This window comes from Salvia splendens, chromosome 10, assembly GCF_004379255.2.
Source record: "Salvia splendens isolate huo1 chromosome 10, SspV2, whole genome shotgun sequence".
Classification (NCBI taxonomy): domain Eukaryota; kingdom Viridiplantae; phylum Streptophyta; class Magnoliopsida; order Lamiales; family Lamiaceae; genus Salvia; species Salvia splendens.
The window spans coordinates 6,157,142-6,292,040 of record NC_056041.1 but is presented as its reverse complement, the minus strand read 5'-3'; the positions used below and the strand labels follow the sequence as shown (position 1 = coordinate 6,292,040).

General features: G+C 37.3%; 19 protein-coding genes, 1 long non-coding RNA gene and 4 other non-coding genes across 35 annotated transcripts; 13 read left to right on the top strand and 11 right to left on the bottom strand.

Annotated features, from left to right (window-relative positions):
- The first annotated feature begins 13,299 nt into the window (after positions 1–13,299).
- LOC121750323 (WD repeat-containing protein 44-like) lies at positions 13,300–18,027 on the top strand. 2 transcript variants are annotated; one of them, XM_042144840.1, is made up of 8 exons: positions 13,300–13,623; positions 14,105–15,280; positions 15,365–15,455; positions 15,557–15,714; positions 15,797–15,848; positions 16,203–16,282; positions 16,371–16,467; positions 16,626–18,027. In XM_042144840.1, the coding sequence occupies exons 2-8, from the start codon at positions 14,195–14,197 to the stop codon at positions 17,126–17,128; spliced, it is 2,067 nt and encodes a 688-aa protein (XP_042000774.1). In that variant the 5' UTR covers positions 13,300–13,623; positions 14,105–14,194; the 3' UTR covers positions 17,129–18,027. The 2 variants fall into 2 exon arrangements, with proteins under 2 accessions (XP_042000774.1, XP_042000775.1); XM_042144841.1 differs by having other exon boundaries at positions 13,300–13,644.
- Positions 18,028–18,284: 257 nt separating this feature from the next.
- On the bottom strand, positions 18,285–22,200 carry LOC121752465 (pentatricopeptide repeat-containing protein At4g04370-like). The gene is made up of 2 exons (XM_042147553.1): positions 19,616–22,200; positions 18,285–18,934 (listed from the first exon to the last, which is right to left on the bottom strand). The coding sequence occupies exon 1, from the start codon at positions 22,004–22,006 to the stop codon at positions 19,727–19,729; it is 2,280 nt and encodes a 759-aa protein (XP_042003487.1). The 5' UTR covers positions 22,007–22,200; the 3' UTR covers positions 18,285–18,934; positions 19,616–19,726.
- Positions 22,201–26,014: 3,814 nt separating this feature from the next.
- TRNAG-CCC lies at positions 26,015–26,085 on the top strand. Its single transcript has one exon. It is a non-coding gene; the product is annotated as a tRNA-Gly (tRNA).
- Positions 26,086–26,195: 110 nt separating this feature from the next.
- On the top strand, positions 26,196–27,742 carry LOC121751255 (acyl-CoA-binding domain-containing protein 1-like). Of its 3 annotated transcripts, XM_042145969.1 has the most exons (5): positions 26,196–26,266; positions 26,355–26,822; positions 26,939–27,014; positions 27,134–27,239; positions 27,337–27,742. In XM_042145969.1, the coding sequence occupies exons 2-5, from the start codon at positions 26,372–26,374 to the stop codon at positions 27,460–27,462; spliced, it is 759 nt and encodes a 252-aa protein (XP_042001903.1). In that variant the 5' UTR covers positions 26,196–26,266; positions 26,355–26,371; the 3' UTR covers positions 27,463–27,742. The 3 variants fall into 3 exon arrangements, with proteins under 3 accessions (XP_042001903.1, XP_042001902.1, XP_042001904.1); XM_042145968.1 differs by lacking the exon at positions 26,196–26,266 and having other exon boundaries at positions 26,285–26,822; XM_042145970.1 differs by lacking the exons at positions 26,196–26,266; positions 26,939–27,014 and having other exon boundaries at positions 26,285–26,822.
- Positions 27,743–28,976: 1,234 nt separating this feature from the next.
- Positions 28,977–33,954, top strand: LOC121751709 (importin subunit beta-1-like). Its single transcript, XM_042146508.1, has 3 exons — positions 28,977–29,134; positions 30,245–32,668; positions 32,766–33,954. Exons 2-3 carry the CDS (start codon positions 30,252–30,254, stop codon positions 32,962–32,964), a joined length of 2,616 nt encoding a protein of 871 aa, XP_042002442.1. The 5' UTR covers positions 28,977–29,134; positions 30,245–30,251; the 3' UTR covers positions 32,965–33,954.
- A 4,722-nt stretch (positions 33,955–38,676) lies between these two features.
- LOC121753197 (protein PLASTID TRANSCRIPTIONALLY ACTIVE 7-like) lies at positions 38,677–50,498 on the bottom strand. The gene is made up of 4 exons (XM_042148402.1): positions 50,419–50,498; positions 50,286–50,342; positions 50,138–50,203; positions 38,677–39,265 (listed from the first exon to the last, which is right to left on the bottom strand). The coding sequence occupies exons 1-4, from the start codon at positions 50,473–50,475 to the stop codon at positions 38,936–38,938; spliced, it is 510 nt and encodes a 169-aa protein (XP_042004336.1). The 5' UTR covers positions 50,476–50,498; the 3' UTR covers positions 38,677–38,935.
- Positions 41,750–41,856, bottom strand: LOC121753463. The gene has a single exon (XR_006040437.1). It is a non-coding gene; the product is annotated as a small nucleolar RNA R71 (small nucleolar RNA).
- Positions 50,499–52,033: 1,535 nt separating the features above from the next.
- Positions 52,034–56,115, top strand: LOC121750441 (RNA-binding KH domain-containing protein RCF3-like). The gene is made up of 8 exons (XM_042144979.1): positions 52,034–53,142; positions 53,821–54,288; positions 54,462–54,689; positions 54,957–55,217; positions 55,295–55,383; positions 55,474–55,579; positions 55,652–55,778; positions 55,883–56,115. Exons 1-8 carry the CDS (start codon positions 52,384–52,386, stop codon positions 55,897–55,899), a joined length of 2,055 nt encoding a protein of 684 aa, XP_042000913.1. The 5' UTR covers positions 52,034–52,383; the 3' UTR covers positions 55,900–56,115.
- Positions 56,116–56,941: 826 nt separating this feature from the next.
- Positions 56,942–61,660, top strand: LOC121750443 (nephrocystin-3-like). Of its 2 annotated transcripts, none has more exons than XM_042144981.1 (10): positions 56,942–57,008; positions 57,309–57,557; positions 57,878–58,151; positions 58,492–58,642; positions 58,853–59,072; positions 59,168–59,259; positions 59,773–59,908; positions 60,090–60,421; positions 60,906–61,270; positions 61,362–61,660. In XM_042144981.1, exons 1-9 carry the CDS (start codon positions 56,968–56,970, stop codon positions 61,154–61,156), a joined length of 1,746 nt encoding a protein of 581 aa, XP_042000915.1. In that variant the 5' UTR covers positions 56,942–56,967; the 3' UTR covers positions 61,157–61,270; positions 61,362–61,660. The 2 variants fall into 2 exon arrangements, with proteins under 2 accessions (XP_042000915.1, XP_042000914.1); XM_042144980.1 differs by lacking the exon at positions 56,942–57,008 and adding an exon at positions 57,023–57,097.
- A 153-nt stretch (positions 61,661–61,813) lies between these two features.
- On the top strand, positions 61,814–67,015 carry LOC121750444 (putative aminoacrylate hydrolase RutD). Of its 2 annotated transcripts, XM_042144982.1 has the most exons (11): positions 61,814–63,003; positions 63,148–63,337; positions 63,635–63,717; positions 63,990–64,090; positions 64,316–64,411; positions 64,510–64,563; positions 64,843–64,991; positions 65,096–65,213; positions 65,892–65,979; positions 66,470–66,679; positions 66,759–67,015. In XM_042144982.1, exons 1-10 carry the CDS (start codon positions 62,895–62,897, stop codon positions 66,655–66,657), a joined length of 1,176 nt encoding a protein of 391 aa, XP_042000916.1. In that variant the 5' UTR covers positions 61,814–62,894; the 3' UTR covers positions 66,658–66,679; positions 66,759–67,015. The 2 variants fall into 2 exon arrangements, 1 of the variants encoding a protein (XP_042000916.1); XR_006039863.1 differs by lacking the exon at positions 65,892–65,979 and having other exon boundaries at positions 66,470–66,672.
- A 1,045-nt stretch (positions 67,016–68,060) lies between these two features.
- Positions 68,061–69,707, top strand: LOC121750817. The gene is made up of 4 exons (XM_042145433.1): positions 68,061–68,229; positions 69,065–69,137; positions 69,215–69,270; positions 69,477–69,707. The coding sequence occupies exons 1-4, from the start codon at positions 68,171–68,173 to the stop codon at positions 69,586–69,588; spliced, it is 300 nt and encodes a 99-aa protein (XP_042001367.1). The 5' UTR covers positions 68,061–68,170; the 3' UTR covers positions 69,589–69,707.
- Positions 69,708–69,926: 219 nt separating this feature from the next.
- On the bottom strand, positions 69,927–73,329 carry LOC121751143 (protein ABIL3-like). Of its 2 annotated transcripts, none has more exons than XM_042145863.1 (10): positions 72,873–73,329; positions 72,118–72,273; positions 71,556–71,638; positions 71,305–71,455; positions 71,038–71,137; positions 70,856–70,948; positions 70,732–70,774; positions 70,559–70,647; positions 70,323–70,468; positions 69,927–70,235 (listed from the first exon to the last, which is right to left on the bottom strand). In XM_042145863.1, the coding sequence occupies exons 2-10, from the start codon at positions 72,220–72,222 to the stop codon at positions 70,065–70,067; spliced, it is 981 nt and encodes a 326-aa protein (XP_042001797.1). In that variant the 5' UTR covers positions 72,223–72,273; positions 72,873–73,329; the 3' UTR covers positions 69,927–70,064. The 2 variants fall into 2 exon arrangements, with proteins under 2 accessions (XP_042001797.1, XP_042001796.1); XM_042145862.1 differs by having other exon boundaries at positions 72,935–73,328.
- A 5,816-nt stretch (positions 73,330–79,145) lies between these two features.
- LOC121751177 (centromere-associated protein E-like) lies at positions 79,146–83,180 on the bottom strand. Its single transcript, XM_042145894.1, has 5 exons — positions 82,716–83,180; positions 82,407–82,581; positions 80,871–82,090; positions 79,826–80,736; positions 79,146–79,663 (listed from the first exon to the last, which is right to left on the bottom strand). The coding sequence occupies exons 3-5, from the start codon at positions 82,051–82,053 to the stop codon at positions 79,319–79,321; spliced, it is 2,439 nt and encodes an 812-aa protein (XP_042001828.1). The 5' UTR covers positions 82,054–82,090; positions 82,407–82,581; positions 82,716–83,180; the 3' UTR covers positions 79,146–79,318.
- Positions 83,181–84,358: 1,178 nt separating this feature from the next.
- LOC121751175 (PP2A regulatory subunit TAP46-like) lies at positions 84,359–87,003 on the top strand. The gene is made up of 9 exons (XM_042145892.1): positions 84,359–84,502; positions 84,576–84,698; positions 84,870–84,956; positions 85,039–85,143; positions 85,278–85,439; positions 85,639–85,674; positions 85,781–85,852; positions 86,136–86,416; positions 86,515–87,003. The coding sequence occupies exons 1-9, from the start codon at positions 84,407–84,409 to the stop codon at positions 86,765–86,767; spliced, it is 1,215 nt and encodes a 404-aa protein (XP_042001826.1). The 5' UTR covers positions 84,359–84,406; the 3' UTR covers positions 86,768–87,003.
- Positions 87,004–87,352: 349 nt separating this feature from the next.
- Positions 87,353–89,274, bottom strand: LOC121751176 (phytolongin Phyl2.2-like). Its single transcript, XM_042145893.1, has 2 exons — positions 87,895–89,274; positions 87,353–87,770 (listed from the first exon to the last, which is right to left on the bottom strand). The coding sequence occupies exon 1, from the start codon at positions 88,731–88,733 to the stop codon at positions 87,948–87,950; it is 786 nt and encodes a 261-aa protein (XP_042001827.1). The 5' UTR covers positions 88,734–89,274; the 3' UTR covers positions 87,353–87,770; positions 87,895–87,947.
- A 152-nt stretch (positions 89,275–89,426) lies between these two features.
- On the bottom strand, positions 89,427–94,811 carry LOC121751174 (soluble starch synthase 1, chloroplastic/amyloplastic-like). Its single transcript, XM_042145891.1, has 15 exons — positions 94,226–94,811; positions 93,145–93,503; positions 92,952–93,029; positions 92,617–92,741; positions 92,283–92,364; positions 91,863–92,036; positions 91,332–91,413; positions 91,081–91,172; positions 90,928–90,990; positions 90,750–90,839; positions 90,513–90,637; positions 90,331–90,439; positions 90,198–90,253; positions 90,059–90,098; positions 89,427–89,979 (listed from the first exon to the last, which is right to left on the bottom strand). Exons 1-15 carry the CDS (start codon positions 94,515–94,517, stop codon positions 89,821–89,823), a joined length of 1,926 nt encoding a protein of 641 aa, XP_042001825.1. The 5' UTR covers positions 94,518–94,811; the 3' UTR covers positions 89,427–89,820.
- Positions 94,812–95,521: 710 nt separating this feature from the next.
- LOC121753423 lies at positions 95,522–95,626 on the top strand. Its single transcript, XR_006040403.1, has one exon. It is a non-coding gene; the product is annotated as a small nucleolar RNA snoR69Y (small nucleolar RNA).
- Positions 95,627–95,675: 49 nt separating this feature from the next.
- LOC121753429 lies at positions 95,676–95,759 on the top strand. Its single transcript, XR_006040408.1, has one exon. It is a non-coding gene; the product is annotated as a small nucleolar RNA snoR53Y (small nucleolar RNA).
- A 2,984-nt stretch (positions 95,760–98,743) lies between these two features.
- Positions 98,744–101,142, bottom strand: LOC121750410 (protein IQ-DOMAIN 5-like). 2 transcript variants are annotated; one of them, XM_042144943.1, is made up of 5 exons: positions 100,946–101,142; positions 100,772–100,877; positions 99,897–100,172; positions 99,507–99,827; positions 98,744–99,427 (listed from the first exon to the last, which is right to left on the bottom strand). In XM_042144943.1, the coding sequence occupies exons 2-5, from the start codon at positions 100,865–100,867 to the stop codon at positions 98,903–98,905; spliced, it is 1,218 nt and encodes a 405-aa protein (XP_042000877.1). In that variant the 5' UTR covers positions 100,868–100,877; positions 100,946–101,142; the 3' UTR covers positions 98,744–98,902. The 2 variants fall into 2 exon arrangements, with proteins under 2 accessions (XP_042000877.1, XP_042000876.1); XM_042144942.1 differs by having other exon boundaries at positions 100,772–101,142.
- Positions 101,143–103,823: 2,681 nt separating this feature from the next.
- Positions 103,824–106,429, top strand: LOC121750288. Its single transcript, XR_006039847.1, has 2 exons — positions 103,824–104,111; positions 106,027–106,429. It is a non-coding gene; the product is annotated as an uncharacterized LOC121750288 (long non-coding RNA).
- LOC121750287 (LEAF RUST 10 DISEASE-RESISTANCE LOCUS RECEPTOR-LIKE PROTEIN KINASE-like 2.5) lies at positions 104,533–107,634 on the bottom strand. Its single transcript, XM_042144804.1, has 6 exons — positions 106,796–107,634; positions 106,646–106,678; positions 106,423–106,539; positions 106,253–106,336; positions 106,109–106,168; positions 104,533–105,793 (listed from the first exon to the last, which is right to left on the bottom strand). Exons 1-6 carry the CDS (start codon positions 107,505–107,507, stop codon positions 104,640–104,642), a joined length of 2,160 nt encoding a protein of 719 aa, XP_042000738.1. The 5' UTR covers positions 107,508–107,634; the 3' UTR covers positions 104,533–104,639.
- Positions 107,635–108,533: 899 nt separating this feature from the next.
- LOC121753305 (rust resistance kinase Lr10-like) lies at positions 108,534–111,806 on the bottom strand. Of its 2 annotated transcripts, XM_042148560.1 has the most exons (6): positions 110,955–111,805; positions 110,821–110,853; positions 110,618–110,740; positions 110,449–110,532; positions 110,284–110,343; positions 108,534–109,817 (listed from the first exon to the last, which is right to left on the bottom strand). In XM_042148560.1, exons 1-6 carry the CDS (start codon positions 111,652–111,654, stop codon positions 108,664–108,666), a joined length of 2,154 nt encoding a protein of 717 aa, XP_042004494.1. In that variant the 5' UTR covers positions 111,655–111,805; the 3' UTR covers positions 108,534–108,663. The 2 variants fall into 2 exon arrangements, with proteins under 2 accessions (XP_042004494.1, XP_042004495.1); XM_042148561.1 differs by lacking the exon at positions 110,821–110,853 and having other exon boundaries at positions 110,618–110,734; positions 110,955–111,806.
- A 4,669-nt stretch (positions 111,807–116,475) lies between these two features.
- LOC121751913 (E3 ubiquitin-protein ligase SINAT3-like) lies at positions 116,476–118,813 on the top strand. Of its 4 annotated transcripts, XM_042146731.1 has the most exons (5): positions 116,476–116,684; positions 116,783–116,907; positions 116,985–117,287; positions 117,671–118,057; positions 118,331–118,813. In XM_042146731.1, exons 3-5 carry the CDS (start codon positions 117,081–117,083, stop codon positions 118,694–118,696), a joined length of 960 nt encoding a protein of 319 aa, XP_042002665.1. In that variant the 5' UTR covers positions 116,476–116,684; positions 116,783–116,907; positions 116,985–117,080; the 3' UTR covers positions 118,697–118,813. The 4 variants fall into 4 exon arrangements, with proteins under 4 accessions (XP_042002665.1, XP_042002664.1, XP_042002666.1 ...); XM_042146730.1 differs by having other exon boundaries at positions 116,783–117,287; XM_042146732.1 differs by having other exon boundaries at positions 116,758–117,287.
- A 68-nt stretch (positions 118,814–118,881) lies between these two features.
- On the bottom strand, positions 118,882–121,070 carry LOC121751912 (pentatricopeptide repeat-containing protein At3g49240, mitochondrial-like). Its single transcript, XM_042146728.1, has one exon. The coding sequence runs from the start codon at positions 121,022–121,024 to the stop codon at positions 119,096–119,098; it is 1,929 nt and encodes a 642-aa protein (XP_042002662.1). The 5' UTR covers positions 121,025–121,070; the 3' UTR covers positions 118,882–119,095.
- Positions 121,071–134,899: the final 13,829 nt, after the last annotated feature.

Sequence of the window (134,899 nt, the reverse complement as noted above, 5' to 3'; positions counted from 1 at the left end):
GTGAGGAATCACGGACTTCGGCCCTCTCCAGGGGAAGCCCGGAGCCGCTGTCCTATTATAAAAAAAGAAGCGGTTTTGCCATTTCGGCCACTTGGTTTTGCAGAATGCCCTAAAAGGCTGTAAGGGGATCAAGTAAAACCAAGATCCCTTCCTTTTAAATTGGAAAAAATTAAGGATTGCCCGCAGAGACAGATCCTTATCTAACCTACGGAGTTCGGCAGCAAAAGCCGACAAGTGCCTCCAAGAATTCGGAGTCACCTGACCTAAAGGGAGTTGAAAAAAATCAAGAAGCTCTACAAAAGGTGGGGGAAGAGGGAAACGAAGCCCGCATTCTAAGCAGGCTTCGTAAACGGTGGCATAACCCTCCGGCGGGTCGTTAGCCCTATGATCATCGTCGGGAACCACCGCCTTCCCCCCAGGAAAAGAGTATTTTTCGTAAAGGGATATCACAGTATCCTTACTCAAGATACTGTGAAAATACTCTACGGTCTTCTCCCCGGATTCTTTCCGGCTAGAAGACCCCTTACCCCCTATTCTACCGCTACCAGACTCAGACGAAGAAGAAGCAGACATGGTTCTTACTCTTTGAAAGTTTGAAGAAATCCTGAGGAAATTTTTGAAAGCGGAAGGAAATTTTTCACGCAAAAGATAGAGAGTGCAGAAGAAGCCAATAGCAAAGGTGTTCAAATGATGAAGAAAGGCGGTATTTATCAGATTTGGAAAAGATTTCAAATCATCGCACCGTTTCATATCCCACCTTTTCAGGATTCGACGGCCGGATTTTACTGTCGCATTTAATGCCGCATTTAATGCAGTCACGCGCAGGGCACGTCCCCTGACTTCAGCCTCCCCCGTACCCTTTTCCAGAATGCCGAAGTGACTCGCTTCGCCGAAGTGATTCACTTCGCTTTTCGGGGGGGGTAGTGATGGGGTGCGTACTAAACAAGCCCAACAGCAATGACGGCCCATCAGCCCAAAGCCCAAGCAGGAGTATGAGTTCGGCATTACCAAAGAGTTCGGCCTCAGCCTACAGCTCGGTAAAAGCCAACCTATCAAGCTCTGCTCTCAGGTCGGCATCAAGCTCTACTCTCAGATCGGCAACCAAAGCAGGAGTATGAGTTCGGCATTACCAAAGAGTTCGGCCTCAGCCTACAGCTCGGTAAAAGCCAACCAATTAAGCTCTGCTCTCAGGTCGGCATCAAGCTCTACTCTCAGATCGGCAACCAAAGCAGTTCGGTCTCAGTTTTCGACCGAACAAGGAGTTAGTGGACCCATACAGGATGTCCAACACACCCACTACCACGTGGTGTCAACTCAGGCCACGATCGTAGGCCATGACCTACGCTACATCCACGATCTTAGGCCATGACCTACACGACATCCACGACTTAGGGTGGTGATGCAAGCCACGATCTTAGTTCAAGATATAAATAGAACTTAGATCAGATAGAAGAAGCTTAAGCTCTCTAGAGATAAAATAGCAAATAGCAAGTTTGTATTTGTAAGCTGTAGAAAACAGATCAAGCAATACAATCTTGCCCTCCCTTCTTCCCGTGGACGTAGATTTACTTCAGTAAATCGAACCACGTAAATTCTTTGTGTCGTAGTTTTCATTCTCTACCAGCAATTACTAACATCAGAAATTCGCGGATCCATCAGAGCAGATGGCATCTTTAGCTACTGCACCAAATTTGAATCCACCATCTTGATGCACAAATTTTACAATCATCCCCCTCCAAATTCAAGTCCCACAAGCAGGACATACAAACCTAATACATATAACTACTAGTAAAACAAAAAACCACGCAAACAAATTAAAAAAAAAAGGTAAGAAAATTTATTTGAAACTTAAGGGTACATATTTCTAATCAAATCAACAATGTACCACAAACGAGGAGGCAAAATCAAAGGTAAAAGAAATCAATCCCCGTCAAAACCCCCCAAACTTATTCAATACGAATGAAAGAATAAGTTTAAAAACATACCTGTGTTCCTTAATTTAGGCAAAACCCGAAAATTTGCTCTTCTTTGAACTTAAAGCCACAAATTCAAAAAAGTAACCCGTGAATTTGTTCTAAATTGCAAGTATAGGATGAATTTGTGATTAGATGGAAGAGTTATGGTGAAATTTGAGTGGAAATCGAGAGAGTAGGAGTAGGGTTTTCGCAGGTTTGAGAAAGGAGGCGGAAAGTGAGCTTATTATAAGGTTATGTCAAATTAAAAGCTCTGTAACAAACAATTTGTTCCACGTGAAGGGTGTGTGTTCTTCCATTATTGTATTAGCGTGGTAATGGAGCAATGCCAAATTTTGTAATGGTTTTTGCTCTTACATCTTGGAACCAGCATTCTTGACATTAGATATGGCTATTGAAAGAAGATGAATATAGTTCCTTCATTTTTGTCTCTAGGTTTACAGGCAATATTATTGTTGCAGAAACCACACTACCTATTTTTGTTTTATCTTCAAAATTCATTTTTTTCAAGTTAAAGAAAATTGGGGTAGATATCTATTGGGGACAATTTATTCTGTGTATGTTGTTCCTATCCTGATTCCGGCCAGCCTTTCCTATCACAAGTTACGTATCTTACTATACCCTACATGAGCTATCAAATGTGCCCTTAATGTTCCATTGAGAGACAAAGATCAATATACAAATTATGATTCTCACATTTTCCCGAATTTAATGGAATTTTCTGACTCCCTACGACCCACCTGAACCGGCATTGTTGGTCTCAACATATATAAAAACACAGAAGGCTTTCAAAAGGTAGCAGGGCTGTAAAGTAAGGCCCAAAGGGTAGTGATGTAAGGCCTAGTTCAAAATTGATCTCCAAAATGAGCCCAAACAACAATGACTCAAAACAAATGGATGACACAATGATCATAGTTTTTTCAATTTGTGGAGATGAATTGAATTAGCAGTATGATTTTTGGCAAAGTAGGTACAGAAGGAGCAGGGGCAGTTCAGGGGAGTGACTGTCTGCCAGCCAAATTCTTGAGAGATAGAGAGGGTAATTATGAGGCAATAATAGGACCACACTATTGTTGTACATCAATGCCACCTTGTGCAACTCTTTAATTCTATAGGGTGGTCCAATTTGCCTCTTTTTGCCACAATCCCTAGCTGGATCACACACCCACATTATCTGTTTTTCGATCACTACTCCCCACACCCACACTTGTCCCATTTTATTAATCAAACCACAACCATTTTTTCCATCTCCCAAATCCCATTTTTTTTATTCACTTTCAAACATTATATAGTATAATTTTTGTTTATCGACACATCTAGGAAATGGAACTCGTAGGATCAAGTACTGAGAAGAAGATCATCTTGAAGAGTGTGGCGACTGTCATTGACGATGGATTGCAAACGAAGAATGAAAGTAAACCCAAAATATTAGAGTATTAATTGCATTAATTAGTTAATCGACTAAACTGGAGTAATAAATTCTAATTAAAAATCACATCTTGCTCTCAACCTTCAAAAATAAAAATAGACAAATGAATATAGGCCCACCTCGATATATGTTGGATTCAATTCATTGCATTGTGGACACGTATGTAGGGAGATGTTCTTCCAAACACGTATTTATACTCGTTTTTTTGTTTGTTTTCTTTAAATTTTACGATTTAAATTATATTCACTTCGATTCTTATAATTAAGTAAATTTTCTTGATTTCTTTAATTGGACTCTTGACCAATGGCTGTATAAATATGCACCATGACGAATTAGGACTTGGGCCCAATTGCAAAGACGCGACGATTTGATTCGTTCGTTATTGCAATCTACTCTTTATTTGAATTTCACCTTTATTGTCAAGGGATAATGATGAAATATTTAATTAAAACAAAGGCTTATATATGTTGATTTGAATGTAAATTGACGTGGAAATTCAATAATGCGATACATTATTATAGGCCATAAAATCCCTGCCTTCACACAATCCAGAAAAATCATTGGCATCCATCCAGTGACATTAAATCCAATAATGTATGGATCCACCCAAATTGCCTAATAATAAAATCCCACAATCGAAAGTTGGTTGACCTTTAACCCTCTCTCACACGCATGAAATGGTCATTTTCCTCGAGATAACTAAATTAAAATAACTACATCTTGCATTGAAGAAGAAAAACGAAACGTGTGTGCAAGATTGAAACCAAGGTTGTACTCTTTTGCTGATCATCTTTTTTGACTTGAAGGTTGAAAAAAATGACACACTATATGAGTATATGTACAAATAGAAAAGAAGAAGAAGAAGATGATGAAAAGGGCCAATCCAAGCTTGAAAACAAAATGGATAGTGGGTACCCATCCTAATTAATCACATTTCAGAGAAATGCAACTATCAAAGGCCCACCTCCTCAAACTTGTTTGCTCCTTTATCTTACATCACTTATTATTTCTACTTTTTTTTACAATTTTTCAGAATTCAATTCTTTGTAATAAAAACCCTCCACTCGTGCTCCATTCATTATACTATTCCATACATCCATCCCCTACCAAATCAAGTATAAATATCAATCTCCTCGTCATTTCGTTTTCTACTTTTTTTATTATTAAAAAAACTATAATTTTTACTGCATACTTTTATGCCTCTTTGTGCAATTTTTCCTTCAATTTGGTAACTCCCATTCATTTTTGTCGCACAGATTATATGAAAATTTCAATTTTATATGTTTGTTTGTTTATCTATTTTTCTTAATTTAGGTTCTTCCATTGGCACATCTTGTATCGTTTCATCATTTCCTGACATGTTGCTCTTGTAATGGCAAATAATTAATTCTATTTATTTTATCATTTCTCTCAAAATATACATATTGGTAGGTTGTTGGATTCCCCAACTCATTTCTATCACAATGTAGACTGTCAAGTTATATGTTTTATGCAAAATCTTTTATTATATTCGAGATAATAAATAGAGATATTAAAATATGTTAGGTTTGTTTGCCACCATTTTGTGACCACATATTCCAAGTATCCACCCCCTATGTTATTTAACCAAGAATGTATTGTTGGAAATGGATTTTCAATTATTAGAGGCAGAAAATGGCATTTGTTCCCTTTATTTGAGGGGAAAAATCGTTGCACGCATCAAGTAGTTGGTGAATATGAATGATTAAAACATACATTCCCTACTAACTATTTCTGCTACAATTATTTCTCCAATAATTATTCTTGATTTGAAAATTTGTAACTGGGGTTTTGTAGAGGCCATAAATATGGTTTCTGTTTGTATTTATTTAACTTGAAATTGTAATTCGTTATTTTATAACCAATCATGAGAGTCATGATGTGATTGAGAAATAATGCACTTAACGTGGAATAATAGTACTAGTAATTGTGATTTTATAGTGTAATGGTATATGGCAAGTTTTTTTTTTCCGTGTGTGGTCGTTACACTCAATGCAAATTAGTACTAATAGATTGCAAATTACATTAGAGATATAAATTAAATTTAGAAAAAATTAGATGCGGCGAAGTCATTTTCTTGTAGAGGCGTTTGTGGTAATTCTACATATATACATATGGCTGACATTAGCGCAAACATATAATAGTATAGAATACATTGGTAGGGAAATTCTACATAGAACCAAATACAGTAATTAATAAATGATTAATTTTAAATTACTCATGATAATTTACACTGTGAGAGGTAATAGTAGAATTAATAAATAATTAACACGTGCTAGCTGGTGGATTTTTCTTATGCACACACAAGTATGTCTGTGTGTGTTGCTATCGTTTTCTTGTGGTTTAATTTGATTTTTTTTTGTTGACTCTCACTTGCTAAGGGAGAGATATTAATTTCCCTAAGCTTCATATGATCATAATTAATACGAAATCAAATAGACAAAAAAATGATACTGGTACAACCAAAATTAAGATGCATATGAACGAAAAAACTATTTCCAGATATTTAATTGTTAAAATCTATAATAATTCATCTCGTTAATTGATGGATGCAAATTATGCAACACACATGCGTTAATATTCTCACATTCTTGTAATTTTTAAATTTCATCGAATTCCTCTGTATCCATTGAAAAAAAAACAAGAAGATATTGGTGTATATGAATATTGACTAGCCTTTCTTCCTAATAATAATGTCGTGGCTGAAATTCAATATTGGCTGTCTATTCTTTTTAGAGTAAACTACAAAAATGGTCTCTAGACTATGGGTTTATCTCGCCAAACAACTATGGACTTTAAAAATATCGCCAAACAACCCTGGACTAAGGGTTTATCTTAAAATTGGTCATTTTGCTTTTTTTCCACCTGAAAATGCCCTTTTGGGGTGCTGGACAATTTGGTCTTTTTAAACTTTTAACTTTTTAAATCTGATATTATTTCAGTGATGTACTAAATAGATATTATTTCAAAATTACCATTTTTCTTCTCTTTTTTCATCCTCCACTTTGTTTCTTTATTTTAATAATAGATTTAATTTTATAAAATTAAATTTTATAGTTAGATTTTAAATATCGATAAAATTTTGTTAATTCTTAAATTATTTTATCACAAGCAATTATAACAACCGAATGAAGTCTAAATAGAATAGCTCTTATATTTCTATCATGATTAATATTATTTTTATGTACTTCTTCAATTTAGCTGAATATTATATTAAATAACAAAAATTAATAGTGTTAATCAATATTTATAATGTCCATGAATTAATAGTTTTAATTAAAAAAATTATTGATATTTAAAAATTTTAAATTTAATTTATAAAATTAAATCTAATATTGAAATAAATAAACCAAATGAAGGATGACAAAAGGAAAGAAGAATGATAATTTTGAAATAATATCATATTTAGTACATCACTAAAATAATATCAAATTTAAATAGTTAAAAGTGTAAAAAGACCAAATTGCCTAGCACCCAAAAGGGTATTTTCAGATGAAAAAGGTCAAAAAGACCAATTTTGAGATAAACTCTTAGTTCAGGGTTGTCTGATGATATATTTAAAGTCTATGGACTATGACCAAGATAAACCCATAGTCCAAGGACCATTTTTGTAATTGACTCTTCTTTTTAATATTGTCAAATTTCTTTTATTTTATATTTTTTGATATTATAAAAATGTGTCAAATCTCGCCCTCATTAAAACAAAAGGGTTTGTGTCACATCAAAGGCCGTACATGATTATTAAATATGTTCCCAAACTTTTTTATTTGTAATCTGAAAAAGAAACATGTCAGGTGATTTTCACATTCTCAACTTTCTATAGTTTATAAACAATATCTTTTAATGGTGACCTGAAAATATATACTCCCTCCGTCCCGCACTACTCACACATTTCCTTTTGGGCACGGAGATTAAGGAATGAGTGATAGACAAAGTCAACAATTACGGTTGTATGTATAAATTGTTACTAAAAATGGAAAGAGTGCAAATAACTTGGGACGCCCAGAAAGGAAATAAGTGCAAGTAGTGCGGGACGGAGGGAGTACTTTATCGGTCTAATATAATAAAGAGTAAAGGCCAAAATTGGTCCTGAACATATAGTCATTTTACGATTTTGGTCCTAAACATTATCTTTTGGATTTTTTGGTCCTGCACATATGGACATTTGATCATTTTGGTCCTGCACATATGGAAATTTGATCATTTTGGTCCCCCGTCAACATTTTCGTTAAAAACTAACGGTCAACATTATCTTTTGGATTTTTTGGTCCTGCACATATGGATATTTGATCATTTTGGTCCTGCACATATGGAATTTTGATCATTTTGGTCCTCCGTCAATATTTTCGTTAAAAACTAACGGTCAACGGCCGATTTTTGACTAAAACAATGGGTTGGGTCGGGTCGTGTTTGGGTCGGGTTTGGGTTACACGTTAAGAAAAAAAATAATTATTTTTTTTTAATTAAAAAATTATAAAACTTTAATTTTTAGTTATTTTTGTTGATTAAAAATATTATAACGACTAAAACATGATGTTATTATACGATTTAAACATGATATTACACAATAAAATAAAAAATTATCAAATTAAAATAATCATTTTTTAATCAAAATAATAAAATTAAAGTATATTAATATTCAATCTATATAATAAAATTAAATAATTAAAAAATTATTTTTAATAAAATCTAAGCATAATATTTTCTTCAAATTCATGAAAAAATTAATTAAAAAATACTATACTTTAATTTTATTAATTAAAAATATTAATTAATTTTTTAAGAATATTATGCTTAGATTTTAACGAAAATATTATGCTTAGATTTTAAGAAAATTTTATTTTTTTCTTAACGTATAACCCAAACCCGACCCAAACACGACCCGACCCAACCCATTGTTTTAGTCAAAAATCGGCCGTTGACCGTTAGTTTTTAACGAAAATGTTGACGGAGGACCAAAATGATCAAAATTCCACATGTGCAGGACCAAAATGATCAAATGTCCATATGTGCAGGACCAAAAAATCCAAAAGATAATGTTGACCGTTAGTTTTTAACGGAAATATTGACGGAGGACCAAAATGATCAAATGTCCATATGTGCAGGACCAAAAAATCCAAAAGATAATGTTTAGGACCAAAATCGTAAAATGGCTATATGTTCAGAACCAATTTTGGCCTTTACTCTATAATAAATGTCTCACTTTATTTTTAGTTCTTCCCATAAAAATGTCATATTTCTTTTTTTAGGTAAAAACTCTCACATTAATATTATAAATATACTCCTATTATTTTCTCTTTCCGTCTAGCACACAAAACAACATTTTCTAAAATTATATGCCATTATCCAAGCATGCCATCTATTATGAGACGGAGGGAGTACTATATAATTTCGTAAATATGTGTATGCTTATAGGTCTGTAGGTTCACGAGCATCGAAAAATCCAAGTAAATTCGGTAGTATTTTAGAATTATTACCAGTGTCAATCGCTATAGTACTAACTCAATATGCTTTCCATTGCTAGCGATAGCTATTGTCCCGCATCAATCTGTCTTCTGACGTTGACAACAACCTTTTTTCCATTATATTTGATGTGCGAGTTTTGTTTTGTAAGTGAACCATTGACTATATTTAAAATTAAAAGACAAATAATTCATCATGTAACTAATTATCATCAAAATGTGAGCATCGCTTTCTACGGCATCAAATAAATAAGAGAATAAATTAGATTGGAACTTATGTACTATTTATACATGTCAATTAAAAAAAGTGATAATGTGGACTAAACGAAAATAATCACGCAAAAGGTATACTATTTATGAAATTGGAATTGATTAAAATGCCAAAAATATGTAAATGTGATCTATTTAATTACACCCAAATATCTATTTTCCTTAAGAAACCTAAAGCTAATTGATGTTGGCAAACCGTGATAAAGTAGAATTTTCGTAAAATGAATGATCATTTTTCAATTATTGGTAGATCAATGATCAAATATAATGATGGTTGGTGCCCTGTTGTTATTTATTTTGTAATTATTTCCTCTGGCATAATTCCAGCTAAGGAATCCAAAATAAGTTAACATGGTTTGTCTCTTAATTTTGTAGCTCAAAATAAAAGGCACTATATATAAGGGTATTATATAGTACTATAATATAAATAATTATTACATTTATTCTTGAGTAAAAAATCAATAATACTATTATTTTTTAGAAATTTAACTATACAATTAACACGACGTACGGTAACTGTGGATATCAAGAAAAAAGTAAGAAAATCAGTACTACTACTGAATATTTTGTTCACATGACCTTAATTAATTGCGTTTGAGCTTGTTGGGAGTTTGTCTATTACATCACTCGTATTAGATAATTCGGTCGGAAATAATAGGAAATAACCGATAAAAAAGTGTTGGTTTAATATGATTATGGTGAAAGCATCAAAGTATAATAGTTTAAATTAAATTAGAGACAAAGTACAATAATCGCTTTTGACTTTAGTTAACCTTCTTCCCACATAAACTTAATTAGACAAACATGCGTGAATGCGTCACACCATAATCAGGCTTTGAGTTCTTAATTGATAATTATGTCCACACACTTAACCATCAAATCATGGTTTAGGTATACACTTCGAGCGACTTGAATTTGTTTTAAGATACTCATTTAAGTTTCATTTCAACTTAATCCCACTTCATGCAAATATCGAGAAAATGAAATAGTACAAATTAAAATGAATACATCTCTAGATAAATTATGCATATTTTGTATTAGGACGTTCAAAAGTATGTGACATATTTTCTCCTTCGGCAAAAACTAACCTTCATTCTCTCGCCAATTATATCATTTCTTCATTTAACAAAACTATATATATATATATCACTTTTTAAAATAGTGTGAAATGAAATGTAACTTGTATCAGAAGATATATAGTATAAAGTAAGAATATAGGGAATTCAGCCTATATATCTTCTTAACTATAATGAGACATGCATGTCATGATGATTCGAAATAAAAAGGTTACTATTAGTTGCATAAAATATCCATATTTGTTTTGTTATTTATCTGTGGACTAACTATAAAAGTCATTTCATCATTTCGAAATCATACTCGCCCCCATTGACTTTATATGAAAAATAATAGATGTGGAGCTGTGTATAGAAAACGACATTAAATGGAATGTAACATAAAAAAAATAAACATTAAGTTAAATGTTAGTACAATTTTTACAGACTCACTCAAGAAATAGTGGTAACTGACTATACATAATTGGACGGTTCGAAACTTTTGTCCCACATTTTTTGTGCCTCATTATTAATTGATGATTTGTACTGTGAATAATTCAAACTATTACTATTATAGAATGCTGTGTAATTAGAGTATTTATTGCTAAATATTGCAAGTCAACAAACTATACAGTATGATATTATCCTAATAATCAGATACTAATATAAAAGTAAATAGACTGTGATATTAAAAAAATTCTTAATGTATAGTAGTTCCAATGCAACTCAGACAAATTCTTTGTTAGATTCTAAAAATAGAAGTTTGGGAGTAAAAAAAATTAAAATTTTGTGTATTTTCATACAAATAAGGCGACTAAGAATTAAGAGAATAGGGGAAAATGGGGAAAAATCTTACTTATTTTATTTTATTGCGTTTGAGTTATTATCATCCTAAAAAGTACAGTGTGTTTGATTGTTTTGGTCCAGAAAATTCATCAAAGAGCAGCCAAAATTTATTCAAAAATTCCTTCAAAAGTTTTGACGAATATTAATTTCTTCTTGGGATTAATACTTTAATTGTCAAATTAATCAATTAAAACAAGTCTTATTTTTGTTTGGTAGCCTTCAAATTAGACCGAGAAAGATGAACTTTTTGAGTATTTGAAAAGATATTTCCTCTTTTAGCTTATCGAGCCTCTTGTGATAATTATGGTCAAACATGGCACTCTCATTCCCCTTATTGTTATTATTAATTACGTTAAGATTAGTGTGTTTTTTCTTAAAAATACTTTACACAATTGTTAAATCTTTATGCTTATACACATGAGAAATGATAGCAATTCTTTATTCTAAATTTAGTTTATTTATAATACCTTATTTATTTTTATTAACGTCATTATTTTATAAATTACATAAAAACCAATGTTCGTTTTATTTATTTTTTATAATAAAATGAATGAATAAATAAATAAATTGAGCTTAAATTTTTATTAAATTTACAAAGTTAATTATGCTAATGTAAATTGATAGTTCGACGGATTTTTAAATAAACAATTAAAAAGTTAATAGTAAAAACAATAGATAGAATTTTGACTAATTGAGGATTGGCATTCTTAGCTTCAAGATATTACGATTTCTTTATACTATTCGTGAATTTATTATTCCTCAGTCCTCACATAACGTTTTCTTTTGGTAAATAGCCATAAAATTATTTTGAATTAATTAAAAAGGAGAGACTTGCAACAATGTTGAATTATTTTGGGAAATGTCGCAATTTGAAAGCTTTGAATTGATATGAAAAAATTAAGCATAGAAAGTTTCCATTTTGCATGCATAACTATTTTGACTTTCATATGGGGGAATATTTACAATTAAGCCGTGACAATTAGGAAAATCTTGTGAACGTGACTCGTCAATGGTGTTTTGTGCTTAAATTTTAATCATGAGTGTCATTATACATATATTAATCCTTCAAACCTTTTACACATAACCCCCCTGAGTAAACACAATTTTGAGTGTTTAATATTAAAACTTCAAAATTTATAGTAAGATTAAGCTTTCTGGTTGGCGGTATATATCTTTCACGTAGTATGTAAATTATTGTATTTAAATTCGGATTAAGAGCACACCATATTAATTGCGGATTAAAAGATTTCCAAAGTTTTATCTTAATTATTGATAGATTTAGTGAGATCTTGCCCTCTATATTAGATGGATTTTTTTAGATATTATACCAATAATTACTATTCATATCACGTCAATCCCAAATGAAATATTACTACCGTTTTCTGTATTAAAACCAAATTTAAATTTTATACACTTTAATTAAGGCGAATATGTAGAGAAAGGAAAGGATAGACTAATTAATTGAGAATATCTTTCATCAAACGACCCAAATAATTTCAAATTTTCTACTACTTTTTCCACCATATATAATCGACATATATCTCAATATATGCTATTTTGAGCGAGATGCAAATATTAATAAAAAGACATAGCAAACTACAGAATATTTTATTGAGGTACATAGCCAATCCAATCTGAATTCAAGTATGGTTACAAACAAATCACCCCTAATATTTATTTTTTCAGATTTGCAATTTCTTATCATTAAATTTGCAAAGGAAGGAAAACCGCTTCCACATTTTCATCAATCTTTTTTGTCTTTTCCCCCGACGAAAATTAATAGTAGTACTATTTTAAACAAATTCTCACATTAGATTATCTGTTTTTTTTTTCTGAAAACAATCGAATGTGGAAAATACTAATCTACCTATCTGTATTACTCCATTAGTCCTATTATTATTCATTACACACATTCTTAATTAGATCACCTGACACGTTTCTCTTTTTTTTTTAACATAATCAATCAATTTTAAATAGTGGATTCCTTAAATTCATTTATATCACTTCAACTTTACTAAATGTATGTTTAGTTGTTAATTGTTATTTGAAGGTTTTAACCATGGATCCTATGCAACATGTCTGGTTTCCTTTTTAACATATTTTTACCCTTTTAATAATACTACTATTAAATAATGGAACATATATTTGTATATCACTTTTTAACTTTTCTAATAAATTGCTAAGAAAGGAAATATTGCATAAATAATGAAATGGGAAGAATATTGTGAGCAAATTAATTTGGGCATAATTGCAGAAGATACTGTTTATCACACGCACTGTTACACACAAACGAAGCATAAAATCTCGTTTCTCGGTCCATCCATCCACAGACCACAGATATCAAGGAATTTCTGCCTTTTCCAATTTCTATTTTCCATTGTTAGTTTTTTTTTCACCCCCTTTTTTTGGCCCCCTTTGATTGTAAATGAGCTATGATTTTCTCGAATACCTATTTTCTTTAATGGGCAGTTTGCTCTGTTGCTCTCTTTCTACTTTGTAGAGAGAGGAAACAAACCCCTCGATCCATCTATTACCACTTCCAATTCGATCTCATAAATCTGAATCAAACCCATGTGAGCAAACCTTTCATTTCTGTGAGTTTTCATTGCAAATGATGTGGTTTACTTGGTGATATTTGTTTAATTCGCCTTTGTTGTGATAATTCGTTGTTTGGGGTTTGAAATGTCTTGTTTTTGGTGATGGGTTTTCGGTTTTTGGGTTGAATGTGTCTGGGTCTCTGTGTTTTTTCTTGATGTAAAGTTTGATTTTTTTTTCATTATTTTATTTGGTACTGCTGTGTGCGCTATTGATGTGGAAAGGCTAGTTACAATGTGTGTTGTTTGGGACCCATGTTGGATCTATTGTTTATGTTTTCACATGTTTAGTTATCACTTTGTATAGTAATTGTTTTATGTTCTTGCTGTTGTGGTGTTTCTATTTTAATATTGTTTTCTAGTTTTGCTGAAAGCCTTGGTTGTGGTGCTGGTGTATTTGTTTACTCGGTTAAATTTTTTATCACTTAATCTGTGTTTCTTCTCTCTGTTTGTTTAAAAGGTTATATATTGGAAAGCAATAAGCACATTGCCCAGGTTTTCAAAACGAGGGGGGTTTCCCTCTCTTTCTATGGCTTGAACTTGAAAAACCATGGATAGCTGCAGCGACGAGGGCGAAGAGTCGCTGTTTTTTGACGCCCTCGAGCACATTGTGCAAGAGCCTGATGTGCTTTCTAATATCTCATCATCTGAACACCAGGAATATGAGTTGTGGACTAGCATTCCTCTGAGTGTTAGGGATCGCCGTAGCAAATTCATTAGATGGATGTTGGACCCCGATGCATCCGAAGGGGAAAATTCCACGGATGCCTGTGAAATCGGCAATGGTGGCGATATTTGCAGAATTGGGGAGGACGTCGAGGCTGTGTTGGGAACTTCAGGTGTAGAAGATAATTCCTGTTCCAGTGTCTCTTCGTTGTCTAGTTGGAATGCTGATGATTTGGATATGCCTTGTCGAGTCGGTTCTAATGATGTCAATAGGACTTGTAATGGGGGAACTGAATTTAGGGCGATGCAAAATGTCAGGCTAGGAGAGGTTTGGACTGGTGGGTTGAACCAGTTTAAATCAGCTGGAAAATTTGAGTCTCAATCCCCTCCCTTGGTCCAGCAAATTGCTAAGGAGGGTAATCGTGGTGCACCTACATTCATTGATAGATTGAGGAATAGGTGTTTGAGTAGATTGCGCTCCATGAGTTGTATGATGAGTGTGAGTGTTAAAGATAGCCATGCTCGGGGGAAAAAGAACTGTAGGGTCAAGGTTCAACATAGTCGGAAAAAGCTAAAAGAACTCTCAGGACTCTTCACAGGACAAGATATTCAAGCCCATCAGGGTTTAATATTGGCGATGAAATTCAGCCTTGATGGGCAGTACCTAGCAAGTGCCGGTGAAGACAAGATTGTGAGAATATGGCAAGTGGTGGAAGATAATAGACCAGCAACAGTTGAAATACTGGATGCAGATCCTTCGTGTGTGTACTTCTCAGTGAACCATCTTTCTGAATTAGCACCTCGCATAGCAGAAAAAGATAGATTTGGTAAATCTATTGGGCTGAGACAGACATCAGACTCGGCCTGCATTGTCTTCCCTCAAAAGGTTTTTTGTATTTCAGAGGAGCCGTTGCATGTTTTCAAAGGACACAGTGGGGAGATCTTGGATATTTCATGGTCAAAGAATAATGTAGGTGTAATATTTGCAAAATTGTTAATGATACAAATTTTTTTGGTTAAATGGGAATAAGTAGTCTTACATGTTTGCTTGCAGTGCCTGCTTTCATCATCGGTTGATAAAACTGTTCGGTTGTGGAAGGTCGGGGTTGATCATTGTCTCAAGGTCTTCAACCATACAGATTACGGTAAAAACGCATGTATTCCTTTATGAAATGAAAATTTTAGACTAAATCTGATTTCTTGTTACTGATTTCCTTGGCTAAAGACCCCATGTAATGCTGTGCAGTGACATGCATTCAGTTTAACCCTGTCAATGACAATCTCTTCATCAGTGGTTCAATAGATGGGAAGGTCCGAATGTGGAGTATCAGCAGCTCTAAAGTTATTGACTGGGCAGAAACGAAGGACATAGTCACTGCTGTTTCATATCGCCCTGATGCACAGGTCACTTTACTACCCTGCTTATAAACAACTTTAGATCTCATATGGCATATTTGTAATGAATTTGGATTTTCTTGTTATACAGGGAGGGATTATTGGTTGTATTACGGGGACCTGTCACCTCTTCAGTATATCTGGTAAGTTTTTATGGAATACTCAAACTTTCCTCTGATCTAGGATTGTCATTAATTTCTATTTATCTGTTTTCTAATCTTGTAAATGTCATTATTCAGTGATTATCTGTCTAGTTTCAACTCCAATAATTCTTAATAGGTTTATGACCTTTTCCTTTCAGTGATAAGTTTTCGACTTAGGGACTAATAAATATAGTTTCTAGTTTGCTAGCTTTTTAACATTTGAAGGTTGATTTATCTGGTTTTTGTGAACCTTTTGTGATATTGAAGTAAAATGATTTTGAAGTTCAATGTCTCTGTAAATATTACATTACATGTATTCCGCAGGACATTAATTTCTTTTGTTGCTTTGATCAGATAGTCTCTTCCAGTTGGAGGGACAGATGTGTTTAGCCGGTAAGAAAAAGTCGTCGTGCAAAAGGATAATTGGCTTTCAGGTTAGTTCCGACTTCCGAATAACTGACTTTACCTACTAGATTATTAGTGTGTTTTATTTTTTTTAAATAGTCATTTACAACGATGCAGTTCTTACCACAAAACCCAACGAAATTCTTGGTTACTTCTGCTGACTCACACGTCAGAATTGTTGATGGAGCGTTAAATGTGATAGAAAAATACAAAGGTATATACTCGATTCATTTTTCGTATTTTGTGGTTACAAGTTATGTATAGATTCAGGTGTTACCTGTTTTTTTACTTAACTCCTGATTTTGGCAGAAAATTATCTTTGACCAGTTTCCCAAATCTCCTTAATTTACTAGCCGATTTCCTTGTGGCCAGGCCTCCGCAATGCAGGGAACCAGCTTTCTGCCTTGTTTACTCCAAGTGGAAAGCATATTGTATCAGCCTGCGAGGATTCAAATGTTTATATTTGGAGCTACAATGGGGATGGAGATTCGGCTTTCTCACAACCAAAACTTGTTAGGTCATTTGAATACTTCTCAGCTGATGCCTCCGTTGCTATCACGTGGCCTGGCATGAAATCTAATTCGCACCTTGACAGCTCAGTTAATCCGTTGCCATTCTTTTCATCCCCTGGCTTCTCACTAAGCCAAGAGTTTCCAATCGACTCCAAGGGCTCAGCAACATGGCCCGAGGAAAAGCTTCCCAAGCCAAGTCCCCTAGCCATAAGATATTCCATGAGCAAGTCTGAGTACAAGCTTTTCAGGACTTCTTTCCAGAGTTCGTCGACTTCTCATGCTTGGGGCATGGTTATTGTCACCGCCACTTGGGACGGACGGATTAGGTCATTCCACAATTATGGTCTGCCAGTACAACTTTAACATAAGGCAACACCAGTGCTCCAAACTGGATATGATATCCTTTGAAAGGTGCCTTCTGTTAACGATATTCCCCTTTTTTCGTATGTGCATGCAAATTCATTGCACGAGGGGCTGGCAAGCATGCCCTATCCATTAAATTGCTACGGATTTTGGGGGTATTCCACAATTGTGAATCATTGGGCTTGTTCAGATGCATGCATTCATTCGAGACCAGACGAGCAATGACAGCTGGCTAAGTCAAATGTTCAAATTCTTGAGAGAGCTGAGGTTTGCTATACGGACCCCATCATTTTGTTTCTGGGCTTAATTGTATCAATGATTCTTTCATTTTTTAAAATCTCGGTGGATCTTTATCTGCTGGTCCATCTGAGAAACCACGAGAAAGAAGCGATCACTGCTTGAGATTGACATGCATTATGGAGGTGCCCATGGGACCGTGTATAGTCTGTTCCATACGTTTTATTCGTGGTGGGACTGCGCTTGAGGAGGGACTGGGGCTGGTGGCTGGACTTTGTCGTAGGAGAAGTAGTGGGGAATGGTTTCTTTGTGGCTGCATTATTGAGTTTTCATTTGTCTGCCATTTTGATTCTTGATGGAAAATAGTTAAGGAATTATAAAGCATCCATTTCTTAGGCTAACTGCATTCACTTTGCCCGCTATGTGAGCTTAGGGCTAGTCCTCGGAGACTGTAAGATGTGTCTCCCGGAGGCTGGCTCGACAGCCGGAGGTCAATGCTGCAACATTTGGGATATTGAGATTTGAGATGATTTTATTACGAGTGTAAAATTGAGGGAGTTTATAGTTTAAAAAAAAGGAAAGGAGAAAAAGTTTTGATGTTTATGGTGACATTTGATGTAAATACAATATTTCCGCGTGTATATTTATTCCAGCTACTACAATTGTTAGCTTCAACGGATGTAGTTTAGTTTATTACAGTATTTGCAGCGTTTTGTATGTTCTTTCTTCTTTCTCATGCCTAGAAATATAGTACTACTATGGAAGTTTCTTGTTATTCTTACTATGATAGTGTTAGCACTTAGCAGTGTTATATCTCAATCTGTATCAATTAATAATTGGAATCACTACAAGAAAATGCTAGTAATATTTTTTCAAACAGATATAGAACAGTGAAATAGTAGCCGAGATAGATTGTAAGTTAGTGGAACAATATCTAAAGTCTGCACAATCAATAAGAAGAATAAGCAGAGTATATTTAAATTAATGGGCTTCATAAAATTTATGCTTGAGGTAATGCCTACCCTTATTTGCAACCTCAATGCTTATGAAGTCCCAGACTAATTTAAATAACATTAAGAACAACCCAAACTCAGCAGATCAAGATTGGTGTCATATGGAGTATTTCTGATGAGGTTGTCCATGTATCCTCAGTAAAGCTTTGTGGGAAAGCATTTGTTAGATATGCATCATTCTCCCTCTAGTTATTAAGGATTACGTGCATAAGTGCATCCAAATCGAATAAGTACCAGACGAGCACACCCAGCAGGTAATCATAAAATGATGGCTGAATCCGGCCTGCATTATATCCTGATCCTGATCTTGATCTTGATCTCTTGTTCATAGTGCATCTGTTCAAAATCTTAGCAAGCAAACAAGCACCAATCTAATCAACATAACTGCTGCAATTTAGCATGAATACACAGGACTGCATTGCGGTATCATGTAGGGAGACGGATCTCGCATTTTTTATAGAAGTAGCAGATGCAACAAGAAGAGCCACAGCAATAAGAGTATGTCTTCCTGCTCTAGCATGGCCATCTTGAGCCTCTGGCAGATCAACTGAACTTCCTGCCATAATTGAGAAATCGTTAAAGACACGAGATGGAGCAAAATCTAATTTATCCACATTCATGTGGACCTCAAGTAATGTAAGGAATCATGAAATTCAATGTCCTTGAATTCCAATCATATCTGATACATTAATGCAATACAAGGTTGGAGATTGTAAACTATATTTCATCAAGGTTAGACTGTAGCAAGGATACACAATTGTCAGGAAATATAAAATACTACTCCTAGTACAAATTTCGTACCATTTCTTCTGCATAACAAAAACCAATACTTTTGTAGAGCACGAAACAATGATGTCATTCGTATTATCCAGTCATATTTTGGTTGAACTACAGTTCTAAAATATTAGTATCAGCTATACAATAATTCAATAAGCAGAAATCAATCCCCACTGCAACTTCTACAGTGAACAATAACACAACCAAAGTCTATATAATCAACATTGAACGTTTAGAAAATAATACTATAAACTTGATAAAAGCAGTTATTTTCAAAAGTTTTACCCAAACCAACCATTATTTTATAACTGGTCTTTCAAGCCTTCCTCTAAATTGATGTTTTATCTAAAGCACGCCCAGATGCACCAAATCTCAGCTCGTAATGCAAAAATAATTTAGGAGAAGAAATGGATATAATTTCTTGAACACCAGGCTGAAGGAAGTTAAATACTAGTATCACCTGTTTCATCCATATGGGAAAGTAAGTTGCCGAGCGTTTCATGCGAGCCAGGTCTGGATCTCCATAAGAGATAAGTCATAAGAGCAGATACAGAAACAGCAGCTCAATTTCTCAAATGACCTCAATATAGGAAGAGAGATCTTCATATTCTGAAGTTAATGCCAGTCTCTTCATATTATCAGTCAGATTTCTCAATATAAAGACAATTGTGTTATTTTCTGGATGAGAGCTATGTTGCATGAAAAATCGGGTGATTGTACCATGCAATTCAATGATACTCCATGCCGGAGCTTTCCTTAGACCACGAGATTTCATTTGAACCCAAGCTTCTCCCACTCCATCCCACATGTCCATTGAAGCAAAACTCTGAGCCAACTGCACATACTTACCAGCATCTGCATGCTCAAACTCAGAAATTTCCTCAGCAATGGCATGCCCAAGCACTTCATCATCATTATTCCGGCAAGCGTCAAGTAGTATGCCTAGGACATCAATCACGGGTTTGGAAAACATCTTCCTATAGAAGTTATATGCATCATGTACCCTACCAGCTCGGCAAAGAAGATCAACAATGCATGCAAGGTGTTCAATCTTTGGTTCGATCTTATGGTCATGCGTCATTGACTCAAAAAATCTCATGCCACTATCAACCAGCCCATTATGATTACAGGCATAGAGGACAGATAAAAAGATGACATCATTAAGTGCACGCCCACTTTGCAAAAACTCCGAGAATATTTTCAAGGCAGCCTCCCCTTCACCATGACTACCATATCCTGCAATAATAGCAGTCCAGGAAACACTATCGTGCTCTGGCATTATGTCAAAACATTTTCTTGCACAATCTAGGTTGCCACATTTGGCATACATATCAACTAAGGCTGTACTTATCCGGATACATGGTCCAAGACAACTCCTGAGGACATAGTTGTGAATCAACTTCCCCTGATGATATGCCCCAATGGAAGCACAAGCTTGGAGAAGAGAAACTACAGTTATAGAATCAGGTTGTTGGTTAGCTGCCCTCATTTCATAAAACATAAACAATGCTTTATTTAAATATCCGTTTTGTGCATAACCAGTAACAACTGCATTCCAGGAGACAACATTCCTTTCATCCATCATGCTAAAAACAGTAAAACTTTGCTCTAAAAGGCCACATTTTGCATACAAACTAACAAGAGAATTCTGTAGAGCAATATCCACAGCCATTTGCTGCCGTAAAATGTAGCAATGTATTGATTTTCCATGATTAATAGAATCCAGTAATGCACAAGCTGCAGTAACACTAGCCATGGTTGCAGAGGATGGCCTCATTCCTACAAGCAACATTTTTCGGAACACTCTTAACGCATAGTCTGCAGAATCATTCTGTACAAGCCCGGAAATCATGGCCGTCCAAAATATTACATCTTTATTCCCTGCTCGCTCAAAAACTTGAAATGCATCATCCACATTCCTGCATCTGAAATAAAAATGCACAAGCGATGTTCCGACATGCTTGTCTAATTCAAATCCAGACGTAATTATCTGACCATGCACAACTCTTCCCACATCATGACTGCCCTCTTTTGCTAAAGCAGATACCAATGATCCAAAAGTCTTCTGATCCGGCTCTAAGCAATTTAACCTCATTTGGGAATATAAATATAGGACTTTCGTAAAATCTCCTACCACCGTAAAAGCATTAATCAAACTATTCCAAGAAACAATATCTTTTCCATCCAACGACTCAAACAACTCGCTAGCATCTTCAACTCTCTCGCACTTGGAATAAGCACTCAGTAAACAATTCATCAAAGCCAAGTCACAAATATAACCATGTTTGACAATGCAGGCATGCAGAATACGGGCATGTTCGATCCCTGAAGCCCCAGAGAGCAGATTCAAAATGGCGACCGGGCTAGGCGCGATACCTTCATATTGCATAGCGTTATACAAAGTAAATGCATCTTTAATGTCACCAGCGTGAGAATAACACCAAATAATGCTGGTCCATGGGACAATGTTTCTGTGAGGCATCCTATCAAACACCTTTTGTGCATAGTTAATGTTCTTGAATTTGGCGTAGAAATTGATAAGTGAAGAGGAGATATAAGCGTCGGACGAGAAGCCATTGACGGTGATGTGTTGGTGGAGATGGAGGCCGAGAGAGAAGAGGCCGAGCGAGGAGCATGCCTTGAGCACGGAAGGGTAAGTGAAGGCGTCTGGATTAGTGTTGGGGGATTCGAGCATGGAGGAGAAGGTGGAGATGACTTCGCGGTGGAAGCCCTCGGCGGATAGGCGGGTAATGGCGGCATTGAAGGGCTTTGCGGTGGTGGCTCCGGCAGCGGTTAGGGGTGGCGCTGATGGCGTCGGAGGCTGGAGGCACCTCAGTTTCAGCTTCTTCATCACTCCAATATTTAATCCGCCAATTTTAACAATTTATATTGGGAAATTTATAAATCAAATGTGAGAGCATAGAGTGACATCTCAATTCATTTGATTTGATTATAGTATCGGTATTATTTTATTTTGTAAATATAGATTCATACGTTTTGCACATCATAAAATTACAAAGAAAAACAAGATTATGTAATCGAACAATAATGCCTTTTGCTAGAATAGGTTAATTAACTAGTATAATTAATTGTGAAACTTCAAGTTTTTAATTAGATAATTGATCTTCTGTCAAATTTAATTAATATACTGCTAATTAACATATTCATTGGTCGAATACGATACACAACCATTAAATAATAGTACGATTTCAACGCAAAAAATATTTCCTAATAACAGTTTTTCATTCAATCCTTGGCATCTTTGTTAATTTAATGAGTAAATATCTCTAACAAATTTTCGTTTACACGATCTCTTGATTTTCCGAAAACATTGCTAAAGAGCCTGAGAGACACTCATATGCTTACTATGTTTAGCTTTTGTTACAAAAAATAAAAAAGATACTACAAAATTAAAAACTAGCAAAAATCACACGGCAAACTGAAGTGAAATGTCATAGAGTACTACTTATTAGGCATTTTAACATCTTTATATATTCTCACACAAGACAACAAGACGCTGAGATTAATGTATCTCAAAATATAAGATGATTGAGAAAGATGGAACCATGGAGCTGTAAAAGAGCTATTTTGCCCATGTGACATTATGTGAAACCAAGTTGTAAAATACTACTACTATTATTCAAGTGCAAGAGTAAAAACATCCACCGCAAACACCGGCTTTTGTCGGGCTTCACAAGATGTCCAGCCTCCAGACTTTCGAGCTCCACAAAAATATACTGCCTAACCAAGATAACCTGGATTCAAATGTAAAAATGACTTCAGACATCTATCTTATTACCAGAAACCAGATCCAAGACAAAAAAACAAAAACAAAGAAGTAAAAAAAGGTAAAGAACCCACCCCACTGATCCACATCGATCATATCTCCTATTTTGTTCATATGTTAGTCGTAAAGATTAAATAGATTGATCAGCAAGCACCCAGGAATGATCTATACAAGCTAACGAAGATCAAAGTTGTTCTCATACAGAAACATCAGAATGCATGGTTGGTCTAACAACCTCACAGAATAAGCTTTAGAAAAGAACTAGATAACACTTATACACTAAGCGACAAATTTACTGATGTGGCATCCGTATCATTAATAAAAATTAGTATATTCCTGAAGCAAACCAACAATCTTTTATTTGGTTTAGCAGATTTTCATGTTTCACGCATGGTCACTGGAGAGATCCACACGTTGGAACTTCATTAATAAACTAAAACAAAAATTGATTCCCGGTAGTGCAGGTAGGTTCAACGATCATGGGCATTTGACATATCAACCATGTATAGTATAAGTAGACAGTAGACACTAATACTTTAGATAGGAGTAGTGTACTTCCCCGCAAACAAATGCAAGGCATTCCAAGAAACTCAAGTAGCTATTAAGAGAAGTCAAATTTTGAACTTATATTCCTTCCGAAAAAACAATCTCTACTTTCTTGGAAATTAAAGGTCACCTTCATCACCTTCGTTGATATACTATGCCAAGTGTTTAATGCACCTCATTCAGCACAGTCTGCACTAAATAAAGTGTTTGCTCCTTCGCTCCATCAATCTTGTATGGAGTACAATTTAAGAGAACATGAGAATCTAAATATGGTCGCTGCCGGGTTAAGAACTCTAGCAACCATGTAAATGTGAATGGGCTAAAAACATATTACTACTTCAAAATCTATCCTTATACCCAGATCCTATTTAGTGTATGGTAAAATGTTAATGGGCTCAATTAATGAATATCAATTACAAGTTGCATATTGTATCTATCATGATCTGAATTGCAACCAAGCATTTTATTAGCCAAACATAAAACACTGTTAAACTTTATGATTTCTTAGATTAACGATATTTTAAGCACCTACTTATGTTTTCTCCCCTTTTATATCTTTTAATCTCATTTCCTCAAAACAGGATGAAGTAGACACCTTGAAAAAGACATCTAGAAATACCATCGATAACTATATGATCTAATCTGAATGAACAAGCAAAAACTCCATTAGCTTAATTGCTCAAATTTTTATAGCAACCGGAAATCATAAACTATTAGACATTTAATCTTTCAGCTGAAAAGTAACTCTAGGAATTGATCACATACAAATATGTGTACGATCATAATTTGATAACAGATATGGTCAGTAACAAATCCACTTCCTCAATCAACAAATATTTGTCTAATTTCCGCAATAAATTCCAAATTAAAATGAATAAGAACAAAATACCCAAATACAGTACATCGCAGAACAAAATGCAATCTCTTACCGATCATGTTCATCGGCGAGGCGATCAGACCGGCAGATTCTCAACGGGCGTGGGAGGATTTTTCAAATCAACAACGGGATTATTGGGGGCGGCGAAAGAAGAAGTGGTGGATCTGAAGGAAGGGTAGGAGGCGAGCACGAGGGGGCGATCTTTAGCCTCCTCCTCCGCTTCGTCGTCGTCGTCGTCGGTGTCGAAGGTGGTTAGGTTGACGCAGGAGCAGCGCTCGAGGGAGGCGAAGAACGCAGCCGCGACGCCCATGCCGACCCACCGCGCGAGGCAATCGACTCTTTCGTAGTACGACCCGTTCTCGTCCTCATTCTCCATTGATTCTTTGAATTTTGGATTGGTGATCGATCGGTTGAATTGTGGATGATTTAGAGAAATGGGAATTGCCAAAAATAGTTTTTTAATTGGAATTTATTTCTGATATCGTTAATTATATCTCCTTCTTTCTTTCTACTTATTTCCTATTTAAAGTATTGATAAATGATAACCCATGACATGACACGATCACATGATTATTTATTTTCAAATTTTATATCATGGCACAACTTTAATGATCCATATTTCAAATTAAATTATGTATATCACACCACAACTTAACTTAATTATTTATTTTATAGTATTTCGTACTTATTATAAATATATTTTTTAATTTGAAGTGTTTTACAAATTATAAGTAAATGATTCAAACTATTATATATTTTTAAATTACATTGTATATATATAGTTAAAAAAAATCATTAGTAAATTGAAAACCATTCACTAACTTAATTGCTTTGCTCTGAAGTAAATCAAACAACTATAACAATCGTATTTCATGTTAGTATCGTGGAGTATTGCTTGATCAGTAGTGCATTTACGATATTGTCGACTTTATAGGAGTACTTTGCGAAGTGAGATCTTCTTCGACTTCAATGTTTGAATCTTTACTCATCGTTGAACATAATTATCGACGATAAGTTATATATAAGGGCCGAGACTTAAATCGTAATTATTAGAATTCATGATTAAGTATCAAAGGTGATCGTTGTATTGTCTCTACCATGTAGTCTATGTCTAATCTCATAAGTTCCATTGATCTCATAATTAATTATGCTAAAAAAATGGAAACATGTTTTAGAAGCACGAGCACCTATCTAATCTTCTTTCTTTTTAAACATGTTTGGAGACAATTAAAAACATATTTCCACATAACACATCACAAATTGATCTTACTTGAAATGTTGATTTTAGAACCATATAATTATTGTTATTTTTCACTTGTTATAAGCATCTACTTCCTCCGTCCTTCAAGAATATGCACTATTTCCTTTTTAATCCGTCCCACAAGAATATGCACTTTCTAATTTTAGAAAGTCTTTTATCTCTAATGAGGTGAGACCCATTATACACTAATAATACTTTATTTACTTTTTGCTCTCTACCTCTTTCTTATTTTACCAATTTTACATTAAAACCCGTGCCGATCCAAAAGTGCATATTCTTTGGAGACATGGTGAGTATTACATTATAAACCGTGCTATTTCACTATCATAATCTCTGTACACAATATCGAAAGAGATTTGTAAAGTTACATGAAGGTATAATAAATATAGCGCATCTGGTGTAGTGGTATCATAGTACCCTCCCACGGTACTGACCAGGGTTCGATTCCCTGGATGCGCATCTTTTTCTTTTGTACATTTTACTTTTATTTTTTTAATGTGCCTTTGTACATTTTTCTTTGATTTTTTTAATGTGCCTTGTTTTTTCAAGATGGAAGGTTTTGCCGCTTAATTTTTCACTGCATTTTTTGCACTCGGGAAAAAAGCATAAATCCCAGAAATTCCAGTTCCGCTGTTTATAGGTTTTATTTTCTCGCAAATCCTTCATTTACCAAAGCGCACAGCCGATTTGTAACTGTTTTGATTTGGATCAGTGTCTGTTTATTTCAGCCGTTGATCGGGAATTGATGGCGGACTGGCACCAATTCTTTCAATCGGTGTTGTTGGGGCTACTAACCTTCTCCTACCTCCTCGCGAAGCTATTCTCCGTTATACTCTCCTTCCGCGACGAGAATCTGAGGATCACGCGCGATGATTCATCGGAACCCGAAGCTCAAGAGAAAGCCGCAGATTTTTGGGATGAGAATGAACCCTTGATCCCCGGAGATGGGGTAACGGGGAATGAAAGCGTGGTGACTAGTGATCATAGTGATAGTGATGACGATTGGGAGGGCGTTGAGAGTACCGAGTTGGATAAGATCTTCAGTGTCGCCACTGCGTTTATTGCGGCCACGGCTGCAGATAGGGCGGCCGTGAAGGCGTCCAACGATGTCCAGCTTCAGCTCTATAGCTTGTATAAGATTGCGATCGAGGGACCGTGTTCCGCTCCCCAGCCTTCGGCCTTAAAAATGACTGCTCGTGCGTAATATTCATTTGGCTACAATTTTTATTCCTGATCGAGTCATTTTTCATTTATTATTGATATCTTGGAGATTGTAATATGTGTGTTTTAATTTGTAATTGTTGTTTGGCAGTTGCGGGATTAGGATATATTCGTTTCAGAAACATGTTATTCTTTAATATGAAGCCTGAAGTTAGAAAATTACAGTGGTATATGGCTTTTTACTTCAATTTTTTTTGCTGGTTTTCTCTAATTCTCTGACTTTTGGGATTGGAGATATTGTGGCTGACGTCATTGAAATATACTCCTATGTCTTTTTGTGTGCAAGGCAAGCATGGAAGAAATTGGGTGCTATGCCTCGTGAAGAAGCAATGGAGAAGTACATTGACATTGTTTCGGAGTTATATCCCACTTGGGCTTCTGGCCTTGCCAATGTGAGACTAGATTCACTTAACTCAATTTTATGAACTCCGAGTTCAATAATTCTCATCTTGACCATTGTTGTTGGCATTCATATGCTTCATATTGCAGCATAAGAAGAGAGATGAAAGTACCAGCGATACATCTATGGGAGGTGCCGGGTGCCTGTTTTTAGTACATTTGCTTATGAAGAGGAATCAGGAAGTGACTTGTGGGTATTCTAACTATTTCATTTAATGTTCTATACTTCCATGTCCTCCATCATATCCTCTGTATTGTCTACATGTTTCTTGATTTCTGTGACATAATCTTTTATATCTAACTATAGTTTATCCCAGTATAAACAAGGATAATACTAGATATGGTTGTTGAAGAACATTAAATGCTAGCTTTTTGAGATCTTATTGCAAGACTTGTCTCTCACTCTATCCTATCCACCCACAAGGGCATGGGCATCTTTTCTGTGGCTGACTGGCTATATCTTTTTTTGGAATCAAACACCTTAATGGTTCATTCAATTCCTTGACTCTAAAGATGTTATTGAAATTTGTTTCACGTTTATGTTGCCATTTTTTCTTGCCTGTGTTACATTTTACTTCAAATATATTTATGCTCTGTTGAATTCAACTAATACTGCATACTTCTGTGGCGATTTTGAATCATGGATCTAACTTCTTATCGTCCCGTCAAGTCTGAGTTACAACCATACTTTCACCCTGCATATTTTTCCATCACTCCTCTTCGAACCAGATTAGATAGAGTTTGAGGTAGTTGGCATGGAGTCTGGACATTAATCTGTTTGTTAGTTCTTTTATTCATCACTCCATCGAATCTAGTCTAGAGTTGTCGCCCGGCTTCACGGTGTACCAATTTCTTATGAGTTGGTCACAAGTCATAACAGACCCATCATAGTAAAAAAAGAAAGAAAAAGAATAGAATGTGACTAAAATAAGGATGTGCTCCTATATAAACATGACTAGTTTCTTATGAGTTACAACAAATTTCATTAAAATTTAATTATATAGGACAATTGAGAAATGTACAAAAGTTGTGATTTAATTAGCTAGTCTTATACGTTATGGATTGATCAGAAATCAACCAAAAATTGTGACTTAAATGACAATTTACCCATCAACACTCATCTAATTAAAAACTACTACAATGAATTAGAATAACTCTTCTAGTCATAACCTTTTTTTAAACAAGGGAAATGTATAAAATGTTAGAACTTAGAAGGACAGCCTCTCCAAAATAAAGAAAAAAAAGATGTGCTCCCATGTTATTCACGCCTTTTATTTTAGGTCGTAAATTTGAGATTTATTTTTTAGTATTCCAATTTAATTAGTATTTTAAATATAATGAGAGATCATTTAATAAGAAAACACTTAATTAATTGTAATATATTAATTAAATATTGTAATTCTGATTGAAAATAGTAGAATAGAAAATGCAAATAAAATGAGATAAAAGAGAACATTAGACAGAAAATTGTTAAACAACTAATCAACACATTTTTTTCACTCTTAACATTTATTAATTGATATAATTACATCATTACATGTACTTGCATAAAATATGTCATAGTTGAAGTACTACTCTTAAAATATTAAACACGTTTTTTTTAAAAGGAAGGAATAAAAATTGGAATGAAAATCTTCGTCGAGTGGGACCGACACGACTATACAGCGTATAATGCTGTAGAAATTACCTGGTCGTTTCCGCATACAATAATTGCACAACAAAAAGGAAATTGTTATTGTAACTCATTACATTTCATAATTCAAGTGTTCATCTTTAAGGATTTTCTCTATCTCTCTCTAAAACTCCTGTTTAGGGTTTTCAGGGGCGCCGCTTTTGAATTAATACGATCAGAGAGTGAACTCTTCACTCGCTCCTCATTTCTCCCCAGGTGATTTCATGTTATTGCATTGATTTTCGAGTTTAATTTCCATTTGTCCTTTGGTATCAGACTATAACATAACATGTGTGTGTTGAGTAATCAAAGATTTAATTTTTATTGTGAAACGGAAATGGAAGTTTGGATAGCGCTTTGCGCCATTGGATGATTACCGGATCTTCCTGTTGGGACGATCTGATTGCGTAGTTGAAAACCTTAGGTTGGGAATAGCCACGATCTCTTCTTATATTGCTAGCTAATATGTAAATAACAAGAATTATTGAGTAGTAGTATATTTTAATGGATCGCGCTCTGAAGCTTTTCTTTCCCGCGTGTTATTGCAGTTTAGCTGTTGTTACTCTTGTTGTTTGGATGAGTTTGTCTTTTTCAAGTGGGATTTTTTAGGTTATATCTGTGCTTTAATCTGATTTATGGAACCTCCGTTACTTGGTTGATTGTGGTGGTAATACTGTAATGAAAGCCCTTGTGCACTGTGGGATTGACTGTTCATGTTTTTTCTTGGGTTCGATTAAGGGCGATTTCATTGGATCTGTTTCAATCTGTTGTCATCTTCCCCAGCTCAAACGGCTACCGAAAAACTGCAGTGAACTACTATGAGAGAGCTATTTCATCTGTGTGACTGTGCCATTCTATTTTGCTTTTTTATATGCAAGGATGTTTCTCACTCGGCCATTTTCTTTGTCTTTAAGTTAGTGCTTTATAGTGCTCATATAATCCCTATTACTGGGTGGATTGTGGCGGCAATCCTGTAATGCTGTTTCTTGTGCACTTTGAGGAAAACTGTAGTGAACAGTTTGTTAATTTGACATATAAGTTCAATTTGTTGGATTGAGTGATTTTTTTTATATGTTTCAGTCTGGTGTGATGTTACTCAGCCAAAACATTTACATTAAAATTGACTTAGTGAACTACTATGAGAGAATTATTTTAAGTGAAATATGTTAATTGCTTGACTATTTATTTTCATGGATGTCTTCTACTATGCTCACTAGTATTTTCTATAGGAACATACAATTTTAGTCTCTGAATGTTTTGAACTGTCAATATATACTGCAACCTGTCATTTCATCATATAATTTGAATATGCTGTGGTATCCACAGAGAGGATATGGCTATGGAAGTCACTCACATCCTTCTAAGTGCACAGTCAGTTGATTCAACAGTAAGGAAACATGCTGAAGAGAGTCTGAAACAATTTCAAGAGCAAAACCTTCCGGCTTTTCTGTTGTCCCTTTCTGTAGAGCTTGCTAGTGAGGAGAAGCCTGTCGACAGCCGTAAACTTGCTGGGTTGGTTTTAAAAAATGCCTTGGATGCGAAGGAGCAGCATAGGAAGTATGAGCTTGTGCAAAGGTGGTTGTCATTAGATGTTTCTGTGAAGAGCCAGATAAAGGCATGCTTATTGCAGACCCTGTCATCTACCGCTATTGATGCTAGGTCAACTGCTTCACAAGTGATTGCGAAGGTTGCAGGCATTGAGCTGCCACAGAAGCAGTGGCCTGAGCTTGTTGGATCTCTCCTTTCAAATGTTCATCAAGTTCCACCTCATGTCAAGCAAGCTACCATTGAAACACTTGGATACTTGTGTGAAGAAGTAGCTCCGGAGGTAATTGATCAAGATCAAGTGAATAAGATACTCACAGCTGTTGTTCAAGGTATGAATGCCAATGAAGCTAATATTGAGGTCCGGCTTGCATCCACAAGAGCTTTGTACAACGCTCTTGGATTTGCCCAGGCTAACTTTTCGAACGATATGGAGCGGGATTACATAATGAGAGTCGTTTGCGAGGCCACACTTTCTCCAGAAGTCAAAATTCGGCAGGCAGCATATGAGTGTTTGGTCTCAATTGGATCCACGTATTATGAGAAACTAGCTCCATACATACAAGACATCTTTAACATCACATCCAAGGCTGTCCGGGATGATGAGGAACCAGTTGCTCTCCAGGCAATTGAATTTTGGAGCTCGATTTGTGATGAGGAAATTGATATTCTGGACGAATTTGGAGGTGATTTTACGGCAGATTCAGATGTTCCCTGCTACTATTTCATCAAGCAGGCACTCCCTGCTCTTGTGCCCTTGCTGTTGGAGACACTTCTTAAGCAAGAAGAGGATCAGGATCAAGATGAAGGTGCCTGGAATCTTGCAATGGCTGGTGGTACTTGTCTTGGCTTAGTTGCTCGGACCGTGGGGGATGACATAGTACCACTTGTCATGCCATTTATCGAAGAAAATATTGCAAAAGGTGATTGGAGGCAAAGAGAAGCGGCTACTTATGCATTTGGCTCGATATTGGAGGGCCCTTCACCAGACAAATTAATCTCTATCGTCAATGTTGCCCTCGGTTTCATGCTCACTGCCTTGACCAAAGACCCTAATAGTCATGTGAAGGACACAACTGCCTGGACTCTTGGGAGGATATTTGAGTTTCTTCATGGCTCCTCCGTGGAGACTCCCATTATTACCTCAGCCAACTGTCAACAGATAATCACAGTTCTCCTGCAGAGCATGAAAGATGCTCCAAATGTTGCTGAGAAAGCTTGTGGTGCTCTTTATTTTCTGGCCCAAGGTTACGAGGATGTTGGTCCAACATCACCATTAACACCTTTTTTCCAAGAAATTGTACAATCTCTTCTTTATGTAACTCATAGAGAAGATGTAGGCGAGTCTCGACTTAGGACAGCTGCCTATGAAACGCTAAATGAAGTAGTGAGGAGCTCCACTGAGGAAACAGCTCGTTTAGTGGTGGAACTTGTTCAAGTCATTATGACGGAGCTTCACAAAACACTTGAGGCTCAAAAACTTTCATCAGATGAGAGGGAGAAACAGACTGAATTGCAAGGCCTTCTTTGTGGGTGTCTGCAAGTCATCATACAAAAACTAGGGGCATCAGATCCTACTAAGTATGCCTTACTTCAATATGCAGATCAGATAATGAATCTTCTTTTGCGAGTCTTTGCTTGTAGAAATGCCACTGTCCATGAGGAAGCAATGCTTTCCATTGGTGCACTTGCCTATGCAACAGGGCCAAACTTTGCAAAGTATATGCCAGATTTTTACAAGTATTTGGAGATGGGTCTTCAGAATTTTGAGGAATACCAGGTCTGTGCTGTCACTGTTGGTGTTGTGGGGGATCTCTGCAGGGCATTGGACGATAGGGTGCTGACTTACTGTGATGGTATAATGACGCAGCTACTGAAGGACTTGTCGACCAATCAGTTGCATCGGTCTGTCAAGCCTCCAATATTTTCTTGCTTTGGAGATATAGCCCTAGCAATAGGTGAGAGCTTTGAGAAGTATTTGATGTATGCCATGCCCATGCTACAGAGTGCTGCAGAGTTGTCTGCCCATACATCTGGTGCGGATGATGAAATGATTGAATACACTAACTCTCTTAGAAATGGAATTTTGGAGGCATATTCGGGGATATTTCAGGGCTTCAAGAACTCACCAAAAACCCAACTTCTGATACCATATGCACCTCACATCTTGCATTTCCTGGATAGCATTTACATAGAGAAGGATATGTAAGTTTACATTTATCTACTTTTGCTCCTTTTTTTTCTTTGTAATTTTTTTTGTCTGTTAATAATAATTAATGATTGTGTTATCGTTTTGACTCAGGGATGATATTGTGATGAAAACCGCTATCGGTGTCCTGGGAGATCTTGCTGACACTCTGGGAAGTAATGCTGGCTCTATGATTCAAGAATCTCTGTCGAGCAAAGACTTCTTAAATGAATGTTTGTCCTCAGACGACCATTTGATTAAGGAATCTGCTGAGTGGGCCAGGTTGGCTATTAGCCGTGCCATATCTGTTTGAGGCGGTTTCACTTGGTGCATATTACTTTACCTGCATGCATATGGTCGTGTCGAGTCAGGGTTGAGGTTGGGATAGTCATGTCATTTTGGGTCATACCATTTTCTGACTACAGAAGCATTTCCATTGTCACTAACTCATGCATAAGCATCATGCAGTTGGGTCGGGTCAGGTCAGGTCAGGTTCCTTTCTTTTGCCTTGGATTGGTGTTGGGGGTGGGGTGGGGTAGTTGGTGATGGTGGCTTCTGTGATTTCTTCAGGAGAAGTTGTTAGTTGAAATACCAATTTTGTGCTGGCTATGGATGCTTGTTAGTGGGCTGAACAGGTTAACTATGCTGCATGCTCGACATGAACTACTTTTCTGGGGCTGTTCAGAAACAGCTCCCGTACTGCTCTGGTCGCCACGTGCTCGTCGAATGGTTTCAACTGAAGCATCAGCTTGCAGCTTTTGTTTCTATATTTGCATGAAGTCAAGCAAGCTGTCTGTCATACCCACTTTTTCTTTTCATTTTTTCTTTTTTTTCCCCCAAGTCCATACATTTTTCATGCATAAACATTCCAAACTCATTTTTAGTCTGTTGCATACAAAACCATTCATTTCATTCATCTAGAAAATTGCATGGGGGTTTTGTCAAACTACTCCAGATTTAGGTCACATTTCATTTGCATACATTTTTCATTAGTCGTAGGCATTTCACTGGTGGTTTATTTAGTGTCGAATTTCCTTCCATTTACGAGGAGAAGAACCTGCAATTTTCTGCCATCTGGTACAATGTTTTTTCTTCAATGTTTCCTTTGAATATGTAAAATCTATATGTTTTGTTGAGATTATGACGTTGCAAGAGTGGGAAATGTCATGAAATTTGTTGATGACATTGAACAGATTTGAGAATAGGGTTGAAGAATTGCTTTGCAGTTATTTTGTTTTTTCTTCAAGAGGCAAGGCAATGTATTTGTGGCCCTGTGGTATTATTCATCTCCTAATTTGTTTTATGTCTTCGTTCCTGCTTTTAGTCTTGCTTATAAATTTCATGTGGATATGAATCATATGATCTTAATTTGTTAGTTAATGATTTCTTTGAGCATTCATTATGTATCTAGAGTTTTTTCCAAGCTTGTCTAGATATCTTTTTTAAATTGTTACAATTATAATACATGGAGGTAGTTTTAATATTTTCTTACCATGTGACGCAATTATTTTTATGGATGAATGAGTGGTGCTGACACTAGTTTTTCCAAAACATATCAAGTCTATGGGCTCACAAAAGGGTAGCTATCGAAAAAAAAAAACCTTAAGAAAAGCACTGGAATCGATTTTGTTGGTTAGGTGACTCTCCATTTACATCTCTAGCAAAAGTTATGCTCCTGGTTTCATGATGATTAAAGATCAAATAGTTAGAATATCACTTATAATTGTGGATTTAGGAAACAAAAATCTTGCAACAAGAACAGTGAATAAGGTTGTTATCGATGTCGGAAGGTAGAGATAATGTGGCATGTTTGTAGCAAAGAACGACAAACGAAAAATGAAATTTAACTCTAATATTAAGTGTTATTTGGTTGAAAAGCAGCAAATCTCAGCAATTTAAAACGGAAGTGAACTCTAACAAGAAAGACAGCTCTGGCTAAAAAGAGTATATAGTAACCAATCTCAACAATTTTCGGTAAGAAAACTTATTTTTCCTTAATTTCCGGAGGATAAATGAGTAATGTATATTTTTTCAATTAGTTTCTAATCTTTGTAATTGTTCCAAACAGATGTTTACTTTGAAGCGATAAAAGGTCACTAGATTGAAATTTCCAAGTGATTAATTTGAGCCATGACATGCACGATCAAACATACACACAAAATTGCATATAAATGTATGCAATGAATTCATGATGTAAACATGCATATTGTGAAGTTGACTTAACATTTTGGTAATGCATTTCATCATGATTGTATTAGCCATTGGGGGGTGGTGGGCATTACCAAATATCACACATTTCATGGCCACTTTTGCTTATAAAAAAGGCTCCCTTCCCTCATAAATCTTGCAAAACCCATACAACACTCATCACATTGAGTAGTGATGAATGCTAGGACAAAGAGTTTAGCAATGTTGTTGCTCCTCATGTTTCTCTCTGCAGGTATCCAAACCTAAATTACAAATAGGTGAAAAAATTGTTTTTATGTATTTTACATTATGAGATCCTTATCCTTCAACCAATAAATTGTGTTTGGAAAGTTAGTGTGGAATTGTGTTGTATTCTCTGGTAATATATTTTCTAAAATATCATTATTTATTCATTCTTCTCTATGCAGGTGCAGTTAAGGGCTCAGACCATGGCACGATAAACCATCTTCTTCACAAGGTAATTATATACTCCATCTGTCTCGACAAAAATGACAAACTTTTCTTTTTGGCATGTCACAATGAAGATAACACAATTTTATAAATTAAAACATCGTTCTTTTTTATATTATTATGTCTCCTACTTTATTCTCTTCGCTTATCATACAAAACAACATTGATTTAAATGAGTTATGTAAAAGGAGAATAAAATAGAAAGTAAAAAGATAAAGAGATGAAGAGAGATTAAATTACTTTTTACCAAAAGAGGAAATGACTCAGCTACAATGGAATAACAAAAAAGGAATACGACTCGGTTACAATGGGACAACCCAAAAGTATAACTCGGCTACATAGGGAGGATGATTTTTAGTTCTCAAATTTCTCATTTTAAAAGGTTCTCAATGGAACCACATTCTAAAGTTTAATGGTGTTTTTATTTTGTAAGGGAGAAATGGGAGCAAATTCAAGAAAGCTTCTTGGAATGGACATAGTATTAGACTATGATGATGCTGGCCCTAATGTGAAGCATGATCCAAGAGGGAGGAGAGGTGGCAAAGGTCCCTAAATTCTACTGCATATTATTACAAATAATGCTAAGACCTTATAGTTGTGATCCGACCAATAACCACTAGACACTAGTGTAGTAGTACAAAACAAAAGCCATGGTGCTTCAATAACTTCTTCTCATAATCTATATGTTTCGTATCAATGTTTGTGACATTGTAATATTATAACTATATTATTTATTGTATCGCGCGCCTCTTGTTGTCATTATTTGTTAATAGGATATAAAGATAAAGACAAACGAAACATAATTTATACTCCACTTATATAATGACCCTAAATGTCAAATCGAATCCGGTCGATATTATTTATGTTGATTTAATTATTAATATGGAAATGAAAATGAAACGACACAAAGATTTATTTTGATAAATTCATAGTACTCCTATATGATTACAATTTAATTTAAGGATAGTTATGCAAATATTCAATGAAAAAGTTAATCTTTTTAAATATGTACGTATTCAACTTAAAAGGTTTAATTTCGTCTAAATTATCATAAGAGGATAAATATGTAATTTTCATATTAATTCATTTTAAATTAATCGACATTCATGAACCAATTTCAATTGTAAAATACCTAAAAGGAGACATGTGTATTTAATTATTTATTACTGCTCTTTTCAGTTTTTACTAATGTTAGCATACAATCTTTGACCTTTTCAATTTCATTGACTTATAGATATAGTAACACTCTTATCAGACAAAACTAACTCACTTGAGTTGGATAAACCAATCAATGGTGTTAATCAATAATTAATACTTATATCAAGAAAATTAATGTCGTTTTGGTCTGTGTTTGCCATTTCTGATTTGTTTTGATCCACTTGTATTTGTCGAGAAATTAATAATTAATTAATATATATGGATAGACTTTGTCTTCGTAAATCAATTAGTTTGGTCAAAAGCACTACCACCATTACTTATTAGAGCATTAATCTTCACAATTATCAAAGTCTTTGCATCGTGCAGCTATATGCCTTAATTAGGCATAGTTCTACCGGAACTCAATTTTCTATACATAAACATTACTGTATAAGTTATTATGAGGGTAAGTGCAGATATGAGTAGTCGCTGAAAGTCATTGAATTCAATTTTGAGCACTAGAATATGTGACTGTGACCTACTATAATCCAAACATGACCTAAGTTCCATTCATATGAACTTTTTTGTGATTAAATTTTGAAATCCTAGAAAATATTAGCGTTTCATCAAAAGTATAGTAAGACATATTTGAAATTAATACTCGTGAATGATATAGTCCCTGTTAAGGATGAAGTTCCTTAACTCGTTGATTTTGCGTCGAACGTCGCGGGAGCTTTTGCCCGTCGATCAATCCAGCGTCAAAATTAGGGTTGTGTGCGTTTTGCATGTTTGAAAGGAAAGAGAGTAAAAGAAAGTAAAATAGAAGGATAATTGATATTTCTTGAATGATCAAAATGACTAACAATGTCCACTATTTATAATAGTGGATACTAACTTAATGAGCAAGACAAAAGATATGGAAAAGATATGCAAATTCATAATTAACTAACTAACTAAATAATAATAATAATAATAATAATAATAATAATAATAATAATAATAATAATAATAATAATCATAGTATCAGTCCCCAACATCATTAACTTATAACCGGAAGAGTTCATATTAAGGAATCAACTTAAGTGGATTTCAATTTCTTCACAAATGCATTCCAGTCCACTGGAAAAAATAATTGCAGAGGGCAATCATATATTCAAGGATTGAGATGGAGGATTTTGGAATGCATATATGTATGACCCATCTTTTTCAAAAACTTTCTGCTTGTCCCTTTCCTTTGTGTACGACTTTGTCACTAAAGTTTTCAAGTTTTTTAGTGTTCTATTATTTCAGTGATCTCATACCAATATCACAACTTTAGGGGAGGATACACTATGCACGTAATTTGTAGTATTTAATTTTATGTGGTATACATGCCGCGGTCGAAGACTATTTAAATTCTCAATCATACGTTATATCAATCTAAATTATCCGGTGTTGTTAAGGGCACGCCTCTCTGGGCACAGCTGGAATCGCCCCAAGGTGGCTGGGCCGAGGAGGTCATTCCACTCTCTGTTTAATTGTCTTTTGATATTCTCAAAAGAAATTAACTCTTATCTAACCCTAAATGTTAGAATCTGAATATGGACTAGTGCACCCTGGTTTTTGCCTAATCGCCTTGATGCAACCCGCACTTCTGACAACTCTGAATCTATCACATGGAGTAAATGCTCCTAAATCTTACATACATCCATCAAATTGGTGGGAGATAGTAGAATGAATAAAACTGTAGTTTAAATGTTGTAGGGATTCTTGAAGGGTCAAATGACCCTTGTAGCTCCCAACAGGAAATTTTCAGACCACTGAATACTAGAAAAAGACAATGTCCCTGAGGTAGGCATGTGTATGTATTATATCTATTAGGTCAGTATAGTGACAGATAAGAGTATGATGCCCCATACAGTAAGTCAAACAATAGTTGTTTGTTGCTTAGATAAGGATATGTGCATATACAGGCAAATGTCATTTCTTGAAACGTGGAATAAAGTTAGGCTCAAACCTCAATAACATCTTTTAGGTTTCAAGCCCATAGTAGCAGCTGTTGGTATCCTAAATGTGTGATACTCCACAACAAACATCAAAGGAAGCAACAAAGAACACTTACTAAAAGAGCTGTCAAAAAAGGCTTGCCCCACCTAGCCCGAAGCCTGAATGTTTATGCATAAAGCTTGAAACATTCAGGCTTCAGGCTAGGTAGCTTAAAAACATTCAACAACTTTATAACATAATCGCATACAACAAAATGAAGGAGTGTTAATCATGTAACAATACACCTAGACAAGACTCCCCGGCTTCGCCACCGGTTCCTCCTAAAAAACAATAACCTAACCAAAGATGATGAGATCTTGATGGGGATAAGATAGTGATCTTTTTCAATTGCATCCAAAATACCTCTCAGACATAGTTTGGTATAGCAGGTCACAGCAATATCAATACTAGCTCGAATAAGAACATGCACGGATACTTGGTATAAAGAAAATAACAAGGACTAATTATTTATCATAGAGTTCCTGCCTTAGGAAGCCAGGACCTGGCTTGAAAGGATCATCTTCTCTGTATGCCTCAGGACGGTGAACTCCAGAGTCATTCATACGGTTGCTGATGACGTGGAGGATTGCTTTCTTTGCACCATACTCATCACGGTTGTTGTCTACATACTGCTTCGCCTCTGCTGCCACTTCATTCACAAAATCAAACCTATTATCCTCCGAGAGCAATAGCCTCTCGATGTCCATTGTCAGGAGCTCTCCTGTCTCCCTTATCCTCCTCACCTGTTCCTCAAGAAACGGAACTCTTTCTATCCTCGTCTTATCTTTTTTCACCTGAAAGCACACGATACAGAGAGATAGCTGAATAGCAACCACCACTTGAAATGAAAGTTTCAATCATCATCATCATCAAAGCCCCCACACTATATGGGAGACGATGCATAGACAGATATTTGTTCTCCAAATGTTCGGGTTTTCCTGCATTCTATCAATAAATTCGAGGATCATGACATTCTCCTTAGTCCTGTTGACATCAACCGAACTTCCTAAGATGAGTAAATAATTGCATTCGAACACCCTGATCAGTAAGCAAAACATAGTACAAAGAATGATCATGAAATTGATGCGAAGCATATTTCTTATATTTTTCCCCCTAAACTACACACTTTCCATGTACTTGTCACTCATCAAAGTGTATTTGTAGGGAAGTTTAGGAGAGTGAAAGCTGGAAGTTCGCAGGTGAAATGGGCAAAGCATGAGAACGCCCGGTCGGGCGATTCTGAGCTTCAAAACGCCCGGTCGGGCGTTACGCATAAGGATTCCAGAAAGTTCGCCCGGTCGGGCGGTTAGTGACGACACAAAACGCCCGGTCGGGCGTTTCACCGCGATACCCCTAGAAGCCTTTCGCCCGGTCGGGCGTTTCGTTCGTTAAATTCGCCCGGTCGGGCGTATTTGCCGAGTAACTTCTAAATGGCAGTTATTTCAGAAAAGGAGGGGATAAGTTAGAGGAAAGAAGAGGAGAAAGGTGACGAATTTGACAGAGAAAAAAAAGACAGAACGGAGAAGAAGGAAGAAGAGAAGAGAAGGAGGAAAATCTACCCGACACTCCGACGATTCGACTCCACCATCCAATTCTACTCCGAAAGAGCATGCCTTCTACGGTTTTAATCAGTGAATTTATCATGTATCAAGGCTAGGCTCATTTGTTGCTCCAAGTTGTGAATTAGACTCGTTAGAATGCTTCTACACTTTTGAACTCATGTTTGATAGCATTGATTGTGTTTAATGCGTAATTCTATTACTTTAGAGGCATCTTTTGTGATAGATATCTAATCCTTGTTTATTGTCTCTTTAACATGGACATGGATGGATTAATCAATTGTTATGCTATCAAATTAAAATTGTTCAGAGGATAATTTGATAGTGGATTAGGTAAGCTCGTATAGTAGAGGATGTTAGATTCCCGCGCTTCCGCAGGAGTTGAATGCCTTCGAAAATTAATTCATGGAACAAGTGTTCAGCTGACTGTGAATTATACGTCGCAAACATGTTCAGTGCAAGCGATTAGGTTGATAAGTTAATCCCAATTTTGTGTGTGATAAATGTGTAGAATGATTCGAGTCTAAGGAGCAACTTGGAGTGACCTGTTTTTCTCGTGTTTAAAATCCTTGCGTAGTTAGTTTGTTAACTTAGTGTCATTAATCATCAAAACCAAAAATCGAACCTTTTTATGCTTTGTTTAGTGTTAAGTTTTAATAATCATTCCCTTCCCTGTGGATCGACACCTAAAATACTACACACGAAGCTGTATTCTTGCAGTTAGTGATAATATTTGGGTAATTAATTTGAACTTGCGTGCGAAATTGATCTGTTTTACAAACCAGTATTATCCACATCAAGTTTTGGCGCCGTTGCCGGGGAAGGCAATCGATTATTTAGCTTATAGTTTTTGTTTGTTTTTATTTTGTTTGATTTTTCTTTTTGAGTTTTATAGGTACATTGTTCGTGTTCTACGGTGTGATAGCCATCTACCACGTCCGGACTTGAAGACGAAGGAGTGTATTATTTTAGGTAATTTTTAGCTAACTCTTAGTTTAGTTTTAGGTAGTTTTGTTTGCACTCTAGCACACACTTTTTATAGTACTTACCCCGAAGTTGTCGAGAGGTCTCGCTTTCGGTAATAGGAAATATTTTGTGCTTGTGCTTGGTGTATTTTCTGTTGTGTAGGTATTAAAAAAAAAAAAAAAAAAGAAAGAAAAGTGAATGCACACACGATCACATGGTACACCACCGTTTGGATTACTCTGTTATCAAAGAAGAAGGGTTAGAGGTACTTCAGTTGAGATCTTTCCGGACTATCCGAGTCCAATCAGAAATAACCGGCTTTTTGGTGAAGAAAGGGAGGATAGACAAGAGTCAGACGGTGAATCAATGGCTGAGAACAATGAGATTCCACCACCTGTGGTGAGGTTTGGCGACACTCTGAGATCGGGAATTGAGTACCCAGGGGAGTGTGCCTACGCAAATGACAACGTCAACATTCCACCTCACTACATCAGTTTGGTGAATGGAGGAAATCTTTTTCATGGACGGGATGATGAAGATCCGGTGAGCCATTTGAATGCCTTCTACGAGCTGACAAACTCTCATAGACCTCCAAATGTGGAGCATCATCGAATTAAGAGGGCCCTATTTCCGTTCTCATTGAGGGAGAAAGCAAGAGGGTGGTATGACTCATTACCGGGTTACAACATAGCAACATTCCAAGAGCTGAAGACATTGTTTCTTTTGGAATATAACTCCCCAATGAAGATCGAGAAGTTGAGAGAGGAGATCACATCTTTCCGACAGAAATATGACGAGTCTTTTGCAGAAGCTTGGAAGAGATTCACGGAAATGATAAGGAAATGCCCAAGTCATGGACTAGCTCCGGGGCATGACCTTTTGAAATTCTACAAGGGACTCAACAGTGAAGGCACGGGACTAGTCACTGCAGGTTCAAATGGGAACCTAGATGATTTAACTCACGATGAGGTTAGAGCCTTGTTTCAAAGGTTGGCCAATAATCAAAGGAATTGGCATAATCCAAGAAGAGCAGCTGAGAAGGTAGGAGATACATTTGGTGCTACCAAAGATGCAGAAAGAGTGACAGCCATTGAGGCTCAATTGGCGGACATAAGCACTCAAATGTCATCAATGACAAAGGCAGTTAAGTCTCTTCAATTGACTCCTCAACCCCAAGCTGTGACTGTGATGAGATGTGGATTGTGTCAAGGAGGGCATCATACTGATCAGTGCCCAAGTCTTCAAGGACCTCCCGTGGAGGATGTGAACTATATTGGCAACAATCGCCAAGGGTTCAATCAAGGCAACCAATACAACAATCAGCAAAATTGGAGGCCTCAACAAGCAAGTTGGAATCAAGCCGGTCCTAGCAACAACTCGGGTAACCAATGGAGGAACAATACTCAACCCCCGGGTTATGAGAAGAAGCCATCAGTCGAAGATCAGTTGGGGCAGATTCTCTCTTTCATGACTAAGAGTCAAAAGGAGAACGAAAATTTCAAGGAAAGGACGGTGGAAAAGTTTGGGCAGATGGATGCGACAATGAGGAATCTTGAGACGCAGATAGGGCAGCTTGCCACGGCATCACACGAGGATTCCTAACACCATCCCGAGCAATACCGTACCTAATCCTAGAGGCAATGAACAGTGTAAGGCAGTGGTCTTGAGAAGTGGTCGTGAGTTGGATTCGACACCATTAATGGACGGCCAAGGTACTTCCGGCATCTCACACGCAGGGGCGGATGAGATGTTAGGCTTGCATTCCTCGCACGCAGGGGCGGATGAGGCATGTAAGGGAAGTCCCGCGTTGGTGCATGGTGCCCAACATGGTCAAGAACAGGCTGCATCCGGCAGCAAGGAACATGGTGTAGAATCCGAGGTAAGTGAGAGGTTTTTAGCAGAAAAGAAAGGAAAGGAAAGAATAGAGATGGAATCAAAGAGACAGATGACGACAAGTCCAGCACTAGATCCGAAAAGCAAGTTCAACTTCCCCGATCACATTCCTCCTCCACCATATCCACCAAAGAGGAAGAAGAGGGCTCCAAAAGAGAAAAGCTTTGAGTGGATGATGAACGTGATCCGGAAAGTGAATGTGGATGTATCATTGGTGGACCTCTTCACTAATTTCCCCAAGTTCTCCAAGTTTTTCAAGGACATGATGGCAAATAAGGAGAAACTTCAAGATGAGGGGATAGTGGCCTTGAGCATGAATTGCTCACAACTGATTTCGGGAATGATGCCAATGAAGAAGAGGGATCCGGGAAGTTGTGTGATTCCTTGTGAGATCGGTAACACAATCTTCACGAAATGCTTATTAGATCAAGGATCGGGGATCTCACTGATGGCATTGAAAACTGCACGTGCCATTGGACTGGAGAACAGAATGGAGCCCATCGACATTGCTCTACAGTTGGCTGATCATTCCATCGTGAAGCCCACTGGAATAGTAGAGGATGTCTTGGTCAAAGTCGACAAATTTATCATCCCCGTTGACTTCATAGTCTTGGACATGCCCGAGGACAAAGAGGTACCAATTCTGTTTGGTAGACCATTTCTCGCCACGGGAGATGTGTTGCTTGGAGCAAAGGACAACTCAGTCACGTTCAGAATTAATGGTGAGCAAGTGACCATTAATGTTGAGAAAGCGATGAAGCATCCTAGTGATGCAAAAGCGTGTTTTAGAGTTGATGTCCTCGACAAGTGCATTTTTGACAAGATGTGTTGCTCGGCAAGAATAGAAGGAAGCGTGTATGATAAAGGAAGTTTGGAGAGAGACTATGGTGCGACACTTAATGTCGATTTTGATGAAATAGAAGATTCTCAAGTTGATGAACCAAGTCTCGAGAATGAATGTGTGGTGGATACTTTCACGGCAGATGTGAAACCTTCAATCGAAGTACCACCAAAGCTAGAATTGAAGCCACTCCCGACAAATCTGAAATACGCATTCCTTGGTGAGGGTGAATCTTTACCGGTTGTGATATCGGCGATGTTGAATGATGAAGAAGAATTGAAGTTGATAGAGCTACTGAAGTCACACAAGAAGGCTCTAGGATGGTCCATTGCTGACATCAAAGGGATTAGCCCTGCAATTTGTATGCATAAAATTTTGATGGAAGATGGAGCTAAACCGGTAAGAGAAAGACAAAGAAGGTTGAACCCACTTATGCAAGAAGTGGTGGAAAAAGAGGTGAAAAAATTGTTGAAATTTGGGATGATCTATCCCATTTCCGATAGTGAGTGGGTCAGCCCGGTGCAATGTGTACCGAAGAAAGGAGGAATAACCGTGACCGTCAATGAAAAGAATGAAGTCTTAGCAACTCGATTGGTAAACTCATGGAGAGTTTGCATGGACTATAGAAGATTGAACAAGGCGACAAGAAAAGATCACTTTCCGTTGCCATTTCTCGATCAGTTGCTAGATAGAATTGCGGGTTATTCTCATTATTGCTTCTTGGATGGATACTCGGGGTATAATCAGATTGCAATTGCCCCGGAAGATCAAGAAAAGACGACATTCACATGTCCTATTGGTACGTATGCCTTCCGCCGGATGCCTTTTGGGTTGTGCAATGCACCGGCTACATTCCAACGTTGCATGATGGCAATTTTTTCCGATATGAATGAAGACATTATGGAGATCTTCATGGATGATTTCTCCGTCTTTGGATCCTCATTTGATCTTTGCTTAGAAAATTTGAGACGGGTCTTACAAAGATGTGAAGAATCGAATCTCGTGCTCAATTGGGAAAAATGTCAATTCATGGTCAAAGAAGGCATAGTGTTGGGACACAAGGTGTCGGAGTTGGGATTGGAGATGGATAAGGCTAAGATTGATGTGATTTCGAAGTTACCTCCCCCAACAAATGTGAAGGGCATCCGTAGTTTCCTTGGTCATGCAGGATTCTACCGAAGATTTATAAAAGATTTTTCAAAGATTGCAAAGCCACTTTGCAACTTACTTGAGAAGGATGCCAAGTTCGTCTTTGATGATAAATGCCTTGAGGCATTTGAACAGTTGAAGAAAAAGCTAGTCGAAGCCCCTATTATTATCACACCGGATTGGTCGAAGCCATTTGAATTGATGTGTGATGCTTCGGACTATGCTGTGGGGGCCGTTTTAGGCCAAAGGAGAGATAAGGTCCTACATGCCGTCTACTATGCTAGTAAAGTACTCAATGAAGCTCAATTGAATTACACCACGACGGAGAAGGAAATGCTAGCAGTAGTGTATGCCTTTGAGAAGTTTCGTGCATACTTACTTGGCACGAAGGTGGTAGTGTTCACGGACCATTCAGCTATCAAATATTTGATGAATAAGAAAGATGCAAAGCCTCGGTTGGTGAGATGGATCCTCTTATTACAAGAGTTTGATGTAGAAATTAAAGACAAAAGGGGACCGAGAATTTGGTAGCTGATCATTTGTCTAGACTAGAGGGATTGGAAGAGACGGAAGATGAGAGAAAGAAAAGGATAAATGAGAAATTTCCCGACGAGCAAGTGTTGCAAGTGGAGGCTCGGGAAACATATGTGCCGTGGTTTGCCAATTTGGCAAACTACCTTGTCACGGGCATTATACCAGAAGGGTTGTCATCTAACCAAAAGAAGAAGTTTTTGAGTGACACCCGCACATATGTTTGGGAAGATCCGTTTCTCTTCCGGATTTGTAGTGATGGAGTGATTCGAAGGTGCGTTGGAGAGCATGAGCACCTTCAGATTTTGTCTGCATGCCATGATTCGTTGTATGGCGGCCACTTTGGAGCACGACGAACTGCTTTTAAAGTGCTTCAGTCCGGATTCTTTTGGCCATCGATCTTCAAGGATGCAAAAGCCTATGTCGAGAGATGTGACAGTTGCCAAAGAACCGGCAATATCTCGTGGAGAAATGAAATGCCGATGAATAACATTCACGAGGTAGAACTCTTTGATGTTTGGGGAATAGACTTCATGGGACCGTTTCCCAAGTCTAATGGGCAACAGTACATTCTTGTAGCTGTTGATTATGTGTCCAAATGGGTAGAGGCAGTGGCCTCGGCAACCAATGATGCCAAAGTGGTATTGAAATTTATCAAAAATTACATCTTTAACCGCTTTGGGACACCGCGAGCTATAATCAGTGATGGAGGAACTCATTTTTGCAATAAGTTATTTGATAACCTCCTAGGAAAGTATGGTGTCCAACACAAGGTTGCTACCCCTTATCATCCCCAAACAAGTGGTCAAGTTGAAGTCTCCAATCGTGAGATTAAGCGGGTGCTAGAGAAAGTGGTAAGGCCATCTCGGAAGGATTGGGCTCAAAAGCTAGATGATGCTTTGTGGGCCTATCGAACGGCGTATAAGACCCCGATTGGAACTTCACCATACAAATTGGTATTTGGGAAGGCTTGCCATTTGCCGGTAGAGCTTGAGCATAAAGCTTTTTGGGCTTTGCAAAAGCTTAATTTGGATTATGATGCTGCAGCCGAGAAGAGGATGTGCGATATGAATGAGATGGATGAGTTTAGGCTTCATGCATATGAGAGCGTTGATCTCTACAAAGAGCGTGCTAAGAGGGTACATGATGCAGCCATTAAGCCTCGTCAATTCCATGAGGGACAACTGGTCCTTTTGTACAACTCTCGGCTTAGACTGTTTCCGGGCAAGCTCAAGTCAAGATGGTGGGGTCCCTATGTGGTGCACAAGGTATACCCCTATGGTGCTGTGGATGTTCGGGATCAGAAGAATGGTAGCATTTGGAAGGTGAATGGCCAACGCTTGAAGGCCTATGTTGGAGTTGAAAGTGGCACGGAGACAGAAGAGGTGGTCACACTAGAGAATCCGAAAGTGTAGACCAAAGATGAAGAAGGTCGAGCCAACGACTATAAACAAAGGCGCTGATTGGGAGGCAACCCAAGTTTTTATCTTTCTTTTATCTTTTGGTTTCATATGTTGGAGGTTTTGTTTGCTCAATTCTTTCCTCCAACATTTATTTTGAATTGAGTGTTTTTTTTGTAGTTTTTGTTCTTTTTGTAGGAGCAACTGGGAGTTAGGATTGGAGCTTAGGAGGAAGCACACCTGCAAAGGATTTTTACACCCACCCTCCCACCCGAACGCACTATGGACGTCATGCCAAGTTTGGGGGAGTTTCCTTTCCCTTTACTTTATTTGTCTTTTTTGCATGCATTGAGGACAATGACGCATTCAAGTTTGGGGGGGTTATGAATGATTTGTGATGTTTGTTTTTGGGTGTTTTGCTTCATAAAGATGTTTTGAATCTATGTAGTTGACGGATGCATGCTTTATCTTCGGCTTTCTGGTTAGGAAATCTTGCTTGATCTTACTTGATCTTTGAAGCTTAGGATGAATGGAATGGGTGCATGAATTTATTTGAAAGAGCATGTTGTGATTACATCCGATTTCTTAAGTTGAGGAGAGTATGAAAATCGCATGACTTGTGGAAATTATTTTGGATTGATTTGCTTTATCGAGTGAAGTGCTTGCGTTCGTTTGTGTTAACGATTTGGGAGGATAAGGCACTAGGATGAACTCCATGGCCAAATGATCACATGCCTAGTCCATCAAATGATCCCCTAGAAGCCACCTTGAGCTTAATTTCTTATTCTTTGTGTAAACACTTAGCCAAACACTTAGCCACTGAAATAAGCCTAATTTTAGCCTCATCGATAGACCTTGCTACTATTTGGGTGCTAAATACAAGTTGAGCTTTGTGGTTTGAGTTTGAGTGTGGGTGGTGAATTGTAAAGAGTAGACATTTCTAGACTTGATAGAAGGTGAAAAGAATGAAGTTCTAAGAAAAAAAAAAACAAGAAAAAGAAAAAGACGACCTCCAAATTCACAAAAGTCGAGGTCTTTACAAAAACAAAAAAAAAAAAAAGGAATAAGTTGATGAAATAAAGATAGAGCTTCTATGTTTGTTTGTGTAATCTCGTCTGGAATAGATCTCAAGTTTGGGGGAGTGTGGGTTTGGTTGTAATTTTTCGTTGGTTAATCTTTGGAAGGAAGTTGTAGGAGGGAAGATTTTGGCACTCAAATGTGTAGCCTTTGAGCTCACTATCCATACTTATCCTACCTCGTCCCTAGCCCCATTACAACCTTGAAATAAGACCTTGGACCTTATCGTTGATGCTTGTGGATGTTGTGTAAAGAACTTGGTAGAGTTAAAGAGGTTCGATTTGAAATCTGTGAGTCTATGTGGTTAGTAGTGCTTGATGAGTCGATGATGACGGTTTGAGTTGTTTGATCGTATGCTCGGACTTACTTTGAAGTGCACCTTAACTTGACGTTCTAGGGGGATGAGTGATTGTTCTTGAGAGTGGGAAATCTTGATTGGAAATGTTGGGGGTTTAGATTTTGTCACTCACGTCCCTACATGATTCTTTGTGATGAAAATCTTTGCGGGTTAGATTTGGTTGAGTCTTGGTGCTGAAAATGTATCTTGCTCGGGGCGAGCAAGAGCTTAAGTTTGGGGGTATTTGATGCGAAGCATATTTCTTATATTTTTCCCCCTAAACTACACACTTTCCATGTACTTGTCACTCATCAAAGTGTATTTGTAGGGAAGTTTAGGAGAGTGAAAGCTGGAAGTTCGCAGGTGAAATGGGCAAAGCATGAGAACGCCCGGTCGGGCGATTCTGAGCTTCAAAACGCCCGGTCGGGCGTTACGCATAAGGATTCCAGAAAGTTCGCCCGGTCGGGCGGTTAGTGACGACACAAAACGCCCGGTCGGGCGTTTCACCGCGATACCCCTAGAAGCCTTTCGCCCGGTCGGGCGTTTCGTTCGTTAAATTCGCCCGGTCGGGCGTATTTGCCGAGTAACTTCTAAATGGCAGTTATTTCAGAAAAGGAGGGGATAAGTTAGAGGAAAGAAGAGGAGAAAGGTGACGAATTTGACAGAGAAAAAAAAGACAGAACGGAGAAGAAGGAAGAAGAGAAGAGAAGGAGGAAAATCTACCCGACACTCCGACGATTCGACTCCACCATCCAATTCTACTCCGAAAGAGCATGCCTTCTACGGTTTTAATCAGTGAATTTATCATGTATCAAGGCTAGGCTCATTTGTTGCTCCAAGTTGTGAATTAGACTCGTTAGAATGCTTCTACACTTTTGAACTCATGTTTGATAGCATTGATTGTGTTTAATGCGTAATTCTATTACTTTAGAGGCATCTTTTGTGATAGATATCTAATCCTTGTTTATTGTCTCTTTAACATGGACATGGATGGATTAATCAATTGTTATGCTATCAAATTAAAATTGTTCAGAGGATAATTTGATAGTGGATTAGGTAAGCTCGTATAGTAGAGGATGTTAGATTCCCGCGCTTCCGCAGGAGTTGAATGCCTTCGAAAATTAATTCATGGAACAAGTGTTCAGCTGACTGTGAATTATACGTCGCAAACATGTTCAGTGCAAGCGATTAGGTTGATAAGTTAATCCCAATTTTGTGTGTGATAAATGTGTAGAATGATTCGAGTCTAAGGAGCAACTTGGAGTGACCTGTTTTTCTCGTGTTTAAAATCCTTGCGTAGTTAGTTTGTTAACTTAGTGTCATTAATCATCAAAACCAAAAATCGAACCTTTTTATGCTTTGTTTAGTGTTAAGTTTTAATAATCATTCCCTTCCCTGTGGATCGACACCTAAAATACTACACACGAAGCTGTATTCTTGCAGTTAGTGATAATATTTGGGTAATTAATTTGAACTTGCGTGCGAAATTGATCTGTTTTACAAACCAGTATTATCCACATCAGAAATCAACCATTAACAAAGCTATATACAGCCCCAAAATCCAGCAACAAGTTATCATCTACCAAGTGGAACGAATTCTCATTTGAGCTCCAAGTGGAAACCAAACTCCGAAACTAACTATTCAAAGATATTTTCCAGTATCTTATCTTACAGTTACCTCTCAATTTCTAAAACAATAAGATGATTTCATTTTTCACACTTGAGTTATTCAATCGATGTTTCGAAAGCAATCATAAAATATTCTCTCCCGAGAAGAATTTTGAATACCTAACATCTGTCCCAACCCTTTCCCCAAATACAACAAGAATAAGAAAAATCATTTCTCTCACAAATACATCATGCTCACTTCCCACTGTATGAAAAAATTTCGTTAATATGGCTCATAATCATACCAATTTTCTCCGCCTCCACACTTGCCTATGACTGCCTCCTGAATTTCGTGAGCTCGAACTATTATCCTGCCAATCAAAATCACAAAAACAAAATCGATTTCATATATCGAAAAAAACTCAAAACTGTTATCATTGCTGAAATTGTAACCTGCGACTTCGAAGCAACACAGAGGCGCCGTTTGTTGTCCGGTTTTACTTCGATTCTCTGCACATGATGGATCAAAAGGTCGATAAATTATGGAAAATTAAGCGAGCAAAGTTAGAGAATTACAGAAACATACATTTGGAGGGAGTGAGTGGAACAATGAAGTGCTGAAAGTAGCAGCAATTAGCGCCATTGCAAGTCGAGCTTTATCTAGTTTCCGGTATCTGCAATTTTTGAATTGAATCACAAATATAACGGAATCGGCCCAAAATAGAAGCCTATAGTTTGGGCTGTTGGCCCATGAGGTTAAGAATATGTGAATAAATTTTAGTTATAAACATATTTATCAACCCTATTATTTGTAAGCACTACTCTCATTTAATTCATCTTATTATTAATTTAAAAATTAATTATTCAGTCAAACATTTGGCCCAATATGGCAATATGTATATAAAATTATTTTCGATCCCGATTTGGTCCAATATATAAATTTGTTTTCCGAAGACAATTGGATAAATTTTTGGTCCCATAAAAAATAATCAATTAATAATCTAGTGAGGTACAAAGATAACAAGGATAATTTAGTAAATTATGAATTTATTATTTTCTAATTGAAAAAGTGAATTAACTTGATTTCTAACTTTATCAGTTTTTAACTCAGATCTTTATTGAATACCAATGATTGTAACCAACAGCTCAAATGACATTGTAATAATCAGTATTTCCTTATACTGGAATGGCTTAAAACCCATACTATATATTCTGATTTTAAATACTTATATCCAAATACTCCATTAATTACTAACTGAACATCTAATTAAAATGTGGATTCACATTAAACAACTAAAATTTGATTAAAAAAAACATAATCAATATGTCCCCCCAAAGTAATGTTTTCAATTTTTAGCAATATCAACAAACACCACTTCAGCCACTAGTTTAGAACACCCTCACAAATACGCAGATCTTACATTTCTTGCAAAAAATCACCGCTCTTTTCTTATTATGCACCACCAATTACGAAAATACATTGTAATCCCTCCGCATGTTACTCGCATTTTTCATTTTAGGCCGTAAATTTGGGATTGTTTTTTAGTGTAATTAAATTAAAATTTGAAGTGTAATGAGACATCACTTAATAAATGAGCTCTTAACTTAAACTAACATATTAATTAAATGCATTAATTCTAACTTAAACTATAAATAGTGTAAGGAGTTTGTGGCGAGCCGAAAATCAACCGTGCAGGTAACATGGGACGGAGGGAGTATTTATTTAAATCTTTTGATAAGATTATACTGCTAAACGTTATCATTAGTTATGATGCTTTATTAACTTAATGTGATTTAATTACTTAAAACCTATTAAGAAACCGTTAAGAATGTCATTAATTTTACTATAAATTTTATAAATATCAAAGCTTATTATGTTACTTTTCTCTATAATTTTTAATAAATAAATAAAAGAATAGATCAAGTTATGTTTATATAAAATTAATATCAATAATATTCTTTACAGTATTAAAATAAACGTTTCGAAAAATAACATTAATAATGTAAATTAAATAAGAACAATGCATACCAATAAGATTAATATGCAAAATATGCATTGTATTATTCCATCATTATTCATTACCCGATTAAGAATCTTACTACTGGAATTTTGAAAATAAGTTGAATAAATTAGTTAACTATTTATAGTAAAAATGAGCAAATATTTTTAGACAAAAGACTAGAAGACAGAGGGTAGAAATTTTCTGACATAAAAGAATCTATCTGATCTGGCTAGCATGTTTTCACACTCGATCAAAGGCGAAAATATAGGGCTGTGAATTCAATTACTACACATCACAAATTTTATGATTTCTGTCTAGTCCATGGAATCTGCTTCAACCAGCTCAGACCTCATCTGCCATTGCGAATCTTCCTCCAATCGCGACCTGGACTGAAAGGAATTGCAGGATTTGAATCTAAACCCTAATTTCCCCTGCTGTTTCGGCCGCAAATTTGAATCTTTAGCACCGAATCTCGGATTTGGACTCTGTTTTTTTTTTGCTGGAATAGTTGTTGTGATTGTTGGAAGTGAAGGAATCCGGAATCGGAAATGGATAGATCGAGATCTAAGAGATACTATTATGACCAGGACTATGAATCTGAAACCCTACACTCGCGGAGCAAGCCTCGCTACGGAAACAATTCACACGGTGGTGGCGGCGGTGGAGTTGGAGGTGGAGGTGGAGGAGGTCACCATTATGCTCCGAGCTACCGTCGCTCCTCATCCTCCTCTGGCGGAGGTGGAGGCAGCGGCGGTGGTGGAGGAGGAGGAGGGAGAAAGCTGCCGGATCAGTTGATGGTGACTACTAGCTACCGGATTCTGTGCCACGATGTGAAGGCAGGGGGAGTGATTGGGAAATCGGGGTCTATAATTAAGGCGATTAGGCAGCACACTGGGGCGTGGATTAATGTGCACGAGCTGGTGCCTGGGGACGAGGAGAGGATTATCGAGATCTCTGACACCCGGAGGAGGGATCCGGATGGGAGGATACCGTCATTCTCGCCTGCGCAGGAGGCGTTGCTCTTGATACATGAGAGGATTCTGGAGACTGAAGGGGGAGGAGGAGGAGGGTATGGGCATAATGATGGCTTTGTGGAGGATGAGAATGATGAGTATGGTGGGAGAGGAGGTGGAGGTAATAGAGTTGTCACGAGGCTGGTGGTATCGCGGATGCACGTAGGGTGTTTGCTGGGGAAAGGGGGGAAGATAATCGAGCAAATGAGGATGGAGACCAAGACACATATTAGGATTTTACCACGAGATCATACTCTGCCTCGTTGTATTTCCATGTCTGAGGAGATTGTTCAGGTTATTGATTGTTACACCTTCCTTTGGAGCCTTGAGTATTTGTTGAACATGAAAAACCTTAGAATGCATTGACTGAAAAACCAGAACTTGAATTGAACTTATGATTCCTCAACTCATTTGGATGGTTGAGATGTAACTATGAGGTGGTTACAGGCATGACCGCCTTCTGAAACTGAAAACGGCTTCCCTAATGCAGTAGCTTTGAGGTTTATGATGATGGAATGTAGTTTCTTGTTATGCTACTGATGATGGACGGGGATGCATTAATGAGCTGTAGGAATATAGCATGTGATAATGTGCTGCTGATAATCTCATAGCATTAACTGGAATTGATGACTAATTCATTCATCAAAATGAATAGACGATCTGAAATTCTATTTGCATGCCATTTACCTAATTAAGACTATCTTGCCTTTACCTGGATTTTAAGCTTTTCAGCCTCTTGATTGCATGCCATAGCCATACTGCATTGCTATATTCACTATGCAATATATAGTTGCCTTGTGGAAGTGCAGGGTTCATCTGATTCTCCCTTTTTTTGAACAGAAAATGAAGAGCATTAGTTAACTGATACTGTTCATGTATTTTTGGAAGTGGAACATTGACTTGCAGTACAGAAAGATTAGGTCTTTAATAATTTTCTCCTTGTTCTGTAACATTACTGCACAATTTGTACAGGTGGTTGGTGACGCGCATGCTGTGAAAAATGCTCTAGCAATCATTTCTTCTCGTTTGAGGGAAAGCCAACATCGTGATAGAAGCCATTTTCAGAACAGAGTACAATCACCTGACCATTTCTATCCTCCAGATGATGATTTCTATGCCAACAACAGACGATCATCTGCAGAAGGGCCTAGCTTTGGAAATAGGTATTCTGGTGGTTCCAGGAACAACAACTATCCCCCGCGTTCATCTGGATATTCCCATGAGTCCGGACTTGCTAATGTATCTGATAGTAATACTCAATCATTTCCTGGCGAGGAACTTGTGTTTCGCATACTATGCCCTGTTCGTAAGGTTGATTATATTGTTGGGGAAACGGATGGAATCATTGATTTGCTTCACAATGAAATAGGCGTCAACATTGATGTATCTAATCCAGTTGCTGGATTGGATGAACTTGTAATAATCATATCTTCTGATGAGGTTAGCCTGCATCTCTCTTAGTAATCATATGTTCGAGAGCTCGTCTCTGCTTCCTGGCAGTCTTCTAAACTACATTTCAGCTCTATATGAATTTGACCACAATTTTTCAGTAACTCTTAGCTTTAATGTCTTCTGGAATGTCTTGTAAGCTGATTCACTTGTATGGCTTTTAGGGTCCTGACGACGAGTTGTTTCCTGCCCAAGAAGCTTTATTACATATACAAACTCGCATTGCTGATCTTATTCCAGAAAAAGAAAATATTGTTACAACTCGGCTACTTTTACAATCAGATGAAATTGGTTCTTTGGCTGACATAGGTAAAATCAATGGTGCTAGTGTCGAGATTCTGCCAAGAGAACAACGTCCCGTGGGTGTATCAGGGATGGATGAGATTTTACAGGTTTGTTCTATATAGTTTTATTTGTTGAGGATCATGTCTTGCTCTCTCCCCTTTCCTTTGATATGATTTACACTATAATTTTGTAAAGGATCTATGGATACATATTCCTTTTGTAGCTAGTGTTAGAGCTACTTTGTTGCTGCTCTTGTTCGTTGTTTCAAGTGCTTCATGCTTGAATACTTCTGACAAGATTCATCTATGCCATAGGTGAAAAGATACAGAACTAACACAATTCGGGCTTTGTTATCTTCCATTTCTTAACTATAGATAGTTGGGGAGATCAAAGCTGCTCGAGAGGCTCTCGTGGAGGTGACATCAAGGATAAGGAGTTACACATATAGCGAGTTTCATGAGAAGGATGAACCTGTCACTCATACTTCTGCTCCTAACCCTGTGAATGGTGGTGTGGAACCTGAGGCACCTTCAAGAAACATCGTACCTCAATCATTCGAAATGCATGCTGGAAATGGTCCTGCTCTTTCTGCCCCGCATAGTTATTCAACTGCTACAACATCTCAAAAAGTAAAGGTATGTTTAAACCTGTTTCCGACTTTGTATGCTCATTCCATCCATCGTTCTCAAATAAAATGAACTTCAATTTGCAGGATGTGGCCTCCACACCCTCAAATGCCGATTCATGGAAGCAAAACGAGAGTGAGCGACGCGAAGATCGTCAACCCAGCATATTGAATAGGTCACTTTATCCCAATCTCAGCCCACCTTTCTCACAGTAGAAGCAATCTAACTTGCATTCAAATCTCTCACACTCGTGTTTTTCCTCCAGAATATCTGTTCCGCTCGTGACAAGAAGCATACTAGAAGTTGTCATTCCACCCCATGCAGCGGCCGAACTAGCCAAGAAATCAAGAAAGCTCACTTTGATCAGTGAGGTGAGTTTGAGTTCTCCGTGATCATATTTAAGCATATACACCCTTGACATTTTATAACACTCGCTCAAACAGTTATCGGGAGCAACTGTGAAACTGGTAGACAACGGACCAGAAGCAACAGAGAAAGTAATTCAAATATCAGGTACTCCAGAGCAAGCAGAGAGAGCTCAGAGTTTACTTCAAGGATTCATCTTGAGCAGTAAGTTGCTCTCGTTATCTCTCAGACACACACACACTCAGTAGAACTAGCAATATGATCTGATATCCAATTATTTTGCCACTAACTCACGACTCTTGTTTCAGCCGAAGAAGATGGATAGGCGCAACCAGTGTAAGGTTGGCCGCAGCAACAGTTTTCGTGGATGATCTGAGTTTTAAGGATATGATAAGTGATCAGTTGTTTGGAACATAATGTTATAATTCATTTAAGGTATCTGACTTTGTTGTATGTTGTTGTTTTCAGTATATCTATCTTCTCCAGGAAATACTATTCAACTTGGTTTCTGCATATAATTTGTTTTTGTTCTTGTGGTGTATGTATGAGAGGGTTATGCTACAAAACCCTTTTACACTCTCAACTCAACTATGATCCATGGATTATCGATGAAATATGTATGAATTTGTAAGGTAAATGTATGAATTAAAAATTAAAGTTTTTGCTAGCGATATGATTTTTGCTAGAAAAATCCCAAAGTTTGGTCATATTTTGGTTTGTCATCGCAACTTTAAAAATCAACTAGAAAAATCATGAAATTTTAATGTATTGGTAATTATTCCATAATGATTTTTTTTATGAAATTGTATCTAGCATAGTACATGTGAAATCATATGTTGATGTTGTTACTACTGATGAGTTAAATCGTAGTCCTATTATCTATTTACGAAAAAATTGCGACATTTAGTTGAAAAACATCAATAAGATTAGAATGAACTGTACCATTTAGTTGAAATCATATGTTATTGGATTTTTTCCATGAGATATTGCGCGTAAATTAAAACTTCAGAATTTCTTACTAATTTTTAAAACTAAAATAAACCAGAATTTAATCAATTTTTGCGAAACTTCAGAATTTCTTACTAATTTTCAAAACTAAAATAAACCAAAATTTAATCAATTTTTGAAGGCAATTTGTCCTCTCATTAAATGTTCTTATATCAAATAGCTCTGCAAATGGACTTTCCTATTTTGTTTTTGAGGTTTTTGAGTATTTTACTACTCCTGTAAAGTCAACTCCACATGATTTTGTGCAAAACAAACGTGAAAAGAACAATTCAACGCCACCACTATTGGGCCTGAGATAATGGGCCAATAGATTAATAGTGGAGCCCATAACTAAAACCCATTCTTCACGTTCACTTCACTCCAAGACTTCACCCCTTCTTCGTTAATGGCTGCCATCATCACTTCCTCGATTCCTCCTAATTTCAGGTGAATTCCTTGTTTACAACTATGCATATGCATACAGAGATAATACCACATTATCTGCAGGCTGTAATTCGAAGATCAAATAACTATCTGTATTCATTTATTCTCTTCCTGTCGGTTATACGATTATAGTACATTGTTTGTGTGTTTATTTCAGCTTTCAGCTCAGAATTCTATAGTAATAAAGTGTATTGTGTTTTCTAATTGTTTAACTGTTTGTCTCTGTGTGTGTTTGAATGAAATTAAAGGCGTTAGTGCTCACACTGAACTTGTTTTTGCTTACTCCTATTCTATTTATTTCAGGATGAATCCAGTTTGTTCAAAAACACAATTAGGGCACGTGCGGTTACAGACATTGTCTGTGTGTTCCTGTATCCCAATGATTGTTCCGTTTTCAAAACGTAGTTGTAGGCTATATTTGGTACCATTCGATGCATTTTATGGACAGTGTGGACTGAGAAGTTTTGGCGCGGATAGCTTGTCTGGCGTCCGAGGTAGACATCCACGGAAACATGTGATTTCAGGTGTTTTGGACCCGGAAGTTTTGCAGAGGTATAAGGTTACATAGGTTCACATTTGTCATTCATAAAATGTAATTGCCCTTCATAAAATGTGAAAGTTATTTATAAAATGTGTATTGGGTTCGGATGTTCTGGCTGCATTCGAGTTAATCATCACAGACTATTGCCTTCATGTGTCAGTACCATCATTGTTACCTAACATGAGATCATCACTTTATAATTCACTAGCTAACATGTTCCTTCATTTGGCAAATATGTCACTAGCTAACATGTCACTTCATTTCAGATCACTTCCTACTCTAACCTGTGTGTGGTGTGTGGTTTGTGGTGTGCTACTCTTTGTAACTGTAGGTCTGACATTGTTAGTGAGACCCACATGAAATCATCTGGAAGCTTAAATGACCTCGAAGAGCAGCTTCAGGAATTATTTAATGAAGTGAAGACCTTAATTAAATTGGGGAAGAATGACGATGCAGTAGATTTGCTCCTAGCAAATTATGAAGCTGTTAAAGAACAGGTGGATTCTGGTGCTCAAGGCATTGAAGAAGCTGCTGCTCTTGATGTCATTGCTTTGGGTTTCATGGCAGTTGGAGATTTGAGGACTGTGGGATCCACAATGGATATGGTAATTTTATTTGCAAAATGTATAGCTATACTCATTATTCAAGTTTGGCAATACTTTGGTTTTTAAGATATTGAGACATTGGGTCACAGAGATCACTTTTATTCTTTGCAACTTAACATGATAGCTAAATCTATTGCATTTAAAATAAACGTGCAAGTGTTGGATCTACTTAGCTAGATAACATGTATACATATTATCATTAATAACTGTAATGGTTATCTCCACCTCCATGCTTTGGATATGGAATCTCTTCAAGAGCATCTTCTGTCTGTTTTGAAATTCATCACCATGTTTGATTAACTAAATACTCACTACTTATAATATTGTTGTCTGATTGCAGTTGCATAAGATTGTAAATGTTATAAATGATGAGGAGCAGCTTATTGATTCAATACTAATGCATATGGGAAATATTTATGCCAAGTTGGAAAAGTTTGAGTTGTCGATAAACTTCTATCAAAGATCCCTGCAAATTATGGAGAGGAAATATGGTATGCTGAACATTGAAATTTAATGACATCTGCTTAACCACCTATATGCTTTATTTATCTCTGTGTCTGTTACTCTGTTATGCCAAATAACATAAGACTAGTAGGCTCTGTTGTTCTGAGAAGATGCTAACTGAACTACAAAAATTGGCACCACTCTGCGAACTTTTGGTCAACCTGAAGCTAACTTCTGCATGATTTTTCCCCCCTTAGGAACTAAGAGCTCATTACTTTGCACACCATTGATGGGAATTGCAAAAGTGCTCGGCTCTATTGGCAAAGCCAGTGAGGCTATAGAAACATACCACCATGTTATTAAAATATTGGAGTTAAGCAGAGGGGAGGGTGAAGAGTTGATAGTCCCATTAAGTGCATTAGGCAATCTTCTACAGAAGGAGGGAAAGGCATCAGATGCTGAATATACATTCAATAGGTTAGTGCTTTGTATATGGGTAGTGTTTACTTGCATATACTGTTATTTCATGGAGAGGCTTTTTCATTGTGATGTTTACTGTTCTTTTGTGTTAGAGTACTAAACATCTATATAAGGTTATATGGGGAAAAAGATGGAAGAGTGGGAGTAGCTATGTGTTCGTTGGCCCAGGTGAAATGTGCAACAGGTATGATCTTATTTCATAAGAATTAAGAAAGCATTGAATGGTTCGTACACAACGTACTAATATCTTTTAGATCAAGTTTCTATCGATGATATGTATAGAATAGTTGTTTCTTCTCATGTAGATGGATCTCATATAATTCTGTATCTTTTACAGCACCCTAGATAATATAAAAGTAAAGCTATGCTACTAGCTTCTAGTTTAACTGTTCCATGACAGTGGTAATTATTATTCATTCTTGAACCAAAAAACAGAAGAGAAAATTCATGTGGAGAAGCTTGTTTCCACTTGTCCTTCTCTTGTTCTTTTACCTTACCTGAAAGTGTCTTTGAGAGCTATGTCACGCGCTTAATAGCTTAGCCTATATAGAACTGGTTGAGTCTTGTCACTGTGTTCATTGTATAATTTGTATTGAAATAGGGTTTAAATAACTTGAAAGGTAAACAATTAGCACCCCTTGAGCATCAATGTTGCCCCCTGAGGCATCCATTTGTTAACTTTTCGTATCTTTTACAGGAGATATAAATGAGGCAATTGATCTATATAAAAATGCTATGGAGATCCTTAGGAATTCAACACAAATGGGATTGGATGACCAAGTTATGGAGAAAATGAGAATCGAATTGGCCGAGCTACTTCATGTTGCGGGAAGGTAGAAAACTTTCACTAAACTGACTTATTTATCTCTACTCTAATGGCAGGACTCAAATTATATTCCATCAATTTTCTGTGGAAGCTTCCCTTTTACCATACGTTTCAGTATATGATACTAGTGGGCATACAAGTAGTAGGTGTTGATCACAGGAATTTGAAAATTCCTTTATTTTTTGCAGAGGAGCAGAAGGCCGAGCCCTGCTGGAAGAATGCTTGTCAATATCTGAAAAATCCAAAGGAAAACATCATCCCAGCTTAGTCCCCCATCTCGTAAATCTTGCAACTTCCTATTCAGGCTCGAAAATTTTTGGTGAAGCTGAGCGCTTGCTGCGGATAAGTTTGCAAATAATGATGAAGAATGTGCCTCCTGATGACCCAGCTATTACCTTCCCAATGTTACATTTAGCTGTCACTCTTTACAACCTACATCGTGATGAAGAAGCTGAAAGTCTTGCTGCAGACGTACTACGGATCCGTGAAGAAGCATTTGGAAAGGAATCTTTACCTGTTGGTAAGTCTATAATAACTTCTGCACTCTTGATCCAGTATTCTTGATTCTATGTTACAATTGTTGTTTCTTGAGCTACTACGTCTATACTATATTCTTGTATCATTGTTGTAAATGTAACCTCCTTGTACGCTTAGCACTCCAGGTATGTAATGCTTCCCGATTTCATCATTGTCTGGATTTTGTGATTTGCATTTCTTATACTCCCTCCATGTGTGATTGATTTCTTTTTGGCCGTTGTTTTGGGAAAATGATAATAATTAATTAAAGTAGAGAAAAAGTAAAGTACGAGAGAATAATGTAAAAGAGGACTTCCTATACATTATTCTATCTCTTACTTTATTTTCTCTTCACTTTAGCTATTTATTGTCATTTTCCAAAACACGCGGCGAAAACCAATCAATCACTTGAGCTGTGTGGAGGGAGTGTATCCCATTGGTCTCCATCTAAATAGTCATGACCATTTTGTTTTACGAATGATTAACAGGAGAGACCCTAGATTGCTTGGTGTCCATTAGGAGCCGAATGGATAAGGCCGATGGTGAATTGGTGGAGCTCCTCAAGAGGGTTTTGAAAATTCAGGAAAAGGCCTTTGGCCCTGAGAGTGAAGAGGTTATGGAAACAATGAAGAAAATTGTACATTACATGGACAAGTTGGGGATTAAAGATGAGAAGTATCCTCTGCAGAGGAGACTCTCCATACTGAGGAACAAACACAAACACATGGTCAAGTATTAGTCCTCAGTTCCATACTATACATATATTCTTGATGCACATGAGCCTAGAACTCTTGATTTTAATGATGTGAGGTCACCAACACGAGCAACCAAATCTTTGAGGCCGAGTAATGAGGTGCGAGCTATATATAAATTATTTTTGCAAGTTAACTGACTTCTACACAGCTATGATGTGAGCGCCCTCTAAATTTCTTCATCAATAACAGGGCGTGCGATGCCTGAAGATATGTGATGCTCACCAGTGACTGGGTTCCGAAATATTGCCCTTGAGCTCACCATATAGTGCAGTATCTTATTGGCTTGAGCTGTTTTTCTGAAGCAATTCAAGAGTATTCCAATGTTGCCTCATCTTCCGCAATATATACATCTGGCCCACAAAAGACGAATATAGGTATTTATGGTTATCTCATACTTCCATTTTCTGAATCTTCTAACTTGCCATTTATAAAAGGTAGTAAGAGATTGTGAGAGGTGCTTTTAGAAATTAAAACTAAATTATCTGCTACACATTTTAAGATTCTCGAATGAAAAATATTACTGTGGAGAATTTGGGTGATGATATAATGAAACAGAAAACGTGTCAAATTATTACAGTCACAGACTTCATAGACCATATCTCGAAATTGTCCAACAAAAAAAACACATGTTTAAAATGATTGTTTACTGCTTTAGTCTATAGATAGAGAAAAAATAGATTGTTGATCTTGATACAATGATATAGTAGTAAAATTCAAGTACTTATTTCCCTTCAAACAAGTAAATGCCAGCATTTTTCTCGTTTATTTTACTTGGGAGAAGATGAGCAGTGATATTTTATTCATAGATCCGTCGTGTAAGAAAAAAACCATAATATAATGAATAACATATAGCTGTGTCCTTTAGAAAGCTAAAAATGTACCATCTTCAAAGAGATCGACTTAGAGGTGGATAATTTCGTGGAAGATATCGAAATTCGATCACATTTAAAAAAATACTTTTCTGACTAGAAAAAAAGTTACTAAAAATTACTTTTAGTTTAAACGTTACTACATAATTAAGTCGCGTAGCCTAACTTTATAAATTGATTTTAATATAATTAGAAATGAAACTAAAGTATATAGGGCGATCGGCGACCAATAACCCCACTTTCACACTAGAGTTTAAAATAGTGACATTTGACTTTACCAGCCCAACGCCGACCAACCGCCCGCTGCTTTTTAAATTTGATTTCGTTATATTTTATAGACATTCATTTATAAATGAGTGGAAATAATTGGATTGCCCGATAAGCTCTACACTTGGCACACACACCATTTTTGAATTGGTAAAACCGTATCATAAAGAAATACTTATAACTTTCATTTAAGCCTCTAGATGATATAAAAATCATTTGTTATAAATAAATGAGCTTTTATTTATATCACAATTGAGCATTACAAATCGTGAAGAAATACAAATCCATTTTTAGGATGTTTTGATTATAAAACCGTGTTCTATTTTTTATAATGATAAGTCCACTTTTTAATGGGAAAATTAAATCATTCCAATTTATTCGAAGAACAATGTTATTTTAACACATGTGAAATTAATTAATTAATGAATGAATTAGCAGCACATTTAAAGCAACAAACATGCAATCTGTCATTTCTATTTTCTCTTCTGGAATCTGTGATAATTACCGATATACGCTTCTCCCTCTCTCTCCATCCCAACATTCATAATCACAGCAGAACACACGACACGATCAAGGGGGGAGGGAAATGCCGCTTTGCGAAGTGGGTAGGCATCAGAACATAGTAGTTGGCAATGGGATCCAACTTTTCTACAGAACATACGGGAAAGGACCAATCAAAGCTCTCATGATCATAGGTAAAACGCGCGCATTTCACTTTTCGAGGGTTTTTCTTTGTTTTCATTGAATTTCACGATCATCCACAAATTCTCCTGATTTCAATGGTCATCTGAAATTGAAATTGAGTTTCCGACTGAAGCTTTCCGATGACAAATCGTCAGGATTGGCCGGGACCCACGATTCCTGGGGGCCGCAGATAAATGGTCTGGCCGGGACGCTGAGGCCAAACAACGACGAGTCGCCGCCGCTGGAAGATCCGAGCGGTTCCGGGCCGGCGGGCGTCGAGGTCTGCGCTTTTGATAACCGTGGAATGGGGCGAAGCTCCGTTCCCACCCAAAAGTTAGAGTACACGTGAGTATTGATTGCCACCTTATTTTGGAAGCTTTTTTAATCAATGTTTCTTTTAGCATGATTTTTGGCATTTTATTTACGAAGAAAGAGTTCTTCCGGACACCCTAGTTCTGGTCAAATTTGAAGGTTTTGTTGATGCTAATCGACGCGTATGATTGAATGGCTGAACAATAATATTTTTGCTGGGAACTTGCTTTTGTTGCGTAATACTACTAGTATATGCGATTTTTTTTCTAAATTTGTGGAATGGTTGTGAAATTTTGGTAATGTGATTGATGATCAGTATGCATTTCACAGGACGAGTATAATGGCTAAAGATGCACTAGCTCTAATGGATCATTTGGGATGGAAAAAAGCTCATGTGTTTGGCCACTCAATGGGTAAGTCTTTGAATATAGATTTTTAGTTGGCATGATTGACTCAACTCGTCCTCTTGTTCTTTATATTGAACCACATATACCCATTTGTTGTTGGATGTTGTGATTTCAAGGGTTTGGTAATCAGTTTACCTTTAATGAAAGTATGAAACCAACCATATATTGAATGTATCTAGATTCAGTCAAATGGGCAATCATGGCCAGTGAGATTTTTTCACGTTGAGTTGCAAAATATCTAGCTTTTCTTGTTATTGAATGGTTTCTTGATAATGCAGGTGCTATGATTGCTTGTAAGCTTGCTTCAATGGTGCCTGATCGAATTTCATCTCTGGCATTGTTGAATGTAACTGGTGGAGGTTATGAATGCTTACCAAAGGTATCAATTTCTGGGGTTATTTAATAGCTTTATGTTGTTTGTCTTTCTCTTGCTATTCTTTCTTGACCGAAAACAAATCCACCTGAGGCAAAATTGGGTCAAAGAAATAAGCATGGCCAACTCATCATAACAAAATCATAATTTAATTTCTTTATGAATTTCAACCCGTATCTGTAATGTGTCTTGCCATCCTGATCCTAATTTACTGCTCTTAATTCTTTTCAGTTTGACCGTCAAACTCTGTCAATTGCTCTGCGTTTTCTGAGGGCGAAAACACCTGAACAGAGAGCAGCCGTTGATTTAGATACCCACTACTCACAGGTAAAGTTTATTTTAGGTTAGTAAGCATGGCTGAGTTTTACTTTCAGAACTCATCAGCTCATTGAGAATTGATCGAAAATCCATTCTCCTCCGTGCAGGAATATCTTCAAGAGTACATTGGACTAAAGACTAGAAGAGAAATTTTATACCAAGTAAGGAACTCTAATATTTTGAACTTGAGGTGAGAAACCTGAAATTGTATCCTTGAATAGAGTCATAGGTCTTAGAAGAATGTGGTCAAGTCAGTGCCTTGAATTTGATTTGTTACCGCTGCATACCATTCTCATTAAACAATAACTATGACTTGTGGTGTTCTCCTGTACAACAGAAGACCCTTGGTGCCAAACTATTTTTCTGATGCAGGCTATATATTTATAATCGAGTAGTGTCTCTATGATTTGGAAGCATAACATGATGCTATAATTCTGCAGGAATACGTTAAAGCCATATCATCAACAGGTATGCAGTCAAAGTACGGATTTGACGGACAGATTAATGCGTGTTGGACCCATAAAATGTCGAGAAAAGAGATGGATTCTATCCGTATGGCTGGATTTCCAGTATCAGTAATTCATGGAAGGTAGCCTAGCCTATTAAAGACTCTTACTATGTTTTTCTCATTGTTCATATGTGTCTTCCCAGAAAACTAATGTATGCATTTCTTTTTTTCCTCTTCCCATGTAGACATGATGTAATTGCTCAGCTGTCCCATGCAAAACGACTTGCAGAGAGATTATATCCATCTGCAAGAATGGTTGAACTTAATGGTGGACATCTAGTAAGCCATGAGAGAACTGAGGAGGTGAGTATATGTTAGTACGACAAATAATGAAATAATAACTGACACAAATAACTATGGAATCATACTGATAAGTACTACAAGATTGAAGTTAAAAGTCACATTAGCTTCAACATAAAGGAAAGCAAGATTAGAAGTTCTCATATTATAAGTATCGGGTAATTTCATAATGACATTACCCTCACTGGTCAACAAGGCTCAGATAATATGCTCTATACAGAAATTAAGTTCCTAGAAAGGTTAGAGGGAAATGTGTTACAATGATGCAGAATCCGTCCATGACTTGAGAATACATAAGAAAATGGTGAAGAATGTTACCATGGAAAACCATTTTTGGTATTTTTTCTTGGAAGAGCAAAATTGGTTTAACATCATATACAAAGTTACTTAATGCCTCAAGATCCCGACCAAATATTTTTTCTTAAAAAGATTGTGAAGTCCTGTTGAGCATAAGCTAAGACCCTAAAGTAAACATATCCTGCAACATTACTGAAGGGCCATTTTTTGTTCATAAATCAAAGATCAGTGTAATGATCTATTGTCCTCTAAACAGTACAACAGAGAAACATACTACATGAAAATCATGTGCAATATCATCGAAATTTATTTGTAATTGAGTATGACATTGACCAGAAATCCAAAACTTGAGGCTTACATGGTATTTCATCCCTCAAACTGCAGGTAAATAAAGCTCTTCTAGAGTTGATCAAGGCATCACAAAGTAGGGCAAGTTCATATGAATGGACAAATGTGTCCACTAAGAGCAGTGGTGGGTGCTACTTATACACGAATTCTTCATCTCGTATTACTAGTCTAGATCTCCTAGAGACTACCCAACCCATATAATCAGACCCACCATGCATCAAGTTCACTGCCTTCTTTCACAAGTTTTCATGGCTTCCAAGGCATTAAAGTGACGCCTTGTCAACGTAGGATTTAGTAAGAGAAAACATGTATAGCTTAGGCAATCTCGCTGCGAGCCAGTTCAGTGCATATTTACGAGGCTCAATTGTACTACCCATGACCAAGGCCTAGAAATGATGTGGGTATCTGGTCATTTCATTTATTCCATTTAAGAGCAAAAGTTTGATTTTTGCCTATTGATCTATTGCCTCTGTTTTGTCATAACAATCTTTCCATATCAAAGCACAAGGAACAAATTCATTCTTGCTTATTGACTCAACTATGCTTGCTGAAATCGAGCAGCCTGGCATGGACCATGGTTACCTAAGTATGCCTAATCTTGCTCTTTTCTTCAGGGTGCAAGGCTTCTCAGATAAGAGCGGGGAGAGCAATCAGTTCGTCTTTCATTCTTGAAAGCGTAGAGAAGCTACATATATTGATGCTGTACTTTTTTGGGCTCTTTGTACTAGCCTTTCAGCATTTACGAAGAGGCATGATGAGGCTTAAGCCAGTCAAAGTAGAACCAGCAGCACTTAATAACTAACACGGTTCCCTACTGGTAAATGGTAATCCTACTCTCCCTGTAATGCCTTAGTTCATGCAGTAGCTGCAAGTTTTAAGCATTTACTTGTTCTTGACACGCAGGGATTCGATTTTTCTTCATTTACTATCGTCTACAGATTGTTAATCCGGGCACAGATGAGTTATACAACGAGAGTTGTATGCCATGGCAATCCCGAGGAACTTGTGCTCTATCTGGAATTGAGATAAAGTGCTAATATCTACACAATTTTCTGTTCATTCAAATAAAGATGACACCTTTTTTCCTCCCCTGTGGACTATACAGATACAATGTAAATTGTGATTCAACATATTGAGCAATGAAAAGTGATTATATGGAATTCACCTCTCTCTCTCTCTATATATATATATATATATACACACACACACACATTTATTTGTGTAGTGCCATTTTGGGTTCAAAAAATTGCTCACCTAAAATATACATATAAACAGTAAACTAATACTACCAGGTAATAAATATAGAGACACACATATACATCAAATAATATCGTAAAAGAAGTCATCAGTATCAGTAAAAGAAATAGTACCAAAGGAAACATATGCAGAATTGATAAGTTGCATACCAAAAAGAACAATATTGAGAGAGTAGACTTAGGTGTATATTTTAAGCTAGGAGATGGCCTACACAGCTGCAGTAGCCGCCGTGTTGAGGATGCCAGTGGCAGAGGCGCTGCGGCTGAGCTGAAATCACGAAGGTTGAGAGGTGGAGAAGCTTGGAGAGCGAGAATACATGTGTGTGTTTTGTTTGTGGAAAAAAGTGCATGGCATATTTACAGGAGTAATATACTACCAGAATATTCTTATATGCTTTCTTTGCCCTAAACCAATTTCAGCCAAACAACCTAGCCCCCGGGATTCCTTCGTAAACAAATGCTCGATTAATCAAATATACTATTAAATTGATATGAAATTATCCAAGATTAAATTTATATGAGATTATACGAAATTAAGCTTGATAAGGATCTAAATTCATAAGCCGACAGTATTCTTAACATAGATGAAATAATTAATTGGATGAAACCACCTAACTAAGTAACACTTATAAAGCTAAATATTTATCTTATTTTCAAACCAATGTACTATTGTTTGGATGAGTATTTGAAACCAATGTACTACTGTTGGGATGAGTAAGAATGTTTTTTCTAAACCATTTTTGTGATAATGTTTAAACGTCAGCTATTAAAATATTAAGTTTAAAACATAGGAATATTTTTCAGAATATGCTTGAATCTTGATTGTTATGACATGAGTCCATGCCTAATTTATTATTAGGAAATTAACCATCTATTGAATTAGGAAACTTAATTTTCAGAATTTCAAAAGTTAGTCCACATAGAAAAACGTAAAAGGGTCAACCCGGTTTAATGGTTTGAACCCGACCCGATCCGACCTGACCCGGTAGTTGTTGCCCTACACCGTCTGAGACTCTTCTGCAGTCGTTACTTCTGTTTTCGAATTCCACAGCAAAAAACATGGCAACCTTAGCTGCTAACGTCACTACCGGAGCTCCCACCAAATGGGATTTCAGATGGTGATCTCATTCTCTCTCTCTCTCTCTCTCTCTCTCGGTTTATGGTTTTCCTGTGTATATGCCATATTACATCGTATGAGTGCGGGCTTTCATATTTCCAACAATTTATCTTTTCTGGATGCATTTTTTTAATGGGTTTATCTTTTCTGATTAACTATGTTTATTTTTCTTCTATTGCAACTGCCGGAGTTGTAAATAACGCTACTTTGTATGTGAATAGTGCTATAGAATTTCATGAAGAAAGATTAACAGTATTTGTTGTAATATCTTTGAATATATCTGAATACCAAAAGAAAAGGTGAAAACTTGTGTGTATCCCAATTAGGTTTTATTAATCACAAGTTCACAATTAGGATTTAATTAATGTGGATGCACCCAAAGTGTGCCTCTAAAGAAAATTGGTTGTCTGAATTAGATTGATTGTTTCCAAGTTTTTGATGAGAGGGTGAAAGTTGGAATCTTGTGTAACTTTTGTATCATTGCTTCAAGTATCTGATACTGATTTCTGAGCATCTGCTGGATTTGCGTCTGTGCTGCTCTGCATAAATTCTTTTGTTTCTCCACATTAAGCTATATAGCAATAAACTCTACTGTCAAGCAGTCATACATTGTATACTAAATAGGTTGTTGTTTTCATAACCTTGCATAGGCATTAAGTTCTTTCATGTTCTTACAACCAATTTATCCCATTGTTTTCTTTCCGGTTTCTATATTGGATAGGAAGAAAGTAGTTGTCCGGTTTTGTATTTTGTATCTATGTTTAGTAAGCAAATTCATACTCTTTATCTTTGTTGTCTATGATGTTCTCGTTGTCTGACATAGAAGTTGCTTGCAGCAACCTGGAAGTAGATTATGCGTCCGAAGAAATTGCTCACATGGTTTATGCTGCTCTAGCCGTCGATAAGGAGGTACGTTGTGTGCTATATGTGGTTTCTGCCCTTGATTTCCTTTATCTGAGATTGTATTTTTTGCTTACGATTTACAGTTACAACCGGATAAGGTGAAAAGGCATATGTCAGTATCCAACGGGAAACTTTTGGTGTAAGTATCGTGTACTTGTAATAGAGGAAAATAGCTGGCTTGATAAGCATTTATACCTATGGCATTTGAGCTAGGGTTCTTGCTTCATATCAAGTAGTAGAGAGCATACTAGGAACAAGACGAGTCAAAATTTCAGCATCATTTACTCACTCAGATGTTTGTTTGTTTGTTTTAAGTTTTTCTTGCTTGATCTCGATGATTTGCAGGGATTTTGAGGCAGTCGAAGCAAGATTCCTCCGTGCATCATATAGTGCTTTTGTCGATGTTCTTACACTTGCCACCAAGACAATTGAAGAATTTGGTCAGGGATTGATATAGTGACATTTTGAGTAGTGTATAATTATTGAACCAAGTGTAATTTTGAATAGCTTTGTTGTGTCTCATGATTATACTCTGTATAATTATCATCAATTGAAATTGATCAAAATTTGAGATGATATGGCTGTTTTGGTCCTTTTGGACATTGACAATTCTCGGGATGCTTTAGTAGGAGAGTTTTATGAATTTAATAGGAAAATGGTGTTAACTTTACTTTTCCAAGTTCATTAGATATGTTTTTGTTGGCATATTGCAATCTCAAAGTCTAATAAGTTCTACACTTCAATTCTATTATCAAAGCAAAGCAACATTGTGGTGAATTCTTGTGCAACAGTAAATGTATAGATCTTGTAACATGCTCATATTGATGAATATGTTTCTCTGACAATTACACTTTCCATAAATGAGATATAAAAGTGAATACTAAAGGGGAAAGCAAAATGGTACTACAAACAACCATTTTCAACTCTTTTCCATTAGTATTCGTCCAAATAAGTATATAATGTATCATCTTTCTTCGACTTGCGTCGACTGAGCAAAGCTTTGAGCAACCGTTTGCTTTTGCTGGGGATCTGCTCGAACTCCTTTGGGCTCTCTTTCCCGACACGAATCCGCATTGAAGCCGATTTCCGAGGATCAGAAATAAACTGTACCAAATTCAATCAAATTATACATCAGGGGGGGCATTTACTTTGGGTGACAAATAAACAGAAAAAAAGTATCATGTCACACACCGGTTGTCTTCCTGAAGATGGATTTGGGGTGGTTGGCCGGCTCTGGTTTGGGGTGGTCGGGCGTGAGCTCTTTGGAGTCGTGGGCTTACTAGATAGGGAGCCCGAACGTAGAAGTGGAAACCGGTGAGGTGACACTGTTCTCCTTTCTGATATGTCGAGAAAGACATCACAGTGATTGAGCTGATTTCAGTTGGCAAGAAACAAGAAGAAATAGTTTTTTTAATTGAGGAACGAACCTAGATCTTTCTTAGGCATGCTTTTGGAGAAGGCGAAGTTTCCTGGCTGCTGCACGAGTCTAGGAGTAGGTGAGGGGGAGCGCCCTTCACTGCAAGACATTTGCCTAAGTATATGTTTTACGACTAGTAACTTTGGTATACAAGCAGGTTGATTTAGTAGGGAGAAACCTCACCTGGCTATTGATGGTGGAGCCTCGTGTATTGTAGCTCGAATAGCTGCAAGGTATGTTGCTCGTGAGATCAACACATGGTATCAGAGCTTACATAGGCATCAAAATGACATTATAAACATGTTACCACTCCTAAAGTGATGCCACTCGTCTCCTTTGTCTACGCTGCAACCTTGATACTTTGATTTCATGCGTAAACCTCCATTCATAGTCTCTCCCACTGAAGATAAAGGTCGGAGAAATATTTGTTCAGAAACCGTATATGGTCTATACTATGAATTGCCTGTATATATAAATGGAGAGAGAGACCAGGCAAGATGTATCGTTTGTGGTAATTGGGAGTGTTTATCACCAACGACTGCTGAGAGAGACCTTCACGATTGATGTAATCATGGCATGTCCGTAATCTCTAAATCACATAGAAACACAATAAAGCACTTGCTTCTAGAAAGAACAACATCTAAAACCCATTATGCATCAGTTGATGAAACATCTTGAATGTTCTGCTTCACCCATTGGTTCAAATGGTATAGGCATGCTGTGATCATTTATATCAAAGATTTAACCAAACTATACCTGCTCAAGGCAAGATAATCGAAGTTCAGTTCCTGAAACTTCATCAATGTTCTCATCCAGCAGATCGTTGACCTTAAAGGTCACAGAACCCAAATGGTCCACGGTGTTGACAAGAGCTTTAATGGCATAATCTTTCAACGTATTTACCACTCTGCGCGTTCAGATATATTAAAATGGGATAATAAACCTACTGTGATGAATCGGCAGGGAACAGGCGAAATGTAGCAATTCAACAACCATAAGCAACTCACACATGCTTTTGGTCGTCGTTGGTGTAAGACAACTCAAAGTACTCTGCTGCTGAATAGAGTTGTTTCCTAAGATTCTTCAAATCCTGAAGAAATAAAGCATTACTCTATTAAAAAGCATATCATGTACAGCAGCAAGATGGCGATCCAAAACAGGGCTCTTATTCAATATAGGAATGAGATGTACTAACTAGAGAGCTGTATTATTTACAAAGTAATATCTTGCGCTGCCTGCCACCTTCCCCCGACCAAAAAGGAAAAGAAATAAATGTGTATAAGGAATCCAAGTTCAAACAAATCATGCCTAACTAAGAAGAGATGTTCCTCCACATGAAAAATCACAATAATTCTCCTCCAACAGTCACTGCATCATTCAATAAAGTTGGTTTACATAATTACTTCTTTTTTATCTTCCCTCCTTGCCCGTTTCTCCTCAGAGCAGTAACATTGCTAGTTTAAGGCGAAGATGAGCAAGTAATGATTCAAAATTTAAAATGACGTCTAAGGAAATTAAAAATGCTGTTATGCAACACCAAACAGATTATTATATGGAAGAATAAAGTACCTTTAAACTATCAGAGAAGAGCATGCTCTGTCGCATAGAAATCTCATCATAATTAGCCGGCTCATGAGGAAACTTCATGGAGGCAGCAGCGGTCATTGTCTCCATGAAGGAGTGGCTAAAATAGTAGATACAAAGTTCCTATCCTGCAACAACCATCTGCAAAAAGAAATTACAGTTTTTTTAATTGTGTAACCATCACATATAGCTAGCAGCATTACTGAGAATATCAAACACATTGTCTCTGCAAAAACTAACTTAAAGATGAAAGTTGTCTCCTTCTCCAGAGAGAGAGGTCTGTGGGCTGGGCTCCAGATATATGAAAAAGAAAAATAAAACAATTGAAAAGCAACATTACAATGCTTTCCCCCTTTTATATGTGAAACTGCTGTGTGGACAGCCAGAATCCCATCTCAATCTTGAAAAGAAGCAAACAAAATCAAGAGACAGAACCAACAGATTAGCAGGGCAAAAACAATAAATTAAAGAAGATGGGCCACGATAATTCTTTTTCCCAATGATAATGGATTCATTAACTTAAAAAAGAACTGAAAGTCCTAAATAAGCCAATCTTGAAATTCTCGAGATAACAATCCACAGTCCTTTTATTCATTGTCAGACCACAATTCATTAGATTACAATCAATACCTTACAAATGCCTACTTTTTTTTCACTTTCAGGAAAGAAGAAGTAGAAACAAGATTCACATTTTGCACAGCAATTCCAATTTCTCCAAAACTCATGAGCATTATACTCACCACAGATAGAAAACAAGAAGCATTTAGCTAAAGCAGTAGAGCTCTGAGAATGAAGAGCTCACCTCCCACAATTGTGAAGTCTCGGCGAGGCAATTCAACAAACAGCGCAGGAGCAAAGAAGTAATGGTGTCTACAACTACAACTGTGAGCAAGATGCAAGAGTGGGAACCGACCCACCACAATCAGTTTGTCGTTCAACGTTGATCATAGAGTGTGGCTTTGAAGAAAGGCAAAAGCAGACAACAGGAAAACGATAGGCCCAATAAACATCGATGTCGCTATAGTGGTTTGGTGCCAAGATTTTGACTCGAATCAAAATGACATCTTTAATTTCATTTTAAAATTTTGTTGGGGATAAAGAAAAGGTTTATAAAATTGGGAAACAGAGTGAAAATGAAGATGAACGAGGTAGGTAGTGAGTTGAGGTTAGCACGTTGCTATATCTATGATTGACGTTTGGGATTTCAAATTTTAAAGCCGATTTTTGAAGTAAGACCAACTATCTATTCAACCATTGTTGATGCTTATCAGAGCGGTGACAAATTACCATCCATCCGTGCTAGCGGCGCGGCGCACCGCTGCTAGCCGCTGCGCTCTTGTCGCTGACGCGGCGCTGCTCGATGAATAGAGCACGTTCGTGCCAGCGAGCAGCACACGTGTCAACGTCTGATTGGCCAACGACAATGCCGTTGCAATTTCCTTTTAAAAACAAAATCAGATTTTAATTAAAAAATCCGATTAAAAATAAAAAAATATTTTCCCACTTCCCAAAAAATTATATCCATTTTCTCTTCACTTTTAATTTATTTTTCAATTTTTTCCCCAAAAATTCACATTTTCATCTATAAATACCTTCAATTCCACAAAAAATTTCACACTACACTACACAATTCTCATCTAAATTCTCTCATTTCCATTCTTACAATTCCCAATCTTTCTTTCATTCTTACAACAAAAAAATGTCCGGCTCCGGCGATCACCCCTCCGGCTCCCGCGATTGGAACCATGAATGGTTCGGCTCGCAACCATTTCCTAGTCCGGAAACGAAATTTTCGGCCCCTCCTCAAACCCAAAGTTCGCAAGCTCCGGGTGGCTATCGGCCTTACGCGGTGGATGGCCAAGATGCCCATCGGTGCCCCCGATGGGCAATACGGGTGGGCACCCGAACCACCCGTACCTAGAGCGGGAGGGAGCGATAGCTCTCAAACTCCTCATCTTCCTACTCGTGGTGTCCGCATCCCGTACACTCCAGGGGAGATGGATCAATTATTCAAAGCGTTTTTGTCTATCTCCGAAGATCCGGAGATTGACACGAACCAATCCGGTGACCATTTTTGGTGGCGCGTCTATCGCCGGTACAATCACACGAACCAATCCGGTGACCTAGAACAATCGAGCGCAACGAGAGTATGGTGCGCAATGCCATATACAGAGCCAACGAAGAAATCCAAAAGTTCCAGGGGTATTACCTCCAGGAAGAGCGGTCGACGGGGAGCGACAGAAGCGAGGTCGACATCATCAGTGCCGCGTTGGCGACCTATAAATCCCAACACTACAAACAGTTCAAATACCCCAATGTTTGGCAGGAGGTGTGTGTGCATCCGAAGTATAGGGGAGGCGTATCATCCTCCTCTAGCTCTTCCAGCAAACGGTCGAGGTCGGTATCCCTATCCGACGCCGGCTCCGATGAGGTGTCCAACCAGCTCGCCGGAGCTAACTTGGGTAGCCCGACGCCGGTCCGAGTAGTTCCCAACGCCGGTCGTAAGGAAAGAAGAAGTCGACGGCCAACCGTCGTCCCACCGCGACTCCATCCGCCCCCGATTTGTGCCACCTCAACCCCCCACCAACTCGTTGTGGGGGGTTTTGGCCCAACTCAATTTGGCCGATAGCACAACTATGACCCCCGAGCAACTTCGATCGCATGTGGTAATGATACGGAGTCTCCAAAGAACATTGGGGGTAGAGCCGGATGAATAGTCTTCCACGAGGGTATTTTTAGCCTTTAATTATGTAATTTTTATTTTTTTTGGAGTTTAGTTATGTAATTTTTATTTTTTAGGAGTTTAATTATGTAATTTTTAATTTTTAGGATTCTAATTATGTAATTTTTAATTTTTAGAATTTTAATTATGTAATTTTTAATTTTTTATAATTTGTAATAGTATTCCGAGTAATTTTAATGCATTTTAATATTGTGGAAATGTTTCTATTTAAATTGAATAATAGAATGGTGGGACCCTTGAGCTTGTCCTTGCGGAAGAGCACTGATGTGGGTGTTGTGCTCTTGCCTAGGGACAGAGAGTAAAAATGGGTCCGGGCCCACATCTGTGCTCGTTGGTAAGAGCACGGATGAGGATGCTCTCAACGACCCAATTGCTTGGAAGGGAGAAAATTGAGTGAATGCAATGAGTTTTAATACTCATAAACGTTTTGGTTCCAATAAAAATAGATAGATAGGTAGAAAAGTACACATGCTATAAAGAACTTGTTTGGAACAGATCTTATATAAAGAAATTTGAATTTTTAGATAAATTCTATAATGACTATTTGACTATAGTTGACACAAGCAATGTAGCAATTTGAATATTGAGATACCATACCGACTGAACTTAACATATGATTGGGTTGGGCCCTAATAGATCCACTATCTATTATCAATGATGACTACTGCATAAGCTGATTTTTCGCTACAACCTGTCATTAATTGCAAATTGATATTCCTATTTTTTCTTACTTTTACATATTTCTCTACCACTTCATCTCAAATTATTTTCGGAATCACAGAGTCATGTTTTGGTTGGGTTTTAGTGATGTACTACAGTCTTTTAGCTTCCATTTTTTTTCACAAGTATGGAGCAGAGAATTCGACATCTATTTATCGCTATAACCCAAAATTGATTGAATATTTTTGGAAGTGTTTAAGTTGTCATCGTTTATATTGAGTGTCGTTTTTGGACATATTAATCATCTGGTTGAGTAATTGGGTCGGCACAAACCGAGTTATATCATCCCGATGATTCAAGTTACAGTTTCAAACATTTTGAAGATGAATTTATTCCGTAAAAGTGAGTTTCAAAATTCACCAATCAATTTTGATCCCAGTGTTTTATGAATTTTTGTTTCACCTGTCTCTAGTCGTGTACTTTAAAAAGCTTACATCAAATTGGTGAAATAAAATTGCTCTATTATGTTTATAGTAATTTTTATTGTAAAGAAAAAGAGTGACCTGACTGACCCTATAAGGAGTGTTGAGCTTTAGCTTTATTGGAGATAATAATGATTTTTATGTATGTTGGTTTAGATGTGAACATAAAGTGTTTGAAATCATGATTAGTAAATGTGCTTATAGTTAATTAAGGCCTTTTGGGAGTGCTTCAGTCTAATAACTTAAATTAGTTCCATCACCGCCGTGAATGGCGGGTGGGACCCATCAGATCATCGCGACTTTTTTTACATCAATTTTTAAAATTTTTCTCATCATTTGTGTTTGAATTTCATATACAGTCCGTCACCGAGTTTGGAGCAAAGCTACACGGTGTTAGAAATAGGTATTCTCTGACTCTATGTTTACATGGGTAAAGTCCAATACAGTTTATATTTTGGTTATATATCAAGGTGCGTAAATATATTGACTTTTACGATAGTAAATAAGTGTAAATCGGTGGTTTAATCAATAGAGTATATTTAATGGTGCTCAGATGTCGTAATTTTACTTTGCAACAGTTCCCGTTCGGATTTTTTTTTTCTTTTTCAAAACAGTTCAATTTGAGACTTCGCATTAGCCATGCACTTTCAATGCTATGTTAAATAATTGAGACCTACCACTATCAAAAAGTCAAACCAAATTGAATTACTATTAATATAGTCAATTAAAATGTATTTCACCTTCTCCTATAAAAAAAAAACTCCTTTTTTTATCTCCTAAAACTATAAACTTTCTATTTTAAAAAATGTCAAAAATTTATATATTATTAATTACATAATAATCTATCCTTTTAACTTTTAAAAGATAAATTAAGTTTAGAAACTCAAACTAGATCCATGCCTCCAAGCTCCAATCGACATTGTGATAATTTTGCAACAAATACTAAGTATATACAATAAATGACGATTATATATATTATGCATCTTCAATATTTTATTCATTAAATTATAAATACTAGCCATTGTTTACAATAAATCACAATCTACCAAAACTAGCCATTAATTACTAATAAAACATTGCACCTAAAATTCGGAAATAAAAAAAAAAAGAGTTTTCGCTAGTGATTTAGGAATAAAAGCAAAACACAATTGATAATCACTTTAATTATTGCATTATTTATACTTGATTAAATATATTCCTCGTTTCTACACTTCAAAAATAACAGATACACACACAAACATACACTAATATGCATGGATGAAAATTTGATACTATATTTAGTAGTAGTATATTACTGGATTTAAATTCATCTTGGCCGTATAAATTTCTCAGTCTACATTGAACTACTCATTGAGTCATTGTTCTTCTAATCTCGTCTGGTTTTGTCTTTACTTTTCATTTTTTTTTCTCTCATGTTTCTTAAATTCTTAATAGTACTTTAGTATATAAATACACACACATGTAATTAAATAATCATTCAAACACCAAATGTGCAAAATTCTCAAAAAATAAATAAAAGAATCTACACTCAAATTTCACCTTTACTCTTCATATCTGTATTTGGATGAACACCATTTCACTCGAATGAATATATTGACACAACTTTTTTTTTTCAATGTAGTATCAAGATATCATTTTTCACATTCACCAACACAAACAAACTCTCCACATATAAATTTCTCATTATTTATTTTTTTCAGTTTTTCACCCCAAACAATGGTTATGTTGACCTGATGCTAACACAGCATGAGGTGAGACTGAGAAGCCCCTCTGACAGCATGTATACATGAATGTATATTAACTTATTCACATTTTAATCCATGTACCATCTTCATTCATAACTAAATCAAGCATATCACATCATACAAACACCATTCTTTTCCCCACAAGACCATTAAGTTATGATAAATATCATTTGTAGTGACCTCAAAGCAAGACTTTACGTACCAGGCCATTTGATTTTACCTAGAGATAGGGAGGGAGCCCAGTTCCAGTTATTAACAGCCTGCAACACTCTACTTCAATGCCAAGTCAGTTATGATTGATCCATATAGGTCGTTGATAAGAGGAAACGAGAGTAGCGGACTACCTTATCTAACTTGGATTTTGGTAGTGTTTACAGCCACAAATTGATAGTGCGTATCATCCTACTGGTGCAGTGACGGTAAAATGAGTTTACATAACATATCAACACCATTACCTTCATATCATCGCATCGTTTTTGCTGATCCTCAGATGGTAAAATTTTTAAGGGGTGATGAAAATATTTTGTCAGGTGTTGATGCAAGGAAATGCATGTTGAAGGTAATTTTACTCATACAGGTACATGAAAATTAACATGAAATGATTAATTCAAGAAATGATTTAATAAACAAACACATGCAAGATTATTTCAGGAAACTTGTTAAATGAGTAGTTGTTGGAAGTAATCACATGCATTTATGCATTTTATGTAGCTGCTATACTAGGTAGATGTGGTGATGGCGATGATGACTTTAACTAATGGTATGGGGTCTAGAAAGTTCAGAAGGCTCGAGAGGTTTACAATTTAAGGAGCCATTTCCAACTAACAATTAAATAATTTTTCCATCACACTCATAGTTTATCTCTTCTGATGCATAATTAACAGTGGCAAAAGAGTGATATAAAACTCAAGAACATGGATATGGTTTTGATCTACGATTAACTCAGGCTGCTATTGATCGCTGCAGGGAAGATGTTCTTGTCTTCTTTATGCTAACTAATCTACATAAAAGCTGTTTGACATAATTCATTGAGCATGTGCTACACCAATGAGTAGAAAAGGTAAATCAAGAGCTATATAATAGCAGCTAAGCTCACCCATTGCAGGAACACAGTTTTTCTTCTCCATTTGCTTGATTACGTTGCAACGATTTTCCTGTTTATAACCCTGAAAGACATGGAAGAGAAGGAACCAACAGAGAAGAAAAAATGAAACATATCTTAAAATGACATATTATTAAGATTCAAGTAACAATATAGCTAAACAGTTGACCATCCTTAGTAACATGGACTGAATATCCATGGTCAATCAAATCAAATCACCAATCAGTTAGTGTATTTATCTGGCACATTACTATTTTGAAAATGTCTAGTCCAAGGATCACTAAGTATGTAAAACATAATTTCATTAGAATAACTTCCATAACTGAACAGAAAAGACGAATAAACCCCTACGAAACCGAAAAGGGGTAGACTCTGTGGTTACATTAGACACTCTACAGTGAGACATAAGGAGCTATTCTATGGTCTCGTCTTCTCATTATTAAATATTTCCATGCTATTTTTTAACATGTATGATACCATCACATGCCAGGGTTCCCTCAAGATCCCCAATAATCCGAGATATTCGGACTTCAAGGCCCCTCTGAACTTCTCTGAACAGCGTTATGATACTATCAGCAAATCTCTTCATGTCAAAGCTCTCAGGCTGATCAATCTTTTCTACAAAATCAAGAAATCCAGTGGCAATCTTAGCTTGAACTTCCACTAATTTTTGTCCTGTCACGACTATATGTCTCTGTAATTGGAAGGTTTCTTCGAGAAAGTGCTCCAGCCTCTTCGTTTCATTGCTTGTTCTAGCAATAGCAGAGACTCTGCAGCTCAGATTCAGGTTCTTCTCATCCTGCACATTACAAAAAATAAAATACCATTGACTTGCTTAGGTGACCAAATTGATGTTGTTGGAGTAGTATAGTAACAATTCTTTAGCTGAGCACACTAAAATCTAGATTTGGGTTATTACATAAGTAAAAATAGGTCAATTATTTTATAATGAGTGGCATACCATTCTTTGACAGAGATCATCAATTTTCCCCTGAAGGGACTGGTATCGATCAACCTGCTTATTTTGGAGGGATGTAAGGGCATATAATCCCTTTGCTGCAATATCCACATTGTTGTTTTCGCTGTTTTCTTGCTTCCCCATCAACCTCTCGAGCATTAGAAATTGCTGCTTAAGTCTCTTGATCTTGTATGAGACTCCAAGGGCATGAATATCCAATTTCAGTGTAGAGTTTTTCTTCTTACTTAATCCTTGGCCTGCTGATATTGTTGTTTCGACATTCGCTGCATCATCTGAACTACTTCTTCCCTGCCTTACATGATTAGGATCCAGGGATGCAACCTTTGCATCTTTGATCTCCTTATGCGGATGTTTAAGCGTCTCAGCTATATCCTTGAGCTGCTCATCAACCGTTATTTCATGCACCTTTTCATTCTCGACTTCTTGAGGAATTTCTTCTGCTGTAACTTTCATCTCTTGCCTTCCCTGCCCCGGTTTCCTTTTGATGACCTTGACTCTCGACCATACCGTATTATGGTGCATGGCTGCCTCGTGTAGAGAGGATTCAAAGTTCAATTTCTGGAGGTTTGGAGGATTGAACTGCATCAGTGGCTGCTCTTTCAATGCATGTAATTCTGTCTCGCGGTCCAGCAGTAGAGCTTCCAGCCTCATATTCTCATTCCTCACCTGTGTAATCTCATGATCGATCCCTTCAATGTGTGACTGCAACCTCTTCGCTTCCATTTCCATGCTCAACAAACGCCAACGGAAAGCTTCCAACCTTTTATCCTTGAGCCTCAGTTGATCCACAAAAGCATCTATTTGAAGGTTATGCCTTTGCTGAAGTGGAAATTCGTATTTCACTGTTTCCAAGTTGTCCCAGTTCTCCAAGCGCTCAACATTAGCTAGAGACTCTAAAGTTGCAAAATGAATTACAAAAAAACAAAAGAACTAGTTACAAATTCAATAGGCGCAAGAGAGCTAAGAGACATTAATATGCTCAATACAAGTATTTTAAAAAAACAAGTTTCATGCTTAGAGATCTTACGTGCCTCATCAGTTCGTGCAGTCAAATATGGGTCGTTAATATGCTTAATAGCTTCTGCTTGCTCAAACTCGCCATAATCAGTCTCTGATGCTCTATGGTTTCCAGCGTCCAGTGATGTCATAACTTTTAAATGCCCGCCTTTTCCACCAGAGAATATATCCGACTTTACACTTACATTCTTAGACAATATATTCCTTAGTAAATGCCTATCATGTTTAGACTCAAATATTGCTTTCCATCGTGCTGCTTCTAGATCAGATTGCTGTCTCTTTGCCTTTGATGATTTTACTTCCTTTAAAAGCTCGGTCATATCTACTTTAGACTTTCTCAGCATAGCCGACACAATTTGATCTTTCTGGTCCAAATCTTTACGCATTTTAACAAGCTCTATCGAAAGTTTCTGGGCAACCAGGACAGCATGCTCTTTCTGATCCAAAACTGAATCAAGCTCTTGCTTTGCTACCTCAACCTGCCTTACAGCCCGACTCATCTCTGCTTCAAGCTGTCTCTGACTAGATACAAGCTCAATGAATGCCGTTTTATGCTTCAAGGTTTCACTAGCATGGCGTTGAGCTTCACGCTGTGCATTCTCTCTCATCTCTTCTACAATATTCTCAGCCTTCTTAACTTTTTCATCAATCTCCATTCTCTTGAGCTCCACTTCCTCAATGGATTTGTCCTTCAAATGCATAATAGCTTCATTTTCCATCAATTTCTGATTCAGTTCAGCAATTGATCTTTCACTCTTCATCTTTACAACTCTCAAATCATTCATAAGGCCACCGATTTGCTGCCTGAGCTTCTTTCTCTCATCGGACCAGCTCTGCTCCCGAGTTGCGACTATTCTCACAACTCTCTCATTGGCTCTTGCATCTTCGCTTCTTCTCTTCTTCATTTCCTCAACCTGTTTCTCTGCATCCTCAAGCCTCTGAAGAAGCTCTGATTTTCTACTTTTTGCCATGTCCCTTTGAACCCGCCACACGAGTAATCCTAAGAGACGACTACTCCCTTCAAGCATTCTAGTTCTAACTAGTGACCACTTATCATCACATAATTCAGGCTGTGGAAGCAGCCTTAGAGAAAAAAACGCACAAGAAACACCAAACAACATTGGAAACAACGAATCGCTACTATCCTCCGATACAACAGTGATAGAACCTGACATCCTCTTCTCATCCATCATCAGACCATCACCCAGAAATTACAAGACCAGCCCAATTCTGAACAATGAAGTATTGCAATCAGCATTTAAGAATTAGTACAAAAATCAGCCTCTCCAAATGTTAAATTTCAAGAATTCACAGGCAAACATACTGCAAGAATTAAAGTACAATCACACCTAAAGAATGAGAGCACAACGTACAAAAACAAAGAGAACTAGCATGAAACTCTTTCTAGTCAAGTTAAACAGAAAATCATCACAACAAACGATATACCGAGAGCAGAAAATGAAACCAAAATATCCTCTTAAAATGAAATCAAAACCCAAATCTAAATTTGAACTCAAGTGTGAATCATCAGCTAGAAATTACTTACAAGAATCGAGGCAATTTTCTCTTCAAGCACACTTCTCTTCTATCTCTCAGCTAAAGCAAGAGTCCTCAATTTCCTTTTCCAAGTAAACCAAGCAGCAGAATTGGTCTAACTGAAGTAATTAATCATTGATATAACGTAAAAAACATGGCTTTCTCCACGTGCTAGCTCTGAAATTCTGTTAAAAAAGTGTTGAGAAACTGCGTATAAGTGGCAAGAATCAAAGGAAAACACACAATGATTATTCACTTATGACTATTATAATTATCTTTATTTTCTACTAGTTTTCTGAGCTGGCCCAACAAAACCCACTTTTAGTGACATCTTTTTTCCTCATATTCTCTGATTCAGTTGATGTTTCTGAATGTGGCGAAGCAGAGGGGCCATATTATTGGCAGTTTCGTCAAAACTGACACTCGAAAATTTTGAGGTACGAGACAATGCTATATCTTTCTGGCAAATTATCAAACAGTTTGTGTACTGACACAATCCAGGTTGGCTTGGTTGTCTATCTCTCTCTACAACCCCACAACATGGAAATATATATGCAAGGAAAATTAAGTCTTTGATTCTCAAAGGATATTTTCTCATCATTGCTATGATTATTCTCTTCTTCCACCTTCAATCAAAGGTTGAACATTCCAACTTATGTAGTTTAATTCCTAATAGAACAATGTTTTCTAGACATGGAAATTTGATAGGAATAGGCCACTACTATCAATTTCGAGATAACGGCATAGGCTTACTACATTGAGCATTGCAGTATTTATACTAACACTATCTACAAATTTCGAGTAATAAAAAATTGAACATATTGTAAGAGTAGTAGTATTATTTACTACTCTGTCCTATTTCAGAATTTTTATTTTCTTTATTCCTAAATTTTCAATTAAATTAATTTGTGAATATTGAAAAAGAAAATTACATAATTGAAATAAACAAAAGTCAAATAATTAAATTCTAAAATAATACTCAAATAAAAATGCATGAATAGATGCAATATTTGTATATGATTTTAGGAAAAAAAATTTATTTCAAATTATACCACAAATAGGTACCACAAATGTACTCAGACATCTACAACGACATGCAAGCACTGATGTGTGTGCTTAATATAGAGTATAACAATTATAAATTATTCTTATGGATCACGAGATTTTACCAAAATAACATAAATGTATCAACAATACGATATCTCATTTATTCGAAATGAGACAACAAAAACCGCATTGTAAGAGGTGGAGGGACGGAGTAGCTTGCCAAAAGCATGTGGGTGAGCTGCTTTGTCCCTCCACATATGATTCTACACTCCTAAATATGGGTAATGGTCTAATGATGGATGAGAAGGGGGATGATGTGACACTAGATGCCAAATTTAATGAAGTTTTTCGGCCCTCATGAGTGGCAAGCTAGGGTGCTGGTCGATCCTTGACCCGAAGATATTGGCAACAACCAAGTATAATTGCTCAATGCATAATCCAAATTATAAATATGAATATTTTCTTTTTCTTAATTTTTTTTGTTGTGTACCATTAAAATGAAAAAAATAATTATTAGCATTTCGAACTGTTGATACGGGCCATGCAATAAATTGGGAGTCGATTGTTGGTACCACTATCATGTAACTAACCACGTGCCTTAGCCATTCAAAGGACTGATTTGTGCCCCATTCGATGTTGAATATTTTTTTAGGTGCATTTAATTTGACAGAGACCAAAATCAACGAATGTGACCATTTCCAGTATCAAGTTGAGCTTATTTCATTAGTAAATAATGTTATGTATTCTAATGGATCTGGATTTATATAAAATGGGCTGTGATTCTTTTAAAATAAAAGGTCCTATAATGGGCCATTGAATCCATTCATAAAATGGGCTTAGCCGAAACGCTATTGGGCTAGTCACTAAAATACGCCCCGGTAGTGCACGATTTCTGTTTCACTAGCTCCTCCACTTTTAATCGATGAGCATAGGCGCCTTCTAGATTTTGATTTGTGGTTTCCGATGATGGAATTGAACATGGACGAATTGTCTCTTCCTCGAATTCTCGAGCAGGCTCGGAAAATACACCAAGCCACCTCCGATTCTTGCGTCGATCAGGTTTCCGTTGATTGTATTCACATGCTTTGGATCTCAATCTAGATGAGCTTATTGAGTTACTTTTGATGATCAGGATACTGTGAAGAAAGGTTGCGAATTGTTGAGGAAATGCGAGGAAATGATTGGGAAATTAGGGTTGTTTTCGCTTAATGAGACGAAAGAGGATATCTGTACTGCAAATCTCAAATATATTCTCGTAAGTTGTTTTTTGCAGTATGTTAATCAACAAGTATCTTGTTAATGATTTAACATAATCATTTCGTTATTTGATACCCACATTTTGTTAACTACATGATAGCTGAAATCTAAATTTATACATTGCATAAATCATTCTGATGTGTTAAGCTGATTTCTTTTTTTCATACAGGTTCCATATTATCTTGGTGAGCTAACTGAGAAATTTGCTGAGGAAGATAGGATTGAAATCCTAAAACTTTCACAAGCCAAACTGAAGGTACTCAATTTTTGTGAGATCACAACCAATGATTCTCTGTGTTTCTGGTTTCATGTTGGATTTGTCTTTGCCTTGCTATCAGGAATTTTTCTCCTTTTGTGAGGCAATGGAGCTTGTACCAAAAGAAGAACTAGAATCATTTGTCGAAGCTACGGGCAAAACATTTGCTGATAAGAGAGCTCAGAAGGTAGGTTTTAGATATTTATCTAAGAACCCCTTTACTGTGTATGACTCAATATCTTAAATCTGGAGGAATTTTCTGATTATCTGTTGGCACTCTGTGGTAGTAATGTGGCATTTCTAATTATATTTTGTACTCAGATTGCACGCTTTAAACGTCAGAAAGCTGCTGAATCAAAATTGCTTGAAATAAGGGAGCGGAAGGAACGGCGGGGCCGTTCAACTAGGGCATCTGCATTATCTACTCCTGTTGAGTTCGGGGAAGAGGATTTTGATGACGATGATGGGGAAGAGGAGAGGGAGGTCTGTTATCTTATTAGTTCTCTGTTATTTTCAAAAAGCACACATTTTACTCTTTTATTGAAGTACAAAATTATAATAAACAATGTTAGGAATGCTAAATGTAGACGATTCATAGACATTGTTGCTGTATTTTGGTCTCTGCTTGTTTTTCTTCTGTCTCATTTCTTTATATTTCCTGATATAATGATTTTCTCCTCAGGCATGGCTGACCACCATCTCCTTGGCACTCTGCAAGGTTAGTATGGAATTCCAGTGTTAATAATCAATTTTTGGTACTTTTTGTGTAGACATAAACTTCCTACCAGTGTTAATAATCAATTTTTGGTTCTTGTTCATTGCAGGCGTTTGATCTACTGGAAATGTTGAAGAGAGAAGAAGAGATGCTCCTTTCTGTTAGGGAAAGACAGTCAAAGGTATCAACTTGTAAAATGGAGCTACTTTAGGTTTGATAAATCGCAGTTATTGATCTAGATTTCAGAACTGTTGGATTAGTTTATTGCATCCATATACAAACTCATGTTCCTTGCAATGTGTTAATAAATCTGCCTCTTTAGTTAGCTTAATTTCTTCCAGAAAGATGACAACATCAAACTGCTACATGCAGATTTGCATGTGTTAGCTTTGTGTAGCATATGCAAAAGCATTAGGAAATACATTTGAATGCAACTTATCTTTTGTGGCTACTCTCTCCCACAGGAAGGGAATAATGAGCTTGCTCAGTCCAATCTTGATGAGCGTGCTGAAAAAGCAGAAGCCTGGCATCGTGATGCAGCAACAAGATCTCGATTTACAAAACCTGCAATTCCAATCACATGTGCTACTTTTGCTCAAGATGTGATTGAGGGTAGAGCGATGGTGTCACAGGGTCATGAACACAAGCATCAGCCAATGCTATTTGGACCTTCAAGCCTTGTCTCCAAAAACCCAACAAGTGAGAGGGAGAGAATCGCAGCTAAAGTTTTCCAGCCTCACTACAGGTATCGTAGTAAATCACAAATCTGAACTGACAATAAAAAAAGATGGAAAACTGCCGTGGTTCCTTGAAGGAGATCTCTGAAATTATTTTAATTGCCAGATTACCAACCATGAGTATAGAGGAAGCTGGGTTAAAGGAGATGGAGATTATGAATAAGTGGCAAGAAGATACGAAGAAGTTCATTGAAGAAGCCAACATATCATGGCACACAGATAACAGGCTACAAAAGCCAGGTGAGGATGAAGATGACGAGGATGATGATGCTGCCCAAGATAAGGCAAGGGCCTGGGATGACTGGAAGGACGACAACCCTCGTGGGGCAGGCAATAAGAAGCTCACTCCATGCGGCTGATACTAATGTTACATGGCTGCTGGCTCCATGTAATCCACTAGTACAATTATGTGACAAATTTTCTTATCCAAGTTTCAGTTTTGTCTAATTATTTATGACTGTATTGTGATGTATAGTAAGCTTTATCTGATGAGTATAGAGTGTTGGAGAAACTCCATCTTGCTACATAAATTTATGATACTGAGACAAGATGCCATCAATGAGGTTTTGAATTGTACAAGAAAATTAACTGCGTATCATGTAGCATCGAAGGAATTATTCTCTATTAAGTTCTCAACTTTCTGCTTGTTTTAGTATTTCGTTCCCAACTATAGAAACATGGAGTATAAGACATGAATTTTATGAAAAATTGAAAAGCTTAAACACAAGACTAAAGTTTGAAATCATTCCAAGCAAGCTTCAACAGTTACTGTAACATGTTCAGGATCGAGTAGGCTCATTGGTTTACATTCCAGATTCCAATGTACTTCACCGCTGTATGTAACAAGTAACAAGTAACAACGAAGGAAATGGCACAGGTGAGAAACAGAGGATCCAATAAGCATAAGTAGATTACAGGTAATCTCACTACAATAGATCAGAAACTGATAAAGCAATGGAAATTACCAGTCTCACATTTATACTTAAAGTTGTGGCGCGATACAGATACAAGATCAAGACGAACCAGAAACAGTTAGTCACGATCCAAAAACATCTCACGTCAAGAACCAACGAACAGAAAAACTCAATTTATACAAGACTCAGAAAAGCACAAATACAATCTCAGATCCTGCAACTCGTTGTTGTTTCATCCCAGTCTCAAGACAACCAACCCGAGCAAAAAAACAACACAGATTCAAGTTCATGTTGATTTTCTCCATGCAACGCAATTGATCAAACACGAGGCCAAGATTCAAGCAAGCACACCACCACTCACAAAGCAATAGAGCTCAGCAAGTAACCATGCGTTTGATCCACTACATTGAAAATTAGCTCCATAACACAGGCTGCTACACAGGGAATCCTATAAAAAACCGAGTTTGTATACACAAGTTTGAAGCACACAATATACAAGTGAAACCAGATAGCGCAGGAAATGGATGATTTTCATTTCAATAAAGAAACTCAGCCAACATATTATATATTACCAGCTGCGGCAGAAGTATAAGCAATCACCCAAATGTAATTAAACCAAGCTATTTCAGCTCTGCGTGCATTTCAGACCTCTGCAGACCCACAACCAGACAATAAACAAGATTGCACATGCAATCAAATCGAGGCTTAGAATCACCCAAACTTGCTTCTTCCAAACTTTCTTGGCCTTTTGATGGCAATTCAGCTCCCTGGAATAAAGCCCTCTATTCTTATGCGAGGTAGGGCTGAACCCCGGGCTCGAACAGATGGCGGTGGCGTTGCCACTGTTGTCATTAACCTCTTTCTCCCCATTTCTCCCACCAATCTTAAATTCTTCAAGCAAAGCATTCTTCATCTTAACAAACCCTTTGTCCCCACCAAGCCTGCTCCTTCCACGAATGGGGCCCGAGCCGCCATGAGAGCTCCCATTTTCCCCGATTCTCTGCCCCATTGGAGACTCAATCCCATCCATTTGATACAATGCCGTGCCAAGCAGCTGCCGGAAAATAGGGTTGAATTCGCCCTGGAAGCAATGGGAACTCAACCTGTCCAACTTGCTAACACCATTGAAATCCTTAACGAACGCATCCTTCACGCTCCCCAGAAACGCCAAACCCTCAGATTTCTCCAATTTATCATCGTAGACCACGAAATACGAGAAGGGATCGTCGATCATGAAGGCGTAGGTCTTCGAACGGACGGTGTGGCTGAAGGTGGCGTGGAGCGGCGGCGTTTTTTCGAGGCATTTCGCCGCGATCGCGCCGAGCTCGGCATCCTTGGAGTTGAATTCCGCTAATATGGAGGTCCCTTTCGCAATGCAGCAATAGTAGATCAGACCTGGATCCGAATTCATAGCTCCGGAAAAGGGAAATTCGAGAACAAAAATGAAAACGAGATTAAAAACCCTTGTACCCCTTTCTCCACAAGGAGGGAAAAATATTTACAGAAGGAAGGAATCCAGATCCAAGTGTCGGTCGAAATTGGGGGAAATTGCGGAGGAAGAATTGAAACTGAGGGAGAATCGAGGGTTTGGAGGAGGCGGCTTAAGCCGTCGGAAAAGTACAAAATGGAGAGCTCCTTTTCCACCGGCCAAAAACAGATTCAACATTTATTTCTTTCTTTATTTATTTATCAAAATTACACTCTCTTGGGACGTGCTGATTTAGTGTAACCCCAATAGGTTCAATCTGAGTCACCACCGCCACCAAATCTGAGTCACCGCCGTCACTAGGCTAGGCTAGGCTAGGCTAGGCTAGGCCAAATGGCTAATAGATTTGGTCTTCCAAAAATAGAAGAGAGTCAAGACTCAGTAGTATTTAACAAATTTTACTTGATAGAAAAACATTCATATGATCCAATCATGTCTCATAAATCAAAGCGTGAGACCTAAAACACCAATCAACAACTTTTTCAATATTTATTCAATATTTTTAATTTAATGCTTGCCAAAACTATGCCCATTGTTCAATATCTAGCTGAACTAAACAACAAAACCACCTCTTCTAAAATTTGATTTGTAACCATAACAAGAAATTTCAAACCAGAAGAACAAAAACCATCCCAAAATATTGTTGAATTTTGAGAATATAATGAGTATATGGTTAGGATTTGTAATAGTTATCTTTGTTATACTTCTCATCACATTACCAACCTTCTATTGACAATCCATTGTTTCATCAACATCTTCCATCTCTAGAGACTTAGCTTCAACCAGAACTAAACTTATCGGGACGCAAGACTCGAAAGAACGGGCAATAGAGCTCCTACATTTGCTATATATTAGTATGTATGGTGGTGTGACCATCCTCAGACATACTAGCAAAAGAATTTTGAGCAGAATCAGCAAAGACATCCCGATTTTTTTAATTGCGTGGTGTAGCAAAAATGTGCAAGTTTTACCACCTGCAAGCTGCGTTTTTTGTGTTCCTGCAGAGTCAGAGTCAGCCAGCGTAAGGAGGATCGATGAAGGCCCAGTCGAAGACTTGCTCGTACTGAACTGCAGCATTGTCCCACGACATGTTCTTCTCCATCCCACGCTTCATTAGTCCCCCCCACGAAATTTTGTGCTCTCTGAACGTCGAAACTGCTATCCTTAGCGTCTGTAGAGACGAAACGACAGATGAGAAATCATATGATATCAGAGCGACCGTTCATGTATGATCATGAGATAGAACTTACAGTCAATAACCTTTCTTTTGTTAGAGGAGAAAATGCCCACCTATGACAAAGCCCAAGAATTTTCACAAGTTAATGACATACAAAGATCTTGGAATTGAAATGGGTTGAGTCGGAAAATGTTGATGGAAATGACACGTACCCGATACCTTCACCAGTGCCTTCATTCGCATATGGGTCGAAAGTTTGAACCGTGTCCTGATGAATAGAAAGGTGAGGTGTCAAATCACTTTAAGCGATAAACTGGAAAAAAAGCTGGCGGTAGGTGATCTCACTCTAAGTCCCCCGGTGCAGTGGACAACGGGAACAGAGCCATATCTCATTGCATACAACTGGTTCAGCCCACATGGCTCGAATCTTGAAGGCATCACAAGTATGTCACAGCTGCAAAAGCTCTACATGTGTCAACAAATTATTACTCACATAGAGCAATCAGTTAGACCAATCATCAAATTACCCTGCTGTAATCCTATGAGAGATCGGGACGTTGAACCCAACCCAACCCCGATACTTGTCCTTGTAAGTGGATTCGAGTTGCCTCATCCAGTCTTCATATTGTTTCTCTCCGGATCCAAGCATTACCTGAAATGTAACAAGCTCGAGTTTGGTAATGCTATACATTTGCAGATATATCTCACTAAAATATTAAAAAAGGGCGGCATTTATCAACCGAACAAGGAAGTAGCAGTCTTACAAGTTGGACATCATCGTGCATAAGATCTGGGGCGGCTGAAAGAAGTATATCGACACCTTTCTGGTAGTCAAGTCTCCCGATAAACCCAATCTGCGGAGACATCAAACATTGAGAAAAACTTGAGCTTAAGTAAAGTAAACCTAATATTTACTAAAACATGGGAGAGCTATGCTCTCACCAGAGGACAATCGGGTCGGATTGGAAGACCGAGTTCTGCTTGCAGCGCAGCCTTACACTCAACCTGGAATGAACAGCAGCAGATAGTTAAGCTAGCTGTCGTATGCATACACTGATGTCGAAAGAATATTAACAATTTTGGGAGCATCACAACCTTTCCAGAGAGGTCATCAACCGAGTAGAAAGAAGGAAGATGTGGATCAGTGGATGGATTCCATTCATTGGTATCAACTCCGTTTGTGATTCCTGCACGGTCGCATGTTATTATAAGCAAATCAGCTTGATTCGTTGATGCAGACATGTCATTATCATCTAACTTCTTTTATTTTAATATACTTATTATGCAAATCAAGGTTAGTAGCCAAATTTACATGTTCCTTAACAAAGGAATTGACATTAATATACCCGTCAAAACTGATTTCCGACTGCTTAATAGCTCTTGTAACCCATATCCACCCTCAGGGGTGGTTATTTCCCAGGAGTAACCCTACAAGGAAAAACGAAAGAGAGTAAGAAAATGTGATACTTACAAGAAAACAGAAAGGCAATGAAAGTTGAGGACTTGGTTTAGGGTCAATGTGACCGAAGAAAACTGATACTCCCTCCGTTCCATAGTAATGGAGGCGTTTCTTTTCGGCACGGAGATTAAGAAAATTGTGTTAGGTGAGTTAAGTAAAAGGAGAATAAAGTGGAAAATGAAAAAGGTAGAGAGATGAAGAGAGAATAAAGTAAGAGAGAGTAAAGTAGGCGTGGATAAATGTGTTGACTTTTACTAAAAAGGGAAATGACTCTATTACTATGGAACATACCAAAATGGCAAAATGACTCTATTACTGTGGAACGGAGGGAGTACCACTTTATTGTAACGCCACAGCCTACTGATGCCTTACCCATCCCAATATGATCGATATCACATGATTTGTATCATAATATTACCTGGCTTACTGTCACTATCCTGTCAGCAGTGACTATAGCAGATTTCAGAACATTGACTGCTTCACCAGGGTCGAGAGCATGTGTTCTCGCCCAAGTTGGGAACACCCATTCTAGCGCCTTGTACCACCCAGGAGGCAATCCCAGATTCTTATACGTGACTGCTGGCTCCACACCCTGAACAATAAATAGATAGATTGTGTATTGTTACTACTTAATTAAGATAATCAGTCATTTATACCTCGTCAGTCATCACAGTTCTTCCAACAAGGCAACAACTCAAAGTTTACAGTTTATGTTATACATCATCACACAGACGCGTGCACAAAGAAAAAGAGAAGTATGCAAAAAACGAACTAGTACGTAAAAATACCCAAGTCCCTTTGTAACTCTCCAACTTATCTGAAATAAGACTGAACTCACCTGATGGGCTAGATTATGAATCACAATTATACTCCGTGCATCCTTGTATACACCATGTGGACGATATTTTGCAGCCAAGAGCCTAAAATCATTGAACAAATGGAAATCAGAATTTACATCCACTTGAAGGTAAATTATGGTTAAAGAAAAACATTACTAATCATCACAGGTACTGTTGAAAGAAAATCCTTTCTTAGTCTACTTCTTACATGTTAATCTGCTCAACAGCCATTTCAAAAACATGTCGTAGTAGCTATGCTTAAGGTGAGAGTTATAAGACCTTAATAAGGAACCATGAATTGTTCATAAAAGAGAAGATGTAAAGGTCACGTACACAGGAACTAGGCCAGCATGCCAGTCATTTGCAATAAATAGACATTTTTCTCCATAAGTATACCCTCCCAGCGGCAGCACTAAGGTAGCCTCACAAGCAGCATGGCAAAGCAAAGTGAACCGGAACTGTTCACGATAGAGGGTAAAGATTATAAAAAAAGAGTATTGTTGTTATCGGATAGTATAAAACTTGATACTGGAATTGAATATGAAGGCATATGCAGTTTAAATTGATGTAGGAGAAGCTCCACCTGAGCTATAGTGCAGTCTCGTGATGTATTCTTAATAAGATGCAGTGCAGATCGTATTTATATATATATGAGACCAGCCACTTACCTGATTATCACCAAAAGCACCAAAACTATCACCATATGGAGTCCCAGGTCGATGGTATGAGGGGTGGTCGACAAAGACCTAATATATGAAAAACCAATTTTGGTTATGGCACAAGATATACAACTGAACAAGTTAAAGACGGCTATCTTTAGATACAACTCAATAATAGTAGAAGATAGTTGAATCTATTTACCCAATCAACTCCAGCCCTGTATTCATGGAAGAATCCAACCTCCTGCACACCACCAAAGCAATGGATCTTGGTCGGCCTTTCCATATCAACAGCATTCGCAAACTTTTTATCCGATAAACCTCCGACCAAATATCTAGGAGAGACGACCATTACACGGTGACCTCGTGCGGCCAATGCTATTGGTAAAGAGCCACAAACATCTCCCAAGCCTCCGGTTTTCGAATACGGGGCTGCTTCAGAGGTCACAAAAACCACATTGTAGGTGGCGGTGGGTGAAGTTGTATCGCTACTTTTGATTTCTTCAAACAGCTTTTCCGCTTCAGCTTCTCGAGTTTCCAAGACTCTTTCATCACTGATTGCTGCAATTGGACATACTTATCCTTAGAACTAGGATTGCCTCAATATTTCATGGAAAAGTTTCATCCAACTAAAATACCCCAACCGAACAAATTTTACTACTGAAAAAAGTACTCGTGCAGCTCAATCCGCAAAAAGAACCCAAAAAAACAAGATACTACTCTCAACTTCAGCGCTTACTTCCCAAGTTTCTATCTCATTCGAGATTTTCCTGTAGCAGAGTAAACGTTGTTCAATTATTCTTGATCTTGACAACGAGGACACATCAAATACTACAACATGAATTACAAACTTTTTCCACTGGAAAGCCAAAAATGGAAGAGAAACAATGATACATAAAACTAAGTCTTATTCAAGCCAAGGAATCACTATGTTTATTTGTTTATGAGAAACTTGAAACTGTAATCATACTAATATTTAACTCATTAAAACAGAAGCATAATAATATCCACCAGCAGTTCAATAAAGAAGAGGTTTTCTCGCCTACCACACATGCAAGCACAGAGAGAGCGACATTACATCAACACTATACAGAAAACGACAGTGATATTTAAGAAAGAGGGACATTAGACCAATCCCACCAACTTTCAACAACAGATTCATTTCAATGAATCGAAGTCATAAACGCATCCATACTCTTCTAGAACAAGAACACACACATAAATGAATACGAACACAATTGGGCAAATGAAAAAACTAAGAAGGATTTGCTCCCAATTCTGACCAGAGTGAGGAATCAAGTGAAAGCCAACAACAGAGCCAGTCCCATCTCTCTCAGCTCCCAGAAAAATTCCCTGCTCCGTCTCCTTTTTCTGGGCATTTTCGCTTCCCCTACTCGCAATCTCACCCTCTTCCTTATACGATCTCGCTCGAACAAAAAAGGACCGATCTTTTCTCTTCCCAGATAACAAAGAAGCAAATCCCACCTGCCTAACACCGCTAAAGCAATCAACGCCGCTGTTGTGAACCAATTTTGCGGCGAGATTTCTCCCAGGGGCGATGTGCAGCGTCTCCATGGGAGAGGGAGGAGAAACGTAGAAGAGAGTAGCCGAGTCAAGAAGCAAGGAATTGCTGAAGAAGAAGAAGTGAATATGAAGGAAAATGTTGAGGGAACAGCGCGAAAAAATACAGCTGTGTCAAGAGAGGGCGATGGAACGGCGCCGTTTGGAAGCCTGTGAAGTTTAACGTATGACACGTGTCAAGTTATGTTGGCAATCATCTCGTGATACTGAAGCTGTGGTAGTTACACGCTGTCTATCTATCTATACTTACTATTTATATATATTTAGTTGTATCAACTTGCTAAATTCGTCATATAATATAATGTTATTTCATTTTGAGTTTTAGTATTCCATCTTCAGAAGTTGATGCAAATTTCAGCCACCAACAGTCTCCGACAAATGGAGCTATCATTGTCAAGTCCGAATTAGTATGAATTTCACCAAATAAGTTCTCACCAAATAAGAACTTTGATCAGATGATGCAAATCTCAGCCACCAACAGTCTCCTTTGCGTTTCTTACGTGGATGACCATGCCTATAGAGCAAGTCTTAGTGCCATGACTTATTTTTCTTTGAAATATACTTCAATTCAACATTATTGGAGCAATGTTTTATTAAATTGACTAAAATTTAAAACTTTTTATTTAAGGAAATTTCACTGTTAAATAAGGTGAGATCTATTTTTACTGATACACTTTTCTTTTTATCTTTTTCTTATTTTAATACTTTTGAATTAAATTTATGCTATTTTAAAAGTTTTTAATTTTAGGGAATGGAGATAGATTATCTACCGAAGCAATACAGAATTGATCGAATGAGTATCAATTTTGAAAGATGGCCCAAAAACATTACATTATGAGCTGGGCCGAAAATAAGACTCAAGCCCATCTTCTGCATTGCAAAATCGGAACCCTAACTCTTCCCGCTATTTAAATCCCCACCCCACATTCTGCAATATCTGCATTTCATAGCCTCTGTGATTTGTTACAGTTTTGTTTTTTGAGAAAATGGTGGATTGGTGTTTTTGCGGTGACGATAAGATTGATTATCCCAGCTCATTATGAGACCTTCTTTGTGTAAGGTCAGGGAAAATAATTACTTCTCATATCTATCTGAGCATTTCGATCCCCATTTTTCCATCTTTTTTCTCGTTTCATTTCGTCCTTCCTTGGCGTTCCTGGTGATGGAATCTTAAACCATGCTAATACTGAATATCTTGTGATTGATATCGATTCTTTCCGAATTCTCTGAAGGACGCCTCTAAATTATTTTAATTTTCATATTTTTTTCTCTCAATTTCGTTTTACTTTGTGTGATTAAAATAAATGCGTTTCTTCTGAAGAAATACAAAGTGATTGACTTAAATTTAATTCGTTGATCATCGGTCACTTTATTGTTGTTTTACGATCCAATATCAAGCTTATGAAAAGAACATCGTCTTTGAGGGGTTTGATTTCCAGAATCTTCGATACAAAAACGTAGTACTACTCTTAATTTCGATGTCAACCATTGTTAATTTAAATAATTTATATTAATCATAATTAAATAATCAGGAAACATTCTATAATTATCCTGTTACTAATAAGCAAGGAATAATTATCGATATTGCCGGTTGGAAATGTATATAAGTTCAATATTTTCCTCTAATCCAAGTAATGATCGGATGACTTAAATATGTTCCCTTTCCATGAAATATTTGACTCATCTTGTGCAAAAACGGGTCTTTAAATTGACAACAGTGTGTGACTAAGAATTGTTGTGGGATTATCATAGTTAAAATATGACTAAAGGCTAATTTTGGTTCTTAATATATTGTGATTTTTTTATTTGGGTCTAAAACATTATCTTTTGAATTATTCGGTCTCTCGCAAATAAAAACGAGTCACCTTTGATTTATTTTGGATGGTTCCGTTAAAAATTTCACGGTCAATGCCAATTAACTTAATTTTGAATGGATTAACAATTTTAACACAATAATGTATTCTATCTATTTGGTCCTAAACATATTGATTAGAAAAGGTGTTGAGCCCAATGCCTCTCTCACTCCCTTTAAGTCCATGCTCGACTTTGATTGCTTCCTCAACAATGCCATCACTGCCCCCCAATCCGTTCAACCTCCCTGAATTCAGCTCCCTTTTATTCAACCCTTTGGATTTCTCTTCCTCCTGCTCTCCCTCCCAGCCCTTCCACCTCGATTCCTTGCAGCAGATGCCCGCGTTTTTACCCCCTAAATCCGTAATGCCCTCTCTCTTTACCGCTAATTTGATAATGGTAGCTTTGATTTGAGTTGCGACTAGAGCTACTTCCCCGCTCTGGACGCGGTTTCCGCACCTATGATGATGGGTTTTAACGGATTTAATTCTCAATTCCAATCCAACGCCAAGTTCTCGATGCTTCCCTTTTCCGACGATAACGCCGCTACTAGAGGTGCTTCAAACGCAATCAATTTCGAGGGTTTTGACCCTAGTGGTGGAGTGGGATTGAATCCTAACAGGACTAAGCTGCTGAGGCCTCTCGAGGTTCAGCCGCCGGTGGGAGCGCAGCCGACTCTGTTTCAGAAGAGGGCGGCGCTGCGGCAGAGCTCGAGGCTGCAAAATTTGGGGGCTATGAGTTCGAAGAGCGACGAGGGCTCGGCAAGCATTGATGATGCAGGGGAGATAGAATTAGGGAGAAAAAGGAGCTTTGATGATGAAATGGAGGATATAGGCGCTGATATCTCCACCTTGAATTACGATTCCGATGACCTGTTATTTCGTTGCTTCTTCAGTCATTTTCTTATTATATTAGATGGTGATTAATTAAATTAAGATTGTAATTAATGCATGAAATTGAATAAGAAAGAAAGAGAACAAGACACTATGGGTTGCGGCCTTTTTGGGGATGGAGGGGATGAGATGATGGATGAACAAAGACAATATGTTTAGGACCAAACAGGTAGAATACATTATTGTGTTAAAATTGTTAACCCAGTCAAAATTAAGTTAATTGGCGTTGACCGTCAAATTTTTGACGTAACCGTCCAAAATGGACCAAATGAGACTTGTTTTTATTTGTGAGAGACCGAATAATTCAAAAGATAATGTTTTGGACCAAAATCAAAAAAATCGCAATATGTTATCGACCAAAATAAGCCTTTAGTCTTAAAATATCTTGTAGACTACAGCGTCTACCTCCATGCTCTTTGGATGTGGGCCAGATCCACTTTTATTAATTTTTTACTCTCTACTCTTTCCAAAGAGAACATATACATGCTTTTGCGGCTCTTTCGCAAGAGCATGTTTAAGGATCCCACCATTTCATTATTCAATTTAAATACTTCAATTACTAAAAATATTTCCACAATATTAAAATGCATTAAAAATATCCGATATCATTACAAATTACTAAAAAATTAAAAATTACATAATTAAAATCCTAAAAATTAAAAATTACATAATTAAAATCATAAAAATTGAGATTGAGAGAGTTGTTTGGTATATGGTCATTTTTTTGTGTTTGAAATGAGAGTATTTATCGATGAAAGTATGAATTTTAGGGTAAAAATCGTGAAAAAATAAATTTAAAATGTGGAAAAAACGGATATATTTTATTACGAAGTGGGATTTTTTTTTATTAAATCTGATTTTTTCATATTTTTTGGATTTTTTTTAAAAAAAATAATAATAAATGATAAACCAACGGTCAACCAGAGCATGCCACGTCGGCTGCTCGTGCTCTTGCCGTTGGCACGGACGTGCTCTATGCATAGAGCAGGGTCGTGCCGTCGGCAAGAACACATTGGCGGACATAGGCGTGCTCTTGCCGACGGCACAGACGGTACTGTTGCCAAGAGCACCGTTGTGGATGCTCAGAAAGGTTGACATCACGGGGGGAAGTATTACTTTTTTAAATACAGTGGAAATATCACTTCCGTTCATACTCAAAATGCTGGTCTAGTGATTTAATTTACTTTATTAATTAATGTATATGTATTATGTACTTTAAAAAAAATATTTAAATGAATAGCACTGTATTGAACCTATTTTTCTGAAAAATAAATTCCTATTTTATGATGATGAATTGGTGATGGTTTGATCCTACTCCATTTATTTGATTCAACAAATAGTAGATCGATCTAAACACGAAATTTGGTTCTCAATTCTCATTATAAATTTTTGATAAATAGAATAAATGGAATTAATTTGGAACAGAAAACGAGACTGGTAAACGAAGATCAGAATTAGATGCAACAAGCCCCAAGGTTTGGTTCGAAACTCATGACCATTAACGTGGGAACAAATATACACATTTTTGTTTTAGTTATTTATCTCACAACGTTTTATCATAAGTTAATAGACTTGATCACACAACAGTTTTGACTCATGATATTAAGATGAATACCAACATTAATATGCATTGAATCACACGAAAGTATGTCTGGAGCCCGATGAGTAAGCTCGATCCTCAATGCTGGACTCCGGGCTGCACATCCACTTAGCCGTGCCGCGATCTTTGGGGTTCGGGCTCCGTTGGGTCTGATAAGTTGTCCCTCCGCCCGAACTCGACGAGTCGTATCCATTGACTCTCTTTGTAGATGAATTCCACTGTATTCCCGGCAGCTGGCTGGGCTGTTTGATCGGCCCTTGAGTCCGTACCCTTGCTTTCGCGGATTGTGTCGGGGCCATGTAGCTAGGGACATCCACCATGCACCCTCCTCGTGTTCGTGCTTGTGTCCGTGTATAAGGGCTTGATTCGATACAATCTCCGCTTAGTCGACCCATAACTAAGTCCATTTCAACCGTCTTCTCAGAAATGTCGTCGCGTGCCATCACCTGTCGTGTGTGGTAGGGTTGCGACGCCATCCACTGCTCCAGCCAATTCCAACCCCACTGCGACTTTTCAGGCCCAACATTGTGCTCATTCATTTCAGAATGTACCATTTGTTGCTGACACGTTTAATAGTATTAGATACTAATTCGAATAAATTTATGATTTTAGAGACCAATATTTTAAAGTTTTTTTAACCTGGTTGTAGGCTAGAGCATAGGCAAGAGCTCTGTCTCTCTTGACTTCAAATTCATGCAATTTTCTTGCAGGGCTATCTCTCATTCTACTCCTACCCCATTCTTCACTCTCAAACTTCTTCCTCTGCTTCTCCTCCTCTTCCAGCTTGCCCCGAAGCTTGGCGTGGGTTAGCTGGAGCCTACGAGCACGGACGCGTGCCTGCACGCGCACAAGCGCCTGCATGCACCGCATGGTCATTTGCGCCTGCTTCCGCACGTTATGTCCCCTAACAAGAGCCTGCAGCCTCACCAACCCCTTGAGCGCGCGCAAAGCCCGCCTCGCCTAAAAATCGACACCAATATAAGCCCATACGGCCCAATTCAAAATGTATCAAACACACACTTCACTAACCAGGTATCCTCTGTAGTTGGCTTGTATGCGCTTTGCGGCCCTATCTTCCTTAGACTGGTGGCCGTACCCGGCCAGCCTAACCACTTTGGCAGCCGCCTGAGCTGCTGCCACTGCTGCCTCAGCCGCGGCTGCTGTGGCCACGGCCACAGCCATGGCATGGCTCGGATCCTCGCCCACAGGGGAGGACTCTATGCTCTCCCCGTTAGTGAACCCGGGTGAACTCTCGAGGGACACCTCCTCCGGAGCTTCATAGTGCCATTTCTCCACTTCTTCCTTCTATATCATCAAGAAACATGAACAAACCTTCCATGATCAGTCTTATGTTAATTAAGGGTCAAGATTTGCACTAACATATGCATTTTTCACCTCTCAACATCAACATCAAACAAAACTCCAAAACTTTACAAGATCTATCAATAGAAAAAGCATAGGTAGTGAGTGAGAAGTGAGTCAAGCAGAGCACATGATGAAAGTTGGGGGCTTGGTTGGAAGGAAAGCAACATGTGAGAGAGTTGAGGCCATGGTGTTCTTGTTTTGGCCTTTTCTTCATTTGGGACCATACAAGTGGTCACCATTCTTACATGATTAGATTTGGATACACCAACAATCTTTAATGATAACATAATTACAACCAAAATTAACATTAGCTTCTTGATTACAGAGGATAATCCTGATTGTTCTATCCCAAAATGGAGGATTTGATGGCATTTGATAGACACTTTCACAAAGAAGGTAATGTGGGAGAAATGATGTACTAACAGACACAAGTTTCATCAAAGTATGCTAACTGATCAATCATTGATCACAAAATCTTGTCACTCTCTCACATACAAATAGAGGAAAGAGAGTGATGAACATTCCAAGCAAAAACTAACCTTTTTTTCAGGGGATTCTTTGGTGGGAGACTGCTTGAAGACTTTCTTCTTCACCGATGAAAACCAGCCGCCGCCGCCGCCTCCTTTCTTCCCCATTCTCCGGCCACTGAAAAACGTTACATGATCATGTATATATATACATATAAAAATAGAAGAAATGATGAAGAAAGAAACCAGAAAGGCTAGTGATTTTGCGCCATGTTTGTTTCTACTTTGTCTATTTCTTGAAATGGGAAAGTTTTTAAAGCGCTACAACAAAATGAAACCGTAATACTATTATCAGGATGTAAAGAAAATAAAGGGGAAAGACAGTAGATGTAAGAAAATGTATACACATGATTTAGGTGTATATATTTGGAGAGAGGGAGAGAAGTAAAGTGATGGCCCGCGCACTTGCTATGGTATTTAATCTCTCTCACGGGGGTAGCTGCACCATTACAGTTGTGATCACCCAATGGGAAGACGACAGATGTCGACTGCATGCCCTCTTCACCAGGTTACTAATATACACATTCTTCAACATTTCTTATTAGGCTTATGAATATGAATATCCAATATCCCTCCCTCTTCTCAATGTTATCACTTATCATAAATGCTACACTTGATGATGAAGAATATCCAGAAACATGTAGTATGATATGCTCACTTGATAAATGATTTGATCAATTTAGTACTCCATCTCACATTGAAATATTGTATTTTATTTTAGGAAGGGAACGATCATGTTTGGTTCTTAAACGTTTCTCTTGTATAAAATAGGAGGTGGAGGAGGAGGATGCAGCATTGCATGCTAACCAAATAGACTCCTACATTAAAATGATAGTGTTAAAGAAAGCATGACACTACTTTAGAGGTTGAGTCAAATTAAAAAAAAATTGTGACTAAATTGATTTTATTTTATTTTGGAGTTGGTGTGGGCATTAAGCTCGCATATCACATTCACCTCTAGACATCATTAAAAAAAGGTGGTGTACCTAAATAATAAAGACATTGGCACTTAAAACTACACTTTAGGATTAAATATAGTATTTAGTTAATTTTTTACTCCATATAGTATGAAAAATTCTATTAAAAGATAAAGCTACCAATTACATTTTGGTGATTACTAGATGAAATCTACAAAAAGGCAATTAAAAGGATAAACAAGATACTATCTCAAACAGAAATGTTGAAGTATCAAATATATGCAATTATATGAAAGATTGTATTTACAATTCATGAAAAATACTTTTTAAATGTCAATTATCACTAAACAAGATGTTATAATTAGGAAATATATAGGACCGCAATGTCAAAATTAGAAAGCTGATATTTAGATACAAGAAAACGAATTATAACAACTAACAAAATGGGATTATTTCCAAAAACTATCATCATAATTATTTAGGTTGTCGGGTGTCTTACTAAACACGCTTGCAAGATGAATGTCAATTTTTCTACCTAATCAAACATTTCCTTCTCCTCATAATTATTATTATTATTGAAAAATATTACGTCAAATATATAATACTTACATGAGCACTATTATATATTTTGATGCTAATATTTGGATCATTAATTTTTTATATTACTAAAAATCAGAGATCGTTTTGTTCATTTTTTTTATAGCTTCAAGTAAATAAATAATTAAAATGATAATCAAGCTTCGGAATTTATATAATTTATAAATTTGATAAATAAAACAATACTAACTTTCCTCTAGAAATGCAGAAGATTTGTGTATGCTATAACGTAAATTGTCTTCGAATAATTGAATTATTATATGTTCTCATTATTTCTCAAATAGGTAATTTAAGCTTTATTCCAGAATTACCACTTTTGTAGCTTATCGATATTATAATATCGAAAAAGTACACATTAATTAGACGAATGCTACTATCAGCTAGTATGAATGGTCGGTCAAGGCGATCGAGCAGTGGGAAAAAAACAGTATATATACTGTATAAAATTAAACCATTGACATAAATTCTAAATTAAGTTTGCTGAGCTGTGGAGTTTCATTTTCACCACCAGTTTTATGATCTCAAAAATATAGTTGAGTCGCTATAAAAATCAGTGAAGGCCCTCTAATTTAGGTAGACTTGGATTAATGCATTTTACCTACATTAAAAGGAATTTAATGATTTTGTTAAATTGTTTTGATTATCTGCCGAAGCATTATGACGTTTCCTATAATTTACTAAAGAGATGCTCGGGCATTTTTGTTGTCGTATTGATATGCTAAAGATATTAGTACGTAGTACTCCTGTTGCTTTTCGGCTCGTCACAAACTCCTTACACTATTTATAGTTTAAGTTAAAATTAATGCATTTAATTAATATGTTAGTTTACGTTAAGAGCTCATTTATTAAGTGATGTCTCGTTATACTTAAAATTCTAATTTAATTACACTAAAAAATCAATCTCAAATTTACGGCCCAAAATGAAAAGTGCGAGTAACATGGGACGGATGAGGTAACAAACTAAACAATAAATTAAGCTCTGCCAATCAAATTATCAGTATTAATCAATTTCTTGGACGGATTAATATTTCAAATATGATTAGCTCGTAGGCATTGGTAATCACATTGGAATACGGAACCCATGATTTTCTTAAATTTTAAAAACAATTATTGATATCTTCATTATTTATTTTTGGAAATGTGTCTAGTGAGGTAATAAAAACATGACTAGTTCATTCGGAATATGTAAATTAATTCCAAATTTTGGTAAAAAAAAATACGTGAACTTGCTTTACATTTTAAAATCTAGTACAGTCTAGATTTCTTGACAAAATAACTTGGTTCTTCTCTATTTGATGTACAATTCAAATGTATTTTTTTTAAAAAAATTGGGGGTAGTGTTCTAATTTTACTCATATTAATGAATTTCGGTCATAAAAAATGACTTGAAAGTTGTTTACATTAAATTATTTTTACTAAAAAATGCAACCGATATTGCATTGTTGAGATCTTTTTAAATTTCAACAATATATTTGAATTTAACAAAATATAAAAGTTCATGATTTCTAAAAAAAACTAGAAATAGTTAATTGTCTATATTTATAGAGCAACCGAGATAATGCATTGTTGAGATCTTTTCAACAATACATTTAAATTTAACAAAATACAGTATAAAAGTTCATGAATTTTAGAAGTATAAAATTAAGATTACCAACATTGGTAAAAAAAATTGCAATCGATGGTTAAAATATTGATCGATTATTCGATGAGTTGGAGTACAAGGGTTTCCTTTTAAGAGATCAGCTGCATTCGGTTTGCATATCAACTGTTTGCGTTTTTGCGCAGGGACGACTTTCCTCACGTTTCAATAATTCATCGAATGGAAGCTTCAAAAGCAGGTAAATTTGGTGCTTGTGGAATCAGCTCATGCTATATGTTTCATGTTTATCACATAAAAAATTGATCTTTGCTCGAAAATCATAATGAATGTTGCCTGTTTTTGTAGATATACTGCTGCCACTAGATAAATTGTCCTTTAAATTTATCGAGAAAGATGGTTTATCGACTTCTGATTCCAATTAAATCTACCTATGTTCAGTCTTATCTGATTCTGGTAATATTGTGGCGTTTGTACGAGTTAGAAAGTTCAAATTATGACACTGAATGAGGAAAATATTTTGGCCTTCCTCTGAAAACAGGGGAAAGAATCTTGTAGTTTTGGTTTCAAGTGGAAGTTAAGGTATTATGATAATGCTATATAGAAAGAGTTATGTATGATGATGTCTGCTCTGCTCTGTGTTATTGGTAAGAAGCAAATGATTTATTGATTACATATTACTAAGGAATTAAAAACAAAACTATGAGTACAGTACAGATACATGTAGAAGAAGAGATGGATGGATAACAGGAGACTGGGAAGAAGAGTTTCATGCAATAGAAATCTCAAAATTGTTGGCATTTTTATGATGGAGCAAAGATACAGAATCAGTTCCATCTGTAGGCCAGCTTTCTTCCTCATATCCAGCAATTTGGGTTGATTGTGATGATGGAACCTCTGGAATCTGCAGGCGCTCCACATCACCTTCTAACATTTGCAACACTTGATTCATTGATGGACGATCATATGGATTAATTTGTATGCACCATAACGCAACTATTGTTATCTTCCGAACACTCTCATCCTCATCATTACTATTGTTTTCCTCTGCTTTTTCAATATCAATATCTCTGCCTTGCTTAATGTGTTCATATATCCAATTTGGGAAATACTTTGTAGAATCATCTTTGTTTTCCTTCAACACTTTGTTTAGGCCCACCATTTCCATTAGCAGCATCCCGAAACTATAAACATCCGCCTTGGAAGAAACTCCACCTATACCTCTGTTGATGAGTTCTGGAGCAACATACCCTATAGTTCCTCTAGCGGCTGTTAATGTAACCACCTCCTTCTCTAGGGAGCATAACTTGGCTAGCCCGAAATCAGATATTTTGGGGATGAAGTTATGGTCGAGGAGTATGTTGTGAGGCTTGATGTCAAAATGAAGAATCTGGATGTCACACCCTCGATGCAAATATTCAATTCCTTGAGCTATTCCAACGGCAATATCAAACTTTGTATTCCAATTTAAGGAATTCATTCTTTCTCGATTGAAGAGGTACTTTTCAAGAGAACCGTTGGGCATGAAATCAAAGATGAGAGCACGCTTGGAGCCTTCTACACAATAGCCAACTAGTTGCACCACATTGACATGATGCACCCTTCCAATAGTTGTTATTTCATTCATAAAGTCTTGACCATTCCCTCCTGATTTTCCCAGCATTTTGACTGCTACATGATGCCCACTTCGAAGCTTTCCTTTGTAAACACAACCATAGCCTCCTTCACCTAGTTTTTCTTGAAAACCTCTTGTCATTCTCTTTAGGTCTGAATATGAATATCTGATTGGTGAGAGTTTGTTATCACCCTGGAGGAAGGATTCTATAATGTTGTATTCGGACAAACGCCTTCTTCGGAATTTGTATATCAAAAGCCACAACATGAAAGGGAAAATGATACCCCTTGATAGCAAGACTATCAAGTCTGTCATGTCATGAAATGAAATCATTAAATGCATATCATGCTTCCTCAATATTTGCAAAAGCAAGAGGGGTAACACACACACAGGTTTAATCATCAAATGCATACTATTATGTGTTCACTTTTTAATTTAGGATGTCTTCTATTATACCATGTCTCATTTTATTTTTTGTTATTTTTGTTAAATGGATACCATCAACTTATTTTCTTCATATTTTATTGTAATCAATATATAGAAGTATGAACTCATTTCAGTTTCGAGTCAAATTGGGCACATAAAGAGGGACGAAGGGAGTAGAGCAGAAACTAAGAGCTCACCGATGGCGACGACTACTTTAGCGAGCACTGGGTTCAATGGCGCAACATATGGGACTCTAACTGCAAGCACACCGAGTAGATGGTGAACAGCAATATATTATATGTGTGAGTAAAAATACAAAATGTAAGGGTTGTTAATGTTACGAGGATATATTAGACGGAATGCGAATCCATATATTCTACGGAATGTTGGTCCATCGAGCACCGGGTTACTTATATGCTCTGGCCCTGCACAACAAGTAGATAGATGGGTAAGCAAACAAGATTATACTGTATAAAAATACAGACAACTATGAAAAACAAAGAATTCTTACCGGTGTATATTATATATCTCAATAGCAATAGAATGTGAAGTACGAGTAGTGATACAGCGGCGAATCCACATATGGTGAATACAGGAGGGCTTACTGCTGCACACAACATACCTGCACCTGCAATTTATGTTCTTCCCAAAAATGAGTTGATTGATATCAGAATTGAAATTGACGAAGAAATAAAAATGAGGAGGAAATATGTTGTGAAGCATATCGAGCTTACAAGCTAGAAAGACCACAAGAACTGGGACAAGCCCTGCAGATATGATGATATTCATTCAACCCATGAGTAGCAGTGATGAGCACCATTTTCTAAAATATGGGAAATCATATATATATATATATGAGACAGAGTGCATCCTTTCATGCTTACGTCGAAGTAAGGAGACTTTGGATGTTCCACACCAGGGGCAGATGGTGAGTTCATATCCATACAAGAGGGACTCATGGATTTCTGAAAGCGAAACATTGTTCAAATCCTTGAAATTATACCAGGATGTCATCGCTGTGAGGTCTACCCCACAAGTGTATGGAACCTCTGAGGCATTCATGCGGCCGACTTTGATATAAGCATATCTGTGATGATGGGATGAGTTAGAGACACAATGAGTGGTGACATCAGTAAAAAGGGATGAATTCCTCAACGGATTTGGGCAGCTTAAAAAGTTAATAGGTAAGGAGTCATCATTTTCCAGGTAGGGAATAGGATTAGGACGATCATGGATGAAGCTATAGGCATATATAGAAAAGGTGGGAAACGAGCAGATGTCGTCTTTGTTTATGGAAGCATCAACCACCCTGATGGTGGGCTCGTCTCTGTAGCCACTGTAGTTGATTGATTTGACATAGTATCTGTGAGAATTGAGGGAGATGGAGGCCACATTATTTTCACATGCTAATTCATGTCTTGCGTCACCGCACTTTTTGGGGTTGCCCTTGAGGCGGAAAGGGGAGCTGATGTCGGGAATGATGCCGCACGAAGAAGGAGTGCATTTGGCATCACAAGATTCAAACAAACTATGGAGTGAGAGATATAGAATTAAGAAGAGAGATGAAGTGATGAGGTTTTGATCACTTGATATCATGGCCTAATGGAACTAATCAATGTATGTTTAACAAAACAAGACAACAACTGATTTTGCAACTTCACCAACGCCAGTATACATATATGTAGTTGGAGGAGATATAGTAGACGCCAAGAAAGACTAGTGTTGTTGAGTGGTTTATTGTGAGCCCACGACAACAGACCATTTTTTGATGTTGAACACACCACATGTCGGATATATTGATTAGTCTAGTCTTCCAAATAAAAATCAAGTTTTGAATATTACTTTAATTTACATAATTAAGGAGCATCTTGGACAAAATAATTCAATCACGACAATTGCATAGAAATTTAGACAGGCTAAGTCAATTTGTTTGTGTTTCCTATATCTTTGCTGTGGTTTCTAGAGGAGGTCTATTAAATCTTGCTACAAACTTCTTGATGGGGTGCCTTAAGAGAAATTATTTATTTATTACATCTGATTACTAGGAATCAAAAACACTACTTTTGATACTCACCATTATTATTGAGGCCTTCTTAATGTATTACGGTTGAAGATAAACTTACAAATTAAAATTGTTGAACTTGGCTTTATTCGATTTAAAATGGTTAAATTTATATCATTGAATTATTCTTCTTTGTTCAGATGATTATGAATTTGTGCTAAACTGGTTTTGGTCATGTTGAAATTATTTCTACTGATGTTTTTTAAATTATTTTTCATATTTTTTGCATCTTCTGCTCTCTTTTTCTGTCACTCCAGCTGTGGTGAAAGTGCTTAACTTTTTGGAGTTAATATAACTTGACATTTTATGATATGAGTTTAAGAAGCAACTACTACTTCAAGAATTTATGCTTTATCAATAAGCTTCTATCTAGTTACAGGTAAAGAAGTTGGCTGTATATGCTGCAAATGCTTCCATTGATGAAGCCAGAAACTTTTTATTTCTGAGAATGAATAAAATTTGATCTCTCTCATTTATCTTTGTTGCTGGACTTGTTGGCATAATGCTGCAGAAGTTGATGTACTTGCCTAATTCACTATCTAGATTTTGATGCATGATTCTTGCTCAAGAGAACTGATTTATTGATTACATCTGTTTGTAAGGATTCAAAAACACAACTATAATACAGAACTAATACATGTAGAAGAAGAGATGGGTGAAGAAAGGAAGACTGGGAAGTAGAGGTTCACTTCATGCAATAGTAATCTCAAAGTTGCTGTCATTGTTATGATGGAGCAATGACACAGAATCAGTTGCATCTGTAAGCCAACTCTCTTCCTCATTTCCTGCAATTTGGGTTGATTGTAATGATGGAACCTCTGGAATCTGCAAGCGGTCAACATCGCCTTCTAACATTTGCAACACTTGATTCATTGATGGACGATCATCTGGATTCATTTGTATGCACCATAATGCAACTATTGTCATCTTCCGAACACTCACATTCTCATCCCTACAATTGTTTTCCTCTGCCTTCTCAATTTCAATCTCTCTACCTTGCTTAATGTGGTCATATATCCAATTTGGGAAATATTTTGTAGAATCATCTTTGTTTTCCTTCATCACTCTGTTTAAGCCGACCATTTCCATCAGCAGCATTCCGAAACTATACACATCCGCCTTGGAAGAGACTCCGCCTATACCTCGGTTGATGAGTTCAGGAGCAACATATCCTATGGTTCCTCTAGCGGCTGTTAACGTAACTACCTTCTTCTCTGAGGAGTATAACTTGGCTAGCCCGAAATCAGATATTTTGGGGACGAAGTTCCGGTCGAGGAGTATGTTGTGAGGCTTGATGTCAAAATGAAGAATTTGGATATCACACCCTCGATGCAAATATTCAATTCCTTGAGCTATTCCAATGGCAATATCAAACTTTGTATTCCATTTTAAGTAATTCATCATTTCTCGATTGAAAAGGTACTTTTCAAGAGAACCATTGGGCATGAAATCAAAGACGAGGCCACGCTTGGAGCCTTGTGCACAATATCCAATAAGTTGCACCACATTGACGTGATGTACCCTTCCAATAGTAGATATTTCATTAATAAAGTCTTGCCCATTTCCTCCTGATTTTCCAAGCATTTTGACTGCTACATGATGTCCACTTCGAAGCTTTCCTTTGTAAACACAACCATAGCCTCCTTCACCTAGTTTTTCTTGAAAACCCCTTGTCATTCTCTTTATTTCTGAATATGAATATCTGATTGGTGAGAGTTTATTATCACTCTGGAGGAAGGATTCTATTGTGTTATATTCGGACAAATGTCTCCTTCGGAATTTGTAGATCAAAAGCCACAACACGAAAGGAAAAATGATAATCCTCAATAGCAAGACGATCAAGTCTGTCATGAAATCATCAAATGCATATTATAAGCTTCCTCTCAATATTTTGGTCAGTCAATAAAAATAGTTAACTTCTATTTTTCGCAACTTTGTCTTCTCTAACATACTCCAATAACTTTTACTACTTTCTATTTCTCGTACTCTACTAATTATATAGGGAGTATTAAAAACTAAATATTTCTATTTTTATGGGACGAAGGGAGTATAAAAGTATAACATCGTTTCACTTTTTCTACTCACTAATGTTTACAAATTGTGTCGAGCCTAATCAGAGAATAAGGGAGTATCACATTGTGTTATCATTGTTATTTGTAAAAATAAAATAAAATAAAATAAATAGACAGTAGGTCCATAATGGAAAATTAGTGATTTTGTAGAGTTTTCAAAGTGTATGGGTAAGGAATATTTGGTGAGTTAAGGAAGTGAAATAGTAAGTAGTGAGCAGAGCATAAAGTAAGAGCTTACAGATGGCAACTGCTATTTCAGCGAGCAGTAGGTTCAATGGCGAGTCATAAGCAAGTCTAGCTGCAAGTAGATGGTATTGGTAAGCAAATTAAACAACAGCTGTATACATATTTACTATGTGTATGTGTGAGTAAAAATACAGAGGGCAAGGCTTCTTAATCTTACGTCCACCTACTATATGGGGTGCTATTTGATATAGCATACTGAATGGTAATCCATAATAGAACGCCTCACTTCCTTCATTAGGCCCTGCACATCCAGTAGCTACACGGTAACCAAACAAGAATATATATATATATATATATGGAGTATAAAAACAAAGGATTAATCTTACCGGTATTTACTAGTATTTTATTGATGAATAGCAATAGAATGTGAAATAAGAGTAGTGATACAGCGGCTAATCCACATATGCTGAATACAGGAGGGTTTACTACTGCACACAACATACCTGCACCTGCAATTTATGTTCTTTCCCAAAATAATTACTACTTGTTTCATATCAGAAGAATACATCTAAAATGAAGAAGAGCTTACATGATAGAATGACCACAAGCATTGGGAGAAGCCCTGCAGATATGATTGATATGCATACAAGACATGAGTAGTAGTAGTAGTAGTAGTAGTAGTAGTAGTAGTGATCACCACCATTTTCTAAAATATATGCTTACCCCGAAATAATGAGACTCCGGACGTTCCACACCTGGGGCAGACGGTGAGTTCAAATCCATACAAGAGGGATTCATGGATTTCTGAAAGAGAAACATTCTTAAATTTATGCCAGGATGTCATCGCTATGGAGTCTAATCTACAAGTGTATGGAATCTCTGAGGTCATCATATTGCCGACTTTGATATAAGCATATCTGTGATGTTGGGATGAGTTAGAGGCACAAGGAGTAGTTATATCAGTAAAAATGGATGAATTGGTCAATGGATTGGGGCAACTTATAAAGTTTATAGGCAAGGGATTAATGGGGAATAGGTAGGGAAGACGATTAGGATTATCAAAGGTGAAGTCATAGGCAGAAGAGGCATAGGTGGGAAAGGAGCAGATGTCGTTGTTGTTTATGGAAGCATCAACCAGCCTCATGATGGAGTTGTCGTAGTTGATTGCTTTGACATAGTATTTGTGAGAGTTAAGGGAGATGGAGGTGACATTATTTTCACATGATAATTCAAATATTGGATCACCGCACGTCTTGGGGTCGCCCTTGAGGCGGAAAGGGGAGCTGATGCTGGGAATGATGCCGCACGAAGAAGGACTGCTGCATATGGAATCACAAGATTCAAACAAACAATGGAGTGAAAGAATGATCATCAAGAGAGATGAAGTGATGAGGCTTTGATCACTTGATATCATGGCTCTCATGGAATTAATCAATGCTAGCTAGATGTTTAACAAAACAAGACACAACAGCAGCATATGATTCATACAGTTGGAGGATATGTAGATATGATTTGGGTGGACTGTCATGTATAAAGTCTTTAAAGCACTACTATTGCTGAGTATTCTTAAGTAACAATCGACTTATGAGGTCCCAAAACCATGAGCCACTATTTACTTGAGTGGTTATGAGCACCACAGCACACCTAGTTTTGAATGTCACTATTTCTTTATTCACAAAAAAATTTAGAAAAGACTAAGTCAAAGGTGTCATAAGTGTTGTGGTTGGAAGACTCAACCACTCCCATTTAATTTGTTGGGACAAAAACGATATCAAAAATGAAATTTCAATAAAACTATCTAATGGATATTTTGAATATAATGATGAAAACTTAGTTATACGGAGCGATGGATATTTTGAACAGCTTCGCTGTGTTCATTCCTCTTGTTGCTGGACTTGTTGCTTTAATGATGCAAACTTTTATGCATGTTTCTTATTTATTGCTTTTGATGCATGTTTCTGCTCAAACATCTGCAATGGCTGCTGCTCTGAGAAATTATTTATTGATTACATCTAATTACCAGGAATAAAAAACACAACTTCTCATTAGATTCTACTTGATATCACTTAATTTTCTTTCATTCTAGTACATAACTACATGCAAAAGAGATGGAAGGAGGTAGGAAGATTGGTTAGTAAAGGTTCTGAGGTTTATACAATAGTAATTTCAAAGGTGTTTGCATTGTTATGATGGAGCAAAGATACAGAATCAGTTGCATCTGTGAGCCAACTATCTTCCCCATTTCCTGCAAGTTCGGTTGATTGTGTTGATGGAACCTCCAGAATCAGCAGATGTTCCACATCACCTTCTAACATTTGCAAAACTTGATTCATTGATGGACGATCACCTGGACTCATTTGTATGCACCATAACACAACTATTGTTATCTTCCGAACCCTCTCATTCTCATCATTACCATTTTCATCCGCATTTTCAATTTCAATCTCTCTACCTTGCTTAATGTGGTCATATATCCAATTGGGGAAATACTTTGTAGAATCATCTTTGTTTTCCTTCAGCACTTTGTTTAGGCCCACCATTTCCATTAGTAGCATCCTGAAACTATACACATTCGCCTTTGAAGAAACTCCACCTATACCTCCGTTGATGAGTTCTGGAGTAACATACCCTTATAGTTCCTCTAGCGGCCGTTAGCGTAACTACCTCCTTCTCCTTCTCTATGGAGCATAATTTGGCTAGCCAAAAATCGGATATTTTGGGGATGAAGTTATCGTCAAGGAGTGTTATGTGGCTTGATATCAAAATGAAGAATCTGGATGTCACACCCTCGATGCAAATACTCAATTCCTCGAGCTATTCCAACAACAATTTAAGTAATTCATTCTTTCTCTATTGAAGAGGTATTTTTAAGAGAACCATTGGTCATGAATCAAAGACGAGGGCACGCTTGGAGCCTTGTGCACAATAGTAGCCAACTAGTTGCAGCACATTGACATGGTGTATTATTCCAATAGTTGCTATTTCATTCATAAAGTCTTGCCCATTTCCACCTGATTTCCCTAGCATTTTGACTGCTACATGATGCCCACTTTGAAGCTTTCCTTTGAAAACGCAACCATAGCCTCCTTCACCTAGCTTTTCTTGAAAACCTCTTGTCATTCTCTTTATGTCCGAATTGTTAGAGTTTGTATACTACATATCACCTTTCAAGTGAATGGAGACTGTAAAACTCCATATTTTATTTTTCAATAGATACAACAGATTATTTTTGTCATAATGTTGTTATATTTTACATTTAATGAATGTTTATTGCATATTTAAATGTATAAGCAACGTAACAAAGTCTAAGTCTTTGTTATAGTAGACCGGTTGTGGGTGTCGTCCACTTTAAGGTAACACGGTCAGTTCTGAACAAAGAAAAATAAGAATTTCACAACCTAGATAGGCCTAGACTACCTATCGTGAAATGTTGCAATGTCAGTCCGCATATTTCTAAGCCTTACTGAAATAAGATGGCATTGGTGTGGTATAGCACTGAATTAGATCTAACAGCAAGACGAGTCTTTATACTATCTAATGAAGGACGAGGTCTTGATAATTAATTTCTTAATCAATGTACGTTAGCATTGAGCATACGGTATTGATTATGCACTACTTTGACTTACCAAATGGTGCGGATTTTTCACAACCCAAGAATCCTGGTATATTGGGTAGTAGTGATTAATATCTAGCGGTGTTAGGATTGATATTATATTGAATCGTACGCGAGGTGAGTCTCGTTTGATAACGTTCACAAGAGGAGCTCGAAACAAGGTTTTATTATTCGGAACCTAGCTAGTTGGAGTTTGATGAATCTATTAATAATAAATAAACACTACTAGAAAAATTGCTTCTCACTACACTTTTTTTTATCACACTTTATAAAAAGTGCCAGCATAGATGTACTATCTACACACTAGCTTTTCACTGCACTTTATAATATATTGTTACTGCACTTCAACATAAAAAGTGTCATCATAGATGTACTATCTACACACTACCTCTTACTACAGGTACCCGGTGCTGCACTTGCATAAGTGCCATTATAGATGAAGTGTCAGCACAGTAATTTTCTAGTGACAATTTTAAGTGTCATTACAAGCCAATTTTCTAGTAGTGAAACATTTCTTCCTAAGTCCATTCTTTGAGTTAATAATATGTTAATTAATTAAGTTCATAGCAGACATTAATCAATTAATGGACGTTTCTATCTTAAACACAGGAAATGAACGACAAACAAGTGGAAACTCGGAATACTTGTAATTTCGGATTTGGATGGGCATTACAATATTACTTCTGTAGTGGCTGCTCGTAATATTCTAATATAAGCTTATATTAAATTGTGGGTTCAATTTAATTAGTAAGAAGCTAATTGGAGGATGTCATATCCAAATTCTTCCGTAGATCCATGTCTGGGCCCAATATGTGATTTAATATAAATAGGAAAATAAAGGAGACGGAAAATACACATTATTTTCATTAAAATTTTCGGCCCCCTCTCTTTCTCAAAGAGGGACGATTTTCAGTTCCACCGTGAGCATTTCCGTCTTCTTTATTTAAGTCCTAGTACTCTGGTGAGATCAGCCCACACTGATATCAGCGTACAGTCCGGGAACCAGTCAGAAGATCCGTGGTTTAGTACTCAAGATCTTCACATGGAGATGGCCCTAGCTATCTTCAATTCTTTGGAGAATTAACGAGGTAAATTGGCTAACTTCATAGTAAGCATGTTTTAGGTTTTAATTACGCTAAAGCATGATTAAATTCGAGTTATGAGCATGATACATGTGAGAATTACGCAAATAGATTTTGAGTGGTTACCAGACGCCCAAGCTAGACTAGTGTTGAGTGGTTAATTATAAGGCCACGACAACAGATCCTTTTTTTTATTATTATTGGCTATAGTCTCTACTTGTATAAAAAGAGTATTTCTTTATTTATTTACAAGAGTAGCATCTTGGACTGTCGAGTGTTGGACATACTAACTAATTCCATTACTACAGTGACAAAATCCTTGCTTGTTAAGTAGGGAACCGATTAGGGTATCTACCACAATTAATGAGATTCACTGTAATTATACTATCAACTAGCATGGTTACTCCTATTTAATTTGTAGGAACAATTAAAAACGCAAAATATTGTCTCATTTATCGAAATGTCTATAAATCAGTTCAAGAAATAGTCATTGAATATCAACATGATAGATACAATTAGTAATACAAAAAAAATTGCAATTCAAAGATAAAAAAATTGCAATAAATACTATTTACAGTTGTGAGAAAACAAACGCCATATAAGGTCCATCAAGCAAGCTTCATTTTCGCACTTTGTTGGGTTTCACCAATTAATCACATGTAATAAAGTCAAAGGAGAATATTTTATGAATGATTCCACTGTATTCTCTTGCAATAGAAATCGGTTTACAGATAGCTTTTTCTAGGGTATTCCATTTTCATTGATTTGTTGGAATATTGCTTTTTCCTTCAAAAGTATCTTCTGCCCAAGAAAAAAAAATTAATTTTTACTCCTATCGTGGAATTACCAAAGTAGACAATGTAATATAACTTAGTTGGTATGCGTTTTCACTCTCATCTTGTCATTCGATAGTTGGATATGAGTCATTACTGAATAAATGTATGATATACTCATATCTTAATTCTCAATATATCAATTTTTACTATTTTTCCACTAATTTAAATGTTAGATCGCAATTACCAATCTTGAGTAAGACCCCAACGAAAATCCAATCAGATTATTTCGATTGAGACATATAACAATATTTTTTGTTAGGTTGATTTGTTGGTTCAACTATATATTGAGAGCGATGGAATCTCCTTTTGTTTAAAATTAAATTATGACAACATAACTACTTCACATTAATGACCCAAAATTGGTGTTTAATTGCAATACTAAACCTCAGTGTCAACATTTTTATCCTAATAAATGAATGTAGACTATTTTTGTTGGTTTTTGGATTTCTCACATGCATATGCTTGAAATGTTCAAAACATATCAACTTATAATCAAATAGTATTAAAAAGCACATGATGCGCTTTAATCATTCAGCATGCTGTTATACCTTGAATGTAATTGACATTATATGATTTATTAAAACTGAACAATAGTAATTATTTAGTGACAGTTGCCTTTATTATTCGTTTCATTTTCTATAAATATAAAACAAAAAACTTAGTAATCTGATATTTGTGGAATGATCTTTTAACAGGTAGGATAATTTTTGGTGAAAGTTAGATCAAACTTATCTTTGTGGAATGGACAATCAGTTGCATTCCTAAAATAATCTCAACTGCTTTATACTTATATTTATATTATTCTAAATTAATTTAGATATCTAAACAAGCGTTGGATTAACTTCCAAATTTTAATTGATCAACGATCATCTTTTTTTTTCTCCCCTCCCGAAACCTGAACAAAAGAACCTGTTTTTCATAGGTGATCCTTTTCTGGTTATTTTTTGTAATATATCTCTTTTAATTTTCCTCCAATTTTCTAACAAAATTCTTAGGTTTCTTCTTCCCTTGATTGAACAGATAAAATTAAGGGAGGTGGAAAACAGGCCAAAAAGTACGAAGCAGGGCCCCTTAATTCCAGAAATTTTTTGAATTTATTGGGAAGTGGGGGTCTCAAATTTCTGTCAAATATTAAATTTTTAGAAGTACGGATTTGATATTTCATTAAATCATAGGTTTCTTGAAATTGGCTGTTGATGTCATACCAAATATTCTCTTGCAGAGGTTGGAGCTAATTTTGAAAGAAAGTTGAGGTGTTTTGAATTTCTGCAAACTGTTGTTGAATTTTGGGATACATATGCTCCTTCCTTAGTTAGAAATGGCAACAATTGAAATAGGGAGTGTGGAGTGTGTGCCTGCATCAGATGGAGTTGAAGATGAAGAGATATCTTCACATACTCACCCCAATAACCAGTATGCTTCAAAACCCCACATTTTATTATCTTCCGCAATTGCCCCTACTAGTGTTCATGAACTGCTGGAATGCCCTGTTTGCACTAATTTCATGTACCCTCCAATCCATCAGGTTTGATTATTTTAACTATGTGAGAAATTTCTCATTTTGAATGTACTCTGTTTTTTTTTCTTATATTTTCAGCTGAACTGGAATCAATATGATTGTAGAAAATGCTAAACACAAGTTTTTTCACATAGTTTAGAAATAGAACCTATGAATGTCCATGCCTTTTAGAGGGTACTAGAATCTTTGCCTAAATGTGGATCCTAATTTAGATAGAAACAGTATATGTTGCTTTGGAACAAGAATTTTGCCTTGGGATTACCAAGTTACATGTCATCTCCTTTTTGAGTTAGCAAAAGAAATTCAAAACATGTAGCAACAAGGAAGAATTTTACTTCAAGTGAGTTAAATAGAATGAATGAGTGATGTTTGTTCTTGTATTTCTGTAGTGTCACAATGGGCATACTATCTGTTCGACTTGCAAGACACAGGTGCATAACCGGTGCCCTACCTGCAGACAAGAGCTAGGGGACATCAGGTGCTTGGCACTAGAGAAGGTTGCAGAGTCGCTAGAGCTGCCCTGCAGGTACTACTCGCTAGGCTGCCCGGAGATATTCCCATACTACAGCAAACTCAAACACGAAGCCATTTGTAATTTCCGACCATATAGTTGTCCATATGCTGGATCGGAGTGTATAGTAACAGGGGACATTACTCATCTCGTTGCTCACTTGAGAGATGACCATAAAGTGGACATGCACACAGGATTCACGTTCAATCACCGATATGTGAAGTCCAATCCTCGTGAAGTAGAAAACGCAACATGGATGTTGACTGTGAGTTCAATGCTTTTCTTCTTATTTTCTTTTATTGTCATGCATTGAGCATTACTAATTATGTAGAATCTGATAGCTACTGGTTTAAACTTGAGTTAACATTGGATTGATCTTCTCTAGTGATACGAACTTATTATCTAACTTATGCTGTCTAGTCTGTTCTATATACCAATTCAAGAATATTTATTCCCTTCATAAAATGCTGCAAGTCTAAGAATTGTATGCGTGGTAGTGAATGGATGGGTAAATATTCCCTCTCCCCTGTTTGATTAGGTATTCAATTGTTTTGGGCAATATTTCTGCCTTCACTTTGAAGCATTTCAGCTGGGAATGGCACCTGTTTACATGGCGTTCCTACGTTTCATGGGTGATGAAGTTGAAGCCCGCAACTATAGCTACAGCCTAGAGGTAGGAGCAAATGGTAGAAAGCTCATGTGGGAAGGCACCCCACGAAGCATTAGAGATAGTCATCGCAAGGTCAGGGATAGCCACGACGGTCTTATCATCCAACGCAACATGGCACTCTTCTTCTCCGGAGGCGACAAGAAGGAGCTTAAGCTCAGAGTTACTGGAAGGATCTGGAAGGAACAGCAGAACCTAGATGCTGCAGGGGCTTGTGTGCCTAATACTTCTACCTAATCAGATTCACTCTGTAATTTTGTAACTTCTCGTGTTCGTGTGTCACCGCGTAAATGTATTGCCAGAGTTTTACCTTTGTTTGCTAAAGATTTACCTTTGCACTAGATGCTTCTGATATTATGGCCAATGCTTAACAACAATTTCCAACGGAGTACTATTTTATGCATACCAATTGCAGAATGCTGTTAAAACTGAAAACCACATTAATATTAAATGAAACCCAAATTACATCAAAATGACTCCTCATCACCAACCATATTATGGCTCTAATACATTATGAATAATCATCTTTGCATCTCAATTTCAATGACAGAATGATTGAGGTGAGGCACATGAGTGATGCTAAAAAGCTACAATTCAGAAATAAAACAATTATTTGCTATCTAGTATACCTCCATGTCAAGCAGTTGCTTTCTCATTTACACCGTTGCCTTCACTTTCTGCTGATTCTTCACTAATAACCTCATTTTCTGTGGCAGCATTCCCCACTACGTTCTCCACTTCAGTAGCCATGGGAACAGAATCCTCCTCTTCGCCTTCACCTGACGGTTCTTCCACATTCGGCTTCTTTCCAAACGACTTAGAAGACAATAAATCAGCCATAGCAAGGCTAGTACTGGCCTTAGCTTTCGCAGCTTCTTCGGCAGCTTTAGCAGCAGCCTCAGCTTTCTCCTTCTCCAACAGCAATTTAAGATTTGTCACCTCATCCTCCATCCCTTCCTTCCTCAACAATTCCCTAACAAACTCTTCCAACTCCTCAGTGAAATCCCCGGGATCCTCCCTCAACATTCCATCAACAATCTTCACCACTTCATCATGCTTCCCAACCCCAGCTAGTGCATTCATGATGAACTTGTATGCATCATCACTCATCCTCAGCTTTGGCACCATCAAGTCAAAGAAAAACTTCGCCTCATCAACCTCGCCAGCCTTAACCAGCTCCTCAACAAGCCTGTTATAAACTGCCAAGTTCGGCCTACGTTTCGACTCAACCATTTTCCCAAAGTATTTACCTGCATCACCTAACCTATTCTCCTTCAAGCAAGTATCCATAAGCGTAACAAAGGTATATTCATCCGGATTCACATTCGTATCTGGCATCCTATTGTACAGCTCCTCCGCATCAGCCAGTTTGTCGTTACTGCACAGCTGATCAATCAACACATTATACGACAATGTATCAGGATTGCATCTTTTCTCTCCCATGCTATTGAAAACCTCAACTGCCTCATCAAATCTCTTTTCTGCACAATAACCATCAACTATAACATTATAGCTACCCAAATCCACACGCAATTTCCTAGGAGGATCATGCTCATTCTTCATCCTCTCGAACAACTGTAATGCCACGTCAAACTTCCCATTCTTGCTCAAAGCCTCCAAAACAAAATTATACGAGACAGCATTCATCTTAACAGTTGAATTTTCAACAAGAACCTTGCTATACACCTCCATGGCCTCTGCTTCCATCCCCTTCAAAAAGTAGTATTTCATCAAATTCCCGTATATCACCCCATCTAAGATCTCATCTGTCCCCAATTTTTGCTTCAATTCCTCATACAACTCCAAAATTCCATCTGCATTCAAATTGTTTGCTTGACCTACCATCAAATAGGAATAGACAGTAGGATCCGGCTTAAACCCCTTAGTCTCCATGTCGTTCTTAATCTCAATTGCCTTTTCGAGTTGCTGGTTATCTACTAACCCCTTAACCAAAATGTGATAAGTTGTGGGCGATGGATTGAACGGGGCATCATTAATCAGCTGCTTGTATTGCTCTAGAGCTAAATCAATTTTCCGACTATCGAGATAAAGAGTAAGGAGGATATTGTACGTGACGATATTAGCGGCTATGCCGGCTTGCGTGATGAAGCGGTGGAGCGTGAGGAGCTCGGACAATTTTCCCTGGCGCAGCTGCGCAGCCATCACCGCATTGCAGGTGTAGATGGTGGGACGGCAATTGGAGTAGACAGAGTGGCGCGTGAAGAGCGCGGCCTCCTCGAGATCGTTCTCGCGTATGAGCGTGAGGATCTTGTTGTGGAGGTTGAGGCGGCTTCCGGAGAGCGCGGATACGGGCTCGGGGAGCTTCGGAGCGTTGGGGTTCTGCGGCGCCGGAGCGGAGCGGGGCTGCTGTTGGTGGCGGAGGGCGGAGAGCGGCGGCTCGATGCGGAGGCGGCGCTTGCGCTTGCGACGCTCGGCGGCGGCTTCCTCCGGGGTGGCGAAGGAGAAGTGGCGGAGAGGGAGATAGGCCTGCGGCGGCGCGTGACGGCGGGAGGCCGTTAGGGCTCTGACGAGCTGATTGAGAAATGAGGGTTTGGAAAGCGCCATTGATTTGTGTGTGAAAGGGTTTTGGGGGTTTATGTTTCACAAATGAAAAAAATGGGTAAACAAATGGGCATCATTCACATGAACTGTAAAAAAAATGGTTAACAATGGACTGAATGATGGGGCCAATTGACCAACCCCATAAATTAAAGCCCAAACTAAACAAACATCCAATAAGAAAATGTAGAAAAATATAGGGAAATGATGGGAAAATGTTACCACACCAGAGAAAAGGAAAAGGATGGGAAAAACGAAAAAGGGATGCGCCAAAAAATTAGGAAAATAGCCTTAAAAGTCATGATTTTTTAAAAAAATTGATATTTTTTACGGACTTTAAAGATTATAGAAAATATTATGAACTTGATATATGTGTGGATTTCCCATGAAATAAGTTTTTTGGCCAAGTTTACGTGATATGACTTGCCGGATATCCTACCCTTAACCTTCGAAAATAGGACAATAGCAGCATTTTTAAAATAGCAAAACATTGTCATTTGAACCCTAACTACAAGTATAATCGTATTCCCCAAAATCAATGAACTTGGATGGAAAATTCATTTCATTGGAAATCCACACATCTATCAAAGTTCATAGTATTACTATTTCTCACCAATTTAAAGACAGTGAGAAATACCAAATTTTAAAGAAATGTCATGATTTTTAAGGCTATTTTCCCAAAAAAAAAATACTCTTCCTTCCCTCCTTCACTCTTAGTAAAGCATTTCTTTTTCGCATAGAATTTTTTACTTTTTTGTTATGTGAGTTGAGTGGAGAGAAATAAAATAGAGATAATAATATCTCATTTTTAAAAATATATTAAAATGGGACATATGAAAAGAAAAATATGTTAATAAGATAGAATCATAGAAAGAGTATTACTTATCCAAAAGAACATGTATAAAGAAAAAAGCTACTCTAAATAAGTGTGGGGGTTCATATGATATTGATGTATTTTTGTAAGTTATGGTTTTTGAAAGGGACCGGATAATCTCATATCATGGTGCCGCCATATATCCACATGATGGATATGACTTTTTTTTCTTAACATATTAATATTACATGGTCCATCTATTTCAGTCTACACTCTACTGTTTGTTTGAATATACTGAGTTATTGACTAATTGGTAATTACAGCTGTATTATTTATTAGTAGTAGTACTAGTTTTCTTGTGACCAAACGTCGTAATTTTGGAAGAATTAATTACTGTATTTATTATTATATGTCTAGATTTCGGGCTGATGGAAAGGTCATTTTATTAGGGTAATGATTTAGAGACATGATGTCTCTATGCCATAATACCCCTATGTCATTTTGCTATAATCATAGTGACTAATTTGCCCTATTGTTGTTTTAGAAAGATAAATTTTAAATTATGAAATTTAATTAACACATGCTTGCATTAATGTATTCATAATTTTAATTAGACTATTTAAAATCTTAATTAGATTATTATTAAATGTACGTTGGATAATTTTATGGGGAATGCTCATAAAATTTTTAAAATATAAAATTAAAAATGATTGTTCTTATAATTAAAAATAAATGTTTTTATAAATAAAAATTAGTATTAATTTTGTAAATAATAATTATAATTTTTGTGAGTAAAAGATATTAATACTACTATTTTAATAATAAAAGTTATTCTATTCATTAATAACATTTTTTGTCGTAATAAATAAAATATATTGTTATTTTTAAGAAAAAAATTATTTTATGAATAAGTATTATTATTGTAAATAATAAATTTAATTATTTTTAAAGCATCAATAGTCTTTTTTCATCAACGAACCTTTTGATTTATCGGATAGAAGAGAAGCTTATTACCAATTGAACTAAACTTCATCGGATATGTGATGCCCTGGAATTTCGTTACCTTCTTTCAAGATAAAACGAATGTATTAGCGTAATTTAATTTCTTTTGGAAGACGATTAATCGTAGAACTCTCGTTGAAATTTCCGATTTGAGATAACCTAAGTATTTCATCGGGAAAAGTTAAAAGTGCAAGGAAATTTTTGCTTCAATGGTAAAAATAGAAGAGATATTCTTATTAAAAGATGAGAAAGAATGTGCTTGGGAGAGTTTAATTACCAGAATAGTGAATACATACAAATTGTTACATCATGCTACTAAATTAAGGAATACTACACCCCACTTTAAGGGCTCCAATGCCAAGTATTACATGAAAAGGGGAGTACAACTTTTATCTACCTCTAAACTAGAATGAGGAGTTAGTCTGTTGGGATTTACGCACACACAAGGCTTTCACACACTCAATAAGATCACACACACACTCACTGTTGTATGAGATCACACAATGCAGAAACACACACACTCACACTTTGAGTATTGAAGATGATAATCTTGGAGAGAAACTGGAAAACTCTTTATTGATTAAACTCTACTCTAAACTACATACACGGTGAGCTATTTAAAGCTCTACAATCAAGTAGCAACTGCTACTAACTAACTACAAGAAGGATCAAGAAAGCAAGAAGAATAACCGCTACATCTCAGCTAACTAACTGCTGCTCTAACGGCTAGTTCGGCTAGGTTGCTTCTTCCTTCTCGGTTCAAGACCGAACTCCTTCCTCGGCTCAAGACCGAACTCCTTCTCGGCTTACAACCGAACTCTTCCTTCTCGGCTCACAACCGAACTCTTCCTTCTCGGCTCACAACCGAACTCTTCCTTCTCGGCTCACAACCGAACTCTTCCTTCTCGGCTAGTTCCAGCTCAAAGCCGAGCTTCCTTCTTCTGCCTTCTTCTTCTCGGCTAGTTCCAGGCTAGTTCCAGCTCGGTAAGCCGAGCTTACCGAACTCTGCCTTCTTCTTCCAACTGAAATGAGCACTCCATTATTACAATTCTCCACCTGAGGGCTCATCTCAGTTCTTGCACAAACATTGATCAATTTCTTGCAATGGTCAAACTTGTCTCTATCCTTATCAGTGGTCTCAATCTTTCTTTTAAACAACCACTAACAGCTTACCAGCCTCCTTTCCTTACCATCTGTACTCAGCTTGGATTTGTCCACCAAAATCCATGTTTTGTTCTTGAGTAAAGACTCTATTTCCTCATTCATGGCTTCAATCCATCTTTCTCTATCTTTACTCTGCATAGCTTCTTTATATGTGAGTGGATCTGCGCCATCAATACTTTCAGCTGCACACAGAGCATAATACACAACATCAGAGAACTTTGTTGGTGGCCTTGTTTCTCTTCTAACTCTGTCCCTTGCAAGCTGATAGTCTCTGATAGAGTCTGATATAGACTCACCAGCCTGGTTGCCCTGAATTGGAGCCTCTTCTTTATCTGAATCAGACTCACTCCCTGAGTCAATAACTCCACCTGCTCCTAGGCCAACCCCCACAGGCTCCACCTTGAAGAAATCACCCTCATCTTCATTGGAGTCCAGCTTATCTTTCAGGAATGGCATCTGATCCTCCAAGAACACCACATCCCTACTCACCAAGACCTTCTGCTTACCGGGCTCAATACACCAGAGCCTATACCCCTTAACACCCCTCTGATATCCCAGCAAGATACATTTCAGAGCCCTAGCTTCAAGCTTACTTTGCCTAGCATGAGCATAGGCTGCACACCCAAACACCTTGTATTTTGAGTAGTCACTATGAGCTCCATACCACATGTAATCAGGAGTTTCAGATTTCAGGGCAGTAGATGGGCATTTATTGATGAGATAGGCTGCTGTATACACAGCCTCACCCCAGAACCTGCTGCTCAAACCAGAACCAAGAAGCAGGCACCTCACCCTCTCTAGGATTGTCCTATTCATCCTCTCCACAACACCATTTTGCTGAGGATTACCAGGAACAGTCCGGTGCCTCTTCATACCCTTCTCTTTACAAAACAGATCAAACTCAGCAGACAAGAACTCTAGGCCATTGTCTGTCCTTAAGCATTTTTTATTTTTATTTTTTTTTTTTTTTAAAATTAACTTCATATATTTATATCATATATATGAAGGAGGAAATTACAAATCAACTCCTATAACAAGGAGGAAAGACAAATTACGCCACCCAGGGTTCGAACTCGAGACCTCCAGGATGGACGCGGTATCCAGCACCCTTTACCGCTAAGCCAAGGGGCTTGGATTGTCCTTAAGCATTTAACACTTCTACCCTTCTCTAGCTCAACCTCCTTACACCATATCTTGAACTTTGTGAGTGTTTCAGATTTTTCTTTAAGAATATATACCCACAACTTCCTTGTATAGTCATCAATGATAGCTAGATAATACTTTCCTCCACCAATTAAACACACCGGTGAAGGCCCCCAAAGATCACTATGTATGTAGTCTAAAGGGGCTGTAGAAGAGTGAATACCTGTAGGATAGGGTGCCTTCTTAGCCTTTCCAAGTATACACTGCTCACAGGGGTTCATCTTGTTGAAATCTCCAGAGATCAGACCCTTCTTGATGAGTTCTTTCAAACTTCCTTCAGCTGGGTGGCCCAATCTCTTGTGCCATAGCATTATGGAATCATCTGACACTGCATTGCTTTCTCCATCAACAGCCTTAGCCTTCAGATAATAGAGAATATGCTCTCTGTCAGCCTCCATCATCACTGCATCTCCAGATTTAACAAACAATTTTCCTTGACTCATCAATATGGTGAACCCTTTCTGCTCCAGCATTCCCAATGAGATGAGATTCCTCTTCACTTCTGGAATATACCTCACCCCAGTTAGGATCTTTATAGAGCCATCTTGTAGGCTTAGTTTTACCTTCCCTATTCCTCTGATCTGACAAATGTGATTATTACCCAGCACCACAGTGCCGGCTGCTTCTTGAAGGTCATGAAACCAGCTCCTATTTGGGCACATATGGAAGCTGCACCCTGAGTCCATAATCCACCTATGACTGACCCCACTGTCACTAATATTCATGAGTTGAGCCGGGGGATCAGCACTCTCCACACAATCAGATTGGTTGTGTCCCTCAGAGGCTATCTTTCTCTTCCATGCATGACAATCTTTCTTCAAATGTCCAGGTTTCTTGCACCAATAGCAAGCTCTAGTTTCCTTCTGAGCATCAGAACTTGAGGGTTTAGGGCCCTCAAACTTCTTCTTGAAGTTCTGCTTCTTGAACTTCTTCACATTCAAGGCCTCTGCAGCTTGAACATTGGAGCTTGCAGAGCCTCTGTTGGCTGTCTTCTGGAGTTCTTTGGCCATCAAGGCTGAATAGACTTCTGCATAGGTGATAGGTTTATCTCTTCCATAGATAATTGCATCACTTAGCTGGTCATACGAGCTAGGCAAGGCATTCAATGTGAGAATGGCCTTATCCTCATCTGAAATCTTGACATCAACAGATCCCAGGTCATCAATGATCTTGTTGAACTCCTCTAGCTGCTCAATGATGGACCTATCTCCAGAAAAACTATAGGCATACAGCCTCTTCTTGAGATACAGCCGGTTAGCCAAGGATTTGGCCAAGTAAACTTCATCTAACTTGTCCAAGATCTCCACCGCAGTCTTGGCTTCTTGAACTTCCCTCAAGACCTTATCTCCAAGGCACAGAATCACTGCAGAATGTGCCTTGAGCTGCATCTCCTCCATCTTTGCCTGAGCTTTATCATCAAGCACTGGAGCCTTTCCTTTCTCCTCTGGTTTTGCAAGAACTGCGGCCAAGTCTTGTTGAATCAAAACCGCCTTCATCTTCATCTTCCACAGGCTATAATCATTCTTGCCTGTGAACTTTTCTGCATCAAGCCTTGCTGCCATCTCTGAAACCGTTTGATCCTCTGCAAATCAGCTTCAATATCCCTTCCCACAGACGGCGCCACTTGTTGGGATTTACGCACACACAAGGCTTTCACACACTCAATAAGATCACACACACACTCACTGTTGTATGAGATCACACAATGCAGAAACACACACACTCACACTTTGAGTATTGAAGATGATAATCTTGGAGAGAAACTGGAAAACTCTTTATTGATTAAACTCTACTCTAAACTACATACACGGTGAGCTATTTAAAGCTCTACAATCAAGTAGCAACTGCTACTAACTAACTACAAGAAGGATCAAGAAAGCAAGAAGAATAACCGCTACATCTCAGCTAACTAACTGCTGCTCTAACGGCTAGTTCGGCTAGGTTGCTTCTTCCTTCTCGGTTCAAGACCGAACTCCTTCCTCGGCTCAAGACCGAACTCCTTCTCGGCTTACAACCGAACTCTTCCTTCTCGGCTCACAACCGAACTCTTCCTTCTCGGCTCACAACCGAACTCTTCCTTCTCGGCTAGTTCCAGCTCAAAGCCGAGCTTCCTTCTTCTGCCTTCTTCTTCTCGGCTAGTTCCAGGCTAGTTCCAGCTCGGTAAGCCGAGCTTACCGAACTCTGCCTTCTTCTTCCAACTGAAATGAGCACTCCATTATTACATAGTCAAAGGATGAAAATAGGACAAAATGGTGTTGTAAACAAATCTTCCTCACCTCTTCCATCTCTCTCGGTCTTGGCACCTCACATGACTCCAAATCTTGGAAGCCATGTACCTACAAAAAAAATAACACAAGAGTGGGGTTAGGAGGTGAGCTCATACATTAAAGAGAGGAGACACAGGCTCAATTTAGAAAGCGATGAAGTAGGCTAGATGAAGTAGGCTAAACAAATAGCCAAGAGGCTGCAATTTAGGACTTGAGGTCAGCCACCTTTTGTCCTCAATTCAAGTATCATAGATCAAAACAAAAGGCTCCGATAGGATGAACTCATCACCAAGCTCAAAAGAAGCAAAGCAATCCCCACAAATCCAAGGCTGGAAAGTCAGCCTACAAACAGCCCCAAAGCTTACACCAATCTAGCATGATCAACATATTTATAAAGCTCAAAAGGGAGCTAAGTTTGTAGCCAAAGATAGGAACACCAATGCCCCAAATTCTGACACAAGAAGCCAAGGAATTGGCCTATAAATACCGCCGTCCCCCTCCCCACTCCACATCTACATTCTGTCAAATTTTCACAAGGCAAGGAGTGCGACGGAGTGAGGAGCGGCGGCGCGAGACAGTGGCAGCAAGAGGGCAAACCGAGAGGATTCACCGAGTGAGGTAACCACCAACCCCACCCTTTTGCATCTTATAGAACAATTAGATAACACAAGAACTTAGAATTTCCCATAGGATCCTCACATCAGGTATGGAGATGGAACAGTAGCAAACCCATCAAGTCTTTCCACAGTAGGCATGTGTAAGAGTAGAGACTCACTACAGTGAGCTAAATGCTCCCAACTACATATGTAGAATCATAACTGTAATAGCCAAAGATCAATTCCAGTGATCGAATCCCTCTACCAAAAATCACAACTTTAGAACACTATGACCAAATCCCCAGTTTCACACGCCACCGAGACTTAACCAAGAATCCACAATTAAATAACAACAAGTAAAGGGGAAGTGGGGAAGGAGACTTAGCTCTAGTGGAAGGAGCCGCCCGACGGAGTGGCGGAGGAAGCCACGGCTCGACGGGGACCGGAGGCGGAGCAGCAGCGCGATGACTCCGAGAGAACGACGGAGCTAACACTGGACGGAGGAGAACGGCATGCGCCGCAAGGCGTGGCCGCCTCGCCTAGGAGACGGCGGGCCTGCCGTCTGACAACCGGAGGTGCGAGAACTCCGGAGGGAGAGAACTCGATGGAGGAGGAAGCCACGCGACAACGGGACCCCGGAATTTTCGCCGAGATAGCGGCGAATCCGCCGGAGGAGAAGGAGAAAGGGGCGCCGCTTCTGAATTCTTCAAATTAGGGATTCTGGAGGAATGAGAAATTAAGGGAAGGAAGGAGAGCTCACCCCGGGCGTGGATTCGCCGGAGAAGAGCGTAAGCGGCAGAGAGCCGTGAGCTCACCGGAAAAAGGCGAAGGTAGAGGCGACGCCTCTCGGCCCTCTTGAGTTAGAAATTTCAGAATCTGAATGGTGGAAAAGGGAGGGGTGCTAGCGGCGTGGATTCGTCGGAGGAATCGATAGAAGACGCCGCCACTATGTTCTTCAATTTAGGGATTTGAATTGGGGAAAGAATACGAAAAGAAAGAAAAAGGAGGAGGAAGAATGTGAGTGAGGGAGAGTCACGATGGGGAGGGAGTATATTTTATTTGGGCCACTCTATTTGTTGCTTGGGCCTTTGAGTTAATTGAGTAAACTGGGCCATTTCAATTATTAAATGATTTGGGCCCAGAAGTGAATAGAAGAGAAAAGAGAAAGAAAATGGGCTGAAATTTTAGTGGGGCCACCTAATTAAATTACTTAGTACCGAAAATCAATTATGCTTGGACTGGAATTTAATTAGTAGACTAAGTCTGGACCTACGGAATTATGTTAGTTGGGCCGAGTAAATTATTTTGAACTAAAATGATTATGGAGGGGGAGCTTGGAAAATGAGTAATTGAATTTCCAAAAAATTTACTAAGTCCGGAAACGGAAGATATTGAGGACGGGAAGACGCGAAGGGCCAACCGGCGTCGCTCCGCGACGCCATGGGCGGCCTTAAGATAAATCCGAAGAAAAAGGATTTAACAAGGGATTTTTTTTTCAAAAATCCACAATTTATCAAATGAATGCCCAAATATTTATTGTAGAGACAATAGAATTTCTCCAAAACTTGCAAAGAGAATAATTAAATTTTGCAGAGCAGTGAAGCCCAAGAATAGGATCGAGAAAAATCCTATAAGCCGAGACTAAGATATAGGTGCTATCCTATAGGATGCATGCATTCTTTTTCTCATAAAAAAAATAGTTCAAGTACTGATTAGCGTTCTACGCTATTTATTTTGTAAAGGATAAATTATTCAAGGGCAAGTGAGGTCAGACGAGAATTGAGATAAACGTATCGGGTGGGCTTTCTTTTAATATCCAGCACATTAGTGTGGATATAAATCAAATACTTTGCGAAAGTATGAAGTATCATCTTTTCTCGAAATGAAGCTGTGATTATTTTTTCAAGTTGTTGTCATGCCATAAAATGTTTATTTTTTAGGCCTATCTGTTGGGGCTATATGCCGAGGGTTTTGGCGATGCCAAAGCTATGTAACGAATTCGGTTCCCAATAGGACCGCAAATCCTGTTCGGAATAACGTGCACAAGAGCCGTGAGCCATCCTAGAGAGGTTGGCCGGCCATGGTGTCCGTGTAAGGTGGCCACCTTCACGGTACACGACTTACAGATATGGTAGGAGTTTTAAAGAACTTAGACTGATCAGTTGAACTTTTAAGATCACAAAAGAATTTAGTATGCTCGGGCCTTTTAAGAAAAACCCCGTGTGATACTGTTGATGGATGACAACTATATAATGTATGTTTTATTTTCGGCACGTGTCCACTTAGTACTCATGTACTCAGCCCTGCATGTATTTATAGTGAGCAATGATCGGAATCGATGTTAGTAATTATTCAAGTGGATCTCTCGACGATTCGTGTCTTCATACACGGAGTCGTTTAGTAAGGACTTATTCCGCTGTGCTTTTGTTAAAGTGATGATTTCAAGTCTCACCATCGAACTCTGATTAGTGATGAAATGATTATTTTGAGACCATGTAATTGAATACTTGGCTTCTATCTTATGGTATTAATCGATTTGACCTTTTCGGCAAGTTTCTTGAGTTCTACCATCTTTTCTTTCCCCGCTTCGTTAATCCCTCTTATTAGTCACGGATTACCCGTTTTCGCCATCCTTAGCAAAATAGGGTCATGACAGGATAGATGATGACTCAAACCCTTTGATTTATCGGATAGACGAGGAGCTTATTACCAACTGAACTAAACTTCATCATAGTATAATTTTTTTTTTTAAATAAAAGTTATATAATTTATTATGAAAAGTCATAACTTTTTTAAAATATAAAATTTATTACTCTATTATATAGAATTATTATTCTTTTGAATAAAATTTATTACTTTAATTTTTTTAAATATAAGTTATTATTAATGAGAATAATAGTTGGTACTAAATTATTGTTTATGCAAAACTAAAGTACAGTTTAAAACATAAAAGTTATTATTGTTTTGAATAATAATAAACATAATTTGTTTCAACGAATAAAATTTACTACTATTTTTTAATGCGAACAAAAGTTTGTGTGAATAAAAATTACTATTTTTTTGAATAGAAAATTTTATTTTTATCCATAAAAGTTGTAATAACTGAAAGCCATTGCTTTTGCGAAGAATTTTTTTTTGTGATTTTTGTGAAAACATTTACTTTTTTATCGATACATTTTTTTTTATCATAATGGAGTATATCAAAGTTATCGTTCTTATAGACAAATAAAATGTGATAACTAATATTGATTAAATAGCTTAATATAAATTTAAATTACCCTAATTAATCAATTAGTATAAACTAGTAACAGTTTTTATAGTAATATTGGAGAGAAAAATCAATTTTTTTGTAAATAGTTAATAAAATCAAATTGGAAGTGAAAAATTGAGCACACTAAAGACTATTTTTTATTAAATTATTTTTACTAAAATTTATAAAGACTAATTTGATTAGAAACTCACGTATGTTAATATATAAACACAACAAATTTATACTAATATTTTATATTTAAATATATACCCATAAATAAATGCAATAAAAATAGAGAAACAAAATTAAGATTGTCCATCATAAATATACGGGTCCCATGTTAACAAATACTCTTAATTAGATCTAATTAATATACTAGTACAATTTAACGTAAAGGAGAGTAAAGTAAATATACAAAATATTAATTTAACTAAAAATAAAATATGGTATACAATTACTATAAAGTCCCCATTATGGCCTAGACATACATTATGTCTATAAATCATTCTCATTTTATTATTGGCTCAGATTCGTTTTTCAATAAGTTTTTAATGTGAAATCATGAAGGTATTAATGGTGATTTAACGCCACATGCCAATTTTGGACCCAAAATTGGGTCATGTAGCATTAATTGGCATTGCCGTTTAACCGTTAGAAACTCACGACCTATAAATCCTTTTTAAATAAATAGGGCAAAATTGCAAAATTGGGGGTGGGGACCACGTTATTTGGTTGTTTTTGGTTAATCCCATGATTTTGGATAATAGATAATTGAAGTAATACAAATTGCCACAGTTTGTTTCAGTCAATGATATGATAAGCCAGCAGATCTGACTTTGATTATCAAATTAGTATTTCTCATATCTGCTATTGATATAAGTCTACATGACATTCACTCTATTCAATCAATGGCAAATTGTCACATGCATGCTTGCATATAAAATCGTACAATGTTAATTTTTAATTGGTCGAAGGTCCACATTATTCAGATTTGTTATGTTATGATATTTTTTAATTAGCTGGTTATTTTCATGGTTATATTACATGAAGTTGACTCAACAAATTAAATTTATCTTTGATAGCTCAGCCACCCTGTATACTTAGCTAAGAAACAAAAAATGCATCATGCATATGCACTAAGATTGTAACTTCAATGTGGTGTTATGTGTAAGTGTAAGTAATAATCACTGATTTTTTGCACCTATTTATTAATTGTTACTCCATTTGAAGAATTATATATAGCTGACGGCTGACCAGACATTTGCTTTATCGTCGATAAAGTCTAAGGTATATAGTACTATAAAATACTCCAATAAAACAATAATTTAACCACCATTGTCTAGTGACGGTGGCGGTGGAATGGCTATTTATAATTTCAAATATCTCATTTTTTTTAATTCTAATTAATTGTGTCTGTATTATACTTCTGAGCATATTATTCAAGTTAGAGGTTATCAAGAAATACTACTATTAGCTATGGAGTACTAGTATTTTGGGCCATTCACCTTTGAGAATTAATGCTTTATATAGAAAAAAAAGAATCAAAATTTTATAAATTTGGGGACATCTCATTAATAATCATGATAATTATATTAAGTTGAATATAATATATTCCCCGTTCCACCGAGGATAATTATTCACTTTCACTTTTATCATAATTGGACAATTATTGAGGCACGGAGGCCGAGGGAGTATGCATTATTATGTTAAATACTACTCTTTCCGTCCCCAAAGAATATGCACTTTGGGGTCGACACAGATTTTAATGTAAAATTAGTAAAGTAAGAGAGATGTAGAGAGAAAAAGTAAATAAAATATTGTTACTGGAAAATGAGTCTCACCTCATTATAAAGATAAGACTTTTTAAAATTAGAAAGTGCATATTCTTGTGGGACGGTGTTATGAATAAAGTTCCGGAACGATATGAAATCGCGTCGAACGTCGCGGGAGCTTTGCCCGTCGATCAATCCGGCGTCGAATTCGAGGGTTCGTGCTTGGTGCACGAGGAGAATAACGATAAATTGCGTAAAAAGGTATTTTTATTTCTTGAAGAAAAGAATGAAATAGACGCCCTATTTATAACTAATTTCTTGAACTAATTACGGTAATGAAAAGATTCTAACTAATCCAAAAAGGATTCTAACTAATCAAAAAAGATTCTAACTAATTTAAGGATCCTAACTAATGAAGGACTCCTACTTAACGAGGGACAAATTCACCATACCGCGCGGGTCTCCTCGTTATCCTCCGCTCCGATCGGTCTCGACGCGACGGTGCCGCTTGTCGATGCTCCGTCGCTACGTTTGTGTCGACGTCAAGTTCTGCCTCGTGTGACACCTCGCGCTCCTTTAATCTCGCCGACGGGGGACCCGTAACAACTCCCCCCTCCTTAGAATGCTCCTTGTCCTCAAGGAGAGTAGGGAACTTCCGTTGCACCAACTCGGCAGGCTCCCACGTCGGGCTATCTCCCGAATCATCTGACCATTCTAGCTGAACCTCGTCGACAGCCGTCCCCTCACGCCAAACCGTCCTCCTATCCGTAACCCGTACCGGTCGCGCAACCGGCATACCTTTCGCGAATATTGGTGGTAGCTCCGAGTAGACCCCACTGTCACTCTCCAAAAATGGCTTTAATAACCCAACATGGAACACATTATGGACACGGCTCCCTTCGGGCAGTTTCAAGCGGTAGGCCACCTGGCCAATCCGTTCCAGTACCTCGAAAGGACCATAGAAGCGTCGAGATAACTTTGATGATAATGGCTTCGCCACCGAATGTTGTCTGTATTGTTGTAGTTTGAGTAACACCTTATCCCCCACGCCAAACTCCACGTCGCGACGATGTAGATTGGCCGCCTTGCGCATTCGCTGCTGCCCCCGTTCCAAATTCTGCCGAAGCAACGCAAGCGTCTCGCGGCGCTGCTGGAGTTGCGCCACCACATCCGGCGGTGTCGTCGCCGACGGTTGCGCCATGATCAATGGTGGGGGCTCGCGCCCGTACAGAGCCTCGAAGGGCGACCTTCCCAGTACCTCGTGATGGAAGCAGTTCAAGGCGAGCTCAGCCCATGGCAAAAAATTCGCCCATTTAGTTGGTCTATCCGCGGTGAACGCCCTGAGATACTGCTCCAGTCCTCTATTCCTAACCTCAGTCTGTCCGTCCGTTTGCGGGTGATACGCCGTGGAAAAATGAAGCTTAGTGCCGCTCAGACGCAGCATGTCCTTCCAAACATCATTTAGGAAAACAGGGTCCCGATCTGACACCAAGGTCTTAGGAAACCCATGGTGTTTGACCACCGTTTCGATGAACAAGTTTGCAATTTTCAATGCATTGTAGCGAACTGGTAGCAAGGCGAAGTGAGCGTACTTCGAAAGACGATCTACCACCACCATGATGCCCGTGAAACCTCGAGATGGTGGAAGCCCCGTAATGAAGTCCATTGACACATCCTCCCAAACTTGTAAAGGAATCGGGAGTGGCTGTAATAGACCTGCGGGTTTTTGAGTAGAGTATTTTGTAGTCTGGCAATCGTAACAGGAACCGACAAACTTTTTAACATCTTTACGCATCCCTTTCCAATAGAACGA

Excerpts from the sequence above, each read along its gene's own strand:
- LOC121750323 (XM_042144840.1), top strand. The coding sequence starts at position 14,195 with ATGGATAGCTGCAGCGACGAGGGCGAAGAGTCGCTGTTTTTTGACGCC. Across the intron at positions 15,715-15,796 it reads CATATCGCCCTGATGCACAG|GGAGGGATTATTGGTTGTAT; the intron begins GTCACTTTACTA and ends CTTGTTATACAG. Across the intron at positions 16,283-16,370 it reads AAAGGATAATTGGCTTTCAG|TTCTTACCACAAAACCCAAC; the intron begins GTTAGTTCCGAC and ends ACAACGATGCAG.
- LOC121752465 (XM_042147553.1), bottom strand. The coding sequence starts at position 22,006 with ATGAAGAAGCTGAAACTGAGGTGCCTCCAGCCTCCGACGCCATCAGCG.
- LOC121751255 (XM_042145969.1), top strand. The coding sequence starts at position 26,372 with ATGGCGGACTGGCACCAATTCTTTCAATCGGTGTTGTTGGGGCTACTA. Across the intron at positions 26,823-26,938 it reads GGCCTTAAAAATGACTGCTC|TTGCGGGATTAGGATATATT; the intron begins GTGCGTAATATT and ends GTTGTTTGGCAG. Across the intron at positions 27,240-27,336 it reads GGGCTTCTGGCCTTGCCAAT|CATAAGAAGAGAGATGAAAG; the intron begins GTGAGACTAGAT and ends TTCATATTGCAG.
- LOC121751709 (XM_042146508.1), top strand. The coding sequence starts at position 30,252 with ATGGCTATGGAAGTCACTCACATCCTTCTAAGTGCACAGTCAGTTGAT. Across the intron at positions 32,669-32,765 it reads ATTTACATAGAGAAGGATAT|GGATGATATTGTGATGAAAA; the intron begins GTAAGTTTACAT and ends GTTTTGACTCAG.
- LOC121753197 (XM_042148402.1), bottom strand. The coding sequence starts at position 50,475 with ATGGCGCTAATTGCTGCTACTTTCAGCACTTCATTGTTCCACTCACTC. Across the intron at positions 50,343-50,418 it reads TCCACTCACTCCCTCCAAAT|AGAATCGAAGTAAAACCGGA; the intron begins GTATGTTTCTGT and ends CATCATGTGCAG. Across the intron at positions 39,266-50,137 it reads TGTGGAGGCGGAGAAAATTG|GTGAAAAAAGATAAGACGAG; the intron begins GTATGATTATGA and ends GTGTGCTTTCAG.
- LOC121750441 (XM_042144979.1), top strand. The coding sequence starts at position 52,384 with ATGGATAGATCGAGATCTAAGAGATACTATTATGACCAGGACTATGAA. Across the intron at positions 53,143-53,820 it reads TGTCTGAGGAGATTGTTCAG|GTGGTTGGTGACGCGCATGC; the intron begins GTTATTGATTGT and ends CAATTTGTACAG. Across the intron at positions 54,289-54,461 it reads TAATCATATCTTCTGATGAG|GGTCCTGACGACGAGTTGTT; the intron begins GTTAGCCTGCAT and ends TATGGCTTTTAG.
- LOC121750443 (XM_042144980.1), top strand. The coding sequence starts at position 57,030 with ATGCATATGCATACAGAGATAATACCACATTATCTGCAGGCTGTAATT. Across the intron at positions 58,643-58,852 it reads AATTATGGAGAGGAAATATG|GAACTAAGAGCTCATTACTT; the intron begins GTATGCTGAACA and ends TTCCCCCCTTAG. Across the intron at positions 60,422-60,905 it reads AAAGGAATCTTTACCTGTTG|GAGAGACCCTAGATTGCTTG; the intron begins GTAAGTCTATAA and ends AATGATTAACAG.
- LOC121750444 (XM_042144982.1), top strand. The coding sequence starts at position 62,895 with ATGCCGCTTTGCGAAGTGGGTAGGCATCAGAACATAGTAGTTGGCAAT. Across the intron at positions 63,338-63,634 it reads ACCCAAAAGTTAGAGTACAC|GACGAGTATAATGGCTAAAG; the intron begins GTGAGTATTGAT and ends TGCATTTCACAG. Across the intron at positions 63,718-63,989 it reads TGTGTTTGGCCACTCAATGG|GTGCTATGATTGCTTGTAAG; the intron begins GTAAGTCTTTGA and ends TTGATAATGCAG.
- LOC121750817 (XM_042145433.1), top strand. The coding sequence starts at position 68,171 with ATGGCAACCTTAGCTGCTAACGTCACTACCGGAGCTCCCACCAAATGG. Across the intron at positions 69,138-69,214 it reads CTCTAGCCGTCGATAAGGAG|TTACAACCGGATAAGGTGAA; the intron begins GTACGTTGTGTG and ends TACGATTTACAG. Across the intron at positions 69,271-69,476 it reads TCCAACGGGAAACTTTTGGT|GGATTTTGAGGCAGTCGAAG; the intron begins GTAAGTATCGTG and ends GATGATTTGCAG.
- LOC121751143 (XM_042145863.1), bottom strand. The coding sequence starts at position 72,222 with ATGGAGACAATGACCGCTGCTGCCTCCATGAAGTTTCCTCATGAGCCG. Across the intron at positions 71,138-71,304 it reads GATTATCTTGCCTTGAGCAG|AGATTACGGACATGCCATGA; the intron begins GTATAGTTTGGT and ends TATGTGATTTAG. Across the intron at positions 70,775-70,855 it reads GTGGCATCACTTTAGGAGTG|CTATTCGAGCTACAATACAC; the intron begins GTAACATGTTTA and ends CATACCTTGCAG.
- LOC121751177 (XM_042145894.1), bottom strand. The coding sequence starts at position 82,053 with ATGATGGATGAGAAGAGGATGTCAGGTTCTATCACTGTTGTATCGGAG. Across the intron at positions 80,737-80,870 it reads TGCACGAACTGATGAGGCAC|AGTCTCTAGCTAATGTTGAG; the intron begins GTAAGATCTCTA and ends TTGCAACTTTAG. Across the intron at positions 79,664-79,825 it reads ATGATCTCTGTCAAAGAATG|GATGAGAAGAACCTGAATCT; the intron begins GTATGCCACTCA and ends TGTAATGTGCAG.
- LOC121751175 (XM_042145892.1), top strand. The coding sequence starts at position 84,407 with ATGATGGAATTGAACATGGACGAATTGTCTCTTCCTCGAATTCTCGAG. Across the intron at positions 84,503-84,575 it reads CCGATTCTTGCGTCGATCAG|GATACTGTGAAGAAAGGTTG; the intron begins GTTTCCGTTGAT and ends TTTGATGATCAG. Across the intron at positions 85,144-85,277 it reads CTGATAAGAGAGCTCAGAAG|ATTGCACGCTTTAAACGTCA; the intron begins GTAGGTTTTAGA and ends TTTTGTACTCAG.
- LOC121751176 (XM_042145893.1), bottom strand. The coding sequence starts at position 88,733 with ATGAATTCGGATCCAGGTCTGATCTACTATTGCTGCATTGCGAAAGGG.
- LOC121751174 (XM_042145891.1), bottom strand. The coding sequence starts at position 94,517 with ATGGAGACGCTGCACATCGCCCCTGGGAGAAATCTCGCCGCAAAATTG. Across the intron at positions 92,742-92,951 it reads GTGCTTTTGGTGATAATCAG|TTCCGGTTCACTTTGCTTTG; the intron begins GTAAGTGGCTGG and ends TATCGTGAACAG. Across the intron at positions 92,037-92,282 it reads TTCATAATCTAGCCCATCAG|GGTGTGGAGCCAGCAGTCAC; the intron begins GTGAGTTCAGTC and ends TTTATTGTTCAG.
- LOC121750410 (XM_042144942.1), bottom strand. The coding sequence starts at position 100,867 with ATGGGGAAGAAAGGAGGCGGCGGCGGCGGCTGGTTTTCATCGGTGAAG. Across the intron at positions 100,173-100,771 it reads AAGAATCCCCTGAAAAAAAG|AAGGAAGAAGTGGAGAAATG; the intron begins GTTAGTTTTTGC and ends TTGATGATATAG. Across the intron at positions 99,428-99,506 it reads ATGCTCTAGCCTACAACCAG|CAACAAATGGTACATTCTGA; the intron begins GTTAAAAAAACT and ends TAAACGTGTCAG.
- LOC121750287 (XM_042144804.1), bottom strand. The coding sequence starts at position 107,507 with ATGATATCAAGTGATCAAAACCTCATCACTTCATCTCTCTTCTTAATT. Across the intron at positions 106,337-106,422 it reads GAGATATATAATATACACCG|GGCCAGAGCATATAAGTAAC; the intron begins GTAAGAATTCTT and ends CTTGTTGTGCAG. Across the intron at positions 106,169-106,252 it reads ATTCCGTCTAATATATCCTC|TTAGAGTCCCATATGTTGCG; the intron begins GTAACATTAACA and ends GTGTGCTTGCAG.
- LOC121753305 (XM_042148560.1), bottom strand. The coding sequence starts at position 111,654 with ATGAGAGCCATGATATCAAGTGATCAAAGCCTCATCACTTCATCTCTC. Across the intron at positions 110,533-110,617 it reads TAAAATACTAGTAAATACCG|GGCCTAATGAAGGAAGTGAG; the intron begins GTAAGATTAATC and ends CTGGATGTGCAG. Across the intron at positions 110,344-110,448 it reads ACCCCATATAGTAGGTGGAC|CTAGACTTGCTTATGACTCG; the intron begins GTAAGATTAAGA and ends ATCTACTTGCAG.
- LOC121751913 (XM_042146731.1), top strand. The coding sequence starts at position 117,081 with ATGGCAACAATTGAAATAGGGAGTGTGGAGTGTGTGCCTGCATCAGAT. Across the intron at positions 117,288-117,670 it reads TGTACCCTCCAATCCATCAG|TGTCACAATGGGCATACTAT; the intron begins GTTTGATTATTT and ends GTATTTCTGTAG. Across the intron at positions 118,058-118,330 it reads ACGCAACATGGATGTTGACT|GTATTCAATTGTTTTGGGCA; the intron begins GTGAGTTCAATG and ends CTGTTTGATTAG.
- LOC121751912 (XM_042146728.1), bottom strand. The coding sequence starts at position 121,024 with ATGGCGCTTTCCAAACCCTCATTTCTCAATCAGCTCGTCAGAGCCCTA.